Source organism: Caloenas nicobarica, chromosome Z (genome assembly GCF_036013445.1).
Source record: "Caloenas nicobarica isolate bCalNic1 chromosome Z, bCalNic1.hap1, whole genome shotgun sequence".
Taxonomy (NCBI): Eukaryota; Metazoa; Chordata; class Aves; order Columbiformes; family Columbidae; genus Caloenas; species Caloenas nicobarica.
This window is the reverse complement of record NC_088284.1, coordinates 21,653,009-21,797,187: the sequence shown is the minus strand read 5'-3', so window position 1 is coordinate 21,797,187 and position 144,179 is coordinate 21,653,009. Positions and strand designations below refer to the sequence as shown.

General features: G+C 41.1%; 1 protein-coding gene across 8 annotated transcripts; it reads left to right on the top strand.

Annotated features, from left to right (window-relative positions):
• Positions 1-32,300: 32,300 nt before the first annotated feature.
• On the top strand, positions 32,301-137,352 carry LOC136002611 (leukemia inhibitory factor receptor-like). 8 transcript variants are annotated; one of them, XM_065657843.1, is made up of 22 exons: positions 81,254-81,385; positions 89,871-89,982; positions 90,105-90,235; positions 103,057-103,207; positions 103,921-104,041; positions 106,027-106,178; positions 107,941-108,104; positions 109,054-109,228; positions 109,500-109,769; positions 112,058-112,187; positions 113,991-114,154; positions 115,573-115,718; positions 118,481-118,646; positions 118,818-118,888; positions 119,313-119,526; positions 122,542-122,721; positions 124,318-124,419; positions 126,834-127,001; positions 127,654-127,815; positions 128,847-128,940; positions 129,503-129,581; positions 130,259-137,352. In XM_065657843.1, exons 4-22 carry the CDS (start codon positions 103,129-103,131, stop codon positions 130,895-130,897), a joined length of 3,276 nt encoding a protein of 1,091 aa, XP_065513915.1. In that variant the 5' UTR covers positions 81,254-81,385; positions 89,871-89,982; positions 90,105-90,235; positions 103,057-103,128; the 3' UTR covers positions 130,898-137,352. The 8 variants fall into 8 exon arrangements, with proteins under 8 accessions (XP_065513921.1, XP_065513916.1, XP_065513919.1 ...); XM_065657845.1 differs by lacking the exon at positions 90,105-90,235 and adding an exon at positions 83,531-83,718; XM_065657844.1 differs by lacking the exons at positions 81,254-81,385; positions 90,105-90,235 and adding an exon at positions 60,504-60,624.
• Positions 137,353-144,179: the final 6,827 nt, after the last annotated feature.

Below are 144,179 nucleotides of genomic sequence, written 5' to 3'. Positions count from 1 at the left end.
ATGATTAGTATTTTGGCTAAAATACATCTTAATCTGTAACAATCACCAGTCACAATCTAAGAGTATCAAAAGATCTTGTCTGTGCTGCTTTTTGTGTGTCGTTTGAATCCCCTTCAGGTTAGCACAGTGTGAATAAACCATTAGGTTGTTGTTACCACAATTCATACCCCAGCCATCTGTAAATGGCTTGCAGATTACATTCAAAGCCTTGAGGGGTAAGAGGTGAGTGGATCCATTTTCTGGGCTGCTTTGAATGGCCCTGCGAAGATGTAATATCTCCCTCAATGCAAGGTATTTCCACCACTAGTCAAAGACTTTTTGAGGTACGTTTTTATAGCCTGTCAGTTCCTCAAAATCTCTTGAAAATGTGGACTGTGACACAGTATCATTTTGACATTGATCTCAGTGGTTTACCCTTAGCAATACTACTACTTCCCTCTATTTGAATTCTTCCTCCATGTCACATCAGCTTTACTGTTCAGTCACTATATCACTCTGACATACCTGTGGAGTTCCTTGGCCACTTGGCCCCATGTCCTTTTCAAATTTTCTGTTTCTAGGGAACTCTCCCTCCTTTTCTTCATCTAAACACAGCTCGACCAAGTGATTTGTGGCTGTTTTCAGCTTACCTTAATTTTTACTTGCCACACAACTAATTTTGTGTCATCCACAAAGGCGATTTTATATTTATTCTCAAATGAAAACTATTTCTGAAAATGTGGGATAGTATCCAGTCCTGGAAAACTGATGACTGATGATTTTCCCTTGAAAAGGCCTCAACCAGTTATGATTCCTGTTGACTGCAGCTTTTAGAAATCTAGGAAGTGACTTGTTTTTATCCCTGGTGAGTATATACTTTTTCAGTGGGTTTTGGCTCAATACCCTCTCTCTTCTAGTTTCTGAAATTTCTCTATTCTTCCAAGCTTTATTAGAAACAAATATCAGCAGGCAGAATCTCTACTCAACCGGTCTTCTAGAAGGATTTACCCACCCAGAAGCATAACTATTACGCTGAGAGGGTTTCTTCTGTTTCATATACAATTACAATTTTTTTCCATGCTCGTTATCCTGTTAGCTATAGATTTCTCTATAATCTTCTGCTTTCCTTATCAGCTGTATGTATTTGTTCACATCTATTTTATATTAATTAGTCCCCTTTTAATGCTTATTTTCATTCTTCATTTATTTCTTATGCTAAACCAGACTTCTAGAAAAATATTTCATCTTTTTTATTATGGGAGCGTGGTTTCGGATTTTTTTTTTTTGTTACATAATACATACCACCTGGAAACTTTATAATTTGCTTTCCTATTCTTTAATCTTCTATTTTTCTTCTAATAATAATTTATTTAAGCTTGGTTAAAATAGTACTTGTAATATATGGCTCTATGTATGTCTATACATTTAAAACTCATCTTGATAAAAAAAATGCTTGCCATACTGGAACAGAAGCAGGTCTAATAAAGTCTTCTAGTCTCAGCTTCTAATTCCATGATTGCTCTTCCCTATTTTTAAAAAAACCCCAAACCCTAAGCTCATGATGAAAGCAGTTTGAGGTAAGTTTGGGAAATTCTAACAATATTTTCTCTGCCTCTGCATAAGGCATCCAACATATATCTTCTAATGCAGCATGCATGCTTAACCATTAAAATTGTTTCTTACTAAGGTGAATGTTTATGAAATGTTTAGTTATAATTTTCCAGGATGACCACTCTCTATGGACCTTCACTATTACCTTCTACAGTGTTATACTAGTGAACTGATTCATATGTGTATTTCTTGGTGTATAAGGTTTCAGTGATTCCAGAGTGGTTGATTTCTTCTGCACAGACCTTTTACATTGGCCCTACTGGTTACAGGGTGGTTTTATGTTTCAGTTATATAAATTAACAACAGAGACTGGACTGTTCCCTCTCATCCAGGAGAATTTCTGGCCCTGTTTATTAGTTACCTGTAGTTCCTGCTTTAGCATGTAAGCAATTAATAATTTTGTATCATTTGCCGTGTAGATTCAGTTTCACTCTTAGATATATTTTTAGCTTGTACAACACTTGATTCTTTTTCCTCATTTTCCATATCTTTGCCCTTTTCAGTGCTTACCAAACGTATTAGGTGCTACCAAAATTTTGGACCAGAAGGATTTTTAAGAAGAATACTGGAACACGCTGTGCTTGGATTTCAATGAAGGCATCTGGAACATTCAAGCATAGAAAAGCCAGGTTCTGCCTGTAGTTGTAAGCTCAAACACAAACAAAAAATATCCGCAGTCAAAACCATATCAACAATAGTCTGATTGTATCGTACAAGATTAGAGATGCTAAATTGAAAGAAACACTGTATTTTCTTCTTTTTATTAGTACACAGAAGCAGTGACAATGCAAACAGAGCTTTCCAATGGTTTTATTGTGCTTTGACACATAGGCAGCTTGGTAATAGTGAAGGAAAATGATATTAGATCTGATCAGCTTTCTTCAAGAGTTGAAAATCCAAACCTATACAGAGAGCATCTTGACTGTTCTTCTCAAATAAGATATTAATTTGAACTTTAATAACCACAGCTCTGTCTCCAGAAATCAGCACTGCAAGCATTTAATTATCCCAGGCTAATGTGGGAAGTATTGCATCAGTTTATTTGCTAGAGTAAGGCTGAAGGAAGTGTAACAGGTCACCTGCAAATCTTATCAGAAATTAGGAATGCTAAGGCCTGCCAGAAATGATTGACTTTTTCATCTACAGTAAAACTTGCCTGGACTCATCTATATTTGTGTGTGCGTGTGTGAGTAGGAGAGATAAAAATGAACCTAAAGATGCTACAGGATATGACTATCTGTTTCTAAATTGAAAACGTTAAGATAGAAGAGCAGTGCTGCCAAAAGTTGTGGATCTTGTGTGACATTTGTGTACTCAGCAGACTCATCACAAGTTGGCCAGTCTCAGCAGGATTCCTCTGCATTTGACCAAGCTTTTGGAGACTTTTGGCAGATATGTCCTGGTCTTTATCTCAGTCCAATAGGGACTATCGCTTTAGCTCAGAAAATTCGACTCAGCGCAGTCAACAAGAATCAAGAACAGGCAGGAATGGATCCCTGGCCCTCTACAACATGATTTCCTCAGTAACTCTCATACTTTGCACCTTCACACTCTGGCTACTTAGATCAGCATCCACTCAAAATTTAGAACTTCAGCTTTATGACAAAATGCATTTGCATACATGAAATCATGGTTTCATGTGTAGGGCAGAACAAAACTCTCCAGCAATAGGCAGAAGCCTCCAAAATTTTTCTTTACAAGATTTAGTCACAGGCAGACAGGAAAGCCAGAGATAGAAGACCAACATGCAGACATGAAAGGTGTATCTCCTGTCATCTATCTTCAGCACTAGAAGTGGTTGCAGCCTCTTTCTACTTAGATATTGCCAGCTCAGGGGATAGTTAGGGTGGAAGAGGGAGACACTACTCAGGTTCTCAAAGCTGCATGTGGCTTAGACCCAGTTTTGTCTTGTGCTTACTTCGTCCAATCTTTATGCTTGGAAAATGGCTTTGAAAGTCATGATTTTTGTGAAGATTATTTTTCTTCACTGTCGTACCTGGAGCTCTCTTTGAGGAGCATGTGGAGGAAAAATGCATGTAACGATTGGGACTTGCATGTCAGATCTGAGGTTGCAGTGGGGCAGTCTTCCCACAACCCTGTTGTGGTGGCAGCATTATAGTTACTGAGCTTGCTTTTCCTCCTAAGCACGCTGTGCACTAAGATGCACGGTTTCTTGCTGTGGGCGGTTGTGAGATCACACCATTGTTGTCTCTTTTGAGGGTGAGCTGAGAATGAGGATTTTTTTTCAGCATTGAGTCAGTGCCAGTATTTGAGAAACGCAGCCTGCCTTTTAAAGTGCCCCTTGTTGTAACCACGGGCTGTCTTTAAAACAGCAGATCACAAGACCATAAATCTTAGCTGACATGGTCATGATCTGCTTTTGTTTAATTAGTAACAAAATCCTTCTGCTAGCCACTCTCCCCACTTGCCATACAGGAGAAGAGGTCTGTGATGCTATGCGCCTCTTAAAGCCTGCTAAAAGAGTAGGTCTGAGATTTTTAGAGAAAAAAAAGGAAAGTCCTTTGGGTCTCAGAGCCTGTTAGAATGAGTGAATTTGCTGTTTTTGCACTAGTACTTCTGGGCACTAGTACTAAGTGGGCACTCCTGAAGGGCAGCACATGGGCACTCGGGTGGGAGACTCAGGACTAGTATATGGGACTTGAATGAGTAAAGTGGAAACATACTGCTGATGAGAGCTTGGTTTTCTTTTCATGTTTTTTTCTCAAAAAACTGGCAAATACATATAGGAAGTATTTTCATTTATAGCAGAAGGCACATGGTAGGCTATTTTTTAAATTCTACTGCAGGATTAATATCTTAAAATGCTTCCTGTAAGAAATGGACTTCAAGTTTATTTCTAATTTTACAGTATTAGGCAGACAATATTTCTACGCACTAAGGCCTACATATTATGTAGAGTCAGGTAACTTCCTTGTGCCATTATAAAAATAACACCTATGGCTGTCTTGTTTATTTTCCATTTTTTCCCTCAGAAGCATGAGTTTCTTTGTATCTTCATTCTAAAAGCACTTCTTTCACATATTATTTTTGACTGTACAGGTATAACCTTCTTTTTAGTAGTTGGCATTACTAAACTTTTCTTTATCCTAGGTGTTAATTTTCTTGCCTGAATCAACATGAAAATAAACCACTTGAGTATACAGTACAAACCGATCTGTTGTGGAATTGTGGTCCTCATTCATCAAATAATTCTGTCTATTCCTTTAATGTATCTATTAAAACTTTTTGAGTGCTGACTACTATAAACAATACCTTTCTGGTATATGAATAAGCAACTATGGTCAGATTTCAGTTATCCTGTTGCAGATATTTTGATTTCCTCCCTACTGCCTGTGTTTTTGTATGGATAGAGGGAGAAATCAGGGTTATATTTAAGGATTGACCGTTTTTGGATTTGCTTTAACTCTAATTACGAGATATGGGCTGTCTTTCTTACATGACCCTGGACAAGTTTCTTTCCCTAGCTTTGTAGATAAGAAGTGTTTTGTAATGTAGTTCTAGTCCACGAAAACTCTATAAAGTACTTATGTCTGTGGGAGCTGAAGGTTCTTGGAAAATAACATTCATACTAGTTCTGACAAGCATTGAGTGTAGGTTTTGCAGCAAGACCTGATGTTGAGCTTCCACCTAATGTATGTCTCTGCAAGTTCTGCTTCTTTCAGCATTTTTTCACTGGCTGTCTGTGTTATGAACAAAAAGACTCAGTCATGTTCTTCTCAGCATGAGAAAAGTTTATTTTGCCCTGATAAATAGCCTCCAGTTTCTGATTCTTAGGAATTTACAAATTAATTTTCTAATTATAACCAAGAAACTTTGCTATACTGGATCAGCCAGGATTTAGAAATGTTCTAAATGTCAAAGCCATTTCTTTTTTGCAGTAAAACACACTGGAAAAGAGATCAAATTCCTTAGTACAGGTTGCAAAGAAAATTATTGATTGATCTGGAGTGAAGTTGTGATACTTTACCTTTTTCTAGGCCTTTTCTCTGACCAACAATTTTGTTCTCTCTCTCTCCCATAGCGAGACAGGTTTATCTGAAAAGGGCTGTGATCATTAAGCTCTGAAGTACAGTAGCAGAAAAAAACAATAGTGTCTTTTATACCACAGTGTAATTTGTTTTGGCAACATAGCACAACTGCACATTCCAGAAGCTTAACTGTATCGTAAGGATAAACTAATTAATGGAACTATGTTGCTGTAGTCTTGCCAAATTATTCTTGATATAATGAGCACCATTCAGGTTACTGTTAACTGGAGCTGGGCAGATTTGTTCAGACTATGTCATAGTTCTGTTTTTCTCAGATTGTTAGGTGAAGGAGGTGGCATTCCTCAGTCATCAGTGTAACTGAAAAAAAAAATGTGGAAACACCTTTAAATGGCTAATAAACTTTCCATGGAACCACAAAATCACTCCAATTGTCTGAAGAGATGATCAGGAGAAACCTGATTGAAACAAATGAGGTTCTTTAGTTTCTTAGGTTTTTGAAAAATCTTCTGTAACACTCAGAACATCTAAATAATTTAATGAAAATAAAGTTTATACAAAGATTCTGACAAAATAGCTTTTTGCAGCCACTCTGATAGTATTCTTGTATCTCTTGGTTTGGACTGATTTCAAGAAAATGGCACTCTCTTGAAGAGCAACACACAAGGCTCAAGCAAAGGATAAAGAGTCAATGAAACTCAGGGGCAGCAGCATAGATCCTAATACTTCCTCATCCTACATTCTGCTTTTTTGTAGGAAAGTCCTTGGGAAAAGTCTGGATTGAAAAAAAAAAAATGGTTCAAAGAGAAGCCAAATTGTGGCTGAATTTAAATTGCAGTTGACAGTAAGCCAGACTTATGCATTGCATTCTGATAAGAAAGCAAAAAGAGGAGAAGAGGCCTGAAAAAATGTATTAAAAGGTCAGAAAGCAGGAGGACACTCAGTGGTAGGGAAGAGGAGATAAAATAGCTCCAAAGAAGGAGCCATTCAAGTTTGAAGAGATTAAGAATGCTTGTTGTTCGAAAAGAAAACAGTAAGTTCAGAAGTTGCCTGACTGAAAACCCAAGCCTTGTTCCTTGCAGCTGAAGGCAGCAGGAAAGGTGCCTTTGTGGGAGTGGGCAAGTGTCTATAAGTGAATGTTGAAAAAGGAGATTTTAAACAAAATCTTGTCTTCCTTTATAACATTCCTTAACAATAAAATCTTCTTTATAGAATAGACTCTCTCTGTGGGATTTTATTTTCATTCCATCTGCCCTTCTTTATGACTTCAAACATACCAGTATTTCTAAAAGCCAAGCTAAGTTCCTTCTAGGTCAGTTGTGATCTCCAGGGACTAAAGTATAAAAGGGAAGCTTTCGATGACAGCTTTATTGATGACATATGAGGCAGAACAGAATTCAGTGTTGTTTTCTATAGCTGTACTAGTTATGCACTGCTGACAATTAAATGTTTTCAGCAGTAAAGTAAGCTAACACAGAATCACAGAATCACAGAATGTTAAGGATTGGAAGGGACCTCGAAAGATCATCTAGTCCAATCCCCCTGCCAGGGCAGGAACACCTAGGTGAGGTTACACAGGAAGGCGTCCAGGCGGGTTTTGAATGTCTCCAGAGAAGGAGAATCCACAACCTCCCTGGGCAGCCTGTTCCAGTGTTCCGTCACCCTCACTGAGAAGAAGTTTCTTCTCAAATTTAAGTGGAACCTCTTGTGTTCCAGCTTGAACCCATTACCCCTTGTCTTACTGTTGGTTGTCACCGAGAAGAGCCTGGCTCCAGCCTCGTGACACCCACCCTTTATATATTTATAAACATTGATGAGGTCACCCCTCAGTCTCCTCTTCTCCAAGCTAAAGAGACCCAGCTCCCTCAGCCTTTCCTCATAAGGGAGATGCTCCACTCCCTTAATCATCTTTGTGGCCCTAAGTTTGGGGTGATCCCTTGAAAAGCTCTCCCGTACTGGTGAGTAGTAATCACAGCACATCAGCAGCAGATGACCTTGTAAAAAGAATTCGTGAGGTTGAAGGAATAGACTTGCATGGTTGCATATGTAAGATCAGAATACTCATCTCAACATTGACCAAGATCTATGGAGACTACTATAGTCAGCCTGTAGATTCTGAAGAAGGGATGACAAATAAGGAGGGAACAGTCTTTGAAGTGATGAGAGTGAGCTTACCATCACATAAGAGAAAAAAAGGGAACTGGTGAAGAAAATGGATGGGATGGGATAGGATGGGATGGGATGGGATGGGATGGGATGGGATGGGATGGGGCGGGGTGGGGTGGGATGGGATGGTGAGAATCCTGGCTGGACTGAGACAGAGCTAAAAGCACTGCGTTGTACTGAGGACAGGTTTCTTTACAGGTAATTAGAAAGTGATGACCTAGGGAGAGAAGGTAAAAACTCAGTGGATTCCCTGGGAAAGGAGCAAAGAGGTTTCTCTGAGCAACAGCTGTATGTGGGGTGTGTAGCTTCTCCAGCACCTGGGAGAAGTCTGCTTGTACTGTACATATACAGCAAAAAGCTGAGATAGAACGGAACGTTCTCTAAGTGCCTTTCCTGCCTGAGGTTGTTGGGATCCTTGACACTAGCTCTGAGTAATTAGCTACTCAGAAAATACGACAGTGGGACTAAGTGCATCCTCAGCTTGTTTGCGGGTGACACCAAGCTGAGTGGTGAGGTTGGCATGCTGGAGGCAAGGCATGCCATCCAGAGGGACCTTGACAGGCTTGAGATGTGTGCCCACATGGCCACGTGCAAGATCCTGCATGTGGGTTAGGGCAGTCCCAAGCACAAATACAGGCTGAGTGGAGAATGAATTGAGAGCAGCCCTGAGGAGAAGGACTTGGGGGGGAGTCCATTGATGAGAAGCTCAACATAAGCCAGCAACATGCACTTGCAGCCCAAAAAAACAACTGTATCTTGGGCTGCATCAAAAGAAGTGTGGCCAGCAGGTTGAGGGAGGTGATTCTGCCCCTTTATTCCACTCTGGTAAGACCCCAGCTGGAGTATTGTTTTCAGCTCTGGGGCCCCAAACATAAGAAGGACATGGACCTGGTGGAGAAAGTACAGAGTAGAGCCACATAGATGATCAGAGGCATGGAGTAGCTCTCCTATGAAGACAGGCTGAGAGAGTTGTGATTGTTCTGCCTGGAGAAGAGAAGGCTCTGGGGAGACCTTCTAGCAGCCTTCCAGTACCTAAAGGGGACCTGCAAGAAAGCCGGAGAGGGACTTTTACAAAAACATGTAGTGATAGGACAAAGTGTAGTGGCTTTAAACTGAAAGAGGGTAGATTTGTCTTAGATATAAGGAAGAAATTCTTCCCCATGAGGGCGGTGAAGCACTGGAACAGGTGGCCAAGAGCAGTTGTGGATAGTCCTGGATTCCTGGGAGTGTTCAAAGGCCAGGCTGGATGGAGCTTTGAGCAACCTTGTCTAGTGGAGGTTGTTGCAACTTGGAGGTTGGAATTCGATGATGTTTAAGATCCCTTCCAACTCAAACCATTCCATGATTCTATGACATATACCACTTTCATAGGGCCTTAGCCTGATCTTCAACTCAGCCTGTGTGCACTGAAGCAATGCTACTTGAAATAGCCAGTACTACCAATACTCTCTGAAGATGGTGTATATTCAACTGAAGAGTATTAAATGGGACATGATATGGAAAAGGGAACAAGGGAACACAATCTAGAAGATACAACAGCTTACTTCTCATACCAAAGCTAGGCTGCAAGTGATAGTGAGTGGAGTTTTACTTTTGCAGGCAATACAATGTCTCATCATTGGGCCTTGGCATCCAGAAGCAAAAAAATTCTTGTCCATAAAGATAAGAATTGTCTTTACTTGTGTAAAATTTATTTAGTGTTGAAGAAAATGGTCTTTTTCTTGGCCTTTTGTTGTAGGCTGTGGCTGTCCTTCTTGGGGATTGAGGTAGTGTCATCAGCCTCAGAGTTGTGAATGAGAGCAGATGTGATACAGCCTTTTGGGTGCAGTTGACCAGTGGTCTGTGCTTTAAACTGGGCCTTCACAAGGGGATAATATTTCAATTTAAGCTTTCCGTGTAAAATTATACTATTGTTTCAGGATTGATTGAGCATTTGAGGAGCAGTATTAAAACAAAAAAAAAAAAAACAAACAAATAATCTGGTGAATGTGGAGAAGCTTAACTACATTTTCCCAAGAAGACCAGAGAAGTGAAGGGAGGATTATGGCTGTGGGACCTGCTGAAATCCCTCAGCTGTTTTTGGACTAATAATGAAAGTCTTTGAAGGGAGTCATTCAGTGTAGGAACGCCATTTATTTCCCCAGCTGGTTAGAGAAGGTGGAGTTCAGACTTTTAACATGGGATCAAATGTTTTCTTGAAATCCTTGAGCCTCATTTAGAGCTCTGAGAAGCTTTGAAGATACTTGCAATTCTATTACCTCAAAGTTTATACAATCCATATCCTTTGATGCCCATCTGAAATACAGAAGCCCTTCTCTATAGATAGGGGAATTCATGTCATCTGTGAGGATGCTAGAGTACCATGGGAGCCATTTTGTCCTATTTGCTTCAGTGAACATTTTATGGATTGAGCAGTTGCTCGACACACACATGGAATTTCTGTGGGCATTCAGCAGCTCCACAGTTCTGTGGAGCACATTGAAGAAATATCCATGTGAATGACTTCTTAAATCTGATTTTTCCTGCACAGAACTGCAAAGACTGCTGTACAAGCCTGGGTATATCAGCCACTGAATGTGTATTGAGAAGCCACATCCACAGACTTAAACTAAAAGAAACACTGAGATCTATATTTCATTTTGTTCTAGAGCTGAACTGAGTCTTTTCTTTTGGGCTCGTGGCTTAAGAATGCTTTCTGTCTTCCCACATAATGTTTCTAGGGATGAAGTCCTTACTTGTGATATTCTGCCAGGAGGGAAGCCACACATTCAAGGTCATGACTGATGTCTGACTGTTCAGACCTGATTGAACACCAATAGCTTGCCATGCAGCTTGCCTTCCAAAACTTCTCAGAGCTCAGCTCATGACTTTCTAGTTGCTGGGCTACACACCAATCCTGGGTCTCTGTTTTCTAGAACTGCTAATTTATGACTGACCAGGACAATCTAGGGAAGAAATTGCACACAATATTCAGTTTCTGAGAGACTGTTAAGCAGTTTTAGGTGTCTTTGGAGACTTTTTTTCACTGCCATGACTAACAGTAATGCTACCGTTGACACAGTGAAATGACAGTGTCTTAATCTCTCTCTAAATGTTTGATGAGAGAAGGGCGACGTTTAATTTGCCAAATGATAGTTTCATAATGCAAAGTTTAGGGATAACTACCACTTCTATCTTCCAAACATCTGAAATATAATTAGGCAAATCTTAAGTACTTCTGAGCACTCTGTTGCAGAATGACGGCACTGATCCCATGTTAAAGCACAACTAATGCAAGCCTCTACATATTGCCTTTGAAAAGTGAAAGAGGTTGGCAGAAACATCAAATAATGATACTTATCTCTTGGAGCACTTTTTGGCTGTAGATAATCAGTGGCTCTCCAAGTATTGTTGCAGCTTATTAAACTACAGCTGGTAAGTGCAGGCACCCCCTTCTTTTTCTTTTTCTTACTGCTCTGGCACTAACATTAACTGACTCACCCCAGGATATTGGTCACAATGAGGAATCAAAGCCTCTTGTTGGTTGGAGATTCCTTTGTTTAAAGGACTTCCTTGTTTTCAGAAAAGTTTGGAGATCATTATGCCTCACTCCAGGGAGACACATGGAACAGAGCCTGTTTTGTCTTCTATTGGATTCCATTTTCCGTCCCAGTGCAGGATAGGAGAGACACAACAGACCAGCAAACACTAGTGGTGCTAGCCTGCATAGAAATTCAGAGAAGAGGAATAACTATAACAGAACCATGTCCTCCCATTCCATGGAGGTACCTGCATAGCTTTTATCCCTACAGGTTTCTCTCCATGACCAAAACCACCTAGGAGCAGTCGAAGGTTTCTGGGAAACTCCTGCAGAAAGTTAGTATTTCAAGGTTCCTCCAGGGCATATCAGAGCCCTACATCAGCTACTAATATGGGTTTGACTTCCCTGTCTTGGTGTTTTCCATCAGCCATGTTTCTGGCTTTTATTCCACTTGGCAGGTAAAGACGAAGGGCTTGACTCTCAGAGACTAGCAAATTCTTTTCATGTAGGCTCTCAGTAGTAAGATTGTAGGAAGCTACATGGTGAAAAAAAGTTAACTCTGAAATATTTCCATTTTTATTTCAGAAGTAAGAATATGTATGAAATTCCAGCAGTTTCCAGTAGTAATTCTGAGCTTTATTTGATTCTTGATCTATTTCTGACCTCTGCTTTGTTTCCCAAATGGAATGTCCTTCAGCATCACTGCATTGTCCCAACTTGAACATTAAATTTAGCACTTCCGATCATAACCGAGAATCAGAGCATGCTTAGAAGACCAGTAACTCCCAGCAAAAGCCTGTCTTGCCCTTAAACCAAAGAAAGCTTCAAAAATTTCAGAGAATCACACAGTTCTTCAAAATTGTTTCAATTCCATAAGCGTATTCCTCCCGCCAAAAGCACAAATATTCAGGTGTTTTCCCAAACATGCAAACTGTTCTCAAGCAAGATTGTTGGAACTGTCACCCAGTAAAGCTAGGATGAACTTCGCCAGCAAGATATCTAGAGCTTTTCAATACCTTTTCCTTTCTCTGGAGAGCTCAGAGACATAGGATACTGTTTTTCTAGGAGAGATTCAGAACTGCCAGTAAAAACAGTAGGTATCTTCTGCTCTACAGAAATCTTACAATACATTATTAAGTATGTTTAATATGGTATAGCCACCATATGGGAACATCTTCATTTGCCTTTAGGATAACTAAAGTTTTATCTAAGTTTGTTCTGCATCTGGACTAGCAGAGAGCTGAGTCCAAGGATTTCAGTAGCGTCACCTTTGGAACAAAATTTTATTTTTGAAAACCTGAAAGTAACAATTTACTTAGAAATTCCAAGACAAAGCGAGTGAAAGTCATGAGTCCATCAGTGTTGTAAGAGATCTTGTGGGAAGGTCTTCTGGGGAAGACTTGTTCCAGCCACTGAAATCAAACACTATTTTAATGTATAATAACATGTTTCCTTTCCTTTGGCCTGGCTTCCCTCTAGAAAATGTTAAAGTGCAGCTGAGTGGTAAGGGAAAGAAGCCGGTTGTCTCAGAGGAGTTCTAATGGGCTTTGTATTTCAGTTATGTACTGGACCACAGAAATGCACAAGTAAGATCTCACCTGTGCAATAGAGGTGAAAATATCTTCTATCCACTTACTCTCCCAATGATCCCAAAGTTTTCCAACACTAAAGTCAGGAGAAGCTTTCCCATTCTCTGAATGTATAGATAGCCTAAAGTACATGAATCAGAAGGTGGTGCTTGAAACAACATAAAGCCCCCACATGTCTTGGTCCCGTGCACATAGTTAAATCTGACCTCCTCTGCAAATCCATTGATTTCATTATCGTGCAGCACTGCCTATGCTTCATCTTCATAACTCTGTTTTTCTCTTTTCCCTCTTCAACTCCTTTGAACTCATTGCATGCATGACTGGAACTACCTAGCACTGACAACAGTGATCAACTCTGATCTCTACCCATGTTGAGAAATCACAGAATCACAGAATGTTAGGGATTGGAAGGGACTTCGAAAGATTATCTAGTCCAATCCCCCTGCTGGAGCAGGAACACCTAGATGAGGTTACACAGGAATGTGTCCAGGCGGGTTTTGAATGTCTCCAGAGAAGGAGAATCCACAACCTCCCTGGGCAGCCTGTTCCAGTGTTCTGTCACCCTCACTGTGAAGAACTTTCTTCTCATATTTAAGTGGAATCTCCTGTGTTCCAGTTTGCACCCGTTGCCTCTTGTCCTATCATTGGTTGCCACCAAGAAGAGCCTGGCTCCATCCTTGTGACACTCACCCTTTACATATTTATAAACATTAATGAGATCACCCCTCAGTCTCTTCTTCTCCAAGCTAAAGAGACCCAGCTCCCTCAGCCTTTCCTCATAACAGAGATTGTCCACTCCCTAAATCATCTTCATGGCTCTGCACTGGACTCTGTCCAGCAGTTCCCTGTCCTTCTTGAGCTGAGGGGCCCAGAACTGGACACAATATTCCAGATGAGGTCTCACCAGGGCAGAGTAGAGGGCCAGGAGAACCTCTCTCGACCTACTAAGCACCCCCCTTCTAATACACCCCAGGATGCCGTTGGCCTTCCTGGCCACAAGGGCACAGTGCTGGCTCATGGTCATCCTGCTGTCCATGAGGACCCCCAGGTCCCTTTCCCCTACACTGCTCTCTAGTAGGTCATTCCCCAACTTATACTGGAACCTGGAGTTGTTCCTGCCCAGATGTAAGACTCTGCACTTGCCCTTGTTATATTTCATTAAATTTTTCGCTGCCCAACTGTCCAGCCTGTCCAGGTCTCTCTGGATGGCAGCACAGCCTTCTGGCATGTCAGCCACTCCTCCCAGTTTGGTGTCATCAGCAAACTTGCTGGCAGTGCACTCTATTCCCTTAACCAGGTCATTGATGAATATATTGAATAGTACTGGTCCCAGTACCGACCCTTGAGGGACTCCGCTAGATACAGGCCTCCAACCAGACTCCGCCCCATTGACCACAACTCTCTGGCTTCTTTCCTTCAGCCAGTCCCCAGTCCACCTCACTACTCGATCATCCATTCCACACTTTCTCTGTTCAGCAGTGAGGATGCTGTGAGAGACTGTGTCAAATACTTTACTAAAATCAAGATAGACCACATTCACTGCTTTGCCATCAGCTGTCCACTTGGTTATGTCCTCATACAAGGCTATGAGGTTGGTTAAGCATGACTTCCCCTTGGTGAAGCCATGCTGACTGCCCCTAGTAACCCTCTTATCCTTGATATGCCTTGAGATGGCACCAAAGATAAGTTGTTCCATCACCTTTCCAGGGATGGGGGCGAGGCTAACCAGTCTATAGTTACCTGGGTTCCCCTTCTTGCCCTTTTTGAAGACTGGAGGGATGTTTGCTTTCCTCCAGTCCTCAGGCACCTCTCCCGTTTCCCACGACTTAGCAAAGATGATAGAGAGTGGCCTAGCAATGACTTCAGCCAGCTCCCTCAGCACCCGCGGGTGCATCCCATCTGGACCCATGGATTTATGGATGTCCAGATTGCTTAATTGTTTCCTAACCCAGTCTTCATCAATGAAGGCAAACTCCTCCATTGCCCTGCCTTCCTCTGGGGCCTCAGGGGTACAGGGCTCCTCAGGACAGCCTCCGACAGAGTAGACAGAGACAAAGAAGGCATTCAGTAACTCTGCCTTCTCTGTATCTTCTGTCACCAAGGCACCCAGCTCGTTCATCCGTGGGCCTACATTGCCTGTAGTGTTAGTTTTATCTGACATGTATTTGAATAAGCTCTTTCTGTTGTCCTTGACCTCTCTTGCAAGGTTTAACTCTAAGGAGGCCTTAGCTTTCCTAGTTGCCTCCCTACATCCTCTGACAACAGCCTTATATTCTTCCCAAGTGCCCAGCCCCTCCTTCCATGATCTGTAAACTCTCCTCTTCCACTTGAGTTTGCCCAGCAGTTCTCTGTTTAACCAAGCAGGTATCCTGGCTCCCTTCCTTGACTTCCTATGTGTTGGGATGCTCTGATGTTGAGCTTGGAAGAAGCAGTCCCTGAACGCTAACCAACTATCTTGGGCCCCTTTGCCTTCAAGTACCCTCTCCCATGGGATTTCCCCTAGCAATTGCTTGAAAAGGCCAAAGTTGGCCCTACTGAAGTCCAGGGTTGCAATTCTGCTCGTTATTCTGTTCCTGCCACATGAAATCCTGAAGTCCACCATCTCATAGTTGCTGCAGCCAAGGCAGCCATCCACCTTTACCTCTTCAACCAGACTCTCCTTGTTAGTGAGGATGAGATCCAGCAGCGCTTCTCTATTAGTTGGCTCATCCAGAATTTGCACCAGGAAGTTATCTTCAATGCACTGGAGGAACGCTCTGGACTGTGGATGCCTGGCTGAGTAGCCCTTCCAGCAAATATCAGGGTAGTTAAAATCCCCCATGACAACCAGGGCCTGTACTTGCGAGGCTGCTCTCACCTGCCTGTAGAAGGCTTCGCCAGCTTCCTCACCCTGATCTGGTGGCCTGCAATAGACACCCACAACAGTATCACCCCTGCCAGCCTGCCCCTTAATTCTCACCCACACACTCTCAACTCGCTCCTGATCTGCCCCTGGACAGTGCTCAATACATTATAGTTGCTTTCTCACATAAAGACCAACTCCACCAGCTCGCCTTGCTGGCCTGTCTTTCCTGAGAAGGACATAGCCATCCATGACCACATTCCAGTCATGCAAGCTGTTCCACCATGTCTCTGTAATTGCCACCAGATCATAATCTCCTGACTGAACACAGGTTTCTAGCTCCTCCTGCTTATTCCCCATGCTGCGCGCATTGGTGTACAGGCATTTCAGGGAGCGAGCTGAGCACACTGATTTCACCCTAGGGGGATGGGAGGCCTCCTGGTCTTCATCAATTCTAGAGTGCTGCCCCACTGATGCAAGCCCAGCCACAACCCCATCCCCCTTCAAATCTAGTTTAAAGTTCTCCAAATGAGCCCTGCTAATTCCTGTCCCAGCATCCTTTTGCCCCTGTGAGATAAACCTTTCCCACGTATCACTGTCTGGACTGGTGTCTTATAAAACTAGCCATTATCAAAGAATCCAAAGCCTTGCCTATAACACCAGTCTTGTAGTCAATCATTTATGGACGGAATTCTTCTATTCCATCCCACGTCGGCACCCGGAAATGGAAGGAGGGAAGAGAAAATAACTTGCGCCCCAGACTCTTTCACCAACTGTCCCAAGGCCTTGAAATCTTTCTTCATTCCCCTCAGACTGCGGGATGCAGCTTCCTCCCCACCTGTCTGGAAGATCAGTAGTGGGTAGTAGTCCATTGGGTGCACCAGGTTGGGGAGTGCCCTGGTGATATCCCTGATCTGGGCTCCAGGTAGACTACATACTTCCCTATGATGAGGGCCAACTCTGCATATTGGGCCCTCTGTCCCTCCCAGAAGGGAATCGCCTACTACAATTACCCTTCTTTCTTCCATATCGGAGGCAGTCTTGAGGTGTGGAGTCAACTGCCTCTTCCTATGTGACCTCGTAGGTGGGCCTTGCACCACATCCTCACCTAACTCCTTCAAGATCCAGGGCCTCAAACCTATTACAGAGGGGCACCTGGGGAAGCAAAGCAGGTAGGGAGAGGGGTTGCCCATGACACCAAACTGGAACATGCTTCCAACCTTCCTCGTCTTTTTGGTCCCCTACCTCTGCCCGACAGTGACAGGGCAGGGGCTGTCCCGGGTCTCCCCGCTTCGCCCAATGGGGCAGGGGCTCCATTACCTTTTGGGGTGTATCTCCCTGAGGCCTTTTTGAATGGTACACCAGGGAATTACTCCACAAGTCAATCTCCTTCTCACACTCCCTGATGGTCCTCAGTCTCTCAACCTCCTCCTTAAGTTTCACCACCGTACTGAGCAGATCTTCCACCTGCTCACACCTCACGCAGGTGGAACACCTGCCTCCCTCCCCTGGCAGCAGCAGGCTCTGGCACTCCCTGCAGCCAGAGACTTGAACAGCCACAGTTCAGGGCAGGCCATCTGTCTGGGTCGCCACAGTCTTTTTGTAACAAGCTCTCTGTCTGGAGGAGACCATGGTCAGCTGCAGTCTGGGACACTGGCAATAGGTGAGACGGTCTAACAAGCAAGGAGGTACAACCTCTGCACCCTGCTGCATGAACTACCACACTCACTGCTGCAGCATGGCGTGGGTGGTACTCCCTCACTTCACACACTGGTCGCAGCTCTCAGTGCCTGGTGAGCAGTGACTAATGTCAGTGTACTAATATGGAAAAGGACAAGGATTGCAGGAAAAGCTGTTGAACTTGACAAACCACAGCAGTGAGGTTCAGCTCTTCTCCTGGAGAGGTGGAAAGATGCCAGGGAGAAATTATAAAAAACCCAGATCCTTTGATTGGGTTTTCTACCTGACTGCTGCTGAGCACTATTGCACCAACAGTATATGAATTCAGGTCCATTGGAGGTCAAGATAAACTTGGCAGCTGGCAAGTCTGCAAAGTGCTTCAGGTGTAACTCAGTGCCTTCAGATGTCCACCCAAAGGACCATGGCAAGTCCCAGTAAGAGATGTGTGGCCTCACTGTACGACATGCTGCTCAGATGTATTGAGAAAAGGATTAAGACGTTTATGATGAGATGCAACAGGTGATTTAAAATGAACAAATGGAACGTTCTGGAGATGAAAAATCAGCAGTACATGAGCATGGTTTTAATCTAATGACTAGTTGCCTCCACTGGGCAAACTGCCTAACCTTGGTACAACTGAGTTGCATCATTTCAGGGAATATTGTCTTAGATTGATTTGTACTACAATAAAGTTACAGGTCAAAAGGTCTGAAACATGACCTGTTAGGAATGATGGAAAGAAAGTTGATTGTTTAGTCTGGAGGACAAAAGACTGGGAGGAGGTGTGGTACAGTTTCAAATATGTTATAGGTTGTGGAAAAGAGGAAAGGAATAAAATATTGCAGAGAGGACAATAAGTAGTGGGTATGAATTGCAATAACAGAGATAGGTACTGGGAGGCGTTATGTGAAGTTTAGTTGGTCTGTCTCTGGATTAAATTACTTAGAATATTGTTGAATCCTCATCACTGAAACCAATAATTAATTAGACAAGGATCACTGAGGGTGACTTGGATACTGTAAATGGGCAGGGAGATGACCTAGATGACCTCATGCTTTCTTCTGGCAGTAGTTTCAGTAATTTTTATGGTATCTCTGTGTATTTAATATAAAATACAAAAGGCTGTGTGCTTTAGAAGATGGTCATGAAGGGCCTTTCCTAATCTTTAGGGCTGCTTGATTTTAGACAGCTGCACAGAACATTTTGCACAGAAAACTAGGATTTCTTCTCCTCTTAACCTTTTTTCAACATCCCATATTTGAGGATAATGTGGGCATCTCTTTGCCATTTTAGTACCTGTGTGATAAAGGGTTTTATTGTTTTGTTTCCCTCCTTGTGTTTGCCATCTCTTGAATTTTTTTTTGCCAAGTTGCATTGTCACCAGGTTCAAAGCAGAGAAGGTAGAGTTAGAACAAACTTTGTAAAACATTGGCAATGGTTCATTGTACCATATCACTGATTGCAGTTTCTAAGGATTTCTTTTTGATTCTCAGGATTGTATGTGATAAACAAACATGCCATTAACTATAGTCAAGATTCTTCTAAGCCTAAACAACAGCAGCTAGTCCAAATGTGTAGAGATTCACGGGGAGTAGAGTGATCAGGGAGCCAAGGATCTGTCTAATTCTGCAGTGAAGGAACACATCAAGAGCACAGAACTGACAGGTTACTTATCACTACTTGTTAGTATTTTAGTAGAGAGAAATAGCTCTCTCAACTGTTCACTGCAGTCTTTTCCTGCGCCAGTTCTAAGCTGGGCTTTGAAGTAACACTATGTCTCTATTTCCCTTCAGACACTATGATGCACATTCATGAAACTTAAGTCAGTGGTGTGACGTTTTGCTTAAGTATAAGGATCTCTGACAGGGGAAATGCGTGAAAGAATAGAACAGGATGGTGTTTGCTTGCTTTACATAGCTCATGCAGAAATTTAGGCAGCAATAATCTAAGGGTGCAAATACAATGTAGTCCTGCTCGGAGACACTGGACTCAAACCCAAATAACCATGTCTGCGTGGCACTCTGTTGTGCTCAGACCTAGTTCAGGTGTCCCTAAACATTCCTATAAATGGTATTTCTATTAGTTTGTGATTTGACCAAACCTGGACAGATCTTCATGCAATCAATACAAGGTCTCATATTATCAGACTGTCCCATTATCATATTGCCAGATTTAGTCCAAATCTTGAAGTTTTTGAAAAGAATGAATAAATTTAATAAAACATGTTTTCTCCTTATTTTACTCTTGGGAATGGAGATGGTGTTTTACCAAAACTAGGAAAAAAACAGAGCAGTGTATCAACACTCCTTTGAATAGTTAACATTTGGCAAAAGAAAATTAAGGTATGTAGCAGTGTAATTGAAACAAACCCTTAATGTTGCCAACTGTCTTGTTTATGGTCAGATCTGTATTTTATGGATTAAAAAAACAATGATCAATCAATTGATTTCAGGTTCTTAGAGTCGATAACTTTTATCTTGAAGTTTATACCTTGCTCCATTGAAAACTAAGTTTTGAACGTGTCATGACCTTTGCATTTCTTATAAGAGCCAGGTAACCCAAAGTTATTAATAATGAAGTATTTGAAATCCTGTTCCAGTTCTGGGCTGAAAAGCGGCATGCCCTATGTTATCAGTTGGCTCTATCCTGCATGCCTTCTTAGAGAAGTAAATAGCTGGCACAACTGGAGACTTCTGGTTAAGATAATCTGGGGACAAGAGCAGGGGAGCTGGAGATGTTGGAGACAGACAGACATGATATCTGGCAAATACCTGCCTACACTATTTGTGGTTCTAACCTCTGCTTTTTATTCCTTTCTAATCATTAGCCTGATTAAGAATTTTAGATGAAAAGTTCAAGGATAAGGTTAAGTGCAATTCCTTTTACCTTTTGTGCAGCTGGCAATTCTGAAACCTAAGCCAACTCTTATGACTGTGTGACTCAGAGAGGGGAGAGAAGGAGAGAAGGCAAACCAAAGGGACAGTGACATTTGTGGCTAGACTCTGAGAATGTAGGAAAATTAGAGCATGGTAGGTGACTTCAGTGCATGGCCTTCTCCTGGAAAATACAGAAGACCAGGAGAGTGAGTCACCAAAATGTTTTTAAAAACCTAGACCCAGTGACTTCCATTTTTGCTGTACTCTGCAGTATCAAGGCTATCCAGTGCCTTCAAGGACAAAATTAACTGTCTCTTCCCCAACTACAGAAATACACATAGGCACATGGGTTTTATATAATAGATTCTCATAGAACTGAGCTTAGCACTGTTGCTCGTCTCCTGCTCCGCATACCAGGTGCAGCTTATTAGCCTCCCTTAGTCAATGGCATCTGCATATGTGGCTCTGAGCAGGGTAGTGGTTGTTCTACACTATTGCATCCAGGACAAGAAAGGAGAATTTGTCTGTACCTCATAGAATTGCCTTTCAAATAAAGGAGTGCTGTCAGAAGCACATGCCAGAATGGCAGCCAGTCCCAGCCCCACTGTGTCACATGTTGACCCCTGTTTTTAAAGGAAATATCCCCATCATGTGTCCTAGCATGCCTCTGTCTGTCAATATCAAAGAGAAAGTCACCTGCAAGGTCTACAAATGTCCTGTGGTGAACAGCTGATTTTCTTAAACACTGAGTCCTCCTTTTAATCTCTCAGACTGTTTACAATAACCAGTCTATGACTTTGCAAAGTCAGTTGCGTATTGTGCTAAGTTCCCATGTTAAACAGGAGGTTCATTGGCCATGTCAGCCACACGTTTTACTCGTGACTCCTGGAGCCCAATGTTATGCAGCTAAAGAGTACAACTACGTAGCAAAGAAGAAATAAACCTCAGCTTGCTCTGGTGTAGGTTTTCTTAAGCCTATATTGGCAAAATTATTACAAATTGATAGTAGTATGTCATTTTGGGTTGATCTCATCCTTTCTTTTTAAGTGACAATTTTCGAAAAATGTATCAGGTGAAATAAAGGCAGATTATCACTACATAAAAATAAATTCATGCATTATTAAATGCTGGAAGATGATTTTATATACACAGTTTTTCTGTGCCCCAGTACCAAGTAAATATTATAGAATAATTGCATGAGTGCATGCAAGTGAAAATTTATTACAGGTAATTTCTTTGGTATGTTTTGCCTTCGGGCAGGGATTGTCTGCAAAAAGGTTATGATTTTCTAAACTTGAGTCATCCTTTGCATGCAAAGCAGCTAGAAATAATAACATTATAAGACATAATTTAAGATTACAGATTTCATGTTTTTAAAATCCTTTTCCTTCCTAAGAAGTCAATGTTTATAAACAGATGAAAATCCCCAGAATATGCTGAATAACAAGACTACACCTAAGTTTGGTATTTGTTAGGAGACCTCTTCAGCATGCTGCTACCCAAAACCAACATGGTAGGCAAGACGAAGAATATATTTTCCCCTTCCACCCTTGAAGGTCAAATTATTAGTCTGACTGCTTATAAGAACTGTCATGCTGACAAGCCTGTTAAGCAGACAAGATCTCTTGCTCAGCATCCTGTCTTTGACAGGGACCGGCAACAGATCCCTAGCAGGAGCTGGAACCAGTGTGAGCTGCTGCCTGGTATGCTGTCCTAATTGTTGGTCTTTGGCAGTTTAATGACCTCCTGAGCCTATGATTGCATCTGGACACTGCCTAACAGCCACTAAAAGATTCAGTGTAATATTCTCAATTTCTTTCTTGCGTGTGCAAGCATTGCATTTTACTTCGTCTTGTCTGTGCATTCTCCTGGGAGAAGCAGGTCAGGTAACAGAGAGGACGTCTGCTTTTGATGGTCCTCCCTCAAAGAGCACCTGAATGTGCTTACCAGGAGCACGACAGAAAGGTGGGGAAACAGCAATTTCCACAGTTCAGGGTGGAGCAGGCAGAAGAGAGACACGAAGGTGGTACGTCTGTTCCTAAAAGAGACAGGTTTAGGAGAGGACCTCAAACACTGAGCTGCTGCTTAGTTACTAACACATTCTAGTACATTTCTGGCTTGTGCCAGCTAGCACCCTCTGAATATATTGCTGGAATATGGTTCAGGCAGTAGCACGTGCCAGGTTATTCCCAATAGACATTCATATGCTGAAGCCCTATCCCTGAACATAGCCCTTTTTTTTTTTCCTTTCATACCTTAAATTGAAAGAAAAAACAGGTAAAACATGTTTGAGAGCCACATAATCACCACATGGAACACAGAGGAGACCTGGAGCCAGCCCTGTGCAGTGTGGACACTGTCATTTGGCTCAGGAAATGGGAACAGTCCCTGCCCTTGGGTCACTTAACAGAAGGAATGGATCCAGAGAAAATGGGAAACTGATGAGAACACTGGGAAGCATACCCCTAGCCAGATCTCAGAGGTGGTAGAGTGCTTTTTTAAATGAACCTGAGGAGTTGTGTGCAACTGGTTGCATGTGGAAGTCCACTACATGCTGGAGCAAGAATAAGCCTGAGTCCAACAGCAGGATAATCAGGATTCTTATAGACCTTCTTAATATCTCTTCTGCCTCCATATGGGTTTCTCTACTTTAGAACAAGTTTGTTCTCCTCATTTATTTCCTCTCATCTCAAAAATGTTGAAGCTTAGCCAAATTCAAACTATTGAAGCCTTCACAGAGGCACCTGAAGTTTCCATTAGACCCATGCTCTAACACACTCATAAATCACTGACATGAGCTGTACCTTTCAGCTGTCCCAAACGGAACATTTGCCTTGTTCCACATTAAAAAATATGGGTAAGATTTTACAATCACTCCTCTGGGTAAGTTGTCCTCTATACTACTTCCTTTTAGTGATCATTAAACTTATATAGCGTGGTACTCGGGAGTAGGGCCTCTGCCACACAGCCTTGGTAATGCAGTCCTGAAAGGCTGATGGACAAGCGATGTAAGTAACTCTTTAATCACAGGTATAGTGGCCATGAAGGGCCTCACATAAATTTCTCCTCCAAAGGGCAATGGCCTTTCAAATTATCATAATCCTGATTCAACCAAGCTGTGCCAGGCACCATTTTCAGACAACTCAATTTGACACAATGAATTTAACTACGTCTTTTCCAGCTTGTTCCCACTGTCTAGCACTAGCTACATGTGGTTAAAATTATGTTGGTTATTCTGATTTCTTGTTTTCAGAAACCTGAATATGTTCTTTCTGGAAATGGAAAAGTTATCTATCAGCAGACATAAATTCCTGTAACAATATCATCTTCTGTCATTGAATTCACATATTTTGCTTCATAATTGATCTCACAAAAGTTGATTTCTCAGCTCTTTAAAAAGAAATATTCTGATCACGAAGAAAGCACAAAAAATGTAAAAGCATTTAAAAGGAGAATAAACATTTGCTGAAATAACTGCATGTTGGGCATACATATAAGAAATATTAATACTTTCTTGTTCATGTTGACATTGACCACTTCATTCCTGCAAAGGAAAGAAGAAGACAGCCAGGATAATTACAGATGTGTAACCTGAGAAAAACAAGAAGTCTTGATGGTGCTGGATTTATTCACCCTATAAATCACTTTGGATAGATACCTCTATCTCTAAATACACAACCCTGACAGAGTACTTTCCAACACTTCATCAATTTGTTGTGGAGAACAAAATAGAATGCTACCTTGGGAAAGTTCTGTTTTTCCACCGGCATTCTCTGGTGCCAGCAAATCACTAACCCCCTAGTTTGTCACAGCTGAGAAATCAACATATTGAACTTAGCTGGACAAAGTAGGGCCTTATTTGAAAAGTGTTCAGCTGAGCTCTTGTTCCACAGGAGGAGTATTTATAGAGAGAATATTAATAAAATTCATAAGCATGATGAGAAAAGGCAAAAAGATTCTCTTGAGTGAAAAAATGAAAAGGGCGAAAGTAGAAGTGTTTTCTTATTGACTCATCCCCTAGTTCGGAATGGTAACAACATACAGGTTATTTTTCTGTGCTGCATAATGGCATTTGCTAAAATGCAGGTTGAAGCCGACTGAAAAAAAGATTTTAGGTGTTCAGAACCCATAATAGAGTGAATTCACTGTTTTCTTTCTCTTCCTCAATACACATTCAGAAGCATGTCTGCTCTGTACATCAGCAACTTGATGCACAGACATTTCAGACCATTAGACCTATTAAAATTAATGAAAGTTCTTCAGCTGAATTCCCACATGCCCTTAGCTGAAAACATGCTTTTGATGGTATTTGAACTTGTTTTGCTTTATGAGCTTTTCTCTATAAGTTTTTTACCTTCTGTGTCTTTAAGAATTGCAGCAGGGTTTGCATGTTTTGCAGTCACTGTGTCCACATGTGACATAGTGGCACTGGTGAGGCTATAGCTCAAATCCTGCATTAGTTTTGGGCTTCTCACTACAGGAAGACATTGAGATACTGGAGAGAGTTCAGAGAAGGGCAACGAAGCTGGTGAGGGGTCTGGAGCACAAGTCTGATGAGGAGCAGCTGAGGGAACTGGGGCTGTTTAGCCTGGAGAAAAGGAGGCTGAGGGGAGACCTTATCACTGTCTACAACTACCTGAAAGGAGGTTGCAGCATGGAGGGGGTTGGTCTCTTCTCTCAAGTAGCAAGACATAGGACAAGAGGAAATGGCCTCAAGTTGTGCCAGGGGAGGTTTAGATTGGATATTAGGAAAAATTTCTTCCTGGAAAGGGTTGTCAGGCATTGGAACAGGTTGCCCAGGGAAGTGGTGGAGTCGCCATCCCTGAAGGTGTTGAAAAGACTTGTAGATGAGGTTCTTAGGGACATTCTTTAGTGCCAGTTAGGTTAATGGTTGGACTCGATAATCTTGAGGGTCTCTTCCAACCAAAATGATTCTATCATTCTGTGTTTCTATGTTGTAATCATGTATTTTCCTCATTAGCTGAATTTCAGCAGAATTACTCTTCATACTTTGATGAACAGGGCATAAAGTGTTGACATACTGCATTGATCTGCACTACTATCTCCACCTGCCAAATTAGATCCTGACTTTGTTCATTTATGGTAGCTTCTATTAATTTCCTGACTGCCTTCAGTTTTTCTGATCATGTTTTGCATCTTATTTTTCTGTAAGTGCTTTTCTTTTCCCTCCTTTCTACCTACTATCTTGGTTTTCTTCTCAACTGTGTAATGAACAGAGAGTATTTTCTCATTATATATTAATGGCCTACATGTTCCCAAAGCTTTTAGCAGATCTTTTTACCTGAAAAAACATGTGAGGAAGCAACATCACAGGTCTTCAAAACAGAGCTGTTACTTTTTATTTTATCAGTGACATATTCCCTCTTCTTTTAATCATTTACATAAGATTATATGCTGTTCTGGACAAATTCTGATTTCATTTAAGTTTCATTATGTACAGGAAAACTTCAGGAAATATCTTGGTTTTTACAATGCAGATGCTGAGATTGCAGCTTGGCCCAATGCATTGAATAGAAATGTGCAAGTATTTATGGAGAAAGACTGCTAGTTTTGTATTTGATCTTACATGAACTCACTCTAGTAGGTGAAGGATCCCTAAAATCTGTCTTTGTCTTGTGTGTCAAGAAGGAACAAGAGCAGGCCAGTCTACAGAGTATGACAAACCAAGAGCAACCACAACATAGATTGTGCTCTTACCAGAGCACAACCCCATAACAGTTGAACAGACTGGACAGAATAAGGCTGATGGTAACTGGTTCCATCAACAGCTGCACACAAGAGGAAGTCGTGAATGAGGTTCAGGGTCCGTCCAAGGAGTCTAGTGAGGAGAACCAAGAGATGAGACCGAGGCAGGACTGTAAACCAGGCTAGAGCATAGGTCCAGGAGTCATCTAGGAAGTAGGGCTGAAGGTAGGTGGACTGACAGCGTAGCTCAAGCAAGGAGTGAAAGGCTCAGGTCTGAGAGTACATGGAGCTCCTGGGTCATGGGCAGAGGGTAGAGGTCCCAGGTGAGGTGGGTCAGAGCAATTAAGACCTGTTGGTACACTCAAAGTCCTGACAGTGTGGTCTTGGATTAATTTCTTAGTGCCAGCTTTTTCAGCTCTTTCATCTAATTCCTACCTACTTCAAAAATAGAATCAAATGAGCTGTTTAAATGTCTTTAGAAACCTGCATGTAAGTACAAATAATACTTAGCTGTGATACACGTAAGAAGCTTTCAAGCACATCCTTGAGGTCAGTAAGTAATTTATTCAGTCAGCAAATGTTTGTATTGCATTTAAGCTTTAATCTCTTTGTCTCTTAGCTTTGTTTTCTTTAAGATGGCGTTCTCATGAGGATTAATTAATTCACATCTGTATTGCATGTAAGAGCAAAAATTTCTACAAACCGCAAACTGTTATTCTAAGGGTTACTTTACCTGTTAATCCTAACATCAGAATAGATATTCACACCATATAAGCTGAATGATAGATCCAGTAGAACTCATTCAAATTCCTCCACCTCCCTGTGCTTGTACCTTAATCAGTTTGTTCTGCACTAACAAGCATGTGGAAAGTCAACACCAGAGAAGTTTCCTTACAGTGCCTCAGTAGGTGAGACAGAGGAGCAATGGTGAGGAACCATGAACCTCAGATGTGCAAAGCTTGACAGATCTGTACTTTTTGGTAATAAATAGCTTGAACCTTCATGGTGCCTCATGAACCATTCAACAGAGCCAGAACAAAGCACATGAGAGTGCAAGTATGAGATAAGACTGAATTCAGATTGAAAGTACTTTGTAATGGATAGGGACTGGTCTTCAACGTTGTGAGGACAGAACCCATTGCGCCATTGATCTTGCAGATTCCAAATGCCATCATCCCTTTTGACCTGACAATTGCAGCTGAGACGTATGCAGGGCATTGAGAGTGTCTGTGGGAGAAGAAGAAACTGTCATACTTTGAAAGGAAAAAGGGTAGGGAATACAGATCAACCTCTAATGCATCCCTTGATGTCTATATCTAGCAAATACTATGCACCTATTTGTAATTTCCAAGGCTCATTTTGAATTTTTAACAGTTCAGCTATGTGGCTGTATAGCTGAGTTACTAATTTTGTAGTAGTGCTGTCTTTGGAAGGTGAGCCATTAATAGCTGGTTTTTGTAACAATCAGTATGTTGAGCTAAATTTACCCTGACATGACTGATTTGCTCAACAGGTCTGTTTATGGGATTTCCAGAGAGTAATTCACGTCCTCCCAATGCTGAACACTTTCTATTTCAGGTCCAGGTATCCAGGCAAGGCTTAACACTGCATTACTCCATATTTATGCTGGTAGAACTCCTTTGGACAAGTTGGTATAAAACTGGAAGAACACAATGATAAAATAGACTTCCTATTGACATTTTCAGGACACTAAGACTACCTCCCTAAGATAAGGATGAACAGACATATCCTGTTCCAAGTTGCTGCCTCAGCATGTATTTTTCACTTATTGCTTTGGATCCTTGAAGCTTTTTAGTATTTGCTGTATGTTTCTGAGCACCCCTATTGGGTTACTCTGATTTGGTTTTTCCCACAGAAAACTGGCGTTAAGTGGTCCTTTTCCCAGAAATAATAATCTCATTTACTATAAACTATTTTATTTGTAGTACCTTGGAGACACTCTAATGCTTTTACCTAATAAAAGAATCATTTATTTCCAAATGTTTTAAAGCTTGCTTTCAGTGTTCTTTTTCTCATTTTAAAGTGGAAATCATTGAACTTGATGGGAGAAGAATTGCTAATATAAAAAAGTCATTTATACAATTATATGTATAACTTCATGTGAAGGGAAAGAAACGAGGAAACACCTTTGTCTTAAACATACAAAGGAAAATATGAACTTTTTATGGGTAAATAAAACAAAAAGTAGATGAAACAAGTAAACTATGCACTGGAATGAGCTTTCAACTGAAATTTACATTAAAGTTTACAGCTGTCTGCATGAAAGAGATGTCTGATAATAAGGCAGGTTTTCAATATCAAACTTGCCCCAGCATGACTTTGATTTTTAGGCAAGTACATCTGGCTAAAAGGAGAAAACTTCAAACACCAGTTTTAGAGGGAAGGTGAGGTAATGATACAGACTAAGAATTTGCATAATTCTTACATAATCTGGGCAACAGAGTAGTCAGGTGGGGCAGTTCAGTGTACACTGGCAAGAGGATGCACAAGATACTGCTGCAGCCTAAAAATAAGACAATTTTGTTTTCCTAGTATTTATGAAATATGTTCCAAATGAGGAATTGTTCTGTGACCTTCTAAACACCCCCAGTGTACCTTCTGGAGATCTGAACAAGTTAGCCCAGCCTAGCCCCATTTTTATCACTGAGGGACTGGGACCTGCTTTGGCAGCTTGTGCCAGGGTGAGATTTCCAGGGTGCGCTTCTAAATAAGCCATCTTCTCAAGCTACATAGGTGATAGCCAGAAGGTTGAAAGGATTTAGCCCTGTCCCATTAGCACTTCTTAAATGCAGGTCAAATGCAGAGCAGATGCAAATGTTGCTGCTCCAGAAAGGCCCTGGGATGAGTGGCTGTGTGATGGGAAACAGCATGCCTAGCTAATGGACCAGGCAGCCGGGGGGCTGTGGGACATCATATGGAAAGGGCGGATTGTGTAGCATGGGAGGCTGAGTGGAGTCTGGGCCAGAGGTGTTAATGCTTTCATATAAATGTCACCAAATTTATTTCTGATTGTTTATTTTGGTTCCTTGTATCTGCCTTCAGTTCAAGGCTTAGATTTGATACCTAGAGGAGAGCACGGTAAATGTGTGTAAGCGCATATGGATGTGTGTTTGCAAGATTACTGGTCCTGTTCAGCAAATGCAGTTTATTGCCATCTGTCAGGAATTAAAAGCTACCACAGACACAGATCAGTGGATTTGATGTGCTGGGGGTACAGACCGTTTTCGGGATATTCCTAATTCAAGGACTTTGTCCCACCAGTCAGACCTCTTCTTATGTGAAGGGCTAAAGAGTTACAAATCAATGTTTATCCTGCGGGTCATGGCACACATTACAAATCATGCTATCAAAAAAACCAAACCAAACCAAACCAAACCAAACCAAACAAACGCACAAACAACAACAACAAAAACTCCCTACCTTCTCTGAACTGACAGTAAGGTTTAAAGAATAATTAACAAAAACTCAAAACTTTCTAGGTTTATGATGATTTTGCTTTGGTCGAAGTACTTTCCCATAATTTTGATGCCTGTTTCCTATGAACACTTGATCACTTGTTTCTTATGGAAGCAGTTATCAGCATTTACATTTATTATTGTTCTCAGGTATCACCATGATCCTTTGATCTGACTATTCTTTGAACAATTATATGTGTATTTAGAATGCTGTATTACGCTTGTAAAGGTAAACATACTGTCTGAATTATAAGTAATTACTGGTATAGTTTGTCTTCCTGCATACTTAGAGCAGATGTGCATTTTTCAGGTAAACCAAAATGATTTTGTATTAAAGAAAGTACACACAGAAGCAATAAGGAACAGTTTTAACAGTGGAACTGAAGAATTTTCACAGAATCGCATAATGGTTCGGGTTGGAAGGGACTTCCAGAGATCAGCTAGTCCAACCCACCTGCTAAAGCAGGTTCACCTAGAGCAGATTGCACAGGAATGTGTCCAGGCAGGTTTTGCATGTCTCCAGAGAAGGAGACTCCACAACCTCTCTGGGCAGCCTGTTCCAGTGCCCTGACACCCTCAAAGTAAAGAAATTTCTCCTTATCTTCAGATGGAACCTCCTGTGCTTCAGCCTGTGCCCGTTGTCCCCATCCTATCGTTGGGCACCACTGAAAGGAGTCTGGTCCCATCTTCTTGACACCCACCCTTCAGATATTTATAAACATTGATGAGATCCTCTCTCAGCCTTCTCTTCTCCAGGCTGAACAGACGCAGCTCTTTCAGTCCTTCTTCATAAGAAAGATGCTCCAGATGCCTGATCACCTTCGTAGCTCTCCGCTGGACTCCCTCCAGTAATTCCTTGTCTTTCTTGAACTGGGGAGCCCAGAACTGGACACAGTACTCCAGATGCAGCCTCACTAGGGCAGAGTAGAGGGGAAGGACAACCTCCCTTGACCTGCTGGTCACACTTTTCCTAGTGCACCCAAAGATATTATTTGCTTTCTTGGCCACAAGGGCACATTGCTGACTCATGGTCAACCTGTTGTCAACCAGGACTCCCAGGTCCTTCTCCACAATACTGATTTCCAGCAGGTCCACCCTTAAACTCTACTGGTGTCTGGTGTTATTTCTCCCCAGGTGCAGGACCCTACACTTGCCCTTGTTGAACTTCATTAGGTTCTTCCCTGCCCAGTCCTCCAGCCTATCCAGGCCTCGCTGAATGGCAGGACAGCCTTCTGGTGTATCAACCACTCTTCCCAGTCTCATATCATCAGCAAATGTGCTGAGTGTGCATTCTGTCTCTTCATCCAGGTCATTGATGAACAGCTTGAACAGGACTGGACCTAACACTGACCCCTGGACAACCCCACTAACTACAGGCCTCCAACTAGACTCTGCAGCGTTGATCACAATCCTCTGAGGTCTGTCATCCAACCTGTTCTTGATCCATCTCACCATTCAACCCACACTTCCTGAGCTTGCCTATGAGGATGTTCTGAGAGACAATGTCAAAAGTCTTGCTGAATTCAAGGTAGACAACATCCACTGCTCTCCCCTGATCTACCCAGCCAGTTGCACCATCACAGAAGGCTATCAGGTTGGTCAAACATGATTTTCCCTTGGTCAATCCATCCTGACTACTCCTGATAACCTTCTTTCCTCCACATTCCTGGAGATGACATCCAGAATGAGTTGTTCCATCACCTTTCCAGCGATGGAGATGAAGCTGACTGGCCTGTAGTTTCCTGGGTCATCTTTCTTGCCCTTTTTGAAGAGTGGAGTGACATTGGCTTTCCTCCAGTCCTCAGGCACCTTTCCTGTTCTCCAAGATGATGGAGAGTGGCTTACCAACAACATCTGCCAACTCTCTCTGCACTTGTTGGGTGCATCTCATCAGGGCCCATGAATTTGTGGATGTCCAGTTTGCCTAAACGATCTCCAACCTGATCCTCCTCAACTAAGGGAAAGTCTTCCTTTTGCCAGATTTTCTCTCCTGCTTCTGAGGTCTGGCATTCCTGAGGGCCAGTTTTAGCAGTAAACGTGGAAGCGAAGAAGGCATTCAGTAACTCTGCCTTGTCTGTATCCTCCATCACCAGGACACCTACCTCATTCAGAAGCGGACCTACATTTTCCCTAACCTTCCTTTTGCTCCTGATGTACTTGAAGAAGCCCTTCTTGTTGTCCTTGACATCCTTGGCCATATTTAATTCCAAGTGGAGCCTGGGCTTCCTCACTGCATCCCTGCATATTCTAACATCTTCCTTGTATTCCTCCCAGGTGGTCTGTCCCTTTTTCCGCATTCTGTAAACATCATTCTTCCACCTGAGTTTTGATGGGAGCTCCTTACTCATACATGCTGGCCTCTTACTCCCTTTACTTGATTACTTGTTCATAGGGATGCATCAGTCTTGAGCTTGGAGGAAGTGATGTTTGAATATTAGCCAGGTCTCTTGAACCGCCTACCTTCTAGAGCCCTAACCCATGGGATTCTTCCAAGCAGGAAGTTGAAGAGGCAAAAGTTTGCCCTGCTGAAGTCCATGGTTTTAGTCCTACTTATTGTCCTGCTTCCTTCACACAGGGTCCTGAACTTTCATCTGTCACTGGATCAATTTGGCAAATGCTCAGTGTGAATGACTAATGTTCAACAACGGGACAGGCACACAAAATAGCAGTGGAGACGCTCTTTAGGAACATGCAGTACACAAGAAATAGAATCTCTTCTATATTTACGCAGCAGTAGATACTGCAGATGCCTACAGTGGGCTTTTTACTTCATGGAGTACTGTCAAAACAGAATGCAAATCTTTACATTCAATATATGCACTGTACAGAGGATACAATTAAGAGGAATGGTCACATTGATTTTTCCGGTAAGAATTCTATTTTTTTTTATTCTTAGGTCTCTGAGAGCTAAGTTATTAGCTATCAGTAGAGGTTGCAGGATGTTTGAACTCTGCTTTTTAGTGGCAAGAAAGTGAGATTAATGGGAGTTCTAGTGTCTCTCTGCTGACAAGAAGCCCATTTCCATTTTGCTGTTAAAGGAAAACGCCACATTTCTCGTAATTTGCAGGAGAGCCATCAGCTAGATATAAAGAAAATAACATATATTCAGCCTCTCTTCTGAGACATGGCATCCTGGTTGTCACACTTACTGGCAAATGAGCATGCAAAAGCTCTGCTATGTTTGTTGAGCAGCTAAGTGCAGACTTTAGTATATTGGGACTTCACAAAGCATGTATCCCCACCCCTCATGCCAGTCAATTAACCCACGCGTTGACTTTGCATTCTTCTCCCAGGCTTCTGTCTTGCATGTTTTGGGGTTTTTTTTGTCTGCTGCAGATAGTTTCACAGAAATCTGTACTGAACAGGGTCGAGCCCTGCGTCCTTTGCCAAGCAGCTTTTGCCCAGTGAAGCTTGCCTTTGGGAGCTGTGGGCTGTGGGGAGTGAAACCCTGCACAAACCATTCTGTTTCCACTGGTTTGTGTGCACAGAGCTGTAATACAGGCTTGTATTTGCCCTGAAAGCTTGTCTGGCACCTTTTGATTGATTGTGCAATCATTAATTTCCTCCTTTTCTTTTCCCAATCCACACGTACCAGCACTGATAAGAGACTGCACAAAGCCTTTTAGCCTATGTGGTTTCTGTAATGGAGTGTTTACTCCTAGGCTCCTATATTTCATAGAATCAAACAGGATCTCATGTTGGAAGGGATCCATAAGGATCATTGAGTCCAACTCCCTGGTTCTTGCAGGACTACCTAAAATTAAATCATATCAGTAAGAGCATCGACCAGATGCTTTCCTGTGAACTGTAAAGGAGTTCCCAAGAACTAGTATATCATAAGCCATTCTTGGACTGCCACACCTAGGTTGTCCAAGAATGGCTTGCAATGTGTTACTTAGATCCCTCAGTTCTAGTTTTTAAGCCAGTCTTGATCAGAGAGCATCAAATAGATACCATTGTTTTTCCCTGTGGAGAGCAAGGAGGAACTGACTGAGGAAGAAGATAGTGAAACCAACAATGTAAGCACTTCCCCCTCTTTTCCTAGTGCCAGAGGGTGTTTCGGTAACAGTATCCCCTTCTCTAACCCTCCAAGTTTTTGAAAAATAATCAGTTTGGAACCTTGGCAAATTTAAAAAGTGAAAATATTTATTGAAAAGATACTTCTCAGTTTTTTGTTTGCTTTCGATCAGAAAATTATTTTCTGCTCTTTTTTGCTGGAAGGCAAGGTAGACCACACTGTACATAGTCCAGGCACTTCTACAGGAAGGCAGGTTTCCTGTCCTCTCAATAAATGCACTGTGATTCCTGCCCACTTTCACCTGTTTCTCATCTGTTTCTAGCTGCACAGGTGTCTTCAATTATGAACGCTGTCATAGATAGCTACTGTGTTTAAAGCTAGAGGCAGCTGAAAGGAAGCAGGCCCATTCTATTGTCATCCTGATGTATGTGAGAAAGAGTAAGCAGGAAGATCTAAGCTGCTTCTGTCTGCAGATTTTATGACATCTGCTAAGGCAGAGGAAAAGAGAAGCAAGTGCTAGCAGAGCTGTTACAGTGGGGGTATGCAGCAGCAAGTGTCTGCCAAGCAGTGCTTCTGAGGTCCCCAAAAGAGTCTTAGCTTTAGCCCAAGGATGGCCAGACAATCTAAGCTGCATACATTTATGGGACAAACATGGCTTTTCAACTTTTGGCTGCTCTGGGATTGGGAAAAAGAAGGTAACATTGAATTCGAGGATCCTGGGTTAGAAGGAAAAAGAAAGGATTTGATGAGGAGGACATTTTTCTAGGAACTGAAAAGGTGGAGTGGAAGGGAAGAACATGTTTGTTAGGAAGTGGATAAAATCTTGACCAGGCTAATTAAGGCCTATTGGTGCACTTGGCCCTGGCAGCTTTCTAGGAATATTATGGTAGTAGTGATGATAGCTGCTTAGGAGAAAGGAGCCGTATGAGACTGTTGCAGCAATGAAGGCAAAGAGGGAGTTGGGAAGAAGGAAAGCAATGTGTTTTGGAAGTGCTGTGGAAGGCAGGCAGTAGAGGAACAAGGGTATATCTGGCTGGAAGACATAACCTCATGCTGAGAGCTTACAATCTTCAGTTGCTCAACTTCTTGTTATAAAAAAGCATCAGTGAAATGCTAAATGAAACACCACCATGAAGTTTATGGCCATTCCACACTGGAAATCTTATTTGCCTGGCTTTGGTCTGAAAACGTTATCCCTCTTCTGTGCCAGGAGATGCTATAGAAATACACAGTGTCTAGTAGGATGGTAAAGGTCTGAAGTAAAGTTAATGCGTTTTGATTTTGTTTCATTGAAAGCATAACACATAAGTTAAAAAACAAAGCCGTGTTCAGCCAAGTTTCCTTATTTCCATACGTATTTTCCACAGTCACTCTCTGCACTAATTTTAGCCCTGTAAAACAATGGGAGGAAAAATGTACATGACGGAGTATTGTACAGGAGGCAGTAAGGAGGCTTTTGCAGCCTCCCAAGCTTCTGAGTCACACACGAGATGTCTAAATCTGTTGTTCTTTGGAATCCCCTTCCTTGTTTGAGTACAGCTTCCCTGTCATTGCCAGAGCCTGCAATTTTACTCTCTCCTACAAAAGTGTTATTGCCACCACTTAATAAGTCGCCATGGCTTAGTATTTCTATGTGATCTGCTTAACAACTGTTTTGATATGTTCTCCTAAAGCACCTCTTACTGCATCCCTTACTGCAATCACCTTTACTCAGAGAATCAAGTGGCTTCAGACTATCTCAAGTTATGGACTATTTTAACTTCCCTGTTATATTTGAAGAGGTATAACCCAGGCTCTTCAGGTCTTATTTATAGTAGTTATAGTAGTGCACTTCCTTCCTTGGGGAAAAGACATGTACACTGGCAAAAGAGTTGTTTCGCGGTTACTGCATTTACCAGTTCCTGGAATTCAATAGCTTTACTGACTTTTAGGCTGGTACGACTATTGCTTTAGACCTTGCGTCAGTGTCAGCAAAATACCTTGCTTCTCATGTGGGCAGAGCATACACAGACAGCTACAGTTATCCTGAAGAAACTTGTTTTGTTTATCTAGGGACACCTCTGGGGTGTCTGCCAGCACAGTTGTCAGAGACGTGTGTGATGTTTTTTCCCCACTCTCTTAACCAGCGTGTCTCTGCCAGTAAAACTTCCAAGTTTAGACTGGGTGTAGTGTAAACGCAGTTGTACCATTAAGGGTTGTTTCTGTATTAGAAGGGGACAATATTGTACCATTGTAAGTAGCCTTATCGTGATGCTTATATTAGGGGCTGTATCATCATAAGCACTTTGGTACAAGTGAGAATTAGGCCATTTGTCTATCACACACCCTGCAGCTGATGAAAGAGCCCAGTTACAATCAGCTCTGAACCTCTGAGGAAAAACTGCAGGATTTGCTGACTGAGACAAGTTTATGTATCACTGGAGAGATTCACAGTGTCATGCAGTTGCAGTGGTGGTTTTGAAAAAAGTATGGGAGCCAAATGCTAAAAAAATCCAACAGTTAACGACAGCAACCTGATGGGTCACTACATATTTCCTGGCTGGTGGCATCGGCCTTGTTTGCAGGGTTTGTTGGGCTGGCCAAGGTTTTTTGGTCTTGATACTTCATGCAGTTCTTAATGAGATATGATTCTGTGACCTTTTCAAAGGTTTTCTTAAGGCTACACCTAGATTTCATGCATTTTATTTTCAATAAGATTATACAAGACAAACAAAAGCTCTGTTGGCAAAACCTGGAGTGTAAGAACAGCATGACAGGATGAAGAGACACACAATGAGCTTACAATTTTAATAGCTTGCTTATGAAGCTATGGCCCTGTCATGCCCAGCTGTGTAATCATAATACCTGTTCATGTTATATTCCTTACCAGTGGTTTCCATTACAAAACACAGTTGAAGAAAACCTGTACATATCTTCCAAGGGCCAGAATTGTCCGAGATTTGTCCTTTATCTGTGAACCTCAAGCCTTTGAGCTTGGAGAGTTTTCTGGAAAGGACATGAATTTGTACTTAGGCTGGTTTCAGTAGGATGTGGAGAAGCTGAAGCAAGCAATATATCTGTGTGTGTCAGTGCTCACAAGAGAGGGTGTATAGGAAGAAGATGCAGCAGTAGGATCTGACTGCCTGCAGAGCAAGATTCCTAAGCCTCTTATAGTACCTAGTGTACAGAATCTAGAGGTGATGTTTCTGCTGCTACCTGAGACACCCCAGCCTTCCTAGTCTGTACACAAAATATTGCAATGCTTTTCTACCTTTTAGTAGTATCGTGAGGAATCATCTATTCCTTCTATAGAAATACTTGCAAGCTCCTGAGAAAATGTTAAAAAAGGATGACTCTTATCTCTCTCAAGCAGTAGTAAACTGTTTTGAATGGGCAATAGCAGGGTTTAAAGGCAAAGACTGCTGTCTATCTAAACCAACGAAACTCCTGCCATAGTCCAGGATGAAATGAGACACAGTCCTAACCTGAAACAGGAGAAAGCCTGAGAGAGAATTTGCCTATCTTGCTTGAGTCTGACAATGGGAGACCACTACAAGCTCTCACCTCAGCACCTCACCCTGGGCTGTGTGGTGGCCAGGCACATTCTTGCTTTGCTCACAGAACTAACATAAAGCAACCCTATCAGGACAACTAAAGCAAAGTGAGAAGCTGGAACAGATGCACTAGTGTTTCAGTTGGTCTGTTTGCTCGTTTTGGTTATTTTTATAAGAAAAATATTACAGTCTAGTTCTCCCTCTTAGATGGTCCAAAACCAAATAATGAAGCTCCCAGAATTTTTTCTCAAACAGAAACCATGTCCAGCACATACAACAGACTAGTCAAGCTGTCGCTAGTTGGCTCTTTTTGTGAATTGAAGAGCAAACTTCTGCCCTGTCTTACATAAGCTTGCTTCAGAGCTAGGGCAGAGACCCTTCAGCTCTCTCTAGGCTTTGGCAGTTGCATGCAGGAGCAGGACACCCTGTACCGTCCTTGGCACATGCTCATAGTCTATCACTAAGAAGAAGCAGTTAATAAAACACTGAAAGCAAGCTTTCAGGTTTCCCTTCTCCTCCTCCATGCACACATGGCTCTTTCTGGTAGGAACAGTGTTTTAGAGGTCATTGTTCCAGCCCTTTGAACCTCAATGTTCTGTACATCTTTCGCAACATTCTGTTCTTCATTACATACAGCTTCTAACCTGTTTCCATCAGCACATTTGGTGTAGTAATCTGCTCTCTGAGTCTCAGCAAATATGACCTATCCGAACTTTTAAGATGACTATATGTTTAATCTCAAGTTCTCCAGTCAGCTTTTCTACCCTAAACCCGTTTCTCGGGGGATGAAGTGCAAAAAGCAGCACTGAGTTTCTGTAAATGTCTGGAACTGGTCCGAGGAATTTGGTAAAATTTGGAGGATTGGAATATAAAGGGTACAGTGTGTTTTCTGTTTTTGATTTTTCTGCCTCTGCATTCATCTATAATTTGTGGAATCACAGTTAAGTCATGTTATACCACTGACATTTTTGTATGGTGTAATCATTCCTGATTGCTGTCTCTGCCCTTTGCTAGCTGGTTTCTGTCTGCAGTACAGCTCTCTTGAGACACTACAATTGAAAAAAAAAAAGGAAGAGAGTACCAGCAAGGCACTTTATTTTCATCTCTGAATGTTTGACTCAAACAGGTCTCCTTGTCATCTTTCTAGCTGATTTCTTCCAAAGCAAAAGAAACTTGCTCTCATCAGCAAGTCTTAAGAAGCTTTGGTTGCTGGAAGGGAAGCAGTCCACATTCTAGTAAGGCGTATGCTCCACCATGAAGGGAAATGAAGTCATGATTCACAAGAAATCTGCCCTGCTTCTGTATTGCACCATATGAACCGCTCTTGAACTGCTGGCAGGCCTTAGCACTGTGTGCCTTGCTGTTTCTGGTTATTCTCAGTGTCCCTGGGTGGACAGGTTTTGAAGGAGGCCTGTCCACCCATACAGACAGTGCTTTCTGCCAATTCTGTCCTATGCTGGCCTCAAACAGCACAACAAGGAAGCCGTTCTCTGAACAAACTATTGCTCATAGGGTGAATGAAAGACAGTGTTGTGGCCTGGCACTGGAAATGTCAATCAAGGTTTGCTGGCTGGGAAATGTTGGGAAGCTTCCTCCACTCTGGCCATATGCCCACGGTCTCCACGGCCTTGTACTCCCTGTCCAGATGCCTGCATCTTCAGGGTCAGGAAATCTGTAGACAATACCATCCTACAGCCAAAAGTGTTTGTGACTTTGGAGGCATTGCTTAGAATGTATGAGCAGTGTTGCAGTAGGCTTTTACAAAGGCATCTATCTCTGTGTCACTGGAATATTGTCTCACATAGCATTTAACTCCAGATGGGTTTTAACCATTAGTACAACACATCTGGCTCTGAGAGAACGAAACATAGTGTGTAATGTCTTTTCCATTCAGAATCTCCAAAATGGTGAGCTGTGTATGAGGTCTTTTCAAATACACTTTTAAACAAACACATTCTGGCCAGTCAACCTGGTGATACTAACTTCAGCCAAATACCTGCTAGATTCTTCCTGAGGATAACCATCTCACCAGTCTCAGCTGATTTAATCTGATAAATCATTAGCTGGTGGATTTGTGAGGCAGGACTGCGAGCAATGGTGAGAGAGGATTCGCTGACAGCTTACTGTTGGCATACAGGCACTGGCTATGCTTATGATTTTATGTAACTCATTAATACAGAATGAGGAAGCCAAAGGTGCTGGAGTTCACAATCACACAGGATTTCTTGGCAGCTTTCTGTGTGGGATTTGCACCATTTTAGTTCTTCCTATCCTCTTTCTAATGCTATGGACTATGGTCCATAAAACAAATGACAGAAGTGTATTTTAAAAGCATTTGTTTCCAAGCATATGTATCAATACCCACAGGGAAAGAAACAAGCAAAATGCAAGAAACTGAAGTAATAGACAAACATGCAAAGTTTAGGCTAATTTTCATGTGTTTATAAGTCAGAACCATTATGGCAGCTCTTGCTGATATGCCTTTTGGATAATTTGTTTAATGAAAAAAACTAAGATGTGTCCTCATGAGTTTATTTCAAGGTGGTTTTTTGTTTGGTTAGTTGTTTTTTCATGATGTTCTGTTTTGTTTGTTTGTTTGCTTACTTGTTTTTTATTATTATTCATTTAATATGAATGCTTTATATTCTTTACATTTAGCCTTTTGGACATTTTTAGCCACTTTGAGTTCTTCTTCTAAGTTACAATATCTTGCATCCCCATCTGTACAAGAAGGCAATATGAATAACGAGTCTTTCAAATAATGTGTTATTTAAATCAACTCCATGAAATTTGAATATACAGTCAATTTTTTTGTGTATGTTAGTGCCTATTACCACAAACAAACTCTAGGCTTATGAAAAAATTTTGCTGCCAATGCAAGCCCTTACATTTGAAAATCTGATCTTTAATATATCTGTGTATTAGTTCCCATTTGTAGAAACAATGGGATCTAATTGGCCTCTGCACATTTTTTTGAGTAATAGAATTCAAGTCTGTGTGGGACCATGTTAATTATTTAATCTGATATTTTACTGAAGACTGACTGATACATGGAGTTCTCCAAGACCAGAGGGAATTTATTTTCATTCATACAGTTAAAGAAGAAGGACAAATAGTCTTCCTTGCAGTTGAAATACAGCCTATTTTTCAGAAAACAAGTCAATGTAAAGACTTCAAGGGTGAAATTTGTCTTACATTATTTCAGCTTTAGTCTCTGGTGTTTGTGTAGGTTCTCTCTCCAGTCAACACAGAAACAGGCATTGCAGTCTTACGTGTAAGAATGATGGGCTCTATCACCTCCAAAAGATGTCTGTCTGTCCCCACTGACTATAGAGGGAACCTAGACAAGTAGTTGAGGACCAATTTTCACAAGCTATTATGGTAAATGTCATCCCAAGTGCTAGTGTGGACGTATGCCATCACCTCTAATAAATAACACATAACACATTTTATTTTTAATTTTTTTTTTAAGTATGGCTTCCCACCCCAAACACTTGCCTGGACCCTTGGTAGATTAAATTCCCAGTTAGGTAAAGGAGAACTCCCCTCCTTGTGGTATATACTAAAAGGCAATGACTCCATGGAGTTTCTAATCTCTTTCACAAACTTAGTAGATCAATTTATTTTTAACCTCCATTAATAAGCCAGATTTTCCAGACCATGAAGCATCTCTGCTGAAATGCAAAGAATTAGAAAAGAATCCTGCGAAAGACCCTTAGAGGTTGTTTAGTCACTCTCCTTTCCCAGGGAAAGATCACCTCCTTCCTCAAGACAAAAAGTTCACCATTCTTAATAGATATTTGCACAGTCTGTTCTCTCAAGCCTCCAAAGTTGGAGATTCCCCTTTGGATTCTGCAACCAAGCCAGGCTAGAGCTTCACTATTGTTTAGAAAAAGGATTTCATTAAGATTTAAGCTTCTTTGTTGTGGCTGCAATTTAAAGTACATTATTGCAGCTTTTGTAGTCTTCCACTCTCTGGGTGTGGAAGAGTAGTGGTTTTCTCAACAGCACATGCAGGAAAATACTTCACTTTTCCCCCCTCCCCTTGTTTCAGAGAAGTGCAAAGAAGCATGACTATCTGATTTTTTTTTAACCTCTATGTAGAGTACGTGTGTTACCTGATGATCTGTCCTTGTCTATGCACCACTAACATAACTCCTTTTTAATTTTATGCTGATACGATACTGAGGTAAATACATAGTAAAACCGTTCACCTAACTTTGGGAAACTAAGCATAGACAAAGCATGACTAACAGTTCTTAATAAGAAAAGGCATGCTCAAAATGTAATCACCAGGGTAACTAAGTATAGAAATAAAAGGCACGGCTGTGGCAAGAGCATTCTGCTCAAGTTTAATGTCTCCAGATTAGAAGTGTCAGACAGTAGTAGCTGACAGGCTATTGTTCTTTCCAGATACAGAATCTGCTGAGACAGGAAAGTGAGGAGATGGGTAGCTAAGTTTTAGGTTGCATGCAAAGCACTGCCAGAACAAACAAGCTTTCTGGATCATTTCCTAACACAGAATCAGGAGTATCACTTTACTTCAGGGATGTATTAACAACAGAAGGCTGCTGAACTAATGATCTCCATGTCATACAAAATGCCACAAGCTTCCAGAGTTGAAATAATCTAGTGAAAATGATGGTCCTGTTCAGCAGAAAAAAAATCATGACTACAGCCAACCAAGGTGCACTTATGCTATTTGGCTTATCTTTCTGCAGCTGTGTGTGGTGTTTTATGGGGATTTAGGTCAGTATCCTTTCCACTGTGCCTCTTCTGAGTGGTTTAGCAGCAAGTTCATACAGAAGAATATAGTAGCTCTTCAAGTCCACTGTTTATCTTGTGACAAAAACATTAGGAATAGAATAGAGTAGAATAGAATAGAATTAGAATAGAATAGAATAGGAAAGGAAAGGAAAGGAAAGGAAAGGAAAGGAAAGGAAAGGAAAGGAAAGGAAAGGAAAGGAAAGGAAAGGAAAGGAAAGGAAAGGAAAGGAAAGGAAAGACAAGACAACACAACACAACACAACACAACACAACACAACACAACACAACACAACACAACTCATTATTTAGGTTGGAGAAGACCTTTAAGGTCATCAAGCCCAACCATTAATCTAACACTGCCAAGTCCACTGCTAAACCATGTCCCTAAGCACCACATCTACACATTTTTTAAATGTTTCCAGGGTTTAACCACTTCCCTGGGCAGTCTGTTCCAGTGCCTGACAACCCTTTTGATAAAGATGTTTCTCCTAATACAAAATCCAAACCTCTCCTGGCACAACTTGTGTCCACTTCCTCTTGTTCTATTGCTTGTTACTTGGGAGAAGAGACTGACACCCTCCATGCTACAACGTCCTTTTGGGTACTTGTAGAGAGCGATAAGGTTTCCCCTCAGCCTCCTGTTTTGTTTTGTTTTTACACTTTGACTATAGTAAATCTACAAGTAATTCAAGTTCCTTTAACCTTCAGGCTGCATGCATACCAGCATGGCGCAGAGTCTTCTAGACCAATGCCAGACACACAGTGTGTGTATCATAGAAAGACATGACCTAAAGAGAGATGGTGCTTAGTGTAACTGGAAGCATCTTGGAGTGTGCCTGTGTAAGTATGGGATCATTGTAACAATTCCGAAGTAGGACTCTACATTCTTGATTCTCAGTTTAAATCTGAATGGGAACCTGAAATAAGAGTGCTGACTGTAACTGCGACTGTGAAGTTTCAGGTGTTTAATTATTTGGACACTCAAACTAGACATGCTAAAGAGAACACAGGATCAAGGCTTACAAAGCTATACACACACAAAACCTGGTCTCAAATTCTGTGGACTTTAGAGAAAGATAAAATAGTCTTTCATTGCATTTCTTTCCTTTAGAGCATTCACTTCTCTGTTTGTCTGTGCTGCAGTGTTACTTGTGGTGCCACAGAGAGTCTGTTTCATTATCAGGGTCATGGTTGAATACCTTCATAAACCCGTTCTTTAGAACATGTGGCAAAACCAGAGCATGCAATATCTGTGACCACTTGTAACATCTCTATTTCTGAAACAGTTTTTGGCTGGATCCTCCATCCAAATATTCACTGGGTGAAAAGCCTTCTTGTATGATGCATGGCTGGTTGACCATGAACAGTAATACATCAGACAAACTCAGTGCACTGAAAAAAGCAGTGTAGTCTAAGAACAGCATTATGAGGGCATGAAGGAAAATATGTTTTGCTACTGAAAATGAATTGTCCTCCAATAATGTCAGTATGAGTGTGAATGAAAGCACGGTTACCACTGTTTCTTCTCCAAAGTGTTCTATTCAGATTACAGGAAAGTTCAAAATATCTATGCTACATTTCCAAGACCCTCTGAAAGGATGTAATTTCAATCTCTTTTCTGCATCTCTGCAGTCTCTGTACTCTACAGAGTTTATTGTGTAATATTTTAATGCTTGGTAATGCATTAAAATCCTCCAATACAGAATACCTCTGTATTCTTATTAGCTCATATGGAGCTATAACCAGTGCATCCTAACTCTTGGGCTGAGTACTCTTCTAAGAGATATGAAAATGGAAAATCTGTTTCCCAAAATGGCTTTACATAGACTTAATGTATCAGCTCAATGGAACTAGCTAAGGTCTCTAGCAGTATGTCGTGTTGTGCAAACCTGACATCCCAAGTTTTCCATATTACTAATGGATGTAAGTGTCATATAAATATTTCAGTGTGAAGGTGTCTCCATGTAGTTACATTAATGTATGTGTTTACCAAAGACCATCACAAGGAGGACTTGCTGGCTGAGACGTATGTTCTTTGCTAACAAATCTGATGGAAAGAGTTTTTCATGAATGAGTGCTTCCTGAAGAGAAGAATATAGATTTTCATGAAGTGTTGATTGTGAATGGATGATCCTCATTCAGTCGTCATGACTGAATTAAAATTGTATTCATTTCTCCCTAAAAATGTAACTTTAGAGACAATTTGGCCTCTGTTCATGTTAAAAATTATATCTGTTAATGGTAAAAGACTTCCAAAACCTCCTGGAAAGAAGGAAGGAAGGAAAGTTAAATAGTCGAACCAGAGGCCTGAGCAAAACAAAAACCAGCTTAGCATTGTTTTAAGGAATGAATGAAATATAAAAGACCTTCTTAAGTTTTATTAGATCTCAGACAAACTCCTGGACTGCAGACAGTTTGTAGTGGTTTGTTTTTCAAAAATAAAAAAGGTTCAATTACAGTCTGTGCCATTCCTCTACAGTCTATAATTCAAGTTTCATTGTGTTAAAATTAGGCTATGAAAGGATCTAAAAAAATGTGTCCAGTTTTAATACAAATACATCCTTTACTCATTTTTGGCATTATTAAGGAAGTAACTGGTACATAAATACTTAAATATATTGAGAAGTTGGGGCTTGACTGTAAATTTTGCACAGATGAATAGTGTTAGGTTTTTTTCCCCAAATATATAACTCTGTATGTGCCTGTATATAAGTAAGACAGCTCCATTTTTACAGTCAGACTCCTACAGCTGTAGTCTTTCCTACATGTGTGATACCAAGAACTGTGCTGGCAGGATGGCACAAGTTGCTCAGATGAGATGGGGGAGATTAAACTGATGGTTGTCTACTGGCAAGTGGTTGAGCAAACTACTGTCTGTACTTGAAAAAGAAATTATGGTAGAGAAACATGACAACATAGCTAATCTCTTTGAACAGGGAAAGCAAAAGCTTGCCTGCTCCCTGAATAGTGCCTGACTATTCTGGGAATAGTCTGGTTTGACTCTGAAAGCTATGGCTTCAGGAAGCATAAAGTGAGCACAAAATAAAGAAATAAAAATACACACATTCCCACACATTCAAGCAGAACAGAGAAAAATAGAAAGGGATAAATACTGAGTTCCGTTTATTTACTTGGTTGTGAATGAAAGTCAGTGTCACAGTGAATCACAACATGGGCCTTGAATTGTTTTTCAAATAGGTGAGGCAGTCTTTGCTTAGAACTAGAAGAGAAGTAGTGGTTTGAGACAACATGCCTCAAGGAATGTGCCAGACTTCCACAGTGCTTGTGCCTCATTTATGTCTTACTTAAGCCTGAAGCCTTAATTAAGTCCCTATTATTATGGCATTACTGGAGACTTCTAAATTTAAGTATTTGGGTCTAGTAATTATCCAAAGTCATTTAGGTCAGTAGCAGTTTCATGAACTTCAGCAAAACTGAGATCACGTCCTTCAAGAGAGTATTTAGTTGCTATGTACATATACACAAAAAATACACAATGTATAAATGATGCACGTATTTCTACAGAATAAAGCTATATATTACATATAGCTTTTCCATGTCTACTAAACCTTAGTAAAGAAAGTTAAGTATACCACATCTCTTTTCTTTTTTTTAAATTTTTTTTCCTTAAGACAACCTGTTTCAGAAATGAGCAATCCTGTTTTTGCAAGTTAACTATTACACAGTGAGTTATTAACTTTAAACACCCTTAATTCCTGAAAACTATGTGGTAGAGACATTTTAGGTTGGGGCAACTCCTCTTACATAAGAGAGTTTTTCTGCCAAGTTATTACCTCAGATGCTCTTTATGGTGTAGGTGAATGTTTATACACAGATTTCTCCCCCTTGTACAACAAAGGGCTACTGGAGAGCTCAGATGCCAAGCATATGGCAAAAGCAGGAAGAAGGCAGTCTTGTGCTTGATAAAATTGAAGAAAAACATCTCCAAAAAGAGCAGAGAAAGGAAGCCAAATGCTGAATGGTGATCCTGTCTCCTGTGGAGTCCTCCTCACTCCTGCTGCTTCCAGCAAAGCAGAGATCTCTTGACACCTTGCAGAAGCTCTGAAACACCTGGCTGGCTCTCAAGGGTAAGTCTAAACTTGTCTATGAGTTCACTAGAAAAGCACTAGTATGTTTTTCTTTTTCCACCTGATTTTTCTTTCAGTTTGCCTAGAGAGGCTCTGGTCAGTGCAGTTTCAGCTTCTCAGAAATTCCACCAAACAAACACTGATACGCTTGGCTTGCAACTTGAAGTGCCAAGTTAAGCAGCTATCCTGAAGGTCTTGGGCTCCCTTGGGTGCCTGAGGTTTCTGTGTCCTTGAAAAAAGAATAGAGAAGACTACATAAATACACACTCCTTTATTTTTCTGTTTTCACTGGTTTGCTGATCTGTGGACAGCATGTACCAGCTTACAAGTTCTGCCCTGTACTATTGTTATCCTAAATTGGTACTTTTTGGTCAGACAATTAGATCAGGCAATTAGAGGGCTTTGTTGTTAGGCTCCCTTTTAATGTATATTTAGGTTATGGGCAGGCTAAAAAAATTACTGTGGGTGTCTGGCTAGATCCATACTATACGGCTCAGACCTACTCAGTCAAATTCACTTTTTTCCCCCCAGCCAATAAAAATATTAGGGTGACTAAGAGAGAAGAAAGTGAGGGGTTTCTCACTAAGCTGTAGTCAGACTATTAAGGAGTGGTATCTATGAATGAACTGAGGGAAGGCTGGAGAAGTCTTACAGATGAACTGCTTTGGCCTTAAAAAAGAGGTGTGAGCACAAAAAGCTTTCAGACACTGGCTTGCTTCACACTCCCGCTGGATTGAGAATGCCTGTAATTGATTTCAAAGGGAGAGACCATGCCAGCATTTGCACAGAAATGCTATTTTTTGTATACTTCAATATGTGGGACCAAAGTTCTGGCCCTTCTGTAGCTTATGTAATGGAGTAATCTCCAAGGAAAGGGAAAATTGGCTGCTATATAGATGTAGAAACACTCATTAATCACTGGATCAGCACTCTAAACATTTCCTGTTTATATCCAGAATGACACTTCTTTAAATTACGTTGCCAGCTCCAATTTGGCATTGATGTCTTATTTTGTAAAAACAAGCTGTTATCAAATTTAACAGAAAGAGAACTGTTTCCATGAAGAAAAGGATTCTGAATGGCCTTTGGTTCAGATCTTGTTTTAGAAAAAAAACTTTCTTCAAAAGTTGTGATCCAGTCACCTCATACTGAAAAACTGAAGGGAATCCAGTTGAAAAACATAAGTTTGAAGTTGTCTTGTCTCACTTCATGAGAAAAACAAAAACAAATTATTATGGACATTTCCAATTGACTGGCTCAGCTAATGGTAAACGAGCCTCTGATGGATGTGTATCTAAAGAGAAACTGCATTTGTACTGCTCACACACCCAGAAACATCCATTCTGATTCTTATTGTTTGTTACTCATGATCTTTCAGAATTGCCATGATCAACAGTTCTCTCTCTCTTTATAAGACACAGATTTTAGCATATTTGAGACCACTGCAGAAGCACGTAGACAGACTTTGCAGGGAGAGAGAAGGACAGAAAGAATTGGCGAAAAAAAAATGCAGCTGAAAGCCACACTTTTTAATATGCCATTTCTGTCACTTGTCTTCAGCGTGGCAAGGCTAGGCTTCTCAAGCTAAACGTATACTAGGAAATTCCCATACTAGGAAACAAAAAGCATTCTTTCGCACTGAATTTAACTGTGTCTATGCTGTTAAGCTATTTTGCCCTCCGAAACAGGTTGGATGTATCCAGACTGCCAGTTGGGACTAATTCCTGGAAGCATGCCTGGGCATTGTTTGAGAGAGCCCTACTTCGCCTTGGCCAAAGCCATACCCCAACATTCAACTGTTTTGACAGTTGAACACTGAAGGCAGTTGATTTTCAATGTGCACACAAGTTTCCTGGCACTATGTAGTTTACTAGTATAAACACAGTCTAATTGTCCCCTGGACTGTAGTAACTATGGACACTATATCAAAAGAAAAAGTGCAACGAAAGTTCAAATTATAAAATATCCTGGGTTCAACGATCTCTGTTAATAAGAAAGTTTAATCTCAACACTCTGATATATCTCCTCTTCCTCCTACACATACCTAGCCAGAGAAGGACCCGTGTGGTAGGATGCTGGCAGACGTAGCAGCAAGCTCTCTATTCTCTAGGACGTAGGATGCTGGCAGACGTAGCAGCAAGCTCTCTATTCTCTAGGACATATGTGGCTTATAAAGGAAGAGGAAAAGGACTTTTTCAGGGAAGATAGTGAAGTAATGCATCCCGATTCCATTTTTTTTCCCCTGCCTGTGTATCTGAGCCACCACATCAATGCATGAGAACATCATTCCCCAATGTCAAATTCCCATATCTCTCATCCCTTGGAAAACAGGTGGTGAGTAATTGACCTAAGACATGGTTGGTTAAAATATAGTAAATACCAGAACACTATGTCTGTTCCTGTTTCTTATCTGCTCTGCTGTTTCAGCACATGAAAGAAACAGACTTTAATGGCAGATAAACTGCTAATGGAAGTGTGAGTCTCTTGTCATATTTTGTGTGAAGCAATTGTGATTCTCAGAGTTTGGTTTGCAAGGTAAAATCTCTTTAGCAGTCTCAGCAGAAAAGTATTCTTGGTGCTTCAGTGTCTTGGCATTTCTAAATCAAGTCAGAAACATTTCAAGAAGGAAGGCTGAAGTTTAATTCAAGCAAATTCAGTTCAGTCTAAGAGGAACTGTTTAAAATTCAGTGGGTTGCATCAAAAGAGACTACAGAATAACTTCATCTCGTAATTATCTGTTAAGTGTTTTTAAGCTCAGGTCCCAAGATATGGCCAGCACAGGAACTGTAAAACTTTGGCTTTCTGTTCAAGCTGTCCTGACATACATTACTCACAACAAAGCATTCAGCCTTTGCCTCTACAACACTGCCTTGTTCCATGGCAGGGCCAGGAATGTAGGAACGTGGCTCCCAGCCAAGCTGGTGGGGAGAGAATTCCCTTGACCTGGAGGATTCCAGCTCTCTCCATGCCTGCATCTTTTGTTCAGCACTTTGTGCTGTTTGTATTGTGTCCTTCTCCATGTTGCCCACAGCTGCTGTTCTCCCTCTTGCATCTGCCATTCTGGGTGGCCTTGCTGGGTTTGTACATTGCAGGCTAGCCAGGATGTGGCTACTGAAAGGGCAAATGCAGGAAAGGCCAGAGCTTGGCTATATGTGCATAATATCAAGTCAGACAATGTTCACAGGCTGAGAATACCACAGTGTTTGAGCTAAGGGAAGCTTTTTGTTTGCTTTTCCTTGCACTAGTGACTGGGTTATTTCAGCCTAATAGAAGGCTCTTTCTTTTATGCTCTGTGAATCTGACCCATCACAAATCAATTACAGAAAGCTTATAGGTTCTTCCCTCCTGCTCCTCCCAGGAAGGGCAGCTGAGAATAATTCCTGATGAATAAACTCAGTAGCTTCTGGAGGACTGTATTCAGTGAGCTCTAAGTTTTCCCTTCTGCTTCAAACTCTCTTGTTAAAGGAGAGAGATGAATTTTGGGTTACGTAGTAGGAGGAGAACAGGTTTTTTACGCTTTGTCTTCACCAGCAGGCAATTCCTGGCTGCCCCTCTGATATGCTCTGTAACTTTGAGAAGCATCATCAGCCAAGGTCCTTTCAGGAGGTAAAGCCGGTCTCTTCCTTGATACAGAGATGGAGTTTTACTTCACTGTTCTCCCTGGAGCCTGAATGTACCAATTTCTGGGAAGTTTAGGGTTAAAGAAGTGAGTGTTTTGTTGTAAAGACAGGAACTGTTGTGAATTTATGTTAAAGTTGACTTAGGCCCACTTCTCATTCTAAACTCAGTGGTAGTTTACAAAGGAATGAAACTAATCAGCAAGGATTTAAATTACATCTTTTCCCAAAGCCTGTTTATATTCTTTGCTTTAATCATACTTTCATTGGGCCAGCAAGTAATAACATTGTAATAACATTGTGCCAGATAAGCCACTTCAAAAACAGGAAGAAACAGAAATTACAAACAGTGAACTGGCAGAAAAGACTACCACTAGAGATTGCCCAAATTGGTGCCACAGTGTCTGCAGACATTGCAGGGACATAATAGGAGACAATTCAAAGGGGATAGAAAAGGTTTGGGAGGCAGGATGTTTGAGGAGGGGATGGAGGATCACAGCCTCTGAGATTTTTATTTGATGTGTCTTATTTAAGGCCATGTTTCAAAAAGTATTTAAGTATCTGAAGAGTCAGTTTGGTATCTGTGGGATTTCAGGTGGGAGCATGGGATGTAGATGTTTTTGAGATCTTGTTAGTCACCATGCTGCTGCTTTAAATACGGTAAGAGTCTGGCATTTTTGGAATGGTTTCTCAAAAGCACTTGGCTATACTGACGGATGAAACAATAAAATCTGAGGGATACCCAATATTGTGTAAACACTGAGTAGGGTCCATTCCCCTTCACACTGGTAGGGGTATGGAGGTCCTGTCCTCTGCCTCCGTGTTCCCACAGCCTGTTATTTAAAATCCCTAGGCCTAAAGGTAAGTTTTGACCTACAGGAGATTGCTCCAACAAGTGATGGTTCGTTGCCAGCTTTCTAATTTCCTTTCCACCGTGCAAGGGTGTTGTGATGCATATTTGAGTTTGCAAATTGCTCTGGCAGGAAAGCACTCTGTCAAGCAATATGTTGTGTGCTGCAGAGTTTGGTTTTAGTCCAAAGAGACAGAAAAGCAGCCAGAAGGAGGCCGGAATTTTATTTAATCCTCTGTATTTCTGAATCTGTGTAGAATGCAGCTAGACAGGCCCAGAAATCTCCATATGGTGGACAACATGTGAATATGCTTAGTTCCTGGTTTTGAAACAGTATTGGAATTTTTTGCTTGTCATTGACTCTTGCAGGTCTAACACATTTAGTGTCTGCAAGTTGAGAGAGGGGCAACAGTGAAGTTCAGGCTGAGCAAGGCAGATTGAAGGTATGCCTCTAGGTATAAAGGGTTCCTAAGTCCTAGCACCTTCACCTCTTTAGATATATGTCACTGCAACAAGTGGATTAATTCACAAGGCATAGGAAAGGATACTTAGTTCACTGTAGTGTGTACAGCAGAGGAGATATGAATGTTTGTGCAAGGAGAATACACAGCAAACACAGTGGCCACGGAGAACAACCTCTGACTCATTATATGGTTATTAGCTAACTTCTTTAACTTAAAATTTTCTCTTAGTTAAAAGGAGAACATTGGAATTTTGGAGTTTGTACATTCTTTCATCATTTAATGGGGCTTAGAAGGAGGTGTGCTTAAACTGCCTATGGAGCATGGACATGAAAGAACTGGCTGCTTTTTGTGCTAATTCAAACACTTGGAGCTGCCTTGATTTTGCGCTTAGCCAGTCCCAACTATTACATGCAAGGAGAGGCCAGGTGCTAGCAGTTGAATTTTCTGCTACTTGCTAGCTGGCAGGATGCTGGAGGACTTGGGCAAGAGAAAGCCAGATTTGTTGCCTTTCTTCTCAGCTTTGAAGAGCCCACATGATTTCCAGCACATATCATGTTTACTTTATAAAAGACAAACCTTCTTTGGCAGGAAGATCAGAGGGGAATAGGCATATACATAGGGACTAACACATACAGACATGCATATTATCTTGGAATTAAACTCAGTGTGTGTGTGTAGATATGTACATATGCCCATCATTGTGTATATACATACACATAAAAGCAACAGTGTGAATATGTCTCCACAAGGAAAAGCAGGAAGGAATTAATAGCTGTCTACAATACAGGCATCCACAGCTGAGCTAGTCACTCAACACTTCCTTAGAGCCAATGGTAAGAAACAGGCACTTAGCAGAGCATAATTCATCTTATCATCCAAAATTAATCACATTTTTTAAAGGTTGTTTCTCTCCATTTTCTGTGAAGGAGCACAGGGCAACATTTTGGCAGCAGAGATCCATGTTGCAGAGTCATAACATGAAGTGAGATTAATTCCATCTTTCCTGTCTGAGCTCTCCAGAGTATTCCACATACAGTTTACCATATTATGTGTTGCTTACAATGCTTTTTGTGAGACCTGAGTGCTCACTTGCCAAAAGCCAATGAGTAAACCTGATCTGAATCCAGCTGGGAATTGTAACAGGTTTCTCCACACAACAATCCCAGTATTTATCACAGTGGGTAGTGCTTTTTCAAATGCAGTCTTCAGTCTAAGAGATCTTCAGTTTTTGGAGGGGTTTTCTCAAATTACATTTGTTTATTGATCTACATTATAATGTGATTGCAGAGACAGTAGGGTTAGTGCAATAAAGAGAGCTCTGTGCCATGACATGGGGCAAGGGACAGGAATCTGTTAAGCAAATATTTCTGCTAAAATTTTTGTTAGGAAAGAACATGTGAAGGACTGGTTTGGCATACAGCTGTTACAAGCTGAATGAATTTACTTCATCAGTAAAATAAGCAGAGTAGATACCCATCTGCTGCATACACAACTGGCTAGAACGTTAGAGGGCATCCCCCACAAGGAGCTAAACAATCTATGTAAGGTAAATGTTCTACATTTCAGTAGCATCTACACTGACCACAGTTTTGCATAACATAAGATGCATCTCTGAGATTCTTAGGACAGCTTGGGTTGAAATAATGCAGAGAAAATGTCAGATGACATGAGCCTGGTTACACAGCTTCTGCTTATTTATACACAGAGATAGGGACACAGGTGAAACAGAGGGATTTCCTGAGGATACCCAGATTCACACTATCTAGCTTTAGATGCTGAGATGCCCAAGTCACAAGTTTAGCTGTCTTAACTCACTGTGAAGTTAGTGGAGAGAAGGGGGAACCCCCAGAGAACAATTCAAATTTGGATTTAAACTGCTCTCGATAGATCCCTCTCTACACCGACTATAGAAGGTTTCTAGAATAAGTGAGCACCAAATGTAGATGCTCTGGTTAAATGGACGAATGTAGATGCTATTTCTGTCAGCGTCTTAGTAGCCACGGCATTTGTAGGATCCACAGCAAGTCCAGATTCAGCTCTGCATTTGGTAATTCAAGGGAACAGCATATTTTTCCCTAGTTACTCAAGCACTGATATATCAGTCAGCAGCATGTTGCTGTGTTTGCTGATAATCTCAAGACCTCTTTCCTGAGAGTGCTGACAGAGGGGTACGTGGTGTAGATTTTCAGGCTGTACTAGCTAGAGAGAACAGTACTTACAAGCAGTATTTTAACTCCACTTGCATTAGGTACTTACACAGAGGATGTTTACTGGCTGTCTTGGATGGAGTTGTTATGGCAAGTGCTTGCTAGGAGGCAGGAATGGATTCATCCTAAACAGAAATAACATGACATGCAAGTACTCTGTCCTCTGAAAAAAAGCCCATGATATCCAGCTAACCAGATCAAAACCGGTGGAGGTGCTACAGAAAACTGGAAAGTGTAGCACTGGGAATGTGTAGATCAAACTTGCAGGATCCTGCTTTTGTGCCTCTAGTTTTGATGATGCAATGCAAAAAATAAAGATAATGCTGCCCTGGATAATGTTGCAAAGAACAAATGGAGATTCTGTCACATCTACCAGACTGACTTGTGAAACATGGTATATTGGCGGGACTTAATGTGTTGGCCTAGGAACATGTTTTTCCCTTTTGATAAATCCTATAACCAGTTTCAGCCAAAAGGCTAAGGTATCCTACTTGGAAACACTCACTATGTATTCTCTGTTATTCTTAGAGATTTTGTAAGGAACATTTAGAATGAGGAAGTATGTGAAATTTCTGCAAAACAGACTTTTCATAGCATAAATATTCTCAGAGGTAATTTTGTGAGGGTTTTTTTCAGTGGGGTTGTTTGGGTGGTGGTGTTGGTTTGTTTATTTCTTAAAGGGGATCTAAAGCGCTGGCCACTCCATCAGGGATTGGAAGGCACTTTCGCCCTCTTTTCCACCATTCAGTTGAATTAAGAGGGACTTCTAGAAACTCTTTCTCATCCAGCATGTTTGCGATGGGAAATAGTATTTCACTGACCACGTAGGGTAATCTTTGCTATTGTTGAAAATAAAAAGAAGCCTTGTCCAATAGGTAGTAGAACCTACATGGAGCTACTGGAGAGAGTTCAGAGAAGGGCCATGAAGGTGATTAAGGGATTTGAGCATCTCTTCTATGAGGAAAGGCTGAGAGAGTTGGGGCTGTTCAGCCTGGAGAAGAGAAGGCTCAGGGACTGATCTCATTGATGTCTATAAAATTCTGAAGGGAGGCTGTAAAGAAGATGGAGCCAGGCTCTTTCCAGAGTTGCCCAGTGACAGGACCAGAGGCAATGCACACAAACTGAAACACAGGAGTTTCCATCTGAATGTGAGGAAACAATGAAGTGTTTTACTGTGCTGGTGACTGAGCACAGGAACAGGTTCCCAAGAGAGGTGGTGAAGTCTCCAACCTTGGAGACTTTAATAGCCATCTGGACATGGTTCTGGGCATCTGGTGACCTGCTTGAGCAGAAGGTTGGACCAGGTAGCTGCCAGAGGTCCTTTCCAAGCTCAACCATTCTGAGATTCTGTGTATGTGGGCCTGGAGAGCATCTATGGATTTGTCATTGTCAAAGCTCAAGGGAAGGAAGCTGCCCTTGCACATGTGAGAGGCTGACAGCTGGGGCATGGTAACCCTGGCTGTACATACAGACTGGGGGACAAGATGCTGGAAAGCAGCTCTGTGGAGAGGGATCTGGGGGTTCTGGTTGACAGCAAGTTGAACATGAGCCAACAGTGTGTCCTGGCAGCCAAGAGGGGCAACCGTGTCCTGGGTGCATCCAGCACAGCATGGCCAGGCGGGCAGGGAGGGGATTGTCCCGCTCTGCTCTGCACTGGTGCGGCCTCACCTGGAGCACTGGGTGCAGGTCTGGGTGCCACAGGATAAAAAGATATAAAGCTACTGGAGAGTGTCCAGAAGAGGGCCGTGCTGTTGGTGAAGTGTTTGTAGAGGAAGCCATATGAGGAGCGGCTAAAGTCATTTGGTTTGTTCAGCCTGGAGAAGAGGAGACTGAAGGGAGACCTCATGGTGGCTGCAGCTTCCTCATGAGAGGAGGAGGAGGGGCAGGAGCCGAACTCTTCTCTTTAGTGACCAGTGACAGAACCCGAGGGAATGGCAGGAAGATGTGCCAGGGGAGGTTTAGGTTGGACATCAGGAGAAGGTTCTTCCCCCAGAGGGTGGTGGAGCACGGGAACAGGCTCCCCAGGGAGGTGTCACGGCCCCAAGCCTGACAGTGTTCAAGAAGAGACTGGACAAGGCCCTCAGACACATGGTGTGAACTGTGGGGTTGTCCTGTGCAGGAACAGGAGTTGGACTCCATGATCCTTGTGTGTCCCTTCCAATTCAGGACATTCTACGATTCTGTGATTCTATTATTCTGTGTTAGTGGGGAAGAGATAACTTCCAGCTTATACTTGGATGCCACTGTCCTTGCAAATTCTTGTTATAACACACGGTAGCACCAGCTCTTGCAGGAGATGGGATCTGTGGACCAAGTCGAGCCTCATACCTCCTAGACAAGAGGAATAGCTGAGAAAAATTGTTTCACTGTTACCAATGTTTGGTTATTTGTTTGCACAACCATGAGCCAGCTTGCTTTGGCTTCTTTCCAACTCTGGGACCCGGCTGCCAGCAACCTGGTTTGGGTTCCACGGATCATTTGTTTACTTTTTATTTTAATGTTGTAGACCCAGAAGGTTAAGAAAGCAAAGGAGAAAACAAATTTAATAGCAATGATGAATAACAGTTAAGTAGAATAACAATTTCTTTCATATGTGCGATGTTATAACAAAGTGTGTTGGGTAAACACCTGTCCTATATCCTCCTAGTACACTACACTTGAAAGAAATCCTGTGCAAGTGGGTTGCTCCTCTTTCTCAAAAGAAGCAGGCTGTGATCCAGGGCATGTACCACTAAGGAGTCCTGCTGGCTTCTGCAAAGTACCCTAGATCCTTTCCATAGCCTTTCCCTTGCAAATTCATCAGATAAATAAGCCATAATTCTGCCTATTTGATGGGAAAAAGTTTTCAAAAAACTTTCAAATATGTTGAGATTCTATTTGTTTAGATTCAACAGGAGAAAAGAGGTCATGTGAAAATGACCTAGGGCTAAATCATTTTTGGGGCCCTTGTATGAGAGAGCAGCAGTCTTCTGACTGAGCAGAAGCAGAATAAATGTGAGAGTGTTCAAAAAGGCTTTTAGATGACGTTCTTAGGGACATGGTTTAGTGCTAGAGTTAGGTTATGTTTGGACTCAATGATGCTGAGGGTCTCTTCCAACTGAAATGATTCTATGATCTACATCCCTTGCAACAACAGGATCTTTTCTGCATGATACACATGCCACATCCCAAGTTGTATCCAAAGACTTACACAAACAGTTGTGGTAGGGCTCCCTAATACAGAAAGTCTGTTTGAAGACTAAGCAGAAAATGAAAATGTTATGTGGTCCAGAGTCCTCTGTTTTCAAACTTGATATTTTTTATATACACAACATGGCAAATATGGTCTCTCTGTATGAACTGAGAACTGTAAATTTACCAGGGTTTGTGTAGGGTAAATGCTTCCTGTTGGTATTTTAAAGCACATGGAGGCAGCCTTAAAATAATGTAGCAGCTCAAGAAGTTCTTTAAATAGCTCAGGAAGTATGATGAACTCTGAGTCTGCCAGTGACAACACAGGAAGAGGAAAGCCAGAGATTAAATAAGACATTAGTAGCAGGAATGATGGTGGGATAATTTATTCTTGCAGAGGTTATCACATGCTTGACTCTGATACAGGTAGACTCTCACTAATAAAGAGGAGATTCTACCATGATGAGTTACGGTCTTCTAATACGGAGCTGTTTCTGTGGTAACAGATAGAAACCACATTTACCTTGGTTTTGGTGGCTTACTGCATGTATATCTTTAATAGTATACTTCCACAGAAAGAAGCAGAAAGTGAACAGTGATTTGTAGGAAAGGGACAACATAGGAACATTGTCCTGCTGTCTTACATGAACACACTGAGAAAATAAAACTTGGTAAACAGATAATTCTGGCTACTTTTAAAAGAAATTTCCCTTACAAACTCAGAGCTTTGAGTCCAATGTCCTTCCTACGCTGGGCAGAAAAACTCTTGCTATCAGACACCATATTTAATTATAGTTTTAATTATAGTCCTACAACTAGAACAGTATTCCACATTATGGGGGCAAAAAGCCTTGTTCTTATTAGTAGTACATTGCTGCTATTAACGACTCCAGAGTCCAGATCCCTCTCCTTTGTCTGTTGATTTATGTGGGTGTTGCCTCACAGAATTAGCTGATAATCTCATTATAGCTAATCCTGTTTGCTCCTTCTGCAAAACAATCTTGTCATGACTGGCAGAGCTCCCTTTTCCTCCTATTTCTCTTTTCCCTTAGTTATTTTCAGAGACCTTCTCTAGAACACACGGACTTTCAGGGTGAATATTTATCCTGTTTACTAGCTATAATTCCAGCCTAATCAAATTCACCTCTCTGCCCTATCCCTTTCAATAAATATTTTCTTTGAGCCAAACCGCGTATGAATATTAGCTGTACCTCTTTCATGTTCAGTTCACATGACTGCACTATTCTGAAGCAATTAAAGCTTCTCAAATGACATTTTTGGTTTACATTATCTTTTAGGCCTTTAAAAAGTGAAATCCCTCACAAGGTTTCTTTTTGGGCAACAAAGTAAAGAAGACTCAAAAAAATATATTTTTGGTAACTGGATGCTAAGATGCTTAATAAGGTAGATTCACTTAACCCTGGATATTTCTAAAGCTTTACTAATCACAAGTATATTTTTGCTGACCAGCAGCTCTTGATGAGGTTACTAAAAGCATCTAAGGGTTGTTGAGGTGAATACAAGATTTAGGACCATACACAGAGTAAAGAAAGGTGAGAAGCACAACCACATCTACCTATTTACTTTCTTAAGTGCTCACTGTATTCAACAATAGCATATCTGATTTTATGTGGATTTGCATAAATACACTTCGTATTTAGTGCTTGTGAAACATGCTAAAGAAAATGAAGACTTCATGATTATTTATATGACCTAGACAGTGAATAAATATAAACAATGAAAAAAAAAACAAACAACAAAAAACAGTGAATAAATCCCACGCTTCCCCTGCAGTTACATCAGACAGTATTTCCAGGCTGAGACAAACCAAAATATCCTTCAGGAAAGGTTTGAATATAATACTTGTGTCCCTGCACTGTTCAGCAGCTCTGCTTCTCTGCATGTGAGGAGCAAGATGTCTTAGATAACAGCTAACAGGAGACAGACTTACCTGCCTTTTCTTTAAGTCAATGCTTTTAGCATCAACCTCATAGTCGTTGCCTGCCATAATGAAACAAAACACTGTCACCTCTGTTAGCAGCACATCTGTGATAACCTTTGTTACCCAAGACTGGCAAACCAGGAAATTTAACATTTTGAGGTGTCAGTGTTTTATCTACATTTCTAATTGAAGCTAGTAGTACTTGTTGACTCCCCTTCATATTTATAATCGCTCTTGTGCCTTTAAACACTAAAAGCTTACCCTTAAACTATCTGCTTGGGTTTTCTGGCCCATTCGCCAAAACTGCACTTTTTTATTCATTAATAATGGGTTGTATTTATCTCAAGAATATAAAATCAGTAGAGACAACAGAGAGAACCTTTCTGAAGAAACTTTCATTTGGTCAGGCAATAAATTATCTGCTCTTCCACTGAAGTCTTTGATATTGTTTGACAGTTCCAATACAGAAGTACTGGAGGTAGGTGAGCATCTTCTGCAATAGCAACATTCTTTTTTTTTCTCCAGTCTTGAGCACCTACGAGCTGGGTAAACATGCAGCTGCAGAAGTCGTTGCCTGTTTTACACAGGGAACAGGATTAAGTAGTTCTGAGTTGTTTTCGTGTTGAAGAATACATGAATAGAAATAGACAAAATACGATGTTTTAAATATAGAAAATCTGAAAAGTAACATTGTTTGTTATTTTAGGATTTATAACATACTTTTCTTGTGTGATGCGTCTGTTTTGCAGATGGTATTTATTGTTCTTGAAAAGTGTTTTGCATACTTGAGAGAAAACAAGTTTCACTCACCATTGTGTTTGGGTTTAGACAGAGGATTTAGAATGTAGAAGGCACAGGTTTACCATTATGCTTGCCTGCGTATGACCAAACTAATAAATGTAGATATTCGAAGTATGTATGAAAGTGTTTGGAGTTGTCCTATGCAGGGACAATAGTTGGACTCGATCCTTGTGAGTCCCTTCCAACTCAGGACATTCTATAATTCTATGATATTCTATGATACCTGAGATTGTTTTAATCAGATAATCTTATTCTGGAATGACGATTTTCAAAAGTAAAGAAGATATTTCAGTGTACCCTGTTTAGCACAACAGATTTTGGAGGTAAAGAAGGCTCACAAATTCCCTAATGACTCCTTTCATACAATTCTAAAATCTATAATATAGCTAGTTATACTGTAATTCTTCATCTACACTAAACAGGGAAAGAATTATAGGAGAAAGTACTGCTCCATTTTGATTCAGCCCAGAAAAAGTAGATAAGATTTTGGGGCATTTAATAAGAATAATTCCACTCAAAAATCTTACCTTCAAACTTTTGGACCAAAAAGTGTGTTATAAGACTACTTAAAGTTCTAACACTACATACGTTTTAGGCATATTGGTCATGAGAAAATAATTTCAGCCTAGTTATACAAGCTGCAGTTTTGTTATTAAGCAGTATCTCAAGATCCCCTGCTCAGAGCTGCCATGCAAGGCAATGAGTATTGTTTATTCCTTATCATTATTTTGCATGCAGAAGCATCTTGAGGCTTTGATCAGGATCCACTGAACACACAATCCTCACCAGGAAAATTTTCAGTCTAAATAGGAAAGATCATCCAATTCTGACAATGCAGAATCTCACTGTGGGAGAAGAAAAAAGTTCTCAGCACAGCCTCCAAAGTCACAGTAACTGAATTTGTGAGGACCATTAAGTGCCTGTGTATTAGGGCCCACATTTCAGTACAAAGTTACCAGTAAGAATCTCCACAGCAGAGTCAGTTGCCATGTAGTTGACTAGCTGCTTAAAACCTTTGTGTTTGATTTCCTGCATTTAACATTTCTGAAGTTTCTACTGTAAGGCCTCTGCATTTGGCTTCATTCAGAAGTCAGACAGCAAGAGCGGGTCCCTGTAAGTGGAAGAATTTGTTTTAAAACCTTACTCCAAATTATTTAAAGAAGAAAGAATTTAAATCAAATCCTGCCATCTCCCATTTGAGCACTCTAGTTACTGCACTCTAAAGCAAGTAATTTAGGCTGGTAGATATTTTAGGCTGTTCAAGTTTTTCTGCTTCTCATGAAATGCTGAAGTACTGCTTGGAGCATGGACAGGAATCCCAGTGCTCCAGAATAGCATCTTAAACATCAAGAGAAAGAAACAGTTCTATTTTTATAGCCCAAAGACTATTTCAATAATTTACATGAAGAGGGATAACATCTACAGGAGAAATGGAAGAATTTTGCCCTATTTGACATAAGAAAGATCTGCTCTCAAATTTGAACCAGAGGAGATGTCAGGTCACAGGCTGGGTGCTTTAATTAACAGGCTATTAAGTTATTAATGGAGGCCATTTTTCCTCGAGAACAGCTGATCTGGCTACAAATGGATCCAGCTGAGAAGCTGATGAGCAGAAACAGGAGGAACGCATACACAGACTCCCCCATCATGTGATGGGAAACATGTCACACTAGCTGGTACCAGTGTGGGCAGAAGGGAGACTGTGACCCACTTGGTAAGTACACATCCTTTTATTGTTTCCCCCTTGGTCAGCTCTAAGCAGATCCAGTACTCCTGGGTCTGTGTGTTGGCTTCTGGGCCTCCAGTTCTTAGGTCTGTCGTAGGCAAAAGATGTTGGATGTTCAACCAAAGCCTGTTATTTCTGTCTAAGTGAAGAAGTTACACATTCTCAATTATGAGTCTTGTAGTATTCTTCATCAGTGACGTTCTCAGAGATTAACAGCTTTCGATGTATGTAAAACTGAGCCCAGACTTGATTTCCATGCTAGTGTCTTGCACTTTACAAGGTCTCTTTTTCTCTACTCATCTCTGGCCCTATGGAAATTATTCTTAAGCTAGAGGTAACAGATTTGCAATCAAGTATATCCTGTGGTTGTATTAATGTGTAATAAATTACAATAAGAATCCATTAGAAATGCACCTATTAAAATGGCATACAAAGTGTTCCAAGTACTTACCCATTTCAGAATTTTCTTCAGTTTCACTCATTTCTCCCCTTTAAAATCCGAGAGCTTTTGAAGTGCAGAGTGTCATCAGAGCGTATTCCCTGGGTACTTCAGGATGTTGGCATGTGAGGTAGAGGCTTTTTCAGACAGCTGCTCTTCCTTCTGCTGCCCTCTTGCTAATGCCAGCCCGTTTATTTCATGTCTGTTCACTTTTACCTGTAGGAGTCTTGCAAAATCCTGCACAGTTGGGCAGACTGGGGAAAGAGACAAGGAAACACTTGAATATCCTCTCCAATTCAAGCCTGGGAGACAAACACATAGAGATACTCTCTATGTGCAACTTTGGGGTATAACTTGGTTCAGGCTGCTGAGAGCTCTGTAGGGGAACTTTGTAAAGTCTTCTGTACCCCACAGAATCATTATTGGTTTTGAGATGATGACTCAACAGAGCATTTCAGAATAGAGCTATATTTTAATTCTATTCTCAAATCCACCTGTGTTCAACAAAGAAACTAATTATCCACTTGAATTAAAACTTGCTTATATAATTTGCTGAATCAGTCCTTTACAGGCAGCCTTCTTTTTCTTCACAGTGTTTTACTTCCTACTTCATTGTAGCTGTGATCCTGGCATCTCAACAGCAGGAAAGTAAGGCCTGGAGGCTATGCCCTAGTATTACAAACAATGGAATTTGAGATAAAAACATTCTGAGGAGAAATTCTAAGTCACAGTTTCCTTTTAATAGTTAAACTGGACCTGCAGCGGCAATACCATCCTGCAGATACGCACAATCACACGTAGATATATAGATATATCCAGAGAAAGGGCATTCATGCTGTTATTACTTAAAAGGACACATAGGGGTTTTTTTGCTTTACAGGAATTCCCACAGACTTCTAGACGCGACATTGATGACAGCATGCTGTCTCTTGCCTAAACCATTTCAATTGATTATATTAAGAAAAAGAAATCTTGGAATAACATCTTCTTTAAAAGATAATTTCTTTCTTGTTCTGACATAATAAGTGCTGACAGAAAAGAGCATAGATGTATATCTTCTGTGAGATGTCTCAAAGTCTCTGACAGCTGCATTCAGTGCCGTATTTGGGCTGTGATTTTCAAAAGAGTGCAGGGATGTAGGTATTCACATTCTGTGTGAGTTTGGGCCTTTGTTCTTTAGGTGCCTTTGAAGCTTAGATGTAACGTTTGCTACAAGAAATACTCTTTGCTGAATAGTAATCTTTACTAGACATACAAGGAATACTGTTACCCAGGCCAGGAATACTCCAAACTATAGTGCAGCAAATATAGAATGACATGCACATGATAACCTTGCTAATAAAGTTTATGAAATCTGTGCTGGTTTACTCATACAAGGAAATCAAAAGTGTCGCGGAAATAAACTTTATAGTGAGTGGTGCCATGGCCATGGAGAGGTATCATACCCAGTTGGTCTATAAGGGCTTATCGTAGCAGCAAGGGTGCTGCAAGAAGGTCAAGGAAGAGGATATTATATCTCCCTGTATCTCCACTGATATATTATCAACCCACCGAAATGATATTCTCAACTTTTATAAGGTTTGAAGGCAAACAGGAGCAAACTGTCTGAATCTCAAGCTAGTAGAACCTCCAGTACATTAGGAATAAATAAATGTACTCCCAGCAAAGAAATACTTAACAACATAAAAGATTAACTCTGTGCTGATTGTGATAGTAGTTTTCAAGAATCCTGCAAAGTGTAGCAGCAAAGTAGTGGTGGATGGCTACAATACTGAAGCAGAAAAGGAAGATGTGGAAGACAGTGAGAGGCATCTTAATGTTTACCATGTAACAATTAACAAGGCAACATGAAATTAATTGGTTTTGTCGAAGGTAAGGATACAGCTGGATGACACAGAAAGTTTCTTAATAAAAATGTTCTCAAGCATATCCATTTGTCTATAGAAGTGGCTCCTACTAATGAGATTCTGAGTTTTGTCTCAAGATGTAAACCAAAGACTGGAAGCATAAGAGCTGATCGTAGAGTGATAGCACAAAAGTGATAAGAAAATTCAATAGGCAAGTTACAGATATAACACAACATTCTGGACACGTATGAAAAATAGGCTAGAATAAGTAGGCTTCAGGAGACATCATGGCAGACTGAAACAAATAACATAATTTAGGAGAATTCCAAGCAGAAGGAACAAGGGATAATTGAACAAATCATGGAAATGTAACTCGAGACAGACGTGCAACAGGGAGAATACAGCTTCCAAGGTGGTGTCATGCTGCATGTGATAAGGTCAAAAAAAGACCTAAAATATTGTAGGACTCTGCATCATCTGCAGAATTTGGTGGACCAAATGGAGCAAGAGGAAAATGCATATATGTGGGAGGATTTTATGAGAGCTACAACACAGGCAGACAAGAAGACCAGCTGTAAGTGTGATAAAGGACAGAATGCAAGAATGCAGTTATGGATGGAGGGAGGGAGATCTTTAATGAGCTAATGTTACAGATAGCTGAGCTGTTTGTAGAAGAGAAATTTATAAGAGATTTAAGAGGCATTTTGAACTCTTAGAAAGAATAAAGAACAAAGTGTTGGGAATTTTAGAACTGACTTATTGAAACCAGAGAGATGATGGAAAGGACTTTGTGGGATGGTGGGATAAGATAGCTTAAAGACTGTGCAAACTGACCATGTTGGACTGAAAATAGCATTTCTCCAGCATTTTTAAAGAAGCATTTAAGTAGACAGTAATAAATATCACAAAACTTCCTGCTCATTACAGTTTATAAATTCCCGTTTGTGACATTTTGTATACCCAGCCCTTACACAGAAGAGATAACAGCTGAATAGCAACGTAGTTGCTGGAAAATAAGAGTGGGAGTAGACAGAAAGATTGACTCCATGTCCTCTTAATGTGTCCTGGGAGTCACAGCACACTTATAAAATTTGCTGGAGAGACTGAAATTAGATGATCTTCACCAGTCCTTCTGATGTGACTAATAATTTTGGTGCCTACAGAAGAAAGAAAATATGATACACTGGATAATTGGAGACTTGAAGGAAGTAGAAAGAAAAATGGGACTTCAGATGAAGATAAAACCAACTATGGGCTTTAATCTGACAAGAGGATTTTAGACCCAGCTTCTCTAGCAGCTGTTAACTGTAAATATCAAAACTTTAATCATTGAAGTAACTCAGAGCATTGACAATCAGAATATCAGTGAGAACACTGATATTAAGGCCAATCTGAGGAGGCAAATGTGTGTTCCTTTATTTTAAAATCAGAAAAACAGAGTTTAGGACATACTAGACCATTTTCATGTATTTTGTTTTACGCAGAAGTGACACTTGGTCACTTACTAAAAAGAGAAAGAAACTAAATAACTTCAGAAATAAAATGCTGCTGAAGGATGTGTGGGTAAGATTTAATTAGGAATGCTGGGGGGTCAATAAAGAACATGACTAGCTATTTAATCCCCATAGCTTCTGAGGGCTAAATATGTGCTTATAGTGACACAAGATAGCCCAAGAAGCATGTGGGGAAAGCCCTTCCACTGCTGCTTGAGGCTGGTCAATCAAAATGAATTGGAAACAATAAGTTGAAACTATATTCTTAATGTGTGTAATGAGGCAAAAAACCCTGCCATGCTCTAACAGAAGGAGTTTGGGGCCAACTGAGGAGCGATGGGTCCTTATGATCTCTGAAACCATGAACGAAGTAAGTAAATAGGAATGAAATGGACCATCAGCAGAGACTTGTGCTTTGCAGGCATAGCCACACACAGTAAGAGACAGTCATATAACAGACAAAGACATCGTGATTATGGTCTGCCAAATGACGAGCAAACCAAACTTTAAGCCATTATCACAATTTACAACGTTCCTGAGTTTACTCATCTAGATCTCAAAATAAACAAAAGATGACCCTCATATTGTAAGAGGTTTTACTTCAGCTTAAACAAAAGTTTGAACATATTCCCCAAGTACAAAAAGATGTGGAGAATGTCCTGCTGCCACTGATGCCAATGCCTCTGAAGTGACAGTGAAGTTGAGTTATGGGTGCTTATGATGCACACTGTACTGTAGGACTGGCCACACACAATATTGAAAGTAACAACAAAAACTGAAATTTAGCTTACTGCTCATTTGTAATATGCTGCAGGAGCTGCACAAGGAGATAATATGCCCAGATTTATCAAGCAGGCTGTGGATTTCAAGACAGATTTAATTGCCATTATGAAAGAAAAATCTTTCCCTCTTGTTTTCTGGAGACTTCATCTTTTTTCCTAAGTATTTGAAAATGCACCTACTGCTGCCCTGAAATACACAGTAGTGAATAATAATGCTCCTGGTTCTTGCATTTAAAGCATTATCCCTGGAGCCAAACGATACCTCTGCAGCAATTTGAACTATTACAGAAGCAGTTACATTGTGGCTTTCCTAATACAACAACGCCACATTCCCGAAATCAGGACATATAGGTTTGGTTTTTTTCCTTGAAGAGTGTGTCTAAGTCCTGGATGCTCATGCTTGAGGATGCTTCCCAACGTATCTAAAGCAGGTACATGAAAGTTGTTGTTGTCCACTCTAACACAGCTAACCACCAGCAATTCCCAAACTCTTATTCTGTGTGATTTCATGGAACCATGAAGGGAGCACCACCTTTGGACTTGGAAATTGAGAGAAGGGTATTTTCCTTCTGTGAGTGATTTTATAACAAAATAATTTTTAACTAGCAGTTTTCTTCTAAGCTCTATCTACAACTGATAACAGAAATAAAAGATACACTAATGCCTTCTGGGAAGATTCAGTAGCACAGAGAGAAGATAAATTATTTTACAAATACCCTCCAGATTTGAAGACAGAGTGCAGCAAATGTGACCATACAAGCTGAACTGAATTTGAAGCTAAATCTATATTTTAAGAATACAAAAACAACTTAGGGTGAGTCACTGGAGAGGCAAAAGTAACCACAAAGTTTGTGCACAGCCTATACAGTGAGAGTGATATGGCTTCTAAAACCTTTAATTTCTATTGGTTTAGGGGAACTAAATACATCCTTTAAACAAAATGCTGTATTTTTGCAAAGTTCATGCTTTGCAAAAATGAAAAAAATTACTGAAGACAATAACTCTTCAGAGCTGTAATCATAACAAATGTGGGAAGAGTATATACTTCTGAAAAGCTTACACACATGTCACCCTGGAAAGGGGTATCTGAACCATGGACCTGGCCTGCAAATTATTATTTGAAGAGAAGGAATACTTTTCAGTACAGTTGCTTTTATAGTTCAGAGCATCTCTTCTGGATGGATTTCAAGATACAGTATGATGGAGGAGATACAATTTTATTAATTTCACAAAAATTAGGATCCTAGTTTTTGCCAGATAATGTTGAGCTCTAGTGTGGCCACAGACTTGCTATCTAGACTGTTATCTTCAAGAAATCACTAAAATTTCTCTTTGTGCAACTTTTCTTACCTACTGAGAACACTTCATGCCTCTTTCACAAATATTACTTCATAAGCGGAAAGCCTGTATAAATTTTTTTCAACAACACACCATGACAGAGTGAACTGCAGCTTATGTTTCAGCACTTTTTATTGAGAATATTCAGAATACATATTATGTTTTCATTGCCACAGGTAGTTAAAAGTATAATTGTATCTCTCTTCTGCATAGGCTGAAAAATAGTTACTTAAAGTGTCCTATGCATTTGGCTCAAGAAATCTGCATACTCGAGGCAAGTATTTCCTTAAGCAGTATATGTGACAGAGGCAATATATGTCTTTTTCACCCGTCTGTGAAAGCCAAGTCACTCTGTAGAAAGGCTTCAAGTCTCATCCAGCAGGAAGAAGACTGCAGGAGCCTGAATCCTTAATGCAGTAATTGAGGCACTTTCATGGACTAATGGAAACCCAGGTTCTGGTCCTGCTTACAGGGCCATTTATGTGAAAGAGTACCTGGATTCAGTCCTTGGAGCAAGGGTTAGAATTCAGATCTCCCTTTCTCTTTACAGGTACCCAACTTGACACGCTTAAAATGTCATTCTCATAATCTTCCCCTGGTTTAGTAGGAATCTGGATGAATCGGTGTCATTCGTATTTTGTATTTGCTCTCTCTAGGCATCTTTTGCAATGAGAACACTGACGTAAGGCAGTTCCCTGCACTTGAAGATCAGAGAATCAGTTATGAAAGCCAAATGCACAAGGGCAAGGCAATGTGTGACTTTGAAGTACCTAACAAAGAAACAGATATTGGAAGCCAGGCTTTCCAAAAATTTGTTCAAAGCCTTTTCTAGCCTCAGGTCTGTTTATCTCAGTAGGCATCAGAAAATAGCTCACAGCATCTGGAACAGAGTAATTTCCTGCAAACTAATATTCAAAATTGTAAACCTCCGTTCACGTAATGTCACTACATGTATGACCTTCTTGCTTGGAAAGTACTGTGTGTTAAGGATAAGACTGACAGAAAAAGATACAGATGCTGTTTAGAGTACAGGAGGAAATATGCTGAAATAGCTCATTATTTGGCTATTATCTATGTAATGCAGGGGCCAAAAATGTTGAAAACAGATTATTTTTCCCTGTGTATATTGACAAAGAAGAGGTTACCCAAGGTTTTCTATGCATTTGGCTCAAGGATGCTGCAATATGAGAACATGTGATTTGTTAGGGAAATCCTATGTGACTCTTCTACAGCAGCTAATCCAAGTAAACAAGAAGTGAGCTGGAACTTTCTGTACAAGGATTTTTACTGGAATCGTTCGGAAGCTTTTGAATATACTCAGGTTTCCTTGGGAGGTTCCCTCTGTGTTAGATCTGTTGCTGCAGGCATCATCACTCAAACAAATGAACTTTGAACAACTTAAGGTTTTGGACTTCAGAAAACATTTTTCACCCCTTTAGAAGTTCATGGTCATTGTAGTGGTTTCTATGTGAGTTGATAGGCTTTTACAAAATATGGCCTATACTTCTATTTTTTTAAAGGAAAGAAATAGCATAAATATAATTTAATTAACCTTTGACCGTAACAATCTTGCTGACAATCTTCATGTACAATATGAGTATCTTTACAAGGCCACAGTTCATCTTTATGCATATCTCTACATGTGGTTTTTCAGACATTCAAGGTAGCACCTGTCTATGTCGTTAAATCTAAAATTATTCAAAACTTCCTATCCCATTCTAAGCTTTCATCTATTAAAACCACCAATGTAATTCTTTTCTTTACTCCAATGAAAAGTATACGGACATCCCTGAATGATGAAAGCATCAAGTCTATCATGATCAAATTACACCTCTCAGAAGTCAATGGTGAATTCTTCTTATAAATTCACAAGCAGAAGACATAGAGAGTATGATTATTGCTGAAAAAGTTTTAACTGACCAAAGCACCTCAGCTCATTATTATAAATTATTTTCAGCCCTCATTCTGCACTGACATTTCCAGAGGTACATTAAGAGCTGCACAGTTTCTGTAACAGAATTTGGACATTCATTTTTCTAAATTATTTAAAAATTTCACTTATTCTAATATGAAAGTGGTTGTGTACATTTGTTGGTGGTGTACATTTGTGTATATTTGCCCCTCTTTTGTTCCCTGTCTGTTTCTTCTCTCTTAGTTTTCTTGTGCAAACATTTCCACATAATTTCAGAGGGAGGATCTCAACCCTGAACTGTTGGTTTGTGCTTGCAGAAACCAATATGAATGATGGGCACCTTTACCTTTAAAATTCGTCTCCGTGTCTTTACACTGACTATGCCTGTTGGGCTATGCTCAGTGACAAGAACACAGCAATATTTTATGCCAAAATTTGGGAACCACTGGGTTTGCAAAGCCCTATCGATTGTCCTCGGAGTAATCCTCACTTTCCACGTTAACCATCCCATGCTTTCCTTTAGTTTCCACTACAGAAATTGCCTGTGAAAATTATTTCTCATGCCATATATACTGACACTTCTAAACTTTTTGAGTGAAGAACAAAAAAAACCCAAACTCTAACCTCTTCAAAAATGCATACTTATGCAAGATTTGTTTGTAAATGAACACTGGACACTGTTTGGATATCTAAATTTTCAGCTTGGTTGCCTCCTCTTTAGGCTGTAGTGGTAACCATTCAGGATTAAAGTGAAACATCACCTTGGACATTGAGCAGCTGTTCAGTACTCAGTAGTTATACTTTATACCTAGGATATTTCTGAGATGCATGTGTCCTGTCATTTTGGGTAGTTTTATAGGAACCTTCCAAGCAGTATTTCTTCTCCTGCCCCCCATTTCACTTGAGCAACTAACAAAATGCAGGCTATTGCAGAGGATTCTCATTCAGAGAATGCAGCATTGACAGAGTCAGACCTTTTGTGAGGTACTTTAGTTTACTGGCAAAGAACCTAGTAACCCTGGGTACTCTGGGCTCTAAGAGCTGGAATCTCTTTCACTGTCCATAATTCCTTCTTTCAGCCAGCACTCTCAGGAGCTGTCATCTAACTTTCTCAGGTGCTCGTCGCAACTGCTTCTGCAGTGACATCTGTTTTTCCCATGCTACTTTCTCTTCCTGCTCATTTATTTGTCTGTTGGCTATACAGACCTTCACAAATATATACGAGAAGAGTCCTCCTACAAACCTTTCGGGTAGGAAAACATATCCTAGTTGAAGTCAGTTCCCGCTGTTTTCTACAAAATAACAGTAGACTCAGACTTTCCCTGGACTATTTTTGTTTTCAGTTGTGCTATTCCGAAGTGGTAGGAAACTGGAAAATGTCTTAGAGACGCTGGAACACCCCAAGACAGTCCTGTGGCTTCACCTGGAAACAACACAGCCTATTATGTCTTTATATGCCTTTTGTAAAACTGTGAGATCAGCACTGTAAGATGTGCTTTGTAGGGATTCCAGGCTCTTGTCATCAAAATCATGTCAATATAATCACACTCAAAAGAGCACTGAGGAAGCAGAGACTGGTGATGGCTAAGGTAGCTCTACACACTTTCTTTTCTCTAGGTGTGAACCTGCACATCTTCTCTTGCTTTTCACAAGCCATCAACATCTCAGGTTTTGCTGGATGAATGAGTCACACAAAAAGAGTGTAATGGAGGTCCTCTTCTGCTTATGGAATATCATAGATTCTTCATTATCTAAGTAATTTTGTACTATATTCATTCTTCTGAACCAATTAGGCTCAAATAGGAGACTCTGAAGGTCACAAAAAACATAGACTGTAAAGGTAAAATTTTGTGGAATATATTCCCTTGATAGAGTTAATTATTGCTTCACTTTCTGAGGATTGTAGAACCAAATTTAATACTTTTATAATAATAATTTTTAAAAAATATGGAAAATGTACCAGGCTGGAACTAAAGGAAAGCTAACTTCGTAAATAAAGGAACATGTGCAATTTAGATAGTGATTGTTCACAGATTGGTCAGCAATCAATACTAATGTACTAAGATTATTCAAGAGCTGCACAATGTTGTTTCTCTTTTGCCTAAAAAAGAGGATTTCATGAACAAAATCCTTCCTTCAGAAAAAGCAAAATGCATTGACCTTGAAACTTGAAAAAATTATTCAGTGCTCCATTAATTTCAAAAGTAAAATTGCAAAATCACAAATTATGTGTTAATTACATTTGTTTGCAAGAGCAAGCATTAACACACATCTTTTAAACATCATTAATTGGCTTTTAGAAATAAAATTATGGGGGGAAGAATGAGTCATAGTGGTAAAGAATCAATCTTTCTAATGATAATGTCACTAACATTATCCCCTTAGCTCCATTCATCTTTTTTCAGGAGAAGCTTTGTGAGGGCATAGGTCGTACTATAGAGAGTTCAATTTTTTTCTCACTAAAACTGACAGTAAATGTTTGCATAGACTTGATCTGTTCCTGCATCCATCAAAGACAAGGGATTCATACTCACTTTGCTGAGCCAGGTTTGATATTAAACATTTATGCTAATAAATATGGAGCTGTTTTATGTCCCTTAACAAAATTTAACAGTTATGTAGCTTTATCTTTCCAGATTGCTGGAAGCAGCAAATGACTAGCTAAACACAAAGATAACCCTTCCTCTCTAATCTTTAGAGTCCCATGCTTCCCATTTGTTTCCAGTACAGAGATTTCCTGTGAAAGTTATTTCTCTGTACAGAGCTGCAATTGGAGGAGAAAATTTAAGGCATCTCTGGGAGGATATTTAGTGGGTTGGTTCTGCAGCTTGTGGTTTATCTCAAAAGGCAGGAGCAGCGTCAGGTTTGGTCAGTGACTGCTGCAATATGAAATGAGGGCTAGCTCTCCAGAAATTTCTGTGACACTTGGGGCCACAGAGCACAGTCCTCTGCAATAAAGTGCAGGAATAGCCCTTTAGGCAGCTTCAGAATAATAAAAGAAAGAGCAATAGAAAGGGGGAGAACAAAAAGGAAAAATACAGCAAAAACAAGGAGAGAGAGAGAAAGAAGAAAGAGCATTTGCAGAGCCATAGCAAGATATTTTTTGGTGTTTGAGGTAATACTGTACCCCCAACTTTCTCTTCTTAAACTGAAGTGCTTGTTTCTGGGTCGGTCTGAGACTGTGCTGAGTAGTTCCTGTTGGAAGCACACCTTATTCCTGTTTTTCCTCTTACCAGCTGTGGGAACCCATCCCACAGGTGAACTGGTACCAATTCTCCCCGAAGCCTTTGGTAAACTCCCTCTTTCTGGAGCCAGAGCCAGCTGCACTACCAGGACAGACTTCACATCCATGTGAAATAATAACAGCTGGCCTGCAGTCTCTTTGGCAACCACTTCTTCCAGAAAAGCAGTAATTTATGCAACCACCTGTGGAGCATATAAGCTTATCTCCTAATTTGAGATTCTCACTCTAGAGCTGTGGACATGGAGGCAGTGAGATGCCTGCTTTTGTATCACTGCAGGACAGTGCTGCTCTGTACGCCCAGCTCGAACCAGTATCATCGGCCCCTGCTTCCTGAGAGTGACCTTTTCTCACTGCTGCTGAGCTTTGGTTGGCACTCACCAATGGCTACTGTAGCTCCTGCCTCCTCCAGATGTGGAAGGTTTAGGGTAAATTTTTACCACTTGGACACTAAAGAAAAACCTGTTACTGGCATAGCTGATGTTAAACTGTAGAAGAAGTGGAAACTTCAGCAAGTCTTTCTGTCAGGGCTCTCTTGTGTGGGTTTCTCTGTGGGAGGGATCAGGCCATTCCGGAATAGATCAACATAACAAGTTGTGTTCCTCTGAAGTCTGGGAAAGTGATAGGATTGCACAAGATGGGTCAAGTTTGCTGCCTGTAATAAGGGGCAGGGTGAATCATTGTGTGACTGTTGTAGGTAAATACAAGTGTCTTTCCAACTTCTTCAACAAATCTAAGTGATCTGTGTGAAAAATACATGGCTTCTGCACCTGAATACACAAAAAAATGCATACCCTGGCGCGGGCACCAGAAGTCTGAACTTCCCCCTCCCTGCCCAGGCAATACTGTTTGCACAATCACCTTCACTTCTGCTCCAGCCTTGTCTGCCCCTCTAGTTTCACTTTTGGTTTTTTTTTTTTTTTTTACGGGACGTCCATGCTTCAAAAGCAGAGTGGACAGTGCCCTCTAGCCTGATGAGGTGGTCAGAGCACCCTGTGGACATGGGGAACATCCTCCGGAGCACCCTTACCCATTGCACCCAAGCTCTTCCACTTCCCAAGCAAGCCTTTAACTACCATTGTAGCTGGAGGTGATGTTTTCACCAACATCTGATGGCATCTGTTGTTTCTCCCATGTGACTTCAGAGAGAGAAAGTTCTCTGGTGTTTACATCCAAAAGAGGATTTCAGGCCACAAAGGCCATTTGAGGAGGCCTGAGGACTATGACTAGGCAGCACAAGATGTAACACAAAAGGCTGATGTTAGTGTCATCATCTCCAAAGCCAGGGGAGACTCCATCTAAATGCAACTCTACACAGTGTGTATATTCTACATTTTAAAGGTCAAGAGAGTTTTCCTTGGCATCAGTCTTGCTAATTACATGCATAAGAAGGAAGACTACATATAAGGCCTGGGGTCTGGAACAAGGCATGGTGGAACTGATGCTTGTTGGTGCATACTAAAAGACGGAAGACAACAATACTTCAGTTTACAGAGATGTGTAGGAAAGCAAAACTAGAGAAAAGAAACGGGACAAGAGGAATTTCCTTTTGGCTAGAACAAGTGCCCTGTGCTCAGCAGATTGCTTCTCGTGAGCCTTTTCCCCTGTTCACTAGATGTCTTTAAGGATCTGTAATTATATATTTCAAGTTCAGCAAAGACTGTGTCTGGGCTTTGATTTTTCGAGTTCTCGATTTTCCTTTAAATGAAGGAGAACTAGCAACCTAACCAAAGTATGAGTGCTGCAATGCCCATAACTTGCGCATGTTCCTCTCCAGGCTGCATTCCACAGCAGCACTGTGCATAAAACAGGGAAGAGGCACAGGCTGAAGAGGCATTCAGCACTGGAAACTTGGCAAAAGCTAGCATGCCAGAACCAAACGCCTTTACTGGGGCTTCACTGAAGTACCTCTAAAATTGGAACTAGGACCCTAATACAGGCTTCCTGGATGTATGTTGTCCTAAAGGCAGGTACTCCTCCCAGGAAAGGCAGTTTCCATGTTCCAGGGTGTACACAAATTATTTGGTTATAGAGGTTTGTGGAAGATGAACATTAATGCTGAGATGTGGGGTCACAAAGAGATGATCTTTGCAATTAGGGGCACAGCTCTGCTCCCTCAACTGCGTCTATGTTGCTTCAGACAATGGACAAAAGGCAAGCTCCCAGTTTGCCTCAGGTCCCTACTGTAAGTCCATCCCGGCTATTGCAAGTGTGCTTGAGTCCCTGGCCATGCCTGAAATACTCCAGTCTAGTGGCTAAGGCACATAGCTGAAAGCTGAACTCACCACTTCTCCCAGCCTAAGGGCAGCCTAGAGCCCAGGACTGTAGTTTGACACATGGCAGGAGTGCTCCTTCAACTTTTGCCCTTGGCTATTTATTCCAGACCTATAGCCCTTCAACTTTTGCCCTTGGCTGTTTATTCCTGTTTATTCCTACCTCCTACCAGCCTTCCAGTGGCTCAATATTTGTCTTCACTGTAATTCACAGCAGTGGAACTATTCAGTTAAAAAATACCTTGAGGGAATGTTAATTAAAAAAAAAAAAAAAAGGAATTGTTTCTTTGATCTGTCTTACTGTGTGGAGGTATGCAAAGATTTATGCTAAAATGCAGTAGAGGGTCATAGGGGAAGTGACACAATGGATGCTCGAGTTCACACTGCTGTCAGAAAAAGTACCTGCCAAACCCTAATCTGGGCCCATAGATGTGTTAACTCAGCCTGTGCCTCCTGCATTCACATTGTCTGCCTCAAGAACGTGCTTTGCAGCCTCCCTGGTGAGCTATGCTTCACAACAGGGAGCACCAAACAGAGACAAATGTGAATCAGTTGTAGCTCAGTGCTGACAAATGGGGTTCTATGACACAGGGATGTTTTTTCTCTGCATCTCAGGTGACCCAAGTGGGGAAGGAAGTTGCCTAGACATCCAGCTTGGCAAAGATGGGAAACAAGACAGAGCATGCTCAGTAGCACAATTTTCAGCATGTATATACATTATACATTTCTGGTATCCCCAGTGCTGTCTGCACATGTTCTAAGAAGTGTTCTAAAGAAAATAGGTTTCTGCCTGAATAAGCTTAATCTTACAGCCCTGATGCTACAACAAATCATTCCCCGAGTGAGCAGCTCCTTTGCTTTGCTAGGGGTGTGGAGAGGCAGATTGACATTGCAGCCAATCTGTAAACTAGTGAAAGCAACGGTACTTGTTATACCAGAAGGGAGGATGTAAGGATGTACGCAGATATGTAATTAAGTGAGTACCAGGTTAGGAACTTACGTCATTGGTAGAGATGTTTTTGTATAAAAATAAAAACAAAGCAGAGGACAAAAATAGGTCCACCTTGATGGAAACTCCTGGAACAGATACAGAATTTGCCACAATATTTAACCTCGTGTAATCACACACTTTTATGAAAATGTCTTTCAGCCTGACTTTCAAATGTGGGGGGATTATCTTCTTCACTAGAATTAGAATTTCTGTTTATGTAGAAATACAGACCTCTTAATAGCCTGCAAGAGAATTGTGTTTAATCAGGGCAACTGAGACACATCAAACAATAATATTTCTGAAGTCAGGCCCAGAAAGGATAAAATTGCTTCTAATAAATTGATTTTGCTATTGTGTCTTCATTATACACCTTAAGTTATTTACACATTATTTAATACTATAATATCCCAAGCTCTGATGCACCGTGCTAAGCAGCACTGAAACCTACATCTGAAAAACGACATGGAAAGACTGACAAGACGAATGCCATGAACCATGCAAATATAGATCTTCATACACTCCTGAAAAGCATTTGTTACATATCCCCACCTCCTTTCTGGCTGAGCTGTATTTGTGTTGCTACTTCATGCTGATGCATAGAAATTTGGTTCCAAGCAGTGAATGGGCTTACAGCTCAGTCCAAGGATAGTATGGGAGAAAGCATATTCCTTTCCCTGGATATGGTTCAGCAGAGGGAGAGGGTGTTGCTGCCTGGAAATTTTGTGAGGGGAGAATTTGAAAATTCTAGCCACTTATTCAGGGTTCACTGAAGCTGGCAGCTCAGCTGAGTTACATGAATTGTGGTCGAATGGCTCCTGTTGATGTAGAGATCAGCTCTGGAGTGCATGTAAAGTTCATAACAGCTTAAGGTGCTTCAAATTCATCTGACATTCACCAGACATGTTCAGGCCATGTACCGGAGCACAGAAAATCTGAAGCACCAGCTTCCTAAGCTTTGTAGTACAGGGTACATTTCTTTGTGGGATTCATAGAAATAGAGAAAGCATGGCAATATTCAGCTGATAAACTGGCGAGCATAAAGATATGACTGACGGGAATAGCACTGCATTGGAAACAGAGCCAACACCACAGTGACAAGAATTACTAAATAAGGGGCACAGCTGAAAGTCGCACGGAGCAAGGCAGTATGTTTGAATGTAATAAACGGAGGTTGGGGAGCCAGTGGAGGGCCTTGCAATATTAAGAGTTTATGAATGTCTGAGATACACTCAGTATCTTCTGTTTGCAGATTTCCATGCTTCTCTGCCTATTACAAATCTAAATTAATTTCTGACTCTCATAAATCCTCTTTTTTGTGATGTAATTAGGCCCTGCGACTACTGTGCAAAGTAAGCCTCTTAAATTTCCTATCCATAAATCAGACTTAGTTCTAGGACTGGTTCCACCAATCCTTCCACAGTTAGTAAGATTGTTACCATTTGTTGGTGTTTCTTCAGAAATGTATATTTAGCTTCATTTCTTTCCAAGAACTATGTCGTATCTTATTTCACTGACCTGAAGACTGACCTCTCATGCTACTGTATGAGACTCAGCAGTGGGTCGCATCCAACATGATGATTAAGCATGTGCTGAACTGCCCGTATAATCAACTGCAGGATGGCACAAATGCTTAGACTGGGAAGCTATCAGTTTACAGCATGTACATTGTTTCAGCAGAGTAACTTCAGCAGTGCATCCCTTCTTGGGCATTATTTCACAAGTAGCCACTGTAGACATTTGTAACTGAAGAATTAAGACTCATCTGAATGAAGTATGAATGGAAATGCCTGTATGTGGAAGCATCAGAAGATGCACTAGAGCAAGGGTGGAAAGAATAAGCATTAATGGACATGATGGACATGAACAACAGCAAATGAAGGAACGGTGAGGAGTATGTTTTTTTACATCAAGCCCACAAGACCGAAAATTCAGTCTACTTGCTATGATAAATCCATAGTATAGGCCACTAGTCACCAAAAAAACCCAAAACTATGCTCTGACAACAGACAGTAGCCATAAAGATGGCAAAATGAGGGAATAAGGCAATGGGCAGAAACTTTTCCAAAGGTTCCTGGAGGATAAGGCAAGCAAGGTTCTGAGGCGACATCATTGCATAGCAACTGCTTGGCTCAGGAAGATATAAAAATGTGTTCAAAAAAATTGTTTGTTGTTGCCAATCAAGAGAGATGCAACACACTTACTGAGGACTCAACAGTTTGTGCCCCTTGTCCTCTGTCTTACACAAAAATAACCCTGGTCAGACCACTTGGAGAGGAAGATCTTGACACTTGGCAGTGTGTGGCAATGAGATCCACCTGCTAGCGTTTCTGTACTGCATGGGAGAAGCTTTACCTTCAGTGCTGACCATAAGGGTCTTATTACTGATAGTGCATCCAGTCATCCAGTACTTCCACACCATGTATTTTCGAGGCATTTGAGGTAGAATTTTTCCAGTGAAAGGAATGCAAGTGTCTTCAATTTAATTGTTTTTGGCAAGTAGTGTTCTTCTTTCCATTTCTTTTAAAATTCATGGCACTATCTAAATTAGCACAGGTCAGTAGATCAAAGTCCTTCATTGCTTCTCCCTGCAAACACAAAAACCACAATAGGCCATATGGTTTTCCTGCTCACAAGGGAGAACAGGGAATTTTTTAAAGCCCTTTAGCAATATATTGCCAACATGTCACTGGGTTTACAGGCATGGGCCCCTAATGATGAAGAAAATTCTCTGTATTTGAAAAAGATTAATTACAAAGAGTATATAGCTCTGGGGTCAGTGTACCCATTTCCAAGAATAGCTCTGCCCCAGCTTGACAACACAGGGATGCTTCCACTGAGACCTCATAGAAAAGAGCTCTTGCTTTGTGAGTGCACCAAAACACACACACTATCCACAGTACTTGACGTTATTCTTGGCATGAACAGAGGCAACTCCAGCTCTTATCTCAACCAGTGTGAGTTTTCTTATTGGCTTTCCTGAATACATTTGTTCAGACCCAAATTTGCTTTGTTGGTTGTGTTATATAATAACTTTTTTTTAAAGAAAGCAGGAATAGATAATCCATAAAAAAGAATCATTGTCAAACCTTTGCTGGTAATATTATGTATTTACAATCTCTGGTGTTTGTAAATGCCGGTAGGAGTACTACTTCACACATTTCTGCTTAAACTGTATGGTTTGTAAAATGTGTGCACAACATCTCAGCAAAGGAAGTTCTTTAATATTCTTTATTGGCTGGAGGAAAGCGGGTGCCAAATACAACTGTGAAATGGGAAACAATGCACAAAGGAAAAGTTCCAGAACATCAACATATCCGTTTCTTTTCTCTGCCATAAATAACCAACACACCCTTAAATACAAGACTAAATGGCTCCAGGAAACTCTCGTTAACGAAAATGTCCTAGCTGGGCTTCTCACTTTCATTTGGAATTTACATGCTCCAAGAAGTTTTTTCTGACCTAGACAGCAGATATGTTGTTCTTTCAGTAATACTAAGCTCTGAGAGAAACTAAGATAAACTAAAACTAGCCTACTATCTGGAGACACTTAAACCTTCCTCTCTCGCTGTCCAAAACATTAATATTGAAAGGCACATCCCTGCTGCTATTAAAATCAATGACAAAAATACATCACTGAGAGTATAAAGACACATTGTGTGTTCCAGCATCTGTCCTTCAGTTTTCTGGAAACTAGAGATAAGGCAAGAAACAAAATAAATGGCCTGCATATATGTACCATGTTCAGATAAGTTTCATTATAAAGTATAGCAGCTATGATATTTTATAGAAAAGGTCTCATGAAGGGACAGGATGCATAGATAGCGTATTTTCTGCAGATCAGAAGTAGTAGGGTAGTTAGACCAGTCATTTGTCCAGAGGATACTTATAATAAATTAGCATATTTCACTGTATAAAAAAGAGATAACTGATACCAATCTGTAGCTTTATCACTTCAAAATTTGTCCCATACAGACTTGTCTTAGATAGCATCAGATCTAGAAAGTTTCTTAACTTCCAACTGAGTTATTAAAAGTTGAGTCATTAGTACAATATCAAAACCTGAAAATAACTTCAGGAACTATCTCTACCTATGATTTCTTCTGGCAGTTCCTTCTAATTTCACAATCACATTTTTCCAATCAAAAAAACCAAACCCACACTTCTTTACCCAGGTCCTGTATGGAACGTCTGTGAATTACAGGGAAAATGCATTGTTAATTAAAAAGAGAAAAGAACAAAATCTACTATTACTTGATTTCATCATATAGAAAATGAGACAGATCTTCCACAATTACTCATGGTACACATGATACAGGGCTTCCTGGCAAGTAAGATGCCTATGAGCCTTTACTAAAGGTGGAAAAACGTGAGCTGTAGAAAAGAAATGTTCTACAATTTCATTTAACATTTTCAATGCCTTGGAGAGAAAGTTCTTCTGTAGGTGTCATGGATGGAAACCTGCATTTATGGGTCTGTCATCCATGGCATAGGTGTAAGTTGCATCCTTCTGAGCCTTGGATGCAGACTCTAGGGAGGGCACCAGGCTGCAGTTCATGACATTTGGAAACAGAAAGACAGAGGCAGTTCCTCCCTTGGATGGGACATGTACCATGAAATGGTCACGTTCTCCCCAACCTTCTGGTGGTATGGATACTCCCAGTTTCATTGTGATCTGCCAGCTGTTGCACAGAAAGAGGGCAGGAAGGCTTCTGGGCTAGAATGGATACAGGGTGCTAAATGCAAACAGTCTTAGACAGATGACATACCAAACCTCTTGGTGCTTGGAATGAAGCCTAGACCACAGAGTTAGTGATCCAGCAGACGTTGCCAGTGGGGCAAGATTTGGGACTGTGAAGAGCTGACTCATGTGCTGGAAAGGTAAATGCTTAAACCTAGTGGATAGAAGACCCCTAAAAGAACTCTCTTAAAGTCTGCCCATCCTCGGAGTTTTAATGTGCATCAGGAGAAAACTTCACCTTCTGCTTGGAATTCACAGCCAAGGGCTTCTCTCTAAATGCTGTTTAAAAAACCCCATACAAACCAAAACAAACAGCCTTTTTTGCCAAGAATTGTATGCGTATAAGGAGATGATCCTTCCTCTTGAGAAGGTGACACAGGTCAACAGATGGACAACTCTCACAGTACAAGGCCTGAAGTCAAGCATGCTCTTGAGCCAGAAGATATCTGAACTCAGACACATGAGCTAACCACAGGTTCATGCATCTCTTGCTGGCCTGCTGAAGATTCAATGCTCTTTGCACAAGTAATAACACTGGAAAGAGGAGGACATTCTGGAAGGTTTCTTCTCTACAAATTGCTTGTGTTCACTTTAATCAGAGAATGTGCAGGATGGCAGGAGACTCTGGCTTTGGGAACCTGAAATCATCTACTTAGCCAAGATGGGACACAAGTCTGGCCCACGACCTTCATACAAGTATTTGCAGTTCTTTATCATCTAGATTCTGAGAAAAACAATCTACAGTAACTTGGAAAACCACTGTAGCAAAACGTTGGCAGAAAAATGCGAGTAAAACTCAGCAGTTACTTTTTCTCCTCATTTTGCTGTGGTTTACTGGGGAACAAAAGAGGAGCCACAGGCTTTCGAACTCTTCTGATTTTATGGGCCTCGTGGTATATATTTTTTTAATTGCCTGCCTCTTGAGGCTGTGGGATTGTGAGGATTTCAAGTTTAATTTAAAAGAGAGGCTGGCATGTAGCTGTTGTGGCTTCGAAGAAATGTTGGAGGTCAAGTCCCACATTTCAAAAAACAGAGGCAAATACAAAGATAAAATTTACAAAATATCTTCTGGATTTAGAGGGCCAGGCCCACTGCTTCAAACCCTGAAGGGCTGGCAGCACTGGAGGTATTTAAAAAACGTTTCTAAAAAGGATATTTGACTCGTGTCACAGAGAGAACCTGAAACGATCAGGTCAGATCCGTGACTTCATCCACCCCCGCAGCACGTTCTCAACAGCCCACTGGGGACTCATCGGAACCATCGGTCGCTGAAGGATCCGTCACGACTTAGTCCCGATGATACCTCGACAACACAGCTAAAGGCGGGCGACAGACTGAAATCCTGGGTGGCTTCGGCTCGGTGAAACCAGGACTACCGGCGGCGGTCCTCCGACGGAGCGCGGCCCCGGCCCGTGCCGGGCGGCGGGAGGCGGCGGCGCCCCGGGGGCAGGGTCGGGGGTGGCGGCGGCGGCGGGCGGTGCGCGGCGCAGGCTCCTCCCGCAGGCAGCCCGCCAGCCCCTCTCCTCCATCCTTCCCTCCCTCCCTCCCTCCCTCCCGCCCCGGCTCCATCCCTCCTTCCTGTCGGCGCTGCGCACTGCTGCCGGCCGGAGCTGGGCCGCCCGGGACCGCGCCGCGGGAGCCCCACGTACCCCCCGCGGCATGAGGCTGCCGCAGGGCACGGTCAGGCGGCGGCGGGTGAGTGCCGGGCCCCGGGCCGGGCGGCTTCTCTGGCGGCGGCCGCGCGGTAGGGCTCCGCTCGCACCTGGGAGGGGGACGGCCCGGGGGGGCCGCGATGAGAGATGCCCCCTCCATCCTTCCCTCTGCCCGTCCCGGGGAGGTGCCGGCGAGGAGAGGCGAAGGGGCGTTGACAGCCCAGCCAGGAGGCGGCGGGGCCGCGGGGGGTTTCTAAGCCCCCCGCCTGGCTCCCTGCTTTCCTGCTGCCGCGGGCGCTGCGGCTCGGGGCTCGGCCGGGGCTCGGACAGGCGGCGGCTCCGGGGGCGCGGCCGGGGGTCGCAGCCGGTGCGGGCGCCGAGCGCGGCAGCCTCCCCCGGGGTCACGGGGGAGAGACCGGCGGCTCTGCTCCGCCGCTGCCTGGAGCCTGCGGCTTGAATACAGGCTGCGTTTTGTCAACAGCTCATTCTGCTGGCCGGCAGGTTGGTTGGTTGAACGACTGAACAGCGGGTAAATAATATGTATGCCTCTTTTTGTGTGGTGGTTTTTTTTTTGTTTTTTTTTTTTAAATAAGTAGCACCCTTCCAAAAAAGGAGAGCTTGGGATGCAAATCTGGAGCCCCTTCTGCGTTTGAGGAGCATCCGGACACACTGTGCACCTCGCAGCATGCCAGTTGTGCAGCACAGTGACAGCTTGCCATGTCTGCTTTGAGTGATTGAATTTCTAATGTGTTTAGAGATTGCGTTTAAAAAAGATCTCTCTAAGCCTCTGAGTTAGTTCTGGAAAGAACGTCATTCTCTTGTTAAAATTCAGCATGTGTACGTAAATTTGAACTAGGCGTATGGTGCTGGCATTCTGTGTGTTGCTTTAGTAGGAACTAGTGATATATGTGGTTGGTTTGTTTTTTAGTTGTAATTGGTGGTGCATGACTGGGAACTTTGCTATAAATGGGAGTAAAGCTTTGGATAGATTTTACAATATCTTCTAGTGCCAGGGAAAGTTAGGCTGGGAGCTGTTGTTTAGGAATTGTCACTTCGATTCTTTTCCACAGACTTTCACACTTGAAATCTCCATTGCAAACATAGTCAAATATTCATATTCCGTAACAAAGCTTTCCCTTAAGTGAAGCATGGCCATTTGGTAGCTTTCTGCTCTATTTGAAATCTGGCTTGTGAACGAAGTAAGGCAGCCTGACTTGCCCTTGACATCTCACCTGGAAGTCTATTCTGCCTTTTTTTTCTCTCATTATAAAAGAATTCTTTAAATTCTTCTTAAATCCTTGGTTCGACTCCACAGCATGAATCCAAACTGTTAATCAGACTTAGCAGTTGTGGGGAAGATTAAGGTCCATGACATGCCGTGTTTCCTCTCAAATCAGAATGTGTCAATGCTGGCTGAGACAGTAGATCCATCACCACACATGTGATTTTTATATAAAGCTTTGCATATCCTGTAGGGAAGAATGCATGAATGCCTTGATCTGCAGAAAATCTGTCCTTGTGCTTAACTTCTCAACCATTGTATGGTGTGTGGTTTTGGTGATAAAGGTAAGCTTTGATTTCCATACGGTTTTGGTAATAAAGGTAAACATGCACAGAGGTCTCCTGGATCAGTCCCTAGTGTGAATCAAGATCAGAACAAAAAATATGTTTGATCAGGGGAAGGATTAGGATGTGGAAGAGACAGAAGAAAATGCTGGGAGGGGATCCACAGGATGAGTAGTGCCATATCTGCAGTTGGCTGTTATTGCTCAGCGTCAGTTGCCTGCCATTAGCTGGATGGGGATCTGCAGGTCACTTCTGAGAGGTGTGCTGAGGCTACTAGAAAAAGACAGTGCAATGTCAGTAGGCTGCAGAGCTATACAACTAAACTGCAAAATGTTGCAGTTGTCCACAACTGGAAAGCTTAAAAATCACTAACCTGGCGCTGGTTTGGAGTATAGCTTTTAGGCAGTCAGTACATCACCTGATTTTGTTTGATTTTGCTTTCTGTTTACTTAGCCTTCCCATCGTTTCATCTTATCACTATTTCACCAATTCAAACTTTTATCAGAGTTATTAAGTGATAACAGTTTCCATTGTGCACTCTCCAAAGATATCATGTTAGTCACTTAGAACAACCAGTGGCAAGCACTATCTATGAGTTAGATTGTGCAAAATCCTTTTACAGGTCTGCTGAGGAAAGGGACAGACTTAACCTTTAGATGACGGCATTCTTGCAAACTTGCTGAACGTGGGAAGAGCCATATGGGTGGAGATGCTTTCCAAGAAAGAAAGAGAAACATATATTCACAGGTGGCAGATCTGCTGCTGCTACTTTAGCAAGTCATTCATGGAGCTTTAATTTTAAAGGGCTTGGTGAGTATGATCTATGGCTATAAGGTCACATCTGTTTCAACATCATGCAGCTCAGGGCTTTAGTAAATGTTAAGAAAAAACCTAAATTCCGAATTTATTGAAATCCATAGATAATGCTAGAACAGAGGCTTTAAATCTATTAGTTCTCTTAGAGCATGAATATTAGACTGTTTAATCCAGTGGGTGACTGACAGCGAGGTTTGTGCCTTAGGAGAAGATGTATTTAAACTTGCTAAATATTCCACATGAAAGGTGAAATGGTATCTCAAAAAGAGAGTGTCTGGTAGTCTTAAACAGTATAGATATTTATAAATACTGAGTCTGTCTTGCAGAGTGCAGTGCATCACAAGGCTGATGCAGATGTATTATGTTTTTCTGCAAATGACTCAACAGATGATGTGACCAGGTAGATGAGATTCTTTTCCACTTCTGCTATATGCTAATGCTCAGAGGAATGCAGAGGATGCTAAATTCAGCAGTTCCTGTTGTGTTGATACATTGGTTGGATAAAAGCAAAAATTATCTGATACAGTTTTAAATGATGGTTTGTATTGTCTTGTAATGAGCTTATTGAGCTATTGAAAGGCAGCTTTTGGATAATGAAAGGGAAAACAGAAGAAATTGTGAAACTTCTCGGTGTTAGTTTTGTTCCATGTTCAATAACACACATTGATCTAGGACACAGTTAAAATAGAAACAACGGGACCTTAGATTCAGACTGATGCTGAAATACAGAGATGATTCAAGTGAAGTGATATTAATTAGCAGTACAAGGAAAGGTCTGGTGAGGGGAGGTTAAAGTTACGTAGGTGGAAGGGTTGAGAATTTGAACCAGATACTGGTGTCTCTCTGAGAGGGGATGCTGTTGCGCTGAGTCAGACATCGATTAGCATGCAGGGAGACGTGGAGAACAGGTATGAAAGCCAGTTTTACTCCCGTTCCCATAATTTGCTAGAATTAGTTGAAATGATTTCATGTTTTGCTGAGTCTTTTCCTCTGAGATTTAGTAATGAATCCTTTTTGACTGTTAGGCATCAAATTTCTTTCTAAAAATACGAGAAATAAATCACTTCTAGATAAGGCTTGAGAGGTGATTGTACTCTATGCCCCAAAGCTGGTTGATGTATTTCATTCCATAAACATTTTAATGTAAAAGATCTAAACAATCCTGGGGAGCAGGACCTAAAGCCTGTGGTCCCTCGCTTCCAGTGAGTGCCCTCGCACAAGGACGTGGAGTCTTGTGCTGATTCAGTGGTTACTTAAACCTCAGAGAGAAATGCCATCTACAGAAAGGCTGGAGAAGTCTCCGTCCTAACTTGTCTGTTACTTCTGGTAGTCTCTGGGGTGGTCAGAGGTGTTTCCCACACCCTACAGAGTGCTGCGGTGGCTGCCTTAGAAAATGAAGCACCACTGCTGCTTTCTTTTTCCGTGTCTTTAAACAAAAGCGATTGCTGCTGCTTTTTCTGGGGAACCTGATTCTGTGGTTCTGCACACATTTTATCAGCAGACACAGGGCAGGGAAACAATTGCTTTGTGAATCTTGAGTGTCTAAGCATCAGACAGGTGTGGCCTTGTCAAAGATGAGACCGTGTATTTATGCGTGCTGATGCCTACAAAATTTATCATTACCAGTCCTTTTTTTTTTTTTTCCTTTTTTTCTACTAATACTTAGTTGCAGCTAAATTGGATTTTGAAACATTTGGTTTAGGTTTAAGCGTCAAAAGTTTTGTTTTTGTAGATACTTAAATGCCTCCAGGGATCTCTTCCAGAATCTTACAGATCTCTTCCAGAGTCATTAGCATGGCAACGATGGGGGCCACATAAATTCCTAGATGGCCAGAGGCATTTTCTTTACCTGCCTTTTGCGGGGTGGAGGGACAGCTAGGACACCGATCACCAGCAAACAGCAGAGGTTCCTGTGTTCTTTGCCAGCCTTACTTAAGTGACTTATAAACTAGCAGATATTAATTAGAATGAATGATATCTGGAGGTTCTGACACTGAGAAGAATTCCCAGGGACTGTTTTTCATATGCACCAACAGATTTTTGGTGATCATTACTGTCACTCTTCCCTGGAAAATTTGCAGTCCCTGAATTTGTGGGAGCCCTCCTGCTGTGTGTCTATAAAGTCCTTGCACTTCCTGCAAGCGCCAGGGGCTCTCAGCAGGGACTTCTGCCACTTTACTGCTCTCTGCCTTTCTGTGCTGCAGTCTCTTGGAATCACTCCTCGTAGTGGGTTTCACTGCAAAGAGAAAGCGCTTAGACTAAAAATAGCTCCTAACCCATCGGTATGAATGTTGGTCAGGGTGTACGGTTTTGAAGGGCATATGTCTCCCGACCTTTCCATGCACGGTCTGGAGCTGGCATTGGAGCGAGGTCAAAGACTGTTGCTACAACAGAAGCAGCTTTCCCTTATCCCACAGGCAGAGAACTGCTGAGTTGTCAGCTGTTGAGTCCAAATTATGCCTTTTACCTCAGGGAGCACAAGTTATGAAAGCACGTGCCATGGAGACAAGGGCAGCACTGCGGCAATTCCCTGCTCCTTGTGCCTCACTTCCTACCCTGCCAAAATTGAGACCCACAGCACAGCCACAGCAGGGAATGGGCAGCCTGTGTTGCCAGCTTGGTGTTAGAGGAGTATTTGGGAGCAGGACATCTTCCCCCCTTTCTTGGGCTGGGTGTTGTCAGGGAGCAGAGTCTCCTTTCTCACCTGTAAACCCTGCTATTTAGGGTCAGCTCCTGCGAAACTAAGAAGCACAGCCTTTCAGCCAGCCTTCGCCTCCTGAGATTTCCTAAAGTCTTAAGTAGCTAAGGTAGCGCTTTCTTTGGTCTGCTTTTATGCAGCAGCATTTTCCTCACCAGCCAAATAGTTTCACTGATATAGTAACATTGTTTAGAGAATTATTGTGAGTTTTTGACTTTTGGGGGGGGATGTCTCTATACTGATGAACAACGTTATACCAGTGTTCTTTGCCAGTATAGCTTACTGTTTTTTAATCATCAGTCAAAAGCACTTTCTTTTGGAACATACATATATTCCTAAAATAGAGGCGTATATTTTTGCTTGCTGCATACCTATAGCTGCACTGGTAATAGCATTGTAATATTGACTGAACCTTGATTGCTTCATATCAAGGTAGCCTCGTAATTTGTAGTGCATGATCATGAAATTTAAGTAAAGCAATGTATTTGTATGATTTCTTTAGGTGATAAACAATGTCTGAAAAGTATGCTGGAATGCTTCTTATGTTTGCATAATTTTGTCATTATTGCACAAGCTGCTTGAAGGTATAATAAAAGTACAAGTAATGGGTGGTTCAAGATGGTTTACACTGTCAGTCTGGCTCAGAAATGGTCCACGTTTTCCTTCTGGTCCTCAACCATCCATCTAAGCTAGTTTTGCTCCTGGAATAAATCAATTACTTCCCTCCAAGAGGAAATGCAGGCTCAGTTGACAAGTGAGCATGGTTAAACGTTTGTTCTGGATGGTGTGGGTATGGCCTATGGCAAACTTGGCTAGCATGGTGAGCAAAGCAAGCCAGCTCTAGTCCAGCTGGCTTTGTGCCCTCAAATGCCCCCCACGTTATACCCTTGGGCATACCATACATTTCAGCCCAAAGCTTTAAAAATTACTTTCTCTTCATTTCAAGTGCTGTGAACATAGAAGCACAGAAAAAGCTGTTTTGGAGCCAGATGGTGACATGGGCCACTTGCTGCAAAGTGGTCTAATCCAGACTTGGACATATGGGTCCCAAACAGGGTGAAGTTGAGCCCATCTGTAGCATTTAGGTTGGGGCAAAGATACCTCCACATTGCAGTCCACCAGGGTGGTTTGAGCATCTCTGATATTCATGCTTTCTGTAACTTTACAACCTGCATTTCTAATTACTGTCATGTTTGAGAGTTCACAGAACATCCCATTATATCCCCAGAGGAGATGGCAATTTGGACAAGTGGGAGATGAGGCACAGCTTTGCCCAGCGTGGTGCTGGCCTGGGCAGGCGGTTGCCTTTTGGGGCTGTCTGGTAGTATCTTTCTTAGCCTGGCAGCCCGTCTCCCTTCCAAACAGGACTGACTTGGTCCCCCAGAAGCTCTTGTGCCAAGACAGCCATGCTGCTCATCATGTGATGTAACCCTGTTTCTATCGCTGACCACGGATTTGCCCTTCTTGAACTGGGTGATCTAATGGCCTCTCTTAACTATAAAATCAGTGAGGACAGAGCTTCAAAGTATCTTTCTGAAATAATTGATCTTAATATTACTGCAGGGCAAAAATGCCACTTAAATCAAATGAACTTCGGAAGAAAATTATAGTGGTCAGTATTATAGGTGGGGCTTCTGCAGACTCTGAAGCCCAAAGGTGAATGTAAGTTATAAGCATTCCAACTACAGCTAATTTTTACAATATTTCATGATTTGGATCAAGTTCAGCACTTGTGGCAGGAGAGATGTTTGACCTCTGAGGTTTTACAGCTCACTTTGAAGCTAAAACCAAGACGATAAGCTTTTAATCTTTAATCCTAGGCAGAGAGAGGGGAAGAGAGGAAAAAACAAAAGCAAAACAAAAAAGCCCAAAACAACAAACAAAACAAAAAAACAAATGCCATAAACAACCCCCTAAATGTGATGTATTTCTATCATAGAAGTCAGTGTTGTCTTACATGCGACAAGCACTAAAGTACTGTGTGTATGAGGTGGACATATACGTCAAACTCTTCTACTTTTGCTATGTTTTCTGCTGGTTCTGAGGATAATAATATCTGTTCCCTAGAGTCCACCTGTTCCTCTTCCTTTTCCCCTTCTTCCCCCTGGTCCATACTCTTCCAAAGGTCATGGCTATGAGAAATCTTTAGTGCACAGGTCTCCAGGCACATAACTCATAATTCATCTGCTCTAACAGCATTGTCATGATTCCCAATATAGAAAAGCATCTCCTCCAAATTAAATGCAATTTGCCTGTTTCTTTTTCAAAATTTTAGGAAATTTTTGAAAGAAGATATTTTTGACCAAATGTTGCCTCATGTTTCAAATGACAGAATCAGTCTGGATGTAAATCCAGAATCAGTCTGGATGTAAATCCAGCAAGCCAAATGGCCCTTATTTTAAATCCTACCTCAAAATCTTTAGTTTATCCCATGTATATTGTCTTCTTTCACCATTAAAATGTGTATTAATATGAGATCTGTGCAAGATTTATGCCAATCTAGACTGACATTGATGTAATGTGAACCCAAGACTTTAATCTGGGTAGAGTTGTATTGAGCCCACATTTAGAACTTTTTTAGGAATGCAACCAATCTTATTTTTTACTTCAATCAGTTCATCCCATTCTTGAAGAGCTTTACCAATACTTAATTAGCTTTACTTTTCACAATGTGCGCTTTTCAGTGGAGGTCTACTAAATGGTATTGACTCTTGTATCTCCTATATTTTGCGTTACATTTAAATCCTTTTTCTGTGTAGGTAATTGAGAACTGTGATCAAGTAACCTCATTGAACTAAATGCTTGCATTGTTTTAGGCTTTGCAACAACAGATGATCTCTCAGACTCAAACTGCTCTAAGTAATCATTTAGTTCTGTGTATAAATCGACTTTGTACTGGATTAAACCATTTCCACTGCTAATGAATAGCTAGTTTTTCTCTTGTACTGTTGGATCAAGTGCTTTTGTGAGGTAGCCTCACCTGTATAGAATAAGTTGTGAGGACTCTTTATATTCAGCATCTTTCATGTATTTATTTACTTGAGCTGTGGTAACTGATACTTTGAAAACTGAATGTTTCTAGTCGCTTTCCCATATTTCAACTAATGAGTGGTACAGCTGGCATTAGTATGAGAAGAATGTATCATTGAAAACATAAGATTCTTGTCTATTATCCTTTTGCCCTGCTGTATGCATGCTTGCTAATCAGTAGGTAACCCTGGGTTGGAGTTGGGGCAGTGATTGCTGCAGAGAAATTGCAGCAAGCACTCAGCGTTACAATAGCTGCCTGTAGAGTTATGCCACTAACAGTCTTTCAGAAAAATAGCCTTGATTTTCCTCTCTGTACACTTAAACAAGGAAAGTATGTTTTTAATTTCACATATTTTCTGAGCGATCCTCCAGTGTAGCATTCTTCCTGATGGATTATATATGAATCTTTTAACTTCAGGTACCTAATGTGACTGCCCAGTTCTGCATTTGGCTCTCCCGTACTGAAGGCTAAGGACCAAGCCTGTCACAGGCTCCTGCAGCTGGGCTTCTGCCAACCCAACAGTGCAAATGTGAGTTTATGCATACCTTTATTCATAAGATAGGATTAGTCATACTTAGGTGTTTGCAAATTCAAGAGCAATATGTGTATATATGTGGTTACTGAGGCTTATTATCTTGCATAAATCAACAGTCACGAGCAGCACTCCACAGCTTTGAAATACCTTCTTGTCAGAAGGCACAGGTGATCTTGTGAAGCATTGAGCTGCATCTTTCATGGGACTTGAGAAATAAGATGAACAAGATGCTGCAGTCTAGACTCAGGTATTTAATTAACTGACAACTTTAATAAGAATTTAACAAGTATTGGTAATAATCACCTTCAGTTGATCTCTTCTTTTTAAGTAATATGTGCATTCATTTTTACCATCTTTAATGATACTTGATTGGTTTTGGTTTGGTTTTTATTTTCTTATTTTGAAAAAAAGATATTTGTCACTTGCATTCTTAATATGTATTTGTACCTCTGATCTTTTTCATGTCTTCTTCCACAGCTTAAAAAGACGTTCTGCAAATAGTATTCTAAAGCCAAATATTTATGTCCCTGAGGCATATGTATTGTCATCTAAATATGTTCTGCAAATATGTTCCTTGTGCAGATCCAGTGTATAGCTCTTTAATATGGAAAATTGGGAAAAGCAGAGTATTCTCCAAAGATGTTTTAGGTGGTGTTATTTTTAAATGCTATGTTCTAATGACTTGCTTTGTGGTGAGATAGGTTGACACAGGCTTTTGTAGAAGAGGATTTCACAAAAAAAAAAAAAAGAAAAAGAAAAAAGAAAATGACATTGACATTAGAAGTTTTGCAGGTCTCTTGATTTAGACAGGTAAACTTATAAGAACATCCTTGACCTTGTGAGTCATGCACTGTGTATCTGGATGGACCTGATTAGATGCATAAAGAGCACAAATTTTCCTAAGGAATATATTACTGGAAAAGAAATGCAAAATGAACTGAAGCAGAACACATCATTCATATAAGTACACCAAAAGCTTAGTTGTCCAATTAATTATCTCATTTCTGGAGTTAGTTTTCCCCATACCCCAGCCTTCTCCCCTCCTGCCTGGGCACCACAATCTGCAGCTACCAGAGAGACCACTGAGAATTGTCGCACATCTCTCGTTCCCACAGTTGGACTTGCTCAGCACTTTGGAAACAATAGCTGCTTCATTGCTTAGTCGTGAAACAAAAAGTTAAACATATCAGCAGCAATGCATGAAAATGTGATGAACAGCCTTCCGTGGGAAGGGATTTTTCCATGCCAGTGCGTAGGTATACAGGATTTATTGGTGGGAGAAGCTAGTAAGTAAGAAATCCTTCTTCTTTTGTACATCATCTGCCAGAGCAATACTGAGAGAAGTGAACCATGAGATTTACTAATAATAGCAGGAAGGAAGAACCCTGTTAAACAGAGATAGCAAAGTTGGAATGACTTGTGTGTGTAAATTCCAAGGTTATTTTTCCCTCTCCACAGCCTTTTTTATAGTCACCCTTGAGAAGAGAAAGGAAAAAAAAAATAAAGAGACCTTCAGGAGAAGAATCTTGCTTTTAAGGGAGCATTGACAGAGAAGAAGCAGATGCAAGTTACAAATGATGTAGTGATGGTCATGTGAAAATGATGCAAAGATGTGAGATGAAGTGCAGTTGTGGCTTTGAAAATTTCTGTTTTGTATTCTTATTCTAAGTGTGAATCGCATCAGGAGAGATTATGGAACTGATTCACTGTATGCCCTACGAGTAGCAGTCTCAATTTTCTATGAGCTGCTTTCAGTTTTAAATGAGGTGCGGCATTGTTAGCCTTACAGACACTGCTGTCTCAGCACTTGCTGATGGATTATTTACAGGGACTCAATTCATTGCTTTTGCTAAGTTCTATAAGGAATGACAGAAAAGCATTGCTTTATTTTACAGCAATAAAAATGATACATATGGGTCCTAGACATCTTATGTATTATTTTAAAATGTTCAGCTCGTCATTGCTTTTGTCCTTTTTCTGAGAATTTTAATGGCACAGAGTTTGCTCAAGTGTTTTATCCCCCTGCAAAGTACTTCATAGCAGTATTTTCTATTCTGAGACCCTCCATTAAAAAGCTAAAGAGCTGCTAGCTTATTTACATCGTGCAAAATCAAGAAATATTCTAAGATAGACAAACTCAACCAACAGAGAAGATGGAAACTTCTCATTTTGACTATTATGAACAAATTCAGGATTTTTTTAGCATCTTTTTGACTCTCATGGGCTAAGAGATCTCAGTCTGTTTGAACCAGATATGAAGTCATATAGCAGAACCTGAAAACAAAATTTTAACTTTTCTATATGATTTGTTTTATAACAATGTTCTGCCTAACTGAATATTCAGCCTGAGCTATTTGAAAACCAGGTGTTAATTTAATTGTAAAACAACTACATCTTGTGCCTTTGGCAGTGGAGTCAGTGATTTCGGTTAGGGCAATGCAGTTAAGGAAGCGCCACATGCTTGTAGGGCTGGGGATAACATGGAGGAGTATGCCAGAACTAGGCTGGTGAGGCTGTCTCTATTTTGGGGGTGTCAAAGTCTTTTAGAGGCGTGGAATGGATAACATGAATGAATCAGTTCATGTTGAGGCACTGGGTTGCTAGCTGTGCTGCTATGAGAACGGATCCACAACTGGACCAGAAGTCCCTTGCAGGGACATGGTGACCTTTGTGAGAGGAGCAGAGTGGACAAAGGGGAGCAGTATTAGCTTCAGACAGCTGGATTAGGTCTGTCTGTACGTCTTTTGGGTCCATGGCTCCCACGAAGTCTGTGATCAGCAAGAGAATGAGATGGTGCCGATACCATGAGCAGGTATGCATGTGGGAAAGAGAGTGAGTCTCAGTTTCCAGTTGCTGTGCCCGTGTACGTGCATGCACAAGTGCAAGAGTTAATATTTATTCTTCATAGCCTGGCAATGGTCTCTCTTGGGTCCATGAAAGTTAATTAGGAAAAAGACCAGCTCTGATGCATATCAGCAGTAGAAGACAATATTTCTGTTTCTGAGTACTTAGGATTAATTCCTACACTTTGCCTCCTTAAAAGGAGGATATGCATGTATATGCAATGCATACATGAAAGGCTGGAGGGGAATAATGTACAACTAAACAATATGTGAAATAAATGCCAACTGCTATGTAATTGTGCATGGACAGACTTGTTCTGATAATTTCATACTATATTGTAGACCTTCCTTCTTCGGAGAAGTTGGAAGGGGATGACAACACTTGAGCATTCTCTTGGGAATGGAGAAGAGAAAAAAGCATTTGCTCATCACAGTGGAAGGGTAGCCTACTCATGATAACATGCTGCAGTATGTCTTCGTATGACATGTCTGGTACTTACTAAGAGTGGAAATACAGCTTTTAAAGTCTCAAGAAAGATTAATACAATAATAATTTATCAGAAAATATAGATCTATAGTTTCAGGAACTGCCCATTCCCTCGATTACTAAAAAATCAATTTATTTCTCGTAAGTGACTTTCATTCCTTACATTCACTCTAAAAGGATATTGCATAACTGTTGCTAGTTATTCTCAATATATTATTTAATGTGAAAGCCACATTTCAGTATTTGATCTATTTATATGTTGTTTGTACACATGAAGACAGACTTTCTTTGGACTTGGTTCATTGTACCTTAAAAATAATTTGAATACCACAGGTTTTATTGTAAACAATGAAGGATTCCAACCCTCAGGTCATTGCCGGTTGTTTAAAAAAACACACTTGGAATTGCTTCAGTGATTATCAGTGTTCGCTTATAAAACTAAATAGGCTTTTCCTGTGATGGAAAGAAGATTAAAGGTCGCATAGTTCAAAATAAGTTTTTGGACATTGCCAGATTAAGGAAAATAAACTCTTTCATTAATAAGGTCAACTTCTTTAATGTTTATTAGTTCATAAGGACATATGAGCTGAAGAGAACCAGCAGGGACAGAATTATGTAGATAATATGACTTTTCTGAGGAACAGCAATTTCTTTCTGCAGCCCTTTTGGTAAAGTCCGAGTGATGTGGTTGGGCCCTTGAACGTCACGTTGAGGTTCACACAGTTGACAATGTGGGCAAATGATGTTTTCCTCTAAAGACATGCTTCCTTGAGAACTACAAAGAGACTGACAGTACTCCCTAAAAATGAAATGTACTTTGGAATGTTTCGTTAGTGTTCTATTTCAGTTATGTGTCAGTAACACGCAGCAAGCACTGAAGAAGTGGGAGACCTCTGAGTAATTTCATTTGATTCTAGGTTTATGTACTGCAAAAAATGTGGGTATATTTGTTTCTATGATTTGTACCTGTATTAAGTATTGAAAAGGCATAGTGGTTAGCCACAATATTCATGATGAGGTGTTTTTTATAAATGCAAAGTAATTGGACTTCTGTGCCTTTGCTCGGTGTTCTCGTTCCATACTACACTGTGAAGTGCAAGAATTCAAGGAAGTGTGTCGACCATGAGGTCACCAAATTCAAGCATATCAGGAAATGTGTGTAGTTGTATCAGATTTACGCAAATACATAAGTTTAATCCTTTGTCTTACGCAGTATTAATTTGCCAGTTGTAGTAAGTATCAAGAAAATTTTTGAATGGGTTAAAATACTAGTGTGTAAATGGCTCTGAGCCGTTTCCTTCCCCTGCACAGCACAATAGCCTAAATTTCTCTTTTGGCCAGGAGCGTCCCTTAACCTTCACCCCTTTGCTTTTTCCTTTGTTCAGATGATTAGGTGTTTTCCATCTGTACCTCTACGGGAGAAGATTCTGTGCTTGTTAATTTGCCCTGACTTCCTAAGGAAGTCGGGCTTATCTGATAACACTTTGTCTGTCCTCTTACCCCCGGAATAACCTTTGAACATGCTGCCCAGGTTCAGTTCACTCAGAATGAGGAGGTGACATCCAGCATGCTGTGTCCTTACAAGCTGGATGAAACTCTGCAGCTGGATAGAGAGACCCCACTGAGGAAATAGCTGCACAGTGAAGTCAGCCTTTACTCGACTGCAATCCAGGCCTCTCTTGTGTGCCTTCTCTGATGTCTAATAAGGCTTAGGGGGTAATCTGTAGTAACATTTGCCCAATACCAATTTGCCAGTTATTTATTTGCCAATAATAAATAGTGAACTGGCTTGCAGATATCCCAAACCATATTTAATCTGGTTTTGGTAGTAGCAGGATTCACTGTGTTTCTCAGAATAGTTTGTTTTCTGTTGTTATCATCTGGAGAGCAGTATTGTGTTCCTAGTAGTGATGGATGTGCTTGTATCTAGCCACATGCTTGGTGGCTAATTGATATGGGCAAAGACTTCCAAACTTGGGAGTTAGACAATCAATTTTCTTTTGGCAGTGTCTTTGTTCTTCCGAAAATCTCACACTAGGAACATCAAATGCAATGACCATGGTTTATTCTAGGCAATGTGTGGCAAATGACTCCAGTAGGACTAACAGTTTCCAAATTTGCCTATGGTTTAGCTGAGAACAGGCATAATTCAGCGAGAACAAAAGGCAAAGTGTGCAAAATGCATATTTAGCTTGGAAAAAAAACCAAACAAACTAACAAAAAAAGTCATCTGATAAGTTCAGTTTTAATTGTGGTAAAAATTAATCATCAATTCCTACAGCGTCTCTTTCCTTCATTCTGCCCTTTCAGTCCACTGGTCTGCCTGACCGCTCTGCCTCTTCAGTATCACTGTGCCTCTTTTTTATCTCCAACCCAGCTGTCTGTCCCAGCAGGGATATTCTTCCCAATTCTCTCTATAAACCACCTGGCTTGTTCTTGTTTGATGGGTTTTTTTGTTCGACATGAGTAACCTGAAGGAATCTTCCATTGTACTTTCCAAATCCTTCTCAAAATTGATTCTGTTGCTATGACTAAACTGACATCTGCTGCTTCTGTATGAGGGGACCTCTAAGTGTCTCAGTTTCTTTCTGTGTGTATCTGTGTATTGTGCTCTCCAACAGGGACTAGATGCTTTCGTAAGATCACCCTTGAATGTTCATGGATTTCTTAAGCAAATGACTTCAAACCTTTCTGATCCCTGTCCTGTGTGTAGTCTTCATCCATCATCCTCCCGAAGTCAAGAAATCCCATGCAAAGAGATTTCTCTGATCTCTTTGCCAGGTGAGGGTGCTTCTCATGCTCATCACTACCTGGAAGTATCCACCAGCTTTCCCAGTCTGCAGCTTGATTATTTATATTTCCATAATGTTTAACAGTCCTGGGATTAGAAGAAAGGAAGAACTGGAAATACTGGAAAGCAGGTGCAGCTGCATATCGGCCTTAGAGACTGAGCCAGGTGAAATACTTACTCCAGCTAGGGTGCACCTTAGTCTTGTTGGTAACATTTCTGGCGAAAATGCTTGCCTTTGCAGATGGTACTTGTGACCAGGAACTTTGAAAACGAATTTGTGAAAGTGTCGATCCTTGTGTTGAGCTTGTGTGTTGCGTCCTGACATCTCACTTCACCTTGCAGAGCAGAAGCAGGCTGAGGTTGCTGCCAGGTAACTGTGGTGGCTTCCCAGGATCTCAGAGGTGGTGCTGCTGTTTGGCAGCTAGAGGAAGCAGTGAGGAGGGAATGTTTCTCCCCGTGCTTGACAGGAAAAAAAAAAAAAAAAAGCACAACAAAACAAAGTTTGTCTCAAAGGACTGAAATTTTGGCCTTGTGCACTCCTGCACATTTACTATATAATATCTTGACACCCTGTCTTTGTTTCCTTTTCCTCCGCTGCAGATTAGGAGAGTGCATTTGGTACAGATAGGCAACTTGAATTATTTTATCAGCTTCCGGAAAGAGAAATAGCAGATTCTTAAATTAATTCCTCAGAACCGGGGAAAGCCAGATTCCCAAATGGGATTCAGCCTTCATTTATAAACGAGTTTTAGTGATTCATGTCCTGCGAATCTTTTATAACGTGGAATGTTGCCATGTTATAAAACAGAGAGGGAAAGCCTGCATTTAGATTACTGAAGAGAGATTTTTGTCTCAACTTTGGGAATTTTTTTGAGGAGGTGGAAGAATGTACTGTATTGAAAAACAGCCAAACCTCCTCAAATAAATCTTATTAATTCTACTTCCATTTTTTTTTATTACTCAGCTAGCTTTAAAGTCAAAGACTGAAGGCTATGGGATCAGCAAAGCTTTTCTAAAGAGAGCCAGTTCATCTTCTGTTTCTGTGTTTGTTGTCTTTACTGTCAGCTGTACTGGCAATTTGCTTGGTTTCCCAGAAATGTGTACTTCTGGCACGGTCTTTCAGATAGGGGATTTTTTTTGGAAGCTTTCTGTTGGCAATAGTAGGATATGTAATGTGATATATTCATTTTTATCTGGATATAGGCGTGTTTGCTTTCACTTTGAATGTTAAATTAGTATCTTTGGGCAGAGACAAGTAAAATGAGTGTTTTCCACCTGCTAAGCAGCATAATTTTTCTTCCAGCAATAAGGTTTTGATCTAGGCACATGCTTAGCACCTGCTTTTCTGACTGGCTGTATTTGGCATGATGGCCGTGCAGTATTGCAAAAAATACAGCCTGCTGTGAGTCTCTGGAATCTTTTGGTGGTATGCTTTGGTGTCGTTTCCTCACGACCTTTTATTGTTCTATTTGGTGGTAAATTATTGTGACTATACCCTTAACTGTGGAGAAACAAACAAGTTGTAACTTGAGAAAATTTGTCAACAAACAGATTTCTTCGATTATGATTAATACATATGTTTTTACTGGTTTCATGCTTTCATTTAGTATTCTCCACTTACAGTTTCCCTAAACATTTTGTATAAGCTGCCTTTTTAACCATTTCTTTTCTGATATCTGCTTGTGGAGTACAAAAAAAAAAAAAAAACAACATAACAAATGTGGCCACTGATCCTCAATTCATAGATTTTTTTTTTTCTTCAAAGCCAAACCTGGAAGGTTGTGACTGGCAGATCAGATTGCAGGCAGAAAGCAGGCCAGAAAGAGTTTTGATTTTTTAATCTGTTTTGTTTGTTTGTTTTCAAAGTGGTTTCCATGCACTTGACAATGAGATACATTGAGTGACCAGCAAACTCAAAAGTAGAACAGAGCTTTGGAGAACTTCTATGCTCAGAGAACTGAGCTGTTACAACTAAGAAAATACTTTTTTTTTCCTTTGATGATAGTTGAGCGTTTGGTCAGCTATGCTTTAAAAAAAGATACGCAGACCCAGTTGAGCCAAGAAAGACATAATATAGAACACAGTCAGTAGGAGAGATACCAGTTATCTTGTTTTTCTCTTTGAGAGGTTAAGTCTGAAGAGGCTGGTAGTGTCATAGCATGTCAGTGTCGAACAGCTGGTGCTGCCCTCGTTTACTCAGCTTGTCACAGAACCTTTAACCCTCTTTACAGCTGCGAAGGTGTTGGAGGAAAGCAGTCCACAGATATTTTCCCAGGTGCACTTTAATGTCTCAAGGGTACTTTTCCTTTCTTATCTATCTGATCATCCATAGGTGTACTATGTATCAAAACATCTTTAAACATAATCTAAAAGTGCACAGTTGGTATTCAGCTGTTTTAAATAAGGGCCACCCTCCTTTGGCTTCAGTGATTAAGACTCTGAACCTAATTGTTCCTTTGTTAGTTTATCTGCATAAAATACAATTTAAAGTTACTTCTTTCTAACCACAGGCACAAGGGTAGTTTCTCTGCACAACATAAAGCCCTGAGCAAAGCCAGGACATCTCTGTGTACTGTAACTTCCAGCAGTTAGTGTGGAATCCTGCATTTAGTAGCAGCTCTTAAATACAGGTAAACATATACTGAAGCCTGCCATGCCTATGCTGTTGGTATGTGTGAATACTTTTTGGATAAATACACAATGATGTTCCTTAGCATAGATTTAGGGGAGGCTTTTTCCTTATTTTAAAATTTCAAAAGTGGAAGACCTATTTAGGCAAGGCCTTTAAGATTAATTTGCTGTGCAAATATACTCATGCGAAGTCAGGAGGTTTGCAGTCCATTTGAGGATGAGATTGGAGTCTGAAGTACTAGATAAACAGCTACGTGGCAGCTTTATACAGTAGTATCCGGGGCTGGATCACGCGCTGTAATTGAGTCAACAAGGTCTGAATGTTGAGAGAAAAGCAAATATAGCATGGGCTGTATAAACACGTGCCACGCATAGGTTTGCCTTAGAAGAGTTCCTTCATTGTGCTTAATAATTCTCAGGCCACAGGGAGCAGAAATATTTCAAAACCAAGGATACAGCAGATTTAGTCCACAGAGAAATATTCACTCCTAAAAATATCAGGAATCAAGAAACAGACTGAGAAAGGGTGAAAAACATAGGGAGTTTTTAAGGGAGTAGCTAGTAGAGACCTGGTATCAGCCACCTTCTATGTAAGAGGTTGCTGCAAGGCAGAAGATAAACCATTCTTTGTCTGCTGAAGATAGGACAAAGTAATGTGCTTAAAATGGAGGAAGAGATAATTGTGTAGCAGGTTGGGAGCACTAATAATAGTCCCAGTGAAGTGACACAAATAGATTGCCCAGGGAAATGAGGTTGTTATGGGATGTGCTATTGCTCGTGTTTTTTAAGCTGAATGTCTGTTAAAAATGGGTTACTTGCTGTTGCTCTTTCTGGAGGAGAGAATGGGCTGATCCCTCTTTGTCTCATTTTTAAAAAATATTTACAATGTAAAGACATTTACAATTAGTAGCAGGTACTCTTGTTGCATTCCAGCCAGGCCTGGTCAAGGTTTTGCCTTCCTCTGACAACATTGAGCTTTCTTGTCCTAAGTAAGTATCTCTGAGTCTTACATTGTCCTATCCATTTTAAGAGAATATCTGCCTAGAGGATAACGTGCTTTTCGTATCTCTCCAGGGTAAAGAAAAACCTCCATGCTTCGTTTGAATTAGCCTTGGAACTGATTGAAGGCAGCTTTAATCCAAAGAAAGTGAACTTCCTATTTATAATTACTTCAATTATTTTGTAACTTTATGATTAAAATAAGCCTATAAATGGGGATATTTTCTTCTGACCAATGACATTTAATTATGCAACATGAGGCTTCAAATTGCCAACTTTTCAGCAAGCTATAAAATGTGTATGAGAAGACAGAGTCAGGGAGTCTACGTTTCTTACGAAAGATTGTGGTTTACAAGGCACTCATCATGCTCTGCATGATAGTACATGGGTTCACTTCAATGCCTGACTCTGAAACAGAAATTAAAACCGTACTTGAGTTAGGAGAATTTGGTATGACTCAAATTTCTTGTAATTCACAGCTATGATGTTACTCTTAAAACTTCTGCAGTAGGGGGACTGTGCAGTAAGCTATATATTGAAAGAGTATGCAGGCAACCAAAAGGTTTTCTTGAAACACGTGCACACGTGTAGTTGCTGAATCAACCTCGTAAACCTGGCATGACCCAACAGATTTTGCACAATCCTGTACAGATAATGTGTTTAGAAAGTGAGAGGCTTGGGATTTAATTAACTTCACAATGCAGTGGGTTTTTTTTTCTTCTAGTGGCACCACTGCTTTCCCTTTTTTCCTTTTTTTCCTTGACTTTTGCCAGGTGATAGGGGACTGTCAACTAATTTTGATGTAAAACTTGGAATTTTGATATGGGGTTTTTTTACAAACCAGAAATGGTCTTTGAAGAAGTACTAAAAACAAACATATCATTGACATGTACATCACAAATAGAAAGCAGTCATTTTACTCTTGTAACTCCCAGGTCTGTCTGAGTGGTCTTCATGTTTTTTATGAAATTAGAGGTTTGTAACCAAAGTTTAAAGCTGGAGGTAACATCTCATATTTTCATTAGTAACGTGGACGAATACTATATAAAGACCCTGAGCGACACCAAAATGCAGTGGGGGAATCCTGGGGCAGATATTATTATATTTTATGTGCTGCTGGGTTCTTGATGAACATGAATTTGTCAGACTTCATTCTTGATTTGGCCTCTAACAAGTCACATGGCATGGATATTGCAGTTCAGGGATATATAAAAAGAAGAACTGAATGTGTGTTGGGGTAGTATAGCTTAAATTAGTATGTTTTTAATGAGGTCTTAAGGTAGCTTGAGAACACAGTGAAAATAAAATAATTGTTAAGTTTTAAGGGTGTTTCTTCCCTGCAGATTTAACAATGGCCTTTTCCATTTCTCAGCTCCTGTGCTGCCTGTGCCTTTCGTCAGTCTGGTTATTGCAGACCTAGAGAAAAAAAGTGGCTCCTTGCGAACAGCTCTGGATTATTTGACATAGTGCTGAAATGTTTGTGCTTGCACAGTGCAGATTGGCGAGGGCCAGAACAACATTTCGGGCATTCCCAGATGTCCCCCGAGAGAGAATTCCTTAAAAAAGAGTAATAAAAAATATACAGTTGTATTGCAGGGATGAGGGAGCATATTCCTGGTGCCACAGAGGACTTCAGTGAAGAGGTTGTTCTTTAAAAATTTCAGAGGCTTTTAGGCAAGGTCCGTTATCTGACAGTGATGTCGTCTAGCTTCAGAAGAGACTTCTAAGACAAGGTCAGGAGCCTTTCAACCTGAGACGTGGAAGAAGTAGTCTGGACAAGATGTTTTGAGTTCTACAAAACTGCTCTGTAGGAGGAGCTGGCTCAGCTATATACATGAAAATGTCCCTTCTACTGTTGTTCACCGAGGGAAGGCCTTTTGCTACATGGGAGTTATGGTCTCTGGGAGGGTGCTCAAGCCCTCAGAGCTTTCAGGTGGCAGGGGAACAATGCACCAGGGATTGACTGGGCTTTAAGACAAGGTTTCCTGCAGTTTTCTTTTTGAGAACAAAAGCTGATGGTGGCTGATGTGTGGGTGGAACTGAATGTGTTTCCCAGATCCTGTTGAACAGTTGAACTTCTCTTTGGAAAACGTGTAACCCATTAATCTTCAAATAACACATTAAATGGAGTATTCTAGATAATTTTCACCTCAAGATTAATATTTGTAGCAACAAGTGTCTTTCAGTAGAGAAATGCCTCTTTCTTTTTTTTTTTTTTTTTTACTTTTTTCCCTCTAGAAATTATTACTTAAGACCATATTGAACCTGTGATCCTGGGTGATCAGATCTGGTTCTGCAGTGTCTCGAGCATCCCATAACTTGAAGTAGGAGCAATATGAACTGTGAGCAGAGAGGAGAGGAGAGGAAAACAGATGGGCTGTCCTGTCCCCTTGAACCTATAACCAAAGCAGAAGTCATTTCCATTCATGGTACAGAGGACGCTTTGTGAATATGACATTTAATCTAAGTTGAAGAGACCTGTTCTAGAGGAATACCCTGGCATGTCTATTCTCTTCTAGAATCATAGAATTATAGAATCGTTTGGGTTGGAAGTGACCTCTAAAGCTCATCTAGTCTAACCCCCCTGCAATGAGCTGGGACATTTTCAACCAGATCAGGTTGCTCAGAGCCCCGTCCAGCCTGGCCTTGAACATCTCCAGGGATGGGGCATCTACCACCTCTCTGGGCAACCTGTTCCAGTGTTTCACCACCCTCATTGTAAAAAATTTCTTCCTCATGCATAACCTGAATCTCCCTCCTTTAAAACCATTACCCCTTGTCCTGTCACTACAGGCCCTGCTAAAAAGTCTGTCCCCATCTTTCTTAGAAGCCCCTTTTAAGTACTGAAAGGCCACAATAAGGTCTCCCCAGAGCCTTCTCTTCCCCAGGCTGAACAACCCCAACTCTCTCAGCCTGTCCTCACAGCAGAGCTGTTCCAGCCCTCTCATCATTTCTGTGGCTCCTCTGGCCCCTCTCCAACAGGTCCATGTCTTTCCTGTACTGAGGGCTCCAGAGCTGGACACAGGACTCCAGGTAAGGACTCAGGTAGTCCTGAAGGAGGCCTGTGGATAACTGAGTTTTACATGTCTTGATTTTTAAGATTATCTTTGAAACACCTCTCTGAAAACATGTTAATCAAGGAGTGGTTGGGACAGTGAAAAGGTTTATTTGCCAGACAAAGAAAGGGAAGGAGTTGCTATGCCTGGGTGCAGTACTGAAGAGGAAAAATAGATGGAACAAGAAGTGCTGTTTGCAGAATATCAGCTCTGGAATATCAAAGGGTTTTTGTTTTGTTTTGTTTTTGTTTTTAATTTTAGATCTGACTAGCTCGTTGGAAGATGACACTTATTCCTGCCTGAAGGTGCTGTTCTGAAAACAACAGTAGAAGAATGTGGAAGAATTCAAGCCTCCAATACCTTTTAGTACTAGCTATTTTATGTTTAAGCTCAATATATAGCCAAGAGATAGGTAAGTTTATTGCAATGCAATTCACTAGTTACTTTTTTTTGTACCTTCTGTCCTGACAGCATTTAATTACGCTGCTTTCCTACAATTTGTATGTTCAAAGACTGTCAGCTTTGTGGTCCCGCACCATCCTAGGGATGGAGGTACTACCAGTCCTGGTCTCTGCTTTCCAGCAACCAGTGGCATCTGGTAAACCAGTGCAAAGTTGACTGTTAAATTCTGCATAATGCGACTGTGATAGTCTGCATATGCAGTTGGTGTAGATGTCCACATTGAGACCTTCTTGCTGTATGTCAGATATCTGCAACAATTTCACACATTATCTTTAATTGCCCTTCTGTCATTAATTGCCTTCTATGTGAGACAACGAAGGAGAGCAAAAAACTCATTAAGTTTATCGTCAAAGCTTGCGGTTTTGCCATTGGCCCAGAGCCTGCTTATTAGGCTAGACTCGAAATGGCTGTTGTGGAAAGAGACAGCTGCCTGTGCCATTGGACACAAGTACAAACCCACATTTTAGCTACCTCTAGAAATCTGGCAGTCTGTGGTTGTCTGTAATCAGGCACACAAATCATTCAACAGTTTTAAAATACTGGCCAGACATGCATGCAATAAAAATATAAAAAGAATGGCTCTAGATGTGAACAATAGCAGGTGTTTTACAGTTGGTGATTTTTGACCTACAGTTTGTGTCTGTATTTCTTACATGACTTCAGGTTCTCTGGGGCACTCTCAGAATTTGAAATGCGTAACGCACAATTTACGTAAAATGATCTGTACCTGGGATGTCTCATCTAAAGGAAGACATGGACAAACTGACTTTTGCTACACTACCAAGTAAGTCTGCTGTATACCTGGTTGAAAACTGCCAAATTGTGATGAAAGTGTACTTATTCCTCAGTCACTGCCCATGGAATTTGTGATGCCATTGTTTCCAAGCATCTCCCCATCAGTTTTCCTTGGGTGGTGCTCCCTCCAGGCACTGTTAGCTCAGGCAATGGCAGGGTTTCTGGCAAAGTCTTTTTTCATGCTAACAATTCCGCCAAAATCTCCTGCTTGATCTCTTCAAAGGGCTGGAAGATGCTCTCATTTACTCAGACTTCTCTGTGTGTCTGCCTAGCCCTTTTCTCAGAGTTTTCATGAGGGACATCTTCATACCAGGTTCAATCCAAAAGGAAATGATAGTTGGAACAAGTGAATCCTGATGCTATGGGCCAAAGTGGTAGAATATATGACATAAGTGTTGAGATTCACATGTGGAAAAACATGAAAAATCTCTTGGTGGATGTCTTATAGCCTTTACAAATTTTAAGCTGTCTGGAGAGCATAGTGTTAGAGGAAACATAAAAATTATTCCACAACTACAATAGCTTTCCCAAAGTGAATGTGAGATGAAAATTTTGGGAAAAGTTAAGAAACTTAAATCATCAGTGTGTTTTTCACTAATGAGAACTACATGTGCAATTCCCCATGCTGTGGGTCTGCCAAATACTTATCATGTGCTAGGGATGAGTTCAAATCCTTTTTGCATCTCGATCCTGCCCCCAATCCAGATATTAGTACGGTCTTTTTTCCTGTAAATTCTGCAGGCAGCCCAGACTTGTCCTTGGGGTCCCAGGGCTTGGCTGCACTTCTTCCACCTACATGTTTGATTTTCTGCATCTAGTTATTCCTCCTGCATTGCCAGATATCATTTCTATACAAAAGAAAACCAAAACACATTTGTGTGACCTTGCAGCGGGGTTCAGGAATGTAGAGTTCAGGAGGTACTGCCCTCTAAACAAGAACAGTTGTGTAGCTGCTGCTGTTTCTCCTTAGCAAAGCAGAATAGGCTTTGGTCCCCGAAGCGGAGAGGCTGAGGACTGAGCTTAATACAGACCTCCCTGAGGGAAAGAGATTTTCTTTTTCAGTTACCCAAACATCCTCTAATAATATCTCAGTACAGAAGAGGAATAGCCTTTCTGAGCACTCAAGTCTCAGCTGGCCTTCACTAGCCCAGAGTCTTGCCTGAATATTAAAAGTTCAACCCAAACTCTTGACTCCAGTTGATGTGAGCTCCAGGGTCTTGTTCCAGTTCATAAGTGAGTAACTCCCTCTCCAGGAAGTCTGGCACTGTTCTCTTTGCTTGCCTTCCTCCCATCATTCTCCCAAAAGGAAGGTCTAGATTTTTCCAAACTTTTTGCCTTTCTAGTTGCATCAGTGATAATGAGCAAAGGGACTTGACCCATCCAATATTGTTTCCTGTATATATCTATGACCTCCAGACAAACACCAGATCACATTGTGCTGAGCACTGCACAAACAATATACACAGCCTGTATTTTCATCTGGGATCTTAGCAGTTCTCTCCACTGCCCTCGGCCCTTTCTGTATGAGCTGGGCAGCAGAAGGGAGCTAAAAGATTTGCTCTGAGATGGATGAACCTGCTTTTTGCACCCGTATGCCATCAGTTTGAGAAGTAATGGAGGGAGAGAGAGTCATGAAACATAAGGGGAGGTACTTTTGCATTATTTTGCTTATTTTGAAATATTGATTCATGGTGAGCGAAGGTTTCAAAAATGTGTCTTTTGGTTAAAAAGTCAGTTTTTCAGTTCAAGGCTTAACAACTAGCTAGCTGCATTATACAACTACTGCACAGGGAATGCCTGTTAATCTGATACTAACCAAAGCCTATGCAAGTCTTACTGCTTCACAGACTTGCCATGGAGCTCTCTGTTATATTACAGAGAATTTGTGGTTTATTAGTGTCCTAGGAATAGGCCTTAGCTTGCCTTACCTTCCTATCAGCTGAAATATCTGCCTAATCCTCTCTGTCTTTTCAGTGACCTTCCCCCTTCAATGTGTTTTAAAACTAAGGAGAAAAGGGTTGAGATTCCAGTCCCAGAGAGCTCCACCACGGTGACGATAACCACAAACAGCATTTCTGGAACTGCTTTGGCTACCAAAGAATTTGAAATTCACAAGAAGGACATCTGTATGTATGAGGTTTTATGTGTGTATATAAGGCCTCTATGCAGTGATTAACAATGCTCCAGAATTGTATATACTTGCAGTTTTCTTTGGTAGTGCTCCTGTATGTAAAATGTTTATGTGCTGAGTCCATATGAATCTATGTAAAATGTTTATGTGCTGAGTCCATATGAATCTGCCATACCTAACAGGTTGTTTTCTCTCCCCTTCAGGGGAAAGAAAACCCCTCTATCCATAGATCGTAGCAGAGGAGTCAAGAGCAGAATACAAGGAAAAAAACAGAGTGCAACACTGTTACATCTTCCTCTGCTTGTTTTTTTGTAATTGTAAATTAGGAAGGATTTGTAAACAAGTTCCTAGTCTACATACCCAAATACCTGCACCAGGTATAAAGTGCATTTGCTCAGACCTGACTCAGTAAAGGAAGAATAAAATTCCTAGTGTCTGTTCTCCAATTTTAAATGCTGAACTGCTACAGAATTAAGTAGTTTATTCCTGGAGTTTCACAAAATTTTAAGGGCAGTTATGTCACTCCTGACAGGATCGTGTTTTCTTAGTATATGTGCAACTTACCCATTCTGTTCAAAAGTATATGAAACTGAGCAAATGCATTTATGCTTGGGAGATAGGCTGCATCATATTGCAGTCACAGATAAATTTGACTTTTTCCCACTTCCTTCCTCCCAAGGGAGGAAGTTGTAAGCTGAAGATGGCGTTGGCACCATCTGCAACACTTGCTTATAATTTCTTCTTTGGTTTCAGTTTTCCTGGTTTTTTCTTTAGTGTAGTGCAGTCAAAATCTAAAGTCAGTAGCACTTCTTATCCACGGTTCAGTGTTCTCTTCAGCTGAGAGCAGCTCAAGAACTTCAAAAAAACTGAACTCAAAAATATGTGGGCAACACACTGGCCTCTTCAGCATCTTGCTGATGTCGGGCAGGGTGGGTCTCTCTGGTTCTGGTTATCACGGATAGTGTGTTGACCGTGCTTTGCAGGCTCTCAGAGCCTTGGCCAGGACCAAAGTTGCATAAAACACACATTTTAAAACCAGGATTTATCCTGCACCAGGCCCAATTAACTGCCATAACCTTTGTACTACCATAACCCTTGCCTGGTGCTCAGGCTCTTTCTTGCTTCACCACGACCCATTCATAGAAGAGGTGCTTCTGTTTAAGCTCCATGTCCTGTCCTCATCACCATGTCACGCCTTCAGTATTTCTTGTAGCTTAAAATCACATTCCTCATGTTTTTCTTCTGAGGCTCATGTGAGCTTCTTCCACCCTGTGCTTCTGCTTTCTCCCTACTCCAGCTTCTGTTGCATGTCCCATTTTTCCTGCTGGTTGCCAAGCCCCATTTCTTCCTTTGGGATACTTTCCATCATCCTCCCTAGATGTGTTCTCATGTACACTTCAAAGACTGATGCCATGTTTCCTTTAGCCCTGCAGCATTGAATGAAGGTTGTGAAAGATATGTCTTCCTTACTATGCATTATGGAGAATCATATTCTTGATCAGTTATTCACACATCTGCATGTTGACGTGTTAGAAGAAAATGCTACCTGATGACTCACTAGCACCTGTCCTTTCCTGGGAACTTTCATGCTCAAGTAATGACAGAGCCCATCTTATCCTAATTACAGAGGTTGAGTTACATGTTTGCATGGCTACTAGCCAGTTGAGAGCAGAGACATGTGGCTGTTAAACACCTGCAGGGCTGGTATTGCTGACTAATGACTTGGATGTGGCTTTTTTCCCTCTCTCTTTTTCAAGCATTTGTTCCTCTCACTCCACGCATTCTTAGTTTAACACCTGACTTTTCAACTTCCACATTAAATCTGAAGTGGAGTGATAATGGATCAGTCTTCCCATATGGACTGGATGCCTTTTGGCAGATTCAGATACTCCGTAAAGAAGCAATGGAAAAAGTCACACAAGTAAGTCCTTTACTTCCTTTTTGAAAAACCTATGTATGATGTGTGCCCTTGGTAATATTCTGGGAGGTGATTTGAAGAAAGCTGAGAATAATCAAGATAGTAGAGCTTTGCAGAACCTGAGTGTAGTCATGCTTCTGGTAGGTAATTTCTTGTTAAGTTTTGAAGTTTTGAGGACAGTGGCTACCATACTGTCAGTACTTAGTCGCAGGTTTGTGTTTGTTGTTCTTGTTTGGTTGGCTTTTGTTTATTTGTTTGTTTGTTCTTCGTTTTGCTGTGGGTTTTTTGTTGCTGTTTTGGTTTGTTTCATGTGTGTGTGTGTTTAAATTAGTACAGGTTTTGTTTGGGGGTTTTTTTTGGGGGGGGTCTTTTTGGGGGGTTTTGTTTTTGTTTGGGGTTGGTTGGTTGGTTGGTTTGGTTTGGTTTGGTTTTAATTAGTATTTGCATATGACTTTGACAGATATTTTATACCATTATCTCTGCTTTGCTTCTACAACAGTGTCTAAAGTCTTGGTGGTCTTTGAATGTTCAGTTTGCCTTTTTTTTTTTTTTTTGCAATAACAGTTATTCCAGGCTAATTTATTTAAACTGTTCTCTAAGTTTTAGGAATGGAGAAGAGGTAATATGTGTGGCCTGGGACTAATACTGGGAGAGGCCCAGGCTACTGGGTTGCAATATTTACGTTTTGAAATGCTTGGCGAGCTTCCTGCTCTCCTTCAAATGTCTGCCCTGTAGTATTTCTGGCTGGTAGGCTACCTGGCTGGTGGCATCTTAGGCTTTTGTCCAAGTAAATTCACAATACAACTGAAAGTTAGGCGGGACATTCCTAATATCTATTAGGATTTTGTGGTTTACTTCACTTAATTTGCCATTCTGTTGGCACCTGGGAGATGATAACTCATTGCTAACAGGTATTCATAAACTCTCTCTTTTTTTGGGGAAAACTTTGTAGGTAACTTACTATTCAAAACTGACTCATGAAGACATCATTCTTTCTTGGAACTGGACATCAGATATGCCTTTGGAGTGTACATCACATTATGTGAAGATTCGCTGTTATATTAATATAACACAGTTTGTTGGCCCCAAGGATTGGAGTGACTGGAGCCCAGTAGCAGAGGTGCCTGGTATGTTTGTTCCCTTGCCACCTCATGGACTTTGATTGCTTTATGAAATGTAAGCCAAAATCAGAGCGAAAACGTTAGGCAGTAATGGACTGCTGTTTCTGGGGGTGTTTTGATGAGAGAAATAATGCAATCCTTAGTTAATGAAACCTAGTGAACATTGACTTGTACGCATTGGAGTGCTCCTAAGTCACATTTTAGCTGATCAGCAACAAGTTTATGGCAAATTGTTCATGTAAGGATTTTTTATTTTCTGTTCTTCATTCTTTGCTAGGAAAAGATACTGAGCCCCATGGGAGTGGAGTGTTTCCTGAGGACACTGTGGTGGCAGTAGGTTCAGATGTGACAATTTGTTGTGTCCATGAAGAAGGACAGCAGATACAACGGATGACTTATGGACCAGAAATATACCCGATGATACATCTGAGCAGTCGGAGCAGTGCAATCAGAGTGCTAAATGCCAGTGCTTCAGATACCAGTGGGACAAATGTAGTGTGCATACTGTCCGGAGATGAGATGGATGGAACTGTCTTGTTTGTAGGATGTATGGATCATTATGTTTACTAACTTTAGGAAAATCAAAATCATTTTGACACTTCTATGGTTCTGCTAGGAAACAAAGAGTATTGTGTCCTTTTTCCCCCTGGCCTTTGGTTTCTGAGGATGAACTGAGATTGTACTTGTTTGATTTCACTGTGGAAACTCTAGCCCAGGGGTGTCAAATTCATTTTCACCAGCAGGCACATGTCAGCCTCGTAGTTGCCTTCAAAGGGCTGAATGTAATTTTAGGACTGTATAAGTGTAACTAGTCCTACATTTACACAGTCCTAAAATTACATTTGACCCTTTGAAGGCAACCACGAGGCTGATGTGGCTCCTGGTTGACACCCCTGCTTTTGCCCATGGAGAAGACACCAAGGCTTTGAGGATGAGGAGGTACCCCTGTAAGTCCTCTTCTCTTAGAAGCTGGTCCAGTGCTTCTATCCTTGATGTTTTTATCTAAGGCACTTCTTCATGATCTGGAATATTTAGTAGATTATTTCCATATGAAGATTCATCCTCAGTCTCTTTCACTTTAGGTTTACATCTGTTCTAGTTTGGTCCATGACAAGGTGAGAGTAAGGGCAAGAACTGTAAGTGAAAACATTGATTTAGCAACCAGTCAGATGAAGACAATGAAACAGTTAAAATAACAACAGGTGCTCACCGGGGTGGTAGCTCCCTCAGAACTAATCACAGTGAAGGAACACAGCTGACAGCTCCACTTTCCTGGAAAATCTTGTAAACATTCTTTGAGTATTTTCTTTAAAGATACTGAATCACTGTGTATCTTCTCTGTGTTATCATACCAGCCTCAGAAATCTCTTCCACATACAGATACCTCTTAAACTACTGGAAGTACCTGGTTCTTCTTTCCTATAATGGGTCACTTCAGAGCTTTGTGTGTTTTCCCCACAACAATTTGTTGAGTTATCGTCTTCGAATAGCTGCCCAATAGAGTCCTGTTCCCCATCACAAATGCCTGCCCTTGAACTTAGGGTCCTTGGGGCTGAGGAAGAGGAGAGGAGAGGAGACTGGGCTTACTTTGAAAGTGTGTACCTGACTCCAGCCTGTGCCTCCTGTCATGGACTTTGTGTATTAAGTGTGTGATAGCAAATGAAAAACATAATCCAACCTTTTACAACTTCTCAGTGAGATGCCATTTTTACATTGTTTGTGCAGTATTTATTTTTGTGGGAGAATCTTGTAGGTAAATAAGTCCATGGTTCATGAATATGGGCTGTAATAATCCCATAAGTTTTTCCCATACAGTGGTTTTTGAAGAGCTGGGATCTAGGGAAGTCTGTTCCTGCCAGTGCTTCTTCTTGTGGTACCTACTTAGTGGGAAGGGAGAGAACTTGTCATGTTGCTTTTGCTTACAAGAGGCATTTGGAGAAGAAAAGCTAGAGGAAGTAAATATGGATGCACACCACCTCGGTTAAGCCTACGTCTGGCATATTAAGTGTTCTTTTTGGTCTGCTGCTCATAGTCTGAACTAAACCTGCCACTGTTGCCTCTTTTGTTAATGCCCTTTCTCTAGGGCAGATACGTGGATATTTTTGTATTACCTCTTGGAGAATAGTGTATCAGACTTGAAATAAGTTCCCTGCTTAGTTTTGCTTTAGCATGATTACCCTCTCTGTTGGGAACACTGCCCATCTTCTCCAGGAAGGCTCTCAACACTGTTCTAGTATGGGAGCAAAGAAAAAGCTTTACGAACAAGCTTTACAAGAAACAGATGGGCACTTCCAAAGCAACAGTGAAGAGAACAAGCCATTCAGGGCTTGCTTTAACTTTGAAATTCAGCATGGAATTCACGCTAAAGGCAACATCTCCTTGACGTGACTTGCTTGGACAATTCAAAGCAGTGGTGGGGCTGGCATGTCAGAAAATGTGACGCACAGCTGACAGCATTCCTGTGTTGCTCAGCGGCTAAACTGATGCTCAGAATTTTGTAAGTGTTTGGCAGAGCTTCAGTGAAACACTTCCAGGTCAGAGCCTGGAGCTTGTGAACATATTTGCATGTGATTTACCAGATTACCCACTGAGTTAGAAGCCTAGAGTCAAGTGTTAGTCAGATGGGGCTGATAACAATTATCCATCTGTTTTATTGGGGTTTTTTTAAAGCATTTTATTTATATGATTGGAGCATAACTATTACCATGTATGTGTGAGATACGCAGTCTAGACCCAGGAAAAAGAATGGTGATGCTTTCAGGAAGCTAGTGACCCAGTGTCACAACAGGATGGCAAAATATTGGCTAACTGTTTTGGCTTTCTTTCATGCCACAGATGCCCCTGATATTCCCCAAAACCTCAGCTGTGAAACATCCAATTTCCTGATAATAAAATGCACCTGGAAACCAGGCAGACCCAGTGGACTATATGGAAAACGAAGAACAAAATACAGTTTATTTGAAAGGTAAAACAATTCAGCACTAAAAGGAGTAAAAGGGTAGAACTGGAATATGTCTGTTGCTGTCTGTGCCTTACTGCCCCATGCCTATTTAAATGAGATAGCCTCTATATTTAGAGCCTAAAATTCTTTTCAAGAGTTTTTGGAGAAACTTTGTCTAACTCTGCAAAATTCCAGTTGGAGTTAAGGATGACTTTTCCCAAAGATTTATGCCATCATGGACTCGTGGCAAAATAAAGGTCTTAGCGTGTCAGGCTACTGCCAACATGTAGATAAGACCACTGTGAAAATACAAGGAGATAGTAAGAGGCATTCACTATTTTTTTTCTAATGTGCAAACTGTTTCCGATCATCTGTCAGCCATTTACTGAGCTTCTGCCATGCAGAATGACAGAAACTCACTGAGAAACAAATGTAAGACAGGCCATGGGGCATTTCCCAAATGCTACTAGGGAAAATAGCAACATACCCATTCTCCTCCCAGCATTAAGAACTAGCTAGTGCAGACCAGGCAAAGTGCATGTTACCTGGAAAACACTGAAAGAGACTAATAACGCTGGCATCATCCACAGAGAAAGTGAAGACTGGTGTCCCGCCAGTTTGTCTTGCACCGTAGGCCATATAAAGCCTTAAAAGCGAAAAATCATTGTTTTCGAATAGCACTTGCAAGTGGGATTCTTTGGTGATTGTGGTTAGAAGTTAGTGAGGAGTCAACAGGATTCCCGTGGCAAGGAGGCTCCCCCGTAATGCCAAAGGAGCAGTCAGGGAAAGGAGCCAGGAAAGGCCTGAGTCACAGAATCTGATGGGAAATGGAGTCTCATGGTGGCTTTGAAGCAAGTCAGAGGCAATGAGGATTTAGTTATGGTCACAGATGTAATCCAGGATGCTAGTGCTAAAAAAATCATTGGGTAGGGTGCAAAGAGGTGGACAAAACAGAGCAGGTATTCAAAGGAATGGAGCTCCAGTCGCTGGCTACCCATATTCAGCTCATAAACGAGGATGTAGTTCAGACTTGTTTTGCTCAGCCCAAAGCTGTGAGGAGATTAATGTGATGTATTTCAGGGTAAATATTCTCATCCTTGTTCTCAGCCCACACTGAGCCACTGAAATGGAGAGTGTGGTGTGGAGAGAGCTCAAAGCTCAACTGTAACACAATAAAAATGCCTGAAGGAAGAAATTAAACTTCTGCTATTCAGTGAGAGATTTACACAGATTGTACTTAAAGCAGCTTCTATATACAAGCATACATACAGAAACACACTTCAGATTTTACCCCTAAAGATGTAACTCTGGTCTTGGCCGTTACCAGACTGCCTCTCCTGCTTTTGATTTAAAACCAGCCAGGACTAGTGGATGTATCCCAGGTAACAAACCTTAGTTTGGATTTGGCAGGGCTGTCAGAAAGATGTAATGTGTGTCACATTTCCCTAGTTCAGAAAGCAATTAAGAACATTCTTTAAATGCAAATGTATGCTGATCTGAACAAAGATACTTTAAATCAGAATCTTAGTTGTGACTTGTGAGGTGGTTTTACAGGACCTACCTGTTTTCCAGGCTTTTGAGAAGTGAGAGGATGGAAATGTTATGCTAGTGGAAGAGGGCGAGAGTTTCACGTGAGAACAGGGCAAGTCATGACTGATGCCACTTTAGCCTGCGTTGTGGTGTTAGATATGCCTCTGCAATCAAATCACTCTGTAAGCCATGTGTCAGTGAACCCATCATTCTTTACTGTGTTTTCAGTCTAGACTTCTGACTGTTGCTAAAAATCGTTCAAAAATTAAGTTGTTCCCCTGCCATTTTACTTTGTAGAATATCTGGTAAAAATGTTTCATGCGAAGTCAATGAAATGAACAGAGAGCGTGTTTGTGGCTTTCCAGTACTGGCCGATCAAAAAACCTATGATTTCATATTAGGCGTCTCCAATCCTATCGGGCAAACAGAGTCATCACTCATGGTTGATTTAACTCAAAGAGGTAAGACTTAAGATTTATGAAAGCAAAAAGATATATTTACTTAATGCTAACCATTTGTTCGTTTTGGATTTGAAGAACTCTGACGTGGTAAACTTGTCATTATTTTGCTTTACTGTCACCAGTATTTTGCTGCATTCGATAATTTGAACTTGAAAAGAAAATAGGTTAAGACATGTCCTGAGGCAACCATTAGGTGTACAGGGAGATGCCAGTTCTTAGCAGCAATGCTACCAGTTTGGATGCACAGCTGTATGAATAAATGCTACTTGTGATGTAGTAATTATCCAGTTGCTGTTTGTGTATTACTTTATATTCTGTTACACATCAATAATTAAAAATTTAGGTGTAACTTTGTGAACTGTAAGTGACCCTGTAATTTGGTGTCTGCTTATAGGGCAAAATTTTATGCAGTTTTACAACAGCAGGATTTGGAGCATGAAAAAAGTAGCACTGAAAGGTAAAAGATAATAGCAGGTGTATTACCTGCAGTTGGTAAGAGCCATGATCATCTGCTGTCATGGTTTGTAGAAAGAAATAACTTCTTTCATTAGACCTTCAGTTTAAACAAGGAAAGGGAGAAGATGACCACCTACCTTTCTAGTGCTGTCTTGCCTTTTTCCATCTGCCTCCACACCACAGCTGAGGACTCAGGGGTTCCTAATGGTTACAGCATTCTGCCGTTCTCTCTGAAAAACTGAATTTAAAGTTGAATATGGTGTGGGTTTTTTGTTCGTGTCCCAGTTCAACTATCTTGAGATAAGAATTGTCAGACTAAATTGGAAGGTCCTAGAAAAGCATAGTTTACTTCTGGGCTGTTTTGCACCCAGTCAAGATGACTGTTATTACTGTTTCCCTTCCCTCACTGTCCACTTAATTCCCAACATAGAGTACCTATGTAAGTGGGCCAATCCCAACAGCAGAGATTTTTTTTTTTTCTCTGAATGCTATGAATAGTAGTACTGAATATTATTGAAAAATTATGTGAAGGGAGTTCTGATGAGGGAGAGGTCATTTAGGAGTCCTACCCTATCCTAGTCTGCAGATTTCAAGTTCTAACTTTAACTGTTCCCAGAAGGTGAGCAAAATTGAGAGCATTTCATCCATCACTGTAGTCATCTGAAATAGCTCCTGCTTCACTTTTTTGATAAAGTCAGTAAGGAGGAGAAATGTTTTTCTCTGTTTCAAACTTGTTATCACACAAGCTAGTACACTTAGCCTTAAGTAAATCTGTTTGATAGCTGAGAAGGCCGTCAGGAATGAGACTGCTTGCGGATGCCTTCCCAGCACCAGCTGTCCTAGTTGCTGATCGGATCACTTATTTATCCTTATGATTCTCCTTGATCTTTTAAATTAAGATTTTTCTGAATTAAAATGGATGCTTTTTCTTAGAACTGAGGGTTTTTTCTTTATTTTTTAAGTTCATCCAAAAACTCCAGAAAAGTTAACTGTTTCTGGGAACAGCTCTACAAGCGTCCGTCTGCATTGGTTTATAAACGGCAGCTTTGCTGAGATCAGGCTTCTGTGTCAAATTGAAATTAGCAGTGGTCACTCTGAGCGAAAACTGGTAAGTGTTGCTTTTGATGGATTTTTTTTTGGGCTCAAATGTTGGTCTTTTTCACTGAACTAATCACATTTTACGTTTTTTTCTCTGTAAGAGTTTCATTCTGGTCATCTTATTAAATGATTAATGTAGTAATGACTAGAAGTTCATCTACTAAAATCATAAAAAGTTCTGCTCATCTCTGTTGTTGCCTGCTTTCTTTTTTTTTTGGTTGGTTTTAAAGAATTTCAAGGAAAGTCGAATTACCCACAGTGTTATTTGGTACTTGGGGAGGGTGCATAGTGCTTTATGCTGACCCTTTAGGTAACAGTCCTTGTGCTGTGTCCTTCCTAGTGCAAACTTCATTAAAACATGCTTCTTCCAGGATGAGCTTCTGCCCTGCAGACTTCCACAGTGGCTGTTTCAGATTGTCTGTTGCAGTCCGTAGTTGAATTTTTTCTTTTTTTTTTCCCCAGAGAACAATTTATTTGCTTACTGTCAGCAATTGACATGCATGTGGCTGTAATACGGAGCTGCTAAACCTTCTTGAATGTCCATGATGCAGAGAGGTTAGGGAAGGATTCTCCCACTGGGTGTATCAGTAGGAAATCCCGAGTGAAAACCTCAGGAGCAAGGTGGTATTTCTGAGTGGGGTTCAGATTTTCCAGCATAAGACTTCCAGCTGCTGCCTGGCTTTGGTGCTCTGCATCACGGACTGGAGCTGCATATTTACTCTGCTGACTGTCAGAGGACTTTAGGATACTATAATAATTTAGACACCAGCATCAGATAACTGAATGTGGGTGGTGGGAATATATTTTCATCTTCCGTATTGCCTAACTTGGTGTGGGGTGTCCTGTGTCCCTGGGGAAGCCTGATGGCAGAACTGCATATTCATTTGGCTTGAGATTTACTCCCAAATTCTTTGTTTCTGCATTCAGAAGGAGTATCTCAGACTAGCTTGGGTAGACTGGATTACCAGGTCTTGGTGCACAGAGCCTGCATTTGTAATTTGGGCACAACAACCTCAGAAGCTGCTTTTTTACAACACTTGTTTGATTTTCAGTAGTGTTCTTTTACCCATTGTGTTTAATTGCCTGTTGGACAGATTTGTTTGGCACAGCCTTGAATAAAGTCACTAAAGCCACAGAAGTGGTGCAGCTAAGACTGAAGATAATCATTATATACATTGTCTCTAAAATAATAGGGTAGTAGTTACTGCATGCTCTATGAGAGTATTTTTTAAATACTTTCAAAGCACTTCAAGGGTCTGGAAGCTTTAAGCTTTTATATTTTCTCCATAATGATGTGTTAAGTAGTACCCGGAGATTAGGTACTGCAAAGAAAATCAGAGATATCTTTGGAATTTACAGGAGAAGAGACTGGCTTTTAGATGTGCATAACAGTTCTGACCGATGTGCTGTGTTGGATTTTGGTGTATAGTCTGAGATACCATCACCCACAGTTGTCTGCATTTCTCTGCTCCCAGCAATTACTGCTTCTGGAGCAGTCAGCAGGGGAAACAAGCACCTGAGCATCACCCACCCCCACCTCAGTTAGCTTAAGCTACTAAAAGAGCAGGTTTGCACAGTTCCGTTTAGCCAGAGTTCTGCCACTCTAAGCCTGGGGCACAGATTTGCTTATGAGCTCTGCTACCAGCTCAGCCATCTGGGACAGTGGGAGATGGAAAGGTCTTATGCTGCCAAAGCAGTCTGATTCACTGCACCTGTATCAGAGCCTGCAGATACAGATACTTTGAAATGCCACAAACAGCTTAGTAGAAGCTTCAAAGCCTTGTTATGTTGTCTCTGGTTGCTTAACAAAAAACCTCTAAGAGTTTGCTGTAATAAACAAAAGTAGCTGTGAAATTGTTATGGGGATTACATGGCATTTTGAGGATGTTTTCAGAAGCTTTTCTATCCATATGAGAAATTGTTCGCTATTTTTTTGTATTTTTCAAGTTGTCATTTGGCTTTAGAAATGCACAATTAAAGTCACTTGGAGTCCAGTTTTTGGCAGCTGTGGTGCACATGTGTTATAATTAGTTTCAGTAAAAAATATTCCCAGGCTTAGGGTTTCTTTCAGTAATCATGAAACTGAAATACTACCTAGACTTACACCATTTTAAGAATAATAGGAGAGACTAGTCCTGTCGTAAGAGCTGTGAACAGAGATCACCTGGGTAAGACTTGGATTCTATCTTTAGAAGGAAAAATGACTGCTGAGAAGACTGCACAACAAACATCTTGCTCAGACAGATAGTCTCTACTGTGCTTCTGTGCATGTGTCTTAGCAAAAAGGCCTCTGTCCACTCAGTTTGATGTGCATGTGCACGGTGGAAGTACAGGTTCTGAACACTAGAGGAGAAATTCTGGCCTGTCTCATGTGAGCAGAAGTTTTGCTGCATGTGGGAGGGAGGGAGACCGGACGGGATAGATGGAAAGCAACAGGTTTCTACTGTGTGCAGAGCTCATCCCCTTAAAGTCTCATCAGTCTTATCTCTCCTTTTCATGCTTTACATCTCAAAGGTGCTACCTACTGTCATATTTCAATTTCTGTGCTATATATCTGCCTTTATATTGGCGGAGCTCTGAAAAAAATTCCTTTGTTTAAGGTAATATTCTTTTCTTTTTCATTAATTTCTTTGTAAGGCTGGACTGCAGCTTTTTTCACACTGTTGCTATCCTTGGGGAAAAATATCACCTTTTTAGGTGTTAACTTTCAGCATAACCTAGGAGAAAAAAAAAAATATATGTAACATGTCAATTTCTGTCAATTTTTAACAGCACAATGTCTCTATGCCTGGTGGAAAATTTTCAGTTTACACAGCTCAGCTGAACACATTGCACCCATATACCAAATACCAGTTCAGGCTGCGCTGTGCGGCTGCTGACCACTTCTGGAGGTGGAGTGACTGGAGCAGGGTTGAGGAACACACAACACTGGAAGCCCGTAAGTTTATTTAATTCTTTGATGATAAAACGTCAAATTTGTGAAGCCATATATTTTAAAATTAGCCATCTAAAAAGCTAACTTTTTAATAGAGGGCAAATTGTCTACTATGCAACTTGGGAAAAAAAAAAAAACAAAACAACGAAACAAAACAACTTTTTTTTTCCTTAGCTCCTGCAAGAGGACCAGATATCTGGAGAGAGAGAAGTCCTTCTGGAAAAAGTCTAAAAATCTTCTGGAAGGTAGATAGGACACTTAAGCTTTTAAAATATTATGTCATATAACTATGAAAAAACACTTCCTTACACATTTATAAATGAGTTAAGTTTATAGTCAATGAATTAGACTACTTTTCTCAACTTTTTATAGAACCATCCATAAACAAATATTTTTCCTCAAATAAGAATCTTATTAAAGTTTTATAATTTAAACATTGCATTGAAAAGCATTTCACATGAAGAATTAAATTTTTAACACATCCCAGCTGAAAATTAAAAACTTACAAACTTATGTGTTAATTCTCAAAGTCAAACTTAAGTAACTGTCTTTTGTGCCTTGCAGACCTATGCATTCATCAAAGTAGATCAGGACATTAAAATCAGCTTATCTTATGTCTTCTTTCGTTTATTCTGTTTTGGTTTTAATGCACTCTATATCTGTTTGTAGCCCTTATCCCTTTCTGAAGCCAATGGAAAAATAGTGTCTCATGAAGTGTCCTGCTACCTGCTAGAGTCACCACTGGAGTATAAAGAAGTCACTGAACCCTCAAACAGTACAGAGATAAAACTTGGAAAAAATGACTGTGTAATTAGTGTCGTGGCCAAAAACCATGCAGGCTCGTCTCCTCCTTCAAGGATAACAAGCATGGAACTTCCAAGCGGTGAGTACCCCCAGTAGAGAGCTAAACACCTTCAAAACTTGGGGAATAGCTGAGCAGGTTTGTTTATTGAAAAATTAGATGATACGTGCTTTGTTTGTGTTTGGTTTCTGATTTATTTCCTCACCCAAATATACTGTGTGGGGGAAGAAAAAAAATTACTGCTTTGCTTTTAGGGTAGTCTCTTGCCAATTAATTCTGCTCTGTGTATAAAAGGAGGGTGATAGTGTGCAGTCTCTGCAGCTCTGTTGCACTTTTTTGGAGACCTCCTAGGAACAACAAGGATGAGGCTTCAAAGCATTAGTGTGGATCTCTGATGTTTAGGGAGCTCAATTTATTTCTGTGTGTTCTTGTTGGGACACTGAACAGTGTTACATACTAAAGAGAATCAGAATGAAGTTTTGAGGGTGTTGTGTGGCTTTGTAAGGGGAGAATTGTGAGTTCAATGCCTGAGAGCTCTGCAGGAGAATATTAATTGGGCTGGTTGGTAAAGTGTTGGCATCCTTGTATTAGGAGCTGGTGTTTGAAAAGGAGATGGGACTTTGGCTTCCTAATTAAAGCACTCCCTCTCTTGCTGTGGGCTTTTGTAAAGAGAAATAGCTGGGCCAGATAATGATTCTCTGCTCCTAACACTGAGTTTGGGGAGAAGATAATATTGCCTGTGGCTGTTGAGAGTCCATGCTTCCCTGCACACCAGGAGGAGTGTTACCTCCCAAAGCCCAAACCTTTAGCTCTAGATCTGGCCAATGCTCTGCAGGGAGGACAGATTTACACAGCGAGGCTCCTCTTTTCTCATTTGCCAGGAGCATGTATGTTGCTGCTTTTCCTTCCCCACCCAGAGAACAAGTATCACAGTTGCCCGTCTTGCAACTCAGGCTCTGATAAGACAGGGCCATCTCTTTTAGGCAGAGATGTGCCTTGACTGAGACTCACAGTGAGAGAAAAACCAAATTTGTTTCTATGTGAGGGAAAACCATTGTTCATAATGTTTCTTGTGCTTCTCCAAAACACCAGTACCTAAAATTATATTAGTCTGCTCCTTGGAGGGAAAAGTAATTGTATGGGGCAGCTGAATGAATGAAAATGTTTTTATAGCTCTCCTTCAGCAGTGAAAGAACAAGAATTTGGGAGTCAGGGAGATCTGTGTAATAGGTTTGTGGTGCAGGACAGCTGATGGCAGATGGAGCTTTGCATTCATTTATAGCTTTCTCTTGCATGTCTGAGGTTCCCTTTGGTGTTACCCAACTTGTACTCGTTGAAGATTTGCTCCCAAGTTGGTATAGGAATTATCTGAGTCACTGACTGGAGTCATGAAAGATGACTCACTCACTGAACTGGATGACATTTCTGCCCAAACATCTTTTCTGGCTGCTTCCTGTGTACAGTCTGTAAGTGCTTTTAATGTCCATAAGAGAGCAGTGGCTCTGAAGCTTGAGATCTGCTGAGGATTTATGAAAGGTGAAAACACAAATAAAGGGTACTCTGCCTTAATTAATTTGTCACTGTCGCTGAAAAGTGGTCTGTAGAGAGTTGAGGCATATCATCTGGCTGTTACAGGCTTCCCTACCAGAGTACTGCTGTAGTGCTAGTAGTTGTATCTACTAGTCTAGGTTGCAGCTGTAAATACACCAAAATAAGCAGTATTGCCCTGGGTGAATTTCTAGTCATTTGGCTCAGGAAATAAAACTGAATGTGGTGTATTTAAGCATTTTGTAGAGAGTATGTGCTCACTGTCAGTAAGAAGTCTTTCCTGTAAATAGGAAAATTAAAGCAGTCTAATTAGAAACATGCTCTCTTCCAGCATCATAGATGTGTTGTTTCACTAGATGCATAGTAATTTTTTAGGGAAAAGACTTCAAGAATTTACTTGCTTTTTTTAATTGTGTGTCTTTCTTGCCATGAACAAGATGGAAAAGGATTGTACACTTAGCTGTATGTTAAAAGTATTTCAAAATAGACAGTTTCAAAATTCACAGCACATCTGTGAGAGTGAAGTTTTCACAGCACTGGTTCTTAAAAACTGCCTTTGCCCTTCAGCCTTCCATCGTTTATGGCTTTAATAACATGAAATAATAGACTCCATAGGGTGCATAAATGAGAACACTGAAAAAGCAAAAACTGGAACCCTGAGATTGTTTTTGCAGAACTGTCGTGGGGCCACTGCTGTTGTGGTGGCCTTTGGAAAACATCCCTTAGCTCAGCAGGATCGCATCTGATGGACAGCCGTGGAGGGAAGCTGCAGGAATCAGAAATCGTTCCCAGGTCTGAACACTTCAAGGGCAGCTGAACTTTTAATAATCAGGAACAAGAAAAATAGACTGTCTAAAGGCAAAGTTGTGGGGTTTTTTTTTTTTGGTTTGTGGTTTTTTGTTTATTTGTTTTTTGTTTTGTTTGGTGTTGGATTTTTTGTTTGGTTTGTTTGTTTTTATTTTTGTCATGGCTTTTTTGTTGCTGTTGTTTTGGGGCAGTTTTGGTTTGGCTGGTTTGGTTTGGTTTGTTTTTTTCGATTTACCCTTGATGGACTGAAGCCTCCATAAAGTTCACCAGGGATTTGACTTCTGCTGTTGATTCTTGGTGAAAAATGGTTGTCTATGGTCGGGTGAGTGATAGCAAAGCACTTTGAAAGGAGCACAAAGCAAACCGATGAAATGACAGCAGGAATTTATAGCTGGAGGCTCCTGCCAAATTGATGTCAAGTCAGATTTAAACCTGACATTTGCTGTAAATCTTTACCTTGAAAAATTACTTCTTAAGCCAGTCCTGAGCTGCAGCACTTCTCATCATCATACTTAAGGCTGGCTGAGGGATTTGCTGCAGGCTACATCTGATTTCCAGCACGTCAGAAAGCATAGCTGAGTTCACCGCTTCGAATTTTGCAGTACCGGGAGCGCGCCTCTCATTCTTAGAAATGACTGCAGTTTATAAAACCTTTGCGCTGTGGCTGGAAGGCTTTCTTTCAGCTTGGACTACAGATAAGTGTCTGCTCTCTGGTGGATTTTTGTGTCGTCTTTGTTGCAGACAATGTCAAAACGGATCGGGCCGTGGCAATGGGGAATGGAATTTATATTTCTTGGAATTCTTACCCCAATGTGACCTGTGGCTACGTAGTAAAATGGTGCCATTCATCTGGGTCTGAACCCTGTAGTGTGGACTGGCAGAAATTTCCTTCAAATACAACAGATGCAGTGATAAAGTCTGGTAAGTGAGAAATAATTTTTTGTGAGTCTTTCTGGATGAGAGCCTGAGCAGTGAGTGGAATGAGAGTGGCACCAATGCTATAGGTTGAAGATTGTTGCATTGCTGTCTGATTGTATATATAAATGCACACCTTCTAGGTACTGTTTTTATTTTAATTTCTTACACAGCCTTGCAAAATCCAAATATCAGTCTTGACTTAACTGTTACTATCCTATGTTTATTAATGGTTTTGAAATTATTTCTTCCAGCTGCTCCCAACAATTTCCTAACTCAGCCTAATGCATAATGGTTAATCTAGGGTTTGGGGTTTTATTTGGATTCGAAACATAAACAGCACTGCTCAGGATGGAAGAAAGACTAATCCATTGTTTTTACATGAGGCAGATTTTTTTAAGTGTGACCTCCATGTGCTGGCTTGCTGTCAGCAATTGAAATTTCCTGGAACAGGACACATTCCAGGTCTCTAGATGCTGGTGGGCAGACCAAGGAAGTGAAATTCAGCTGTGGTGGGACTAGTAGGAGTAGAAGAGGAAAGAGAGGACCACAAAAATATATAGGATTTTTCTCTGCTGTCTTAGAGGGTATATATTTGCTTTTTAAAAGAGTTTAGTATATAAAGCCTCTATTAGAGAAAACAACTTGGAGCTGTGTACATAGGAAAGTTGAGGGGGAGTGAGACCAGGGACTTGAGGCAGTGTGTACTCCTGCCTGTAATTACAACACTGTGTTTGTGTGGTTTTCATTTGTGCTGGCTAGAGCTTGCTTATTCTAAGCATACAATACAATGTCTGTCCAACAATGCACCTCTACTCCTGAGCTCTTCCCAGGGATGCTTCTTGCAGCATGCTGTGGGAGTTACCAGGCTGCTAGAGCTGGAATCAAGCTGGCAAATCCACCTCTGTCTGCACTTAGTCCTGCCAGGTGAATCTCACAGGCTGGACCTGAGCTCTTGCAAACTCAAGACTTCTGTGGAGTTTCACAGTGGTTTCTTGTTTAGAAAAGATCTTGAAAGTAGTGTACAGCCCTGAGTTGAGGAAATCCCAGGAAGTGGTAAATTACCTACACATTGTAGTATCAAACACCTATGCCTCCACCAAAGACACGTGAAATGGAAATTTGATGACTGTGTTTTGTAGCATCAGCTCGCAGTTCAGGCCCGGAGTTCATCACTAAAGTGCTTCACTATCACTTTTGAGTTTTCTCTGAATTTCTTTTCTACTGTTGCTTTAATAACCCGGGTATTTCAAAATGTGTTTGCATTTCTGAGGAGGAGGCAGGTTCTCCATGGCTGCTGTGGGAGGAAAGGAATTGTTTCTGGTAACTTCAGTTTGTGTTTCCCCATTGAAAGAACAATTTATGCAATTTGAGTAGCTTGTTTTGCATCCTATTTGTTGAGAACCTAACTTTCTCCAGGAGCTAGATTTGCTTACTGCTTCTAAACCATATCTGGTGTAGGAATAGTATTTACACCTAACACTGTGGTCTAAGATTTTGTAATTTTTTTTAATACGTATTTGTGTAAGTCTGCATCTTGTGAAAGCTAAAACTATCACTCTTTATAAGTGAAATACTCTTACAGTGATTTTTCTCTTGCAGCTCTATTTAGACCTGGCGTGAGATACAACTTTTCACTATATGGCTGCAAATCCAGTGGATATCAGTTACTGAAAAACATAACTGGGTATACGAAAGAGCTGCGTAAGTGCACTTTATCCTTCAGGAAAGTGAATTTAAACTGTGTCTATTTTTAGCTCAGTGTTGGCAGAAGACTGAGGCCAGAATCCCCATGCAGTACTGACTTGTGCTTGTATTGCAATTACATGCGAAGAACATTTCTCCAACCACTTCCAGTTCCCAGCATGCAATAACCTTGTGTTCTCCAGCTTGTGTGGTGGCACAGAGTGTCACAGAAGTTTGCTCTGAAGACAGTATTATTCAGAGTTGAAGGCACAGGCATAAATTGAACCACAGGGCTGGGGTAATTTCTGCAGGAGAGGAGGCAACTTGTTCTGATTTGTCAAGTCAAAGTAAACTTCTGAGCACATTTGGTACAGCTCAGCAAATATGAAAAGTGTCCACAACATTTCTGTTTAAAAACACTTCTTAGACCAGAACCAGATGACACCAAGTTGGGTGGGAATGTTGATCTGCTGGAGGGCAGGAAGGCTCTCCAGAGGGATCTGGACCAGCTGGATCAATGGGCTGAGGCCAATTGTATGAGGTTTGACAGGACCAAGTGCCGGGTCCTGCACTTGAGTCACAACAACCCCAGGCAGTGCTACAGGCTCGGGGAAGAGTGGCTGAGCATGAGCCAGCAGTGTGCCCAGGTGGCCAAAAAGGCCAACAGTACCCTGGCTTGTGTCAGAACTACTGTGGCCAGCAGGACCAGGGCAGTGATTGTCCCCCTGTACTGGGCACTGGTGAGGCCCCACCTTGAATCCTGTGTTCAGTTTTGGGCCCCTCACTACAGGAAAGACATTGAGGTGCTGGAGAGAGTTCAGAGAAGGGCAACGAAGCTGGTGAGGGGTCTGGAGCACAAGTCTGATGAGGAGCGGCTGAGGGAACTGGGGCTGTTCAGCCTGGAGAAAAGGAGGCTGAGGGGAGACCTGATCGCTGTCTGCAACTACCTGAAAGGAGCTTGTAGCATGGAGGGTGCTGGTCTCTTCTCACAATTAACAAGTTATAGGATGATAGGAAATGTCCTCAAGTTGCTCCAGGGAAGGTTCAGACTGGATATTAGGAAAATTTCTTCATGGAAAGGGTTGTGAAGCACTGGAACAGGCTGTCCAGGGAAGTGGTTGAGTCACCATCCCTGGAGGTGTTTAAAAGACATAGAAATTAGGTTCTTAGGGAGATGGTTTAGTGCCAGTGTTAGGTTAACGGTTGGACTTGATGATCTTAAGGGTCTTTTCCAACCAAAACTATTTTATGATTCTAGAGCCTAAAGGACAAGCCACTCTGAGAATTGCACTTGTACTCCCTGCAGTACCAACCCTGTCTGGGTAACTGGAGTTTCATCCAGGGCTGAGCTTTTCTTGCCTGGAGATGCATTAGTGTCCGAATGCTTTCTGTTCCCAGGAATCCGAACATGACTTTACCATATAACATCACAACTATATTGTATTGTAACTACAGCACCCATTTAACTTTGAAGTATAATGTGTTTTCTGCTAAAATAGTTTGCTTGGAAAACTGAGCTGCTGACATAATCTGAGCCCTTAGAAATGCTGTTCATTTCATCGCTAAGTTTGAAGGTGAGGTTAAGGCCATTTTACGAGAAACTCAACTTTCAGCCATTTGTATCTCTGTAAAAATCCTGAATGGTTTCCCGGAAGGGTTTTTCCATATGTGATCTCAACAGACTGGAAGCTTTCAAGGTAAAAGGCTAAAGACTTTGAGAGATGAAAAATGCATCAAACATGCAGAAGAAACTTGTTAGGAACTGAGAAATATATTCACTTTACACAAGAGCATAGATTCATTCTAAAACTTCAGATTTGCCTTCAGACAGATAACCATCAAGACAAAAATAGATGCATTCTTAAACAGCACTGATAGATCAAGTGTCAGACTAAGTCCTCATGCACATGACCTTACACAAGATCTGATGTAACACTTTCAGTGGGGTATGAGTATTGAAATGACGACTTGTGATGCCTGCTAAGAGCAGTTCTTTTGAGCTGAGATAGATTTGGTAGGAATGTGGAGTTTGTTTAATTTGAAGTTAAGACATGAAGACAAAGAGTTAAAACCTTTGAAAGCTAAGTAATTTTTATGCTCTCTGTGTTTATACAATCTTTTGGGGTTTGTTGCAGGAAGAAGGGTATTTATATGTATGGGTCTGTAAGAAGGCTGCCCAGGGAGATTTTGTTTTCAGCTTCTGTTAGGAGATAATACTGCAGTAATTAATAACAATGAGACTGACATACTTGTATTTTTGTAGTATCGCCTGCTAAGTCTTCTCACATGTTCTTGACAGTGAGGGAAGAGTTGTCAGGAAAAAGCTGAAAAGGCTAGCCCTGAAATAAAACTGATGAAGCACTTACATTAATTCAGCATTTAATGATAAGGTGATTTCTTACTAAGTTTTTCCTTTGTGATTCTCCCTACAGCTCCAAAACGTGCACCAAATTTTACTGTAGAAGAAACCTCTTCAGATTCTATATTGGTAAAATGGGAAGACATTCCTATTGAAGATTGCCAGGGATTTTTAGAGGGATATCGTCTTTCCTTTGCAAAAGGTGAAAAAGATGCTTTAAAGCCTAGGCTTTCAGAATCAGGTAAATGAAATCTATAGATTACTTGCTCAAGCTTTTTTTTCTTTGTTTTCTCTTTTTTTGTTTTAGTAATTTCACTTTAGAAAAAGATGCTTTTATCAGAATTCAGTTGCATTACCCATTGATATAATTGGCCCATGATATATGACAAAGGCATTTGAAATAATCAGCTCCTTGTGTGGTTACCACAGTTGTTTTTTAATGTAAGGCAGAAGTTGGAGAAAACTCTGGCTCACTGAGGCCATAAAGCTATGCAGTGACTAAGTGGCAATATGACACACTGCCTTGTGTACAGATACCCTGAGTGGATGAGACGTGGGGGAGGTTATATGGCTATATTTAATTGCCTGTATTCTTCCCGTACCCATCTTGTGAGGAGATCTCTGTACAGAACTGAAGCCTGACTCACATTAACACAAGAGGACAAGCAGGAGTGTACAAAACTAAAGTCAGCCTGCAGCAAAAACATATGCCTGTGCTGTTTGGTGCTGTGTAAGCAAACGGTGTTGCTAAGACTCTTTATTTCAGTTTTTCTTTACACAGATTGTTCTTCAGATTTCATTTGCTGACTTCAAGAAGGACTTGCTAAAGCTGAGGCTGTCTTTGTGAATCCTTTCTTACAGTTATGCTTTTCTTACTGCTTCCAAACAAACAGGAAATCCGGAACTTAAAGTTAAGAATATCACTGACTTAACAAAGAAGTCTTTGAAAATACTTGATCTTCAAGGCAAAACAAGTTACCAGCTGGACCTACAAGCCTATACTGCTGGTGGGTTGAGCCCTCCAAACAGCCTCTACGTGGTGACAAAGGAGGACTGTAAGTTGAATATCCCTGTTCATTAATAGTCTTCAACACAGGGGCTGCACAGTGTGTATAAAGCTGACCTTATTTTTCTTCTGGTCCCTTAGGTAGTTTGAGCCTACAGTCTAATTTTTAATTTATTGAGTTAGTTATTTTTAAATACAAAAATTGGTGTAGTTCAGGATGAGGAAAAGATCCTTTCCTATTATAGCTACCTTGTAGTTCATGGCAATGTATGCAAGATATTAAATATGGTGGAGTCTGAATTTAGTCTTCTCAAGCAGCTAGTTGTGTTTGTCACGTTTCCCATGATGAATGTCTGCTAATACATAGTGGGAAGAAAGACATTCTGGAGATATTTACTAGTTTCAGAATTATTAACAGATGCCTTTCTGCTTTGAATTCAGTCTGATCGATCCCCTGACAGAAACAAATCCAGAAAGACAGTTAAAAAAAATACTGACTTCAGGGAATGAGGAAAAAAAAAAAGTGTTTCATATGAAGACCTAACACTTGGGTGCAGCTAAAATACATGAAAAATCAAACTTGAGGCACTTAACATCAATGGAGGAAGGCAGCAGGAATGCATCAGAGATAAACCCTGGGGATTAGAAGCATTGTAAACAATATAAAAGGCAGTGCAGTTTGTGCAATGAGTTGTTGGCCTGTAAGAGCCATTACCAGGGATTTGGCCAGCTCAAGTAACCTGAAAGTGCAATTCCAGTGCTTGCTGAGAACAGAATTACAGTGGCAAGCAAGCAATCTGCATTGCACATGAAGCCTTTTGCAATTAAGCAGTCAAAGACAAGTATCTGCAGATTCCTGTAGTTATCACTGAATCAGCTCTGTTTATGGATGGACTTTTGCCCTTCCAGCAAGGGGGAAGTGTATGGTATACATATGCTTCATCATCACTGTTTGCAAACCACTGTTAGATGAGTTTGATGAAACGGTCTCTATTCTGTGGGAGTGTTAGAGAAGGTACAAAATTTGCTACTAACTTTGGATATGTATTTACTGTCTTTTCTTGGTTTTTTGTCCCCCAGCTGTAGGGTTAATCATTGCAATTCTCATCCCTGTGGCAGTGGTTGTGCTGCTTGGAGTGGTGGCCAGCATCTTCTGCTACCGAAAGAGGGAATGGTAAGTGCCTACATTCAGTCCTGATCTTTTTCTGGATGCGTTTGCTTCCATGCTAGAGTTTTCCATGATTTTAGTCACTCTTTGTTTTCTCCAAGTAACCAAAGATGTCAGTGGGCTTTGTTTAAAGGTGGGTGGCAAAAAACACAATGGAGAAGGGGAGGGAGAAATTCAGTTGAGGAGAGGTCAGAGTGAGGAATGCAAAAAGGTTTTGTTAGGAGCTTGTCTCCCAGTGCACACCACTTACAAATAGCTCCCAAGTGGAAATAAGCTAGAGACATACTATAAACGGTTAGCCATCCACAAACACTCAGGTAGACATCCCATCTTCAGCTTCTCATAAACATGTCATATCAAGTTCCCCAGTTTAAAAGACTTTCAGAAAAAAAAAAATAAGTGTGCTGTTTTTTTCATTAAATACTCAGTGAAAGTGGAACACACTAAATCTTTGTGCCAGATGTCTTCAGTGTTCTGGTTTAAAGGGAAATGTTCTGACTCCTTTTGTGTATTGGCAATCTGTTTTGAGGTTTGGTAACTTTTAAAGTTTGTTCTTTCCTCTTTAAAGGATTAAAGAAACATTTTATCCAGAGATCCCAAATCCTGAGAACAGTAAGGCACTGCAGTTTCAGAAGAACATCTGTGAGGTAACACTCATTTTATGTCTAGTGTTGTAAACTATTAAAAGGTATTGCAAGTAAAGAATTATTTTGCAAACTTTGAGCCTTCTACTCCAGTTATAGGAAAAACTGTGGCAGGAGGAGCAGCACAAGTGACTGAGTAACTTTTTTCAGGTCCTTTCTAGAGCTTTCTTGTTGTTAATGTAGTTGCTTGAAATGTTTGAATTAGGAAAGGACTGCTGTATTTCTCTCCTCATGCACTAATGGGAAATGTCAATACACGATAATGATGTGGGAGTAACCTACCTGTCTTTGTCATAGTGTTAGGAGAAGTAGAAAGTGTGGAGAAGTGTACATGACTTATCCTCAACCTCCTGGTAGATAGAGTAGCTGGAACTGGGCCTAACATTTAAATGACTTCCTGGAATGGGCTATACAGAGCCAAAATTTGGGGAAAGAGTTCTCAAACACTGACTACAAGATCTAGAGTCTCTTTAAGTTGGCTAAAAACTTTTAACATTAACAGAAATATGTGATAAGCCACAAAATGAGAACTAAACCACTTCTTTTATATTATACTAATGTCAGTGGGATGAGTGCAAGCCACAAGCCAACACACTGGTTTAACTTGGACAAGCTATTGCTTTCAGGATTTCCAGGTCTTTTGGCTTAGTCTCTCCTCCTTCTTCTTTTTCTTGTTTCAGGGGAGCAAGACACTTAAAACACTGGAAATGAACCCCTGCACCCCCAATAGTGTTGAAGTGGTGGAAACACGGTCTGCAGCTCCCAAGATTGAAGACACAGAGATGATGTCCCCAGCAGCAGACACTACTGCGCCTGAAGATGGCTGTGACTCAGAAACAGAGAACCATGTGGTTGTGTCCTACTGCCCCCCTATCATTGAAGAGGAAATCTCAAATCACCCTATGGATGAACCTGTGGGGTCATCTCAGGTGGTTTACATTGACATCCAGTCAATGTATCAGCCTCAAATTAAACCAGAGGAGGAGCCAGAAATAGACTTAGTAACTACAGCAGGCTATAAGCCACAAATGCAGCTGCCTATCAGTGTTCGGAAAATAGAGTCTCGCTCATCTGCAGAGGAAGAATTGGATAAAACTGCAGGTTACAGACCTCAAGCAAACACAAACGCCTGGAACATGGACACTCCAGACTCTCCTGGATCAGTGGAAAGCAACAATGAAAACGCATCTTTTGGGAGCCCATGCTCCATTAATTCCCGACAGTTTCTGCTTCCTCCAAAAGATGATGAAGACTCTCCCAAACCCAGTAACATAGCGTGGTCTTTCACACACTTTTTTCAGAACAAACCAAATGATTAACAGTGACTCCTCATTGCACCTGAACCTGCCTTCAAAATAAGCTCTTATTCCTGATGTTGTAAAGAAAGGAGCAAAGAAAGTGCAAAAGGCATGAATTATTCTTGGAGACCGTCAGTACAGGTTCTAGTGAGCTGAATGTTATGTTTAAGTTAGTGAAAGTGTTAATGTTCCTTTTTAATAGATACTGAGAGGTCTAAGTTATAGCAATTTAGTTGTTACTCAAGTAAAATATATTGGGTATAAGGGGTATTGAGTTTAGAGCTCCTGATAATCATAGTTAAAGAATGCTGCCTACCTTCACATAGTGCTCCAAGATTAATATGGTCTTATGCAACTTATAACTGGGAAAGATTGCCTTGCTTTGTAGTAGTTGTTCTCAACCATGCATACTCAAATGATACAGCTCCCAGCAGATTTCCTTACCGAAGGTGTCATTTATCACAAACCTTAGCCTAACACATGAAAATGATGTGGTTGAAAACTGTTGAGATCTTTTACTTAGGTATAAAATAAGAACAGATGAGAGTACTGTTCTTTTTTTCTTCTCCCGTACAGAAGGGTATTGTCACAGTTTAACACTTCTGAAGCAACAGCCATTCAAATCTGTTGCTTTTTAACTAGATACTAGTTTCTGTACCTACTGTACAATGTTTGTTCAATGTTTGACTCAGGGGTACAAACTTGGGGAAAAAAGTGTAACACTGATTTAAACCTCAACAAGAACTGCATACAGTTTAAAACTTTTCTTTTTAAAAAAAAACCAACAAAAAAACCAACAAACCTTAGAATGCCCTATATTTTTTCTATTCTTTGGTTAAGGACTTAATCTTTCCTAATGTATTGCACTAATGCATTTTGTATTTCATAGCTTCAGCTCCAGATCTTCTTCAAAGTGGTACAGCACTCCATTCACCCCCAGTTTTCAGCAGTCTTTGCACTATACAGTAATGTAAGCCATGGGGAAATCTCTGTCTACTAACATTAGCTGTCCAAGCAGTAGTACTAGCTCCTTGAGAACAAATTGCTCTTTGGATGGTCTTTGTTGTATAAGCTTTGCCACTTGCTGCCTGGCTGTTCTCCATGTCTATCCAACAGGACCTTCTCTACAAATCCTACCAGGGAGTTCAGGGTGGGATTTCTCTAGTGGCAGGAGAAACCCAAGGAGGTTTTAGTGCTGCTATTCTACCTCTCCTTTACCAGACATGATGCAAAGAAGCTTAAATGATGTATGTCTGTGTGCTTAAAGAAGTATTCAGAACAATCATCTTTGAAAATGCTTGTTTTCACATATGCATCTCTAGGCAGCTGTAATTGTAACATTTCACTGTGTAAACTTCAGACTGTGGCACACGTGAATTTCACTAGCATACAGGAGAAAGTGCTTTCTAACTTACCTGTTCCTTAACGTAAAACACAGTGGTGAGAGGTTAAATGGTAAAAAGCTTGATCAAAAAAGGTCTCCATAAAGTCCTAACCAAATCTTTTTTTTTCAGATTTCAATTTCCCTGGCTACTTTGTGGTTTGTTGAATAAATAAGATGGGGGAGTGGTTTTATAAACAAGATCCCAAAATAGATAAGGAGGCTGAATTGGTTAAGCTGCTAGTTGTAAACATGTGAGAGGAGACTAGGAAGATGGCTAGCTTGGCAGAAGTTTGGTCTCCAAACCAGATGATCTGGCCATCAGAATAAAACCAACCATAAGGTTAAACCTAATTGCAGCAATGGATGATGCAGTTTCAGATGGTGGTATGTCTCTGCCATCTATGTAGAATGAAAATACAGAGGAATTTCGAAATTGACAAAAAGGCAAACCACTAAGTAGCATCCAAATCATCATCAGTAACAACTAACAGTGTGTGACTCCTGGAAGAGTGAAGTGTGAAGAAAGTAAAAGCATATCTATCTGCAGACCTGACAGAGTGCAAGGTGTGTCTGAAAGATGAGAAAATGCAGATAGAGTTCTGCTTTTGAGGTTGAATCTTGGAATTAGCAGAGCTGTGAGTGAAAAGACAGGCAGTGCAAAGAGCTGGTGTCCATCTGTCACCAGACATCACCGCAAGAGAAAGTTTCATGCCTAAGCTATTACTGCCTATTATTGAGAACACTATGTACAGATAAAAGGAAGCATTTCTGCCCTTTACGCTCTATAGCTGTGAGGTGGCTATATCCTAATAGTAACAACCCTTTCTCACAATATCTTTTAGAGCACATTTCTTTTCAATAGTGCAGATTTGGCTTAATGTGTTTATCTCCTAAGATGAATTTTAGATTGTGCTGTCATATGCTTTTAATTGAAAGCAGAAGATGTCAAGGACAGAGTGTATGGGTAGCAGTTTGTGTTTTTTATGGAGCACTTTCTCAATGTAGAGATGCAATCAATATTGTATGGTGATCCAAACAAAAAAAAAAAACCTCTGTAGCAGAACAGTTGATCATGAAGAATAACCGTGCTTTCAGATGGCTGTGTATTGCAAGAAACAAAACCAAACTGAAGTTTGAGAGTACTAACAATTTTTAATTTGGCAGACTGGAATCCAGGGCAGCTGCAGAGAACATGTAGAACTCACAGGCAGCAGCCTAACACCCTTCACAGTGGTCCCACGGTGAATCAAACACAACCATCACATACTCAGGTTTTCCTTTGTGCTGCTCTTCCTATTCAGTAAAGGCAACAGCATTTTAAATTGCTTCATTTCTTAGTGATTAGGTAGGGGAAAGGTCCACAAATATAGGGACTGCCTCAATGTTATTAAAGCATTCTCATCTAGTTATCCATCACTTTTTTTTTTGAACTTTTACTATATATTTTGACTGGTGTTCTGACTTCCAGGATGTAAGGCAGAAGAGTCCTGTTAATAGCAGTGGTTTACCATACACATCATTTTGTATCCACAGCAGAAGAGTGAAGCAAATGGAGTAGTGGCACAGACTTGTGCATCATATGTAGCATCGCTTACTGGTGCTTAATGCTTATGAATGACTAAGTAGTTTTCATTCCAGCACTTGAAAGCTCAGCTGTTTCACCTCTGTGGTTTCCTTTGAGCCTACTCAGTGCTGCCAGTGAGGGCTCCTTTCAAATGCCTATCTTAAATCTTCAGCAGTGAATCCAAATACCAGATGGGTAGTGAGAGGTTGTGTGCTAATTCAGTGATCATGCGAAAAAAACGCTAGGTGCATGGAGCAGTAAGAATGAGTGACAAGGACTGTCAGGGAATGGGCTTGATTTCTGAGCCCAAGTGCTGTGCTAAAATAGTGAAGTGTCTTTAGGAATATCTTCATACCAAATTCACTTTCGAATCACGATGCTGTTTAGCCTCTAAATGCATTGATAACAATTGCAAGAGCAAAACTTTGGGTTTCAGAGGGGATCAGACTCGTTCTCTAGTGCCTTTGAGCTTCCTGGTGAGCCTCTTCAGTCAAATTGTTTCTGAAAAATGTCTTAGGAAACATAAAATACTGCATTTCCTAACCGTCATTTTCTGAAAGATCTTATTCTTTTATTGAACATCTATTTTATTTTAGTTCTTTCGGCTTTTTGCCTTTTTCTTCTAGAAGAATAGAAAGTTCAGCTTTAAAACAAAACAAAACAAAACAATACAATAAAAATAAATACAATAAAATAAAATTTAAAAATTGATTTTAATTTTTTTTAAAAAAATAAAATAAAAATTAAAACTAACTTCTAGAAGGAGTAAGACTAGAAGAGATTGTGTCCAAAACACTGTTACTCCTAACTCAGTACTTCAATCCTCCAGTTGGATTAGTGTTTAGAGATGTAGGGTGTTAATACCAAGCAATTTCTTTCTGAAGCAAATCATAGGTGCTGCTACTTTTTAATTTTGAGCCATGCCCGTCATATGTGACAATTGGGGATTTGTGATGGGTTTTTGTACTGTTCACTGTACACATGGAACATAGTCACGTTTGATGGAACATTGTGCACTCTCCTCTTTGACACATTCGTTATTTTTTGTTGTTCTGACATGCAGGGGGATCTGGGATCTTGGCTTTGTGTGTTAAATTTTGGGGTGGTAGATCTGCATGTGATATACCTCACAGAACTACTAGTTAAATATATCAACAAAATAGTAAGCTAATACTACAAGCAGGCAGTGAATTACCTGCCCTGCTATGCAGTGCCTGTGTAGGCAGACTTAGGACCCAAGGACTGACACTTGCTGTGGTAGCTGTCTGTTTTCTGTAGTTGCTGCTTCCATGGGTAAACCGTTTCCAAAGGGAACCAGTAGCCAAGTTGTCTGTCACGGCACAATTGGCAAATGCGTTGTGTTTCTTTGTCTTTGGTTTATGTAGGGGACCAGAGCTTTCTTCTGCTGGGAACATGGCAGCTCCTGCTGACCTCGAGTTCTAGACTGCTCCGAAGAGGCACTTTTTTGGGGTTTTTTTGATAATGTTCAGTGGGTAAAGCTTAAGGCTGTGGTGTTTCCTGTGATCTTGTCCTCCAGGACACCCAGTTGAACATGAATAGTAGCGAAAAAGAAGGTAATTGTATGCATTGGAGGGGGAAGGTGTTTAGACATCACTCTGAAAAGGCAAGGAGAAATCGTGTGCTCTATTTTTAGACAAATATTGCTTTGTAGATAGAATATTTGTATACCCACAAGTAGAGGGGAAAATACATAGAAAAAATGTAACACTTAAAGAATCAGATTGCTAACAAGCCTCCATGTACTGTAAATCTATCAAAAGCTTTCCATGTAAATAGCATCCTGTTCCACCACAGACTTTGACGAAGACTTCAGTGTAAATGGCATTAATATTTTTAACACTAGGAGAAGTCCTAACCTGTTATGCACATATGTGCTTACACCATTATGTACCTAGGTGCATATTGCAGAGGAAGTTGGCCTGCCATTCCCAAAGCAATATTTTTCGGAGCCCTGTACTTGAATACATCCCTTTTGAGATGCAGTTTTCATCAAGAGGAAACAGCTGCCATCTGTGCTGCTCCCAACACACCACATGCAGTTTGTGCTGCTGTGCATCAAGCAGTGCCCTGTGTGGCTGATGCTCAGAGATGCTGTCAACAATTCACAAGATCTGTGGTTGGCTTTTTCTTTGCCTTTTCCTTAGCAAACCTGGAAACAGTCCCAGACCCTAAATTCCAGACATGGATTCAGAAATGTTGGAGTTTCTAAAATCTGATTTCCTCATGCTTATGCCTGTCTTAAATTTTTAAATATTTCCTTAGAAGCTGGAAAACAGTTTCTTCTGTAACAATTTTCTTTCCTCGCACATTTATATAACTTTGGATTTTCCCCAGTGTTTCTAAGATAGCCAGTGTTTGTTTCCTTTTTGCGTGTTATGCAAACAAACCTTAGATGATATTGGCAGGGGTTTCTGCAACTTTTTAAGTTGTCCCAGGGTGCATAACAATATTTTTTCCCCACAAAAATGTCTATTAATTCCTTCTGTTTTTACAACAAAAAAGTCTGCAGAGAGCTGTTATATTTCAGAAGGCAGAGGCTCAGCATCCCAGTGCAGGTGAGCTGGTCTAATGGCAGGGTGCTGCAGGAGAGGACGGGGCTAATCCCTCTCCAGCCTCACTGTCTCCTTGTGACAGTCCTGCCCAAGTGACTTCGTGGGCCACCAGAACAGATGGCATCCCTAGTTGTGACACCCAGTATGATACCCAGCGGAATATCTAGGTGGGTTTTTGGACGATCCCAAATCTGCATTTCAACTCTTATTACATGAAAGGAAGCTCCATGCACAACTTCCACAAGAAGGTTCAGTACCTTTGCAACTCATTTGGTCTCATGTTGTGCAAAATGTAGTAAGTAGAACTTATCCAGGGACAAAGGAAAACATGAAATGTTATCATTTTCATTATTTGGGCTGAGAAAAAGCCAAAAAAAATGAAATAGCTTAAGCAGGGCAAAATAAAATAGAAACTGGTAAGGTCTTGCACTTTTTAGTAGTAATACAAAAAAAAAATCCTGCAACATCATTTTGTCAATATTTCCTTAATGTGATTCAAGAGTGGCTTGGGATGAACAACATTTTGTGCTTCATAGTGTTTCTGAAAAGTTTTTAAAGATGGGGATAGCAAAAAAATAAGATAACTGAACTGACTTGTGTCTGAAATCCTACCCGAAGGTAACAGTAATTTGAGCTTTGATCCTGTTGTGGCACACAAAATAGCAGAGCTGGTGGAGTCATACAGGTCACTGAAAAAAAAAAAAAAAGTGTGTTGTACTATAATGCTGTAACTTTTAAAATATATACTGTGAACAAGTTCAATGTTTTTTTAGCTCTTTTTATACCATACTTTTTACAGCGTAAATAATTTGTTTAGAGATGTTTTTATGTTCTGTTTTCACAACAATTTTAATGGATTTTTGTTTAATACTAGTGAAAGTATTGTTCGCCAGTTTGAAATAGTCATCTGTAGAAATTAATGCTGAGAATAAATCAATAAATCAAGCTGACAAAATAGTCTTCCTAACACACTAAATCTAATCAGTCATTTAACATATTTCTGTTGCTGAATGATACTGAAGTTTTCCAGCTTCCAAATCTGCCATTGAAAAAATATTTCTATCACAATTTAAGCAAAATCATCACAAGGCACTTTAATGAAGTTGTAGCATACCAGTAAAGTACTGATTCAGCAAAGTCTATCAACATGAAAATTTATGAGCTAATCAGTTAAACAAATGCATGCTTGGAAAAGGAAGCGTGGGATCATGTTGGGGATATAATATTCCAGTGTGGTAGATGACATTTAAGACTAACCTAACACTAAAATAACAAATTTGCATACATTTTAAACCTAGTTTGCTTGGCTGTTGTAAGTCCTGTTGTATTGCTTGAGTGTCTAAAAATACGCATGTATTTAACAATTTTACAATAGTATTGCCATGGAATTTAATAAATATATTTTCTTACACTCTTACATATTTTTATATTCCTTGCTTGCATGTTTATATTTAAGTAAAAGTTAAATTCTGCTCATGCTCCAGTACAGAATTATTTTAATTTTGTGCCAGAGAAAATAACCACAGGATCTCTCAAGCGCACCTTGGCTTCTTGATTGAGAGGGTGGGCAGTAACAAGAGTGTTCTCTGAGCAGCCTCTCCTGAGCACAGCATGCTGTTGTGTGTACTTACATGGATCACTGCAGGCCTCCTGTTCCTGCCATGTGATGTGATGATAGGAATAAGGCCAGTTGACTTACCTGTGCGCTCCTTGGCTTATTGCTCTAACACAGTTGGGCTTTTGAGATGTGATTTACCTGCAGGCTTGGGCTGAGGGTTTGCAGAGGTGGACAGCCAGAGGCTTTCCATGGTGGACAGGTCCATGTTGTGGACATCCCTATTCCAGCCTCAAGGATGTAGTGGAAGCAAATTTTTTACAATGAGGGTGGTAAAACACTGGAACAGGTTGACCAGAGAGGTGGTAGGTGCTTCATGTCCAGAGACAACCAAGGCTAGACTAGACAGGGCTCTGAGCAACCTGATCGAGTTGGAGATGTCCCTGCTTATTGCGAGGGGTTTGGACTAGATGGTCTTTGAGTGTCTCTTCCAACCCAAACAATTATATGATTCTAGGAAGAAGGGGCCAAGGCTGCATGCCGTGGGGTTGGTTTGGGTGATCTAAGGCACCTTCTTAACGTATTTTAGTGGAATGGAGATGATTAGCTTCTATAGTGACTGTAACATGGGCCCTATGTTTGAGGCCATTTATGTCACAGCACTCGTCCTAGCAGCAGCCAAGGAATTTTGTGGCTCATCTAACCACAACTTCTGAACTAGAGAGTGACACACAGGCTTAGCTGTGTGCAGACAGACAGGTGCCACATCACAGCACATCACATCACATGAAGCATTCCATGGTGGTACTGTGCTCTCTATACCTCTTTGGAGGCAGTCTGAAAAGTCAGAGGGTCAATTCCTTGTCTTGCTATAGCTGTTTTGTGCAGCCTACTGTAACGACAGCAACTAGGTAGGATGTGTGAGATCCACTGAGCACTGGGGAGGTGCAGGAACAAGGATACAAAGTCCTTTAAGCAAGCCTGAAGAGTACTGCTCTGAAAAGACTGAAATGTCTAGAGTGGTGGAAATGAGGAAAGGGTTCAATTGTTCCACAGGTGAAACCCCACAACTGCACTCTTAAGCCCTGCAACTTCTCTGGCCAGTGTAAGAACACCAGGGTTGAGTTCAGGATGGGTCTCGCTCCATCATCTGCACCTCAAGACTAAAATAAGTAAAAGGATGATGGTTTTGCCGTATCTTCTGAAGGTATTGCAAGTTGTTCAGACATAGCTCATTTGAACCTTGGCAAGACTAGACTTATCCTGTTGGGTTTGGTATTTAACACAGCTCAGGGACAGCTGGAGCTCCCTGTCCATTGGCACAGAGGTACTCATGTGACAGCAGCACCAGAGGAACATGGAAGTAGCGAGTTTGTTTGCAGGGACGGCGCCATGTCACGTCCACAGCAGGAGCAGACCAGATAGCCCAGGCTGTGCTCTGCCACCACAGAATAAACATGTGAGAGCAGCTGAGAGCTCTAGCCCTGGGAGAGGTGAGGAGGGCCTGTCCCCTCCGCAGACATCACCATCCTTGCCCAAGTGCAGGATGCTGGGCTGCTGTCAGTGGTCCCGCCGCCTGCTGTGCCCATGGGCAGGGTGTGCCTGCGGGGTGTGTGGGTCTGCAGCCTCACAACTGTGCCAACCCACCCCTGGGGCAAATCCGAGGGATTCTGGTCACTAAGCCAGGACAGAAATCACTTACTGATGGTACCCTGCCATGTTGGATTTACAAAATATGGCAAATATAGATGAAATATGCCCAGACAGTTATGAGATGGAGCTTTTAATTTTGAGTGCATTTATGAGGTACCTGAGAACTACAAATACAGGCACTTCTACAAAGTACTTAAAATCACAGAGTCTGAGTTTCATGTAGCATTGTGGCCATTCAAAGAAAATAATTCGTGCTACAAAATCACAGCAATAGACTTTGAAGGTTCAGTAATGATGGAGCACAGGGACTGCCACATTTTTCACCATCAGGACAAGGGTGGGGACAGGTACTCGAACTGTCCGTGTTTCCTGGCCCTCTTCCAGCATGCGTCCTTATCTTCTGCTTGGCTCTCCCTGTGCTGTCGACACTGACTGCCCTTAACACGACTCTGGCTGTAACATCAGTGTTCAACATTTCTCCACGTTTAAAACTGCCAAAAGTTACTCTCAACACATAAAGAAGCATTATAGAGTCCCTGTGTATGAAGCCTTTGTTAGTGCTTAGAAAAAAACCTGTGTTTTGGTAAGACCAGTGAAAAGTTCAAATGAGAACTGCCTAAACATGATGATAAATTAGTGATTTCTGCTGCAAATTCTGCTTTGCTGACACCAACATTAAAGGTTGTAGTGAGGAAAAAAATGGAAGCAAGAAAAATGATAAAGAATATAATAAATATTGCCTTTCCAGTGCCTTCAAGAGACAGGAAGATTAAGGAAAATTCCACTGTGTCTACAAAAGTGACTATGCACACTGCCTCTCTTGCCACTAGAAACTGTTTAAGGGTCTGCAAAATAAAACAAATAAAAGGTTGGAATGCTGTCCCCATACGTCATGTTAAAGTACAGTGCTGGAAAACACAATGTGTGGGGATGGTTGTTGAGAGAAGCAGCACCACTGTGTTCATAGAAAGAAAGACTGAGGGAACCTTAATAAAGAAATAGTGGTGGGAGAGTAACGATGTCGCCTTTGTCCTGTGCTCAGTAAACAAAGAAAACTGCTCTGACAGTGGACAGATATTCAAGAGAAATAAGAGCAGTTGGTTGCAGCACTTGCAGGCAGTCACCATCACAGGGGTTTGGGAAGAGGGCACTTACAGACGAGTTGGGTCATGTCACTGGGGACAGAAAGCCAGGATCTCGCAGAGCTTCAGTGGCTGCAGGTGTGCGGGCTTGGCTGTTACTCATGTTGTGAGATGGCACAGTGCAGGGCAGGGACACATCATGACTCGATGAGGGGACTAGGGGTGCCCACGGTGACTCAAATGGAATGGGAGGGAAGGATGCGCTCATTAGAGCAGGCAATGCCCCACTTGGACATCAGAGCAAGGTGTTGCTTTGGAGAACGGAAAACCCCACTGTGCGCACACACACCAAGAAATAAAATGCTGCTTTCCGTGAGTAAACCATGGCTGCATTTTATCTGGTTCTTCAAAGTGAAGAGGTTTGCCCCTTGAGGGGTGATGCCGCTTTGGAGGGAGCTGCACTTGCAGAGTTGGGACAATGCATTTCCCACTTGGCTTATTTTGCTTCATCAACAGAACAAAAATGGTTTCTCAAAAGCAAAACCTGGCTGACAAAATAGTAACTTTTAACAGGCCCCTGTGGCAGGCTAATGCACCAGTGGGGAATGGGCAGCTTCCCAACCCTGACAGCCCTCCTGCTCTTCATCTCTTAGTTTCCCCAGGCCAGGAGGACTGGGATGGAAAAGAGCTCCTGGCCCATCACCTTTGACCACCCAGAACACTCCAGTGCAGGAAGAATTTGTGTATAATAAGGACCATTGCTAAGTCTCATCTGGCTTTAATTCTCCTTGACATTTCTTTTTAGTTTTTTTTCTTTTTTTCTCTTTTTCTTTTATTTTTCCTTTTTTGAATTTTTTTTTTTTTTTCTTCCTTGTTTTTCTTTAGGATGCCCCGAATAAACTCAGCTGCTGATTCCCAAGCAGCTGGTCCCCAGAGGGATGGAGGAGTGGTAGAGAGCAGCGAGACAGGCCGTGCCCTGGGCAGGGTGAAGGAAGGGAACAGCTCTGCCCAACTGCCAGTGCCTAGCACAAAGCCTGACTTGACCCAGCCAAGGTTGGCACCAATGGGGGTGCTTAGCCCTAGAAAGTAGAGGGGGATATCTTTTGGAATTAATATGGAAAATTAAGAAGAAATCTAAGAACTTGCAGGAGGTTGTAGCATGGAGAGTGTTGGTCTCTTCTCCCAAGTAGCAAGTGATAGGTCAAGAGTAAATGGCTTCAAGTTGCACATCAGGCTGCGCCAGGGTAGGTTCAGATTGGATATTAGGAGAACTTTCTGCACAGAAAGGATGGTGAAGCACTGGAACAGGCTGCCCAGGGAATTGGTTGAGCCACTATTCCTGGAGGTGTTTAAAAGACATATAGATGAGGTTCTTAGGGATATGGTTTAGTTCCAGTGTTAGGTTAATGGTTGGATTTGATTATCTTGAGGGTCTCTTCCAACTTAAGTGATTCTGTGATTCTATGGTTCTAACTGTAGTTTTAGGAAGGGTATTGAAATGCAGCACCTGGGACTGCTGGCTTCATTGCCAGTTTGCACAGGTACCTGTGGCAAAAGAACGTGGCTCTATCAATGGGCAAGAGCTCATCCTGCAGCAGCACTAGGGTCATGCCAAGCATCTGATATGGCGCAAGCAAAATATTGTGATTAATAGCCTTGGAAACAATGAGCAGTACATCCAGGACAGTTCCTGGGAAAATGACTAAGCACTCTGCCATGCCCTGTCCGCCTTTCGCCTCTCCTTCCCTGGCTCAGCACCAGAGCGGTGGGAGGGGTGGCCGAGCCTCCACATCTGGTCAGATGTTTCCGACCTATGTTGTGCTCAGCCACTTGAGTGGAGACTGCTGCCTCTCACCCAGACCCAAGCTTCACCAGGGAGACTGGAGGTGTGGATGCAGGATACTTCCCTCTTTGGAAGTTTCTGAGACTATCTTTAAAAAGATGCAGAAAGGACTTTTTTTTTGGTTTTTTAAAGATTCGAACTTGGAAATGTCCTTGCTATTCTCTGTGGCCTGACTGGCATTGTGCAGCTGTGCCGCTCATGCTTAGTCTGTGCCACAGTGGGGTAATGTTGTCAGCTCCGAATTCCCATATGGTGATATGCATAGTTGGAAAAAGGCATTTGTGGAGTTGCTGTTTGTTGCTCTTCTTTTTCCACAGCAACAGAGTTGTTTCCTACCTGCTGTCCCCTACACTATGTTTCAAAAAGCAGCTTTTGTTCTGGAGAAGTATCACTTTGTACCATAATGCCTGTTACATTGCAGTAAATTATCTTAAAATAGAGATCTCTCCTGCCAGATGTTTGTCTTGGAGCCATTGTCCAAACCCTGCGACAGAAATGAAAGGATGGGGAAAGCGAGGCACATATGACAGAGCTGACACTGTTTCTGGACCAGTGTTACCCCCCATCACCGGCAGCAAGTGCAGGTCCCCAGGACTTGGGGTACAGCCAGCCAGATGTCCCTACCCTGCACCAGGTCAGAAGAGGTCACTATTGTTTGGGAAACTTCCCTGAGTCCATAAAACGTGATTCTTTCCTCTCCAGCAGCAGTGGCTGCGATGCAGCCCAGGCACAGGTCCTGTTCTACCGCCACCGCTGGGCTGCTGCAGTGAGCAGCCAGCAATATCTTCAGCTCCAGAGGTTTTAGTTTTTCCCCTTTTTCAAATACTGCACATTTCCCCTTTACACCCCGTGGCACCAAATCCCATTTACTTTCATTTTAAAGCCACATCTAAATCATAGATACTTTATCGTGCTTTCTTCCCAGCGATGCACAGGTTCCTCTCTCCCTATAGGGCTCCCCAAGCTAAACAAAATGTCACTTTCTCCTCTGAGGAGAGCCGTGAACATCTCCAGGTCTTCTGCAAGCTGCCCATGTCTACTACAGTTTTTCTAAGTGTGATTTGAACAAGAGGCTGAGCACAGGTGCACATTGCATGCTGACACCGTCATGTATTTTTCTAATTCTTCCTATTTCTAACAAGTACCTGTATTTGGTTTTGAACGCTGCTGCCACATTTTCAAGGAGCACAAGATCTTTCACCTGAGTGATGAGGATGTCCTTTTCAGCGCATGTGAGAGGAGCTGGGGTTTCCTTGGCATTTATTTTGCATATGCTGTTACCTAGTATTATTAGTTTTTCCACCCAAGCCTGCAGCTGCTCAAGGTCAGCTGTAGTCGGGACAAGTCTCAGGAATGTATTTTGGCTCCCAGGGAGCTGAGAGCACCCTGGCCATAGTAAAAATGCAGCAGAAACTTCCCGATCTCCGTTGCTTTTGCCACATCAAGTCCTTTTATCTCTTAGGCCTTCAGACAAGCCTACGCTGCTGAGGAGGTTTATGCTTCTGTCGCCAGCACTCGGCAAGCTATGGGGTGCCCTACTGTGTGGTGGGTCTCTCTTCTTCCCCCACCCCACCATGGCTCATTGATCCACTTTGGACAAAGAGTTAAGGAAGAAAAATCTCCAAACTATGAAATTCTGAACCATTTCC

Excerpts from the sequence above, each read along its gene's own strand:
- LOC136002611 (XM_065657849.1), top strand. The coding sequence starts at position 103,129 with ATGTGGAAGAATTCAAGCCTCCAATACCTTTTAGTACTAGCTATTTTA. Across the intron at positions 108,105-109,053 it reads CAATGGAAAAAGTCACACAA|GTAACTTACTATTCAAAACT; the intron begins GTAAGTCCTTTA and ends AAAACTTTGTAG. Across the intron at positions 109,229-109,499 it reads CCCAGTAGCAGAGGTGCCTG|GAAAAGATACTGAGCCCCAT; the intron begins GTATGTTTGTTC and ends ATTCTTTGCTAG.